The following is a 144,179-nucleotide window of genomic DNA, read 5'->3' as shown; positions in this document are numbered from 1 at the left end:
GGAAGGAGGAGAGAAGGTGTAACATGGTACCTATCACATCCCACTAAGCAGGACTTGTCCTGATCATATCTTATGTGGGAAAACTTCAAGGAAAATTCTGGTTCTGTAGAAAGTGGTGTCAGTGACTCCGTAGATACTGCATTCTCCAGGCAGTCCTAAACTAGTGCTCAAACCTGGTGTTAGATTTTGCTGTGCTGCTGAGGGTCCCCTATTTTGGTGTGAATGATTTGAGTACTCATCATGAAAAGTACCCTTGGCGCTTTTAGAAAGAGTAGGTTTGTTGAGCTGGTATTAGGACCATATTCACATAATCCTGTTCCGCAACCCTGAAATTCCCCACCCCACTCTTGAAGTTTCAGTAAAAAAAATTAATTTCTTGTGTCAAAAACTTTGTATGGTATTACTGGCACCTAGGGAGACACCTAATCAAGGGTTGGAGTAACTATTAATATAGTGTTACAAAGCAATTGAGTTCCTGTATCAATGTAAGGGGATATTGCTTTATTTGTGCAAACAGAAGAGGAGTGGGGTAATGACAAAGTTTCACAGATGTATTTACTGCTGTGATTAAGCAGTTCCAAGGGCCAGCTCCAAGCCACAGTTCAGCACATGTTGCCCCTCTTCTGAGGCCAGCATTTATTTGCATGAAAAAGCAACTACGATGATACTTGGCCAGACACGAATTTTCATGTTAAATATTTAATCAAAATGTTTCACATTTGCATAGTAAGGATCTTCTAGTGTTAAATGGGTATTAAAGGAGGAAATGAAAATGTTTATAAACTAAACTATCCAAGCTAAGAGATCAGAATTTGTGTACTCTTAAATTTACGTATGTTTACATTTGAAACCCAGATATATAAAAACCATTTCCTCCTTTACTTGCCTGCTCAGACCTTAGTTCAGGATTCTGTTTGCCCTACAGCAGCCAGAGATGTTGCAGCCAGCTGAAACGGGGCTCCCTGTACTGCTGTACGGGGCTGTGATGCCATCAGCTATTGCAGGGGAGACTCTGAAGCCTGAACTTGGGTCTTGGAAGGTAAGTAAAGGGGGAATGGATTTCAAATATAGGTGATCTCTTATTATCTGAACCTAGATTGTTTGTAATTTCTGGTATGTTCCCCCCAGCCATTTGGATAATGGGGGTTTACCTGTATTCTGTTGTAAAATATCTGTGTTTATATAACAGTTCAATGCCATTACTACTTTGAGGGTCAGGAGATCTGAGTTCTTTTCCCAACATTGTTGCTCTGCGGCCGTAGGCATGTCACCTCAGTTATCTGTGCCTCAGTTTCCCATATGTAAAACGGGGTTGTGGTTATGGGTGGCAAAACAAAAAAAATAGGAAAACTCTCGTTTAAAAAAAAACCCACAAAAAAGTGTCCGTTTTTAATTTCAAAATTTTCAACCATGTCCAATTATGATATTCACCTTCCTTTTATGAAGTTTGTTGAGATCAGTATAACTGTTTTTTAAAAAAAACCTACAGCCACTATTCTCAAATGTGAGTGATAGAGATTAGCTACTTTGTAGCTTGTCCTTTTCATTGACTTCTGTAGATTGGACCATTTATGGATTTAGATTCCTGAGTCTCAGCACTCACTTTTGAAAATGTTGACATTAGCTTTTCGGTGCATCTTTAAATCAGGGAAGCAAGTGGTTTCCAGTCTTCTGTGCCGCTCCTAGAGTGTTGCTGTCTTGCAGCAACTAACAAAAAACAGTGTGCTCAGAAATGCCTGCTCAAATTAAAGTCTTAGTTTTAAGATTCACTTCCTAATTGGCATCTTCCCCCTCCTGTCTCCCCATGTGTGTATCCAGAGCCCTGAGCAAAGCTGGTGCAGTTTTTCTTTGAAGCACAAGCTAAGGCCGTGATTGCAACCTGATTTACACTGGCTACTATTACTGTACGTAGCCTCTGAACCTCAGTGGAATTTTGCATGGGCGTTTTTTTGTGGACGGTTTTGTTGGAGACTCTATCTAAAGGTCGGTCTTACGACTAACAAAACACCGTAGGGCCAATTCTGCAGCCACTCTGCACACAGCTCCCAGTTTCAGGACTTGGGATTTCCACACACCCAGCACTTGCAGGATTGGACCCATACATAACATATTCATGTGTTTCATTCATATCAAATGTTAATTTCTAGGTGGCTTGATAGAGCGGTTTGAGTGGTGACTTTATGGGAAACTCTTTGGTAGAAAGCTAACTTGAAAATCCAGATGAACTATACGTCCAACCCCATTGCCATAACATCTACTCGCATTACTCAGACACCTCAGTACTGTCCCCAGTGGAGAGGAACATTACCCAACCTCCCTGAATAACTCCCTTTCTTGACATGCCTTAATACTTTACTGTCTTGTAGCACCTTCTATTTCAGGAGCTCAAGCCATTTGCAAACACTGATGTGGGTGAATACCTCTGGTTCAAAGTTCGAGGAAACTGAGATAGCATGAGATTACCTAACTTCTAGCAAAGCCTATGACAGAACCAAGAATGGAACCCAGGTCTCGTAGTAAACCAGTCATGTTCACCAGAACGGCCAGACTGCTCTAGCTTTACTGTAGTAAATGTTGAAAGAGAAGTGTAGCACCATGCTTTGTAGGCCAACAAATTGGGGAGCATGTTTGTTCTGTGGCCTGGGACCTTTGGTCAAAATCTCCCTGCCTTTAGTCCTCGAGAGTTGGCTACTGATGGTCATTAAAAGTCTGGTGCTGCCTTATGTGGCCAGGCTCCATGGGCAGTGAAAGTGCATATGTGATACGAATTGCTCTTGGTGAATATCCGTATCCTGGGCTGTGCAGCTTTGCCTAAGTTACTTTTGTCTCCTCCTAGGTACGGCTTTGTTGAGTTTGACGATCTGCGTGATGCAGATGATGCTGTTTATGAGCTAAATGGTAAAGACCTTTGTGGGGAGCGAGTTATCGTTGAACATGCCAGGGGCCCACGACGTGACAGCAGTTATGGTTCTGGACGCAGTAAGCACTAAAATGCATTTGTATCTCGGTGACTTTTTTTTAATTACGATATTTCACTTAAAAAAAAAACTTAATTTTTTAAAAAAAGACATCATGATATGAAGTTTGAATAATTTGTTTTTGTAACTGTTAATGTATTTAAATATTTGAATATCAATTTGCTAATTGTATGATATTTTAATTTACTTAATTAACTGATTAATAAATGTATGAACACAATTTCTTGTACCATTATTATTAATTTGTTTGTTTATTTTCTAAGTATTTGTTTGTTTGTAATGTGATTGTTTAACATAGACTTAACAAAGACCTCAATGTTTTAATTAAAAGAGTCCTTTGAGGCTAAGATGACTGCCTGTTCCATTTGCTGACCTTGGGTTACCTTTCCATGAGTGGCTTTGACCTTTGTGGCCCTTGGCTGACCAAAAAAGGAAGCCATGTGACGACCGCAACCTTTTCCCATTAGACCTGGGTGGTGAGGATCCCAAGGGTTAGAGACAGATGAGATTAAACTGAAATAGGTGCCTGAAAATCTATATTCATATCAGATATTCAGAAAACCTTTAATCAATGTAAGTAACATTAGTAAACTGGCTTTAGTGATTTGGTTTCTTGTTTCAAAAAATTTTTTGTAATAACTTAAATTTAATTGCATGTTAAATGTAACTGTAATTATAATTATACATCCTTGTAATTATGGGCTAGTATTGTAGTTATATTTTTTAATGTTTTTTATCTCTAATTTTATTTTTTAATCAAGGAGACTCTAGCTTAGTCTAGAGGGTGGGGCAAAGATTAAATGTATTTGCTGACATATTGGGCAGAATAGTTTATTTATGTGGGGTGTAGACTAAGCCACTCCACCTCCCTAGCTGAAGTATTGCTATCTGCTTGTCACCTCCTAAAGGTGGATATGGTTATAGAAGAAGCGGAAGAGATAAGTACGGTCCTCCCACCCGTACAGAGTACAGATTGATCGTGGAAAATCTGTCAAGCCGTTGCAGTTGGCAAGATTTGAAGGTAGGGGGCCCTTTTCTTTACTCTGCCTGAGGTTGAAGATCAGAAAGGGCATAAATGACATGGTGATCGTTAAGCCAAGAAAATTTTGTGTGATCCTGTGGCCATTGCAACAACTAAGCATTGCTTGTTGTGAGGGAACACTCTATTTAGAACAGCTCCAATCATATCCTGTGCACTGGAAATATTTGACTACTGCAGAAGCTCTATTCTCTCATTTTAGTAAGTGTAAATTCATTCTCACACCCACCCACACTTGAGAATACATGTTTGAAGTAGTACACATATACAAATACACATATTCAAAAGCTATATGTCCTTATATGGAATCATGAGACTTCCACTTCATTTACATATATGCATGTTGTAAATGGACTTTTGGGAGAACAGTAGTATTCTCATTTAACATAAGCTTGTGCACATACGTAAAGATTAAAACAAACAAACAAACTTGCCTTTAAAACTCTGCCAAGTCAAATCAGACTTTCATCAGACCTAGGAATTGAGTCCTATCAAATTTGAAGTTTCCTTCATCAACTTCTGAGGTGCTGGTGTTGTGTGAAAAAAGTTTCCAACTTTAGCCAAAAGACTACATGTTTTCACATGAAAACAACTCACCCGTGTTTGAGGAAACTTTCAGAAAAATTCTCTTCCAGTCTGAGAGCAATCATACAAAATTTCAGTCAAAAAGGTAAAATTTCTCAAAAATTGTAAGGAGCTGAAAATGACTTTGTAATAGAAAAACTTGGGTAATTCTAACTATAGGCCACAGCATATGGGGTGGGGGAGTGTGTAAAATATTGTCCTGTAGCTGCTTGATTACCCTGTGCCCTCTGTTGTGTAAGAGGTTAAATTTTTTATAAAGAGCATTCTTATGATACCGATCAGCCGTCATCCCAGCTATGGGTGGTTTAAAAGCATTTGCTTGTTCTTTGGGTGACTCTTTATTTTGTGCTTTTCTCCTGGAGTTACCAAGAATACATGTTCTCACTTGCTGAAAATTTGCAAGTGGATCAAAGGTCTGATATTTGGATCTGAGTGGGAGCCAGGAATGCCAGAGAGCTAATCCTGGCTCTGCCTTGGACACCCTCTGCACCCTTGAGCAAATCACTGAACTTCTTTGCCTTAGTTTTTCTGTTGGTAAAATTCAGATAATACTGATCTACATCACAGGGGTGTTTTCAAGCTGAATTAGTTCATAGTTCAGATATAAAGCATATCATCAACTGCTTATTCTGTGAAAACTGTAACTTACTACAAACCTGTCATGTAGGTCTGGTTTAAATAGCATTTTATGTTGTTGAGAACACTGTAAACCACCAGTAGCTTATCTTCAAAATATATTTTTTTAATACCGGAAGCAATTGGAGCATGTCATGGAGTAATTCTGTGCTGGATTCAGGTTTGTGTGGGGGCAGTTAGCACTAAAGCATCTCAAGACAGGAGTCTGGCAACTCAAGAACTGAAAATGATACTGACCTCCTACATGCGGTTGGTACTGCAGCCTGAATCAGTGCTGACTGAAAGTCAGCACCATCTGACAGGCTGTTTGGGGTAGGACAGAATCTGTGTGGTCCTGGTAAACAAATGTGCACATCACAAAACCCATCACCACATTGAGCAGTCTAAGAAGGGAGGCCAGGGAGTGAATGAGCTGGAAAATGGGGCCTCCAGGACAAGTCTGAAGTACACTAGCTAGGCAGTAGGGTGAAGGAAGCATGCACTGTCTGCTTGTGCTGCCCCTGTTTTGTTATAGGGCTTCAGTCACCATTTACCGGTTCCCTTTTTTAAAAACACGGCTTCTTAAACTTGAAGGTAAAAGGTAAAAAATCAGAGTGCAAATCTTACGTTTTTAAATCACCTCAGTGAGAAGAAACTTGCTTCAATCCAGAGCATATTTTACTGCATCGAGCTTACCCCTTTCAAATAATAACTTGCCTCAAAATCACTGCTGCAGTGTCTTTACTTGTCATGTTCAGAAATCTGGACCTGTTCCTGCAAAAATCCTTTTTGGATAAAATTCTCACTAACATCAGTGGGTCCTTGCTGATTGGTTGTGTTTATCTTGTGTGGGCTGTTGAGCACAATTACAGGAACCTGTGATAATCATTAGGACTAAGAGGGTGCAAAAGTGAGCTGTTCTCCCTCCCTCCCCCCCCCCTTGCCTCAGGCAAGTCAACCAGTGCTGCTTTCTGCATTTTTAAAGAAAAGATTAAATGAGTAGTGAGGGGGAATAAACAGAACCAGCGTGAAACACTAAATCTCTGGATTCAAAGGCAATGTTTTTGTCCTTTCCTCCCAGGATTATATGCGTCAGGCAGGCGAAGTGACATATGCAGACGCACACAAAGGGAGAAAAAATGAAGGTGTGATTGAGTTCAAATCCTATTCGGATATGAAAAGAGCCCTTGAAAAGCTGGATGGGACAGAAGTGAATGGCAGAAAGATTAGGTTAGTGGAAGACAGGCCTGGATCCAGACGGCGCCGCTCCTATTCCAGAAGCCGAAGCCATTCGAGGTATGTTTGTCCATAATACAGCTGTGGCTCTTACAGTCTAATCGAATAGCCAGTGCCAACCCATGGATGCTTAGAGGTACGCTGGGTCCCCAGGAAACGGAGTTTTTGGTGACAGCCCAAAGCAGTTGGAAATAAATGACTGCGGAAAATTGGTTCACCGCTCTTCGGATGGTGTGCTCTGTGATGGACACTTTAGTACCTGATATTTGTTTTACCATAATACCTAGGAGTGCCAATCACTGACTGTAGCTCCACTGAGCTACACGCTGCGCAAGTACTGCAGTGTTGTCGGGTTCTTGCCTAAACTGTGTGCCCTTTACCACAGCATGAAAGGGCGTGATAAGCGGCAGAAGTAAACATACAGAAGTGTCCGTAAAACTCCTTCTCCTCTTTGAAAGTTCATAAATTTCCCACTGTACCATTTCTCTTTTGGGAGACACCTCCTGCTCTTCTGTAGAGGTTGGCTTTTTATGTGGTGTGTGCAATATGGCACAAGAAAAGGGCTTCAGCAGAAAGGAAAATCCTCATGTTCAACTCTCTGTAGGTTAGTAGTGTTGGATTTTGTAAGATACCCAGACCCTTAAATTTACAGGCAAAACTTTAAGTTTTACTCCCGGAAAAAATATGTTCTGCTTTTTGGGAAAAATCTCTGCTTAGGTGGAAGAGGAAACACTGTTAGATCCAGGCACCTGAGCTCATTTGGAAAGACCTAGCTCCCCCACCTGCAACCCATTGTGCTTCTGCTTCTGGAGTTGAACAGGGCTGCCAGTCTGAAGTGGCAGCATTTCCAGGATATAGGAATGAGAAATAAGATGTTGTGCTGTGGTGATTTATAGGCATTTCTAGAGTCCCTATCTATAGTCTGTAAAATGCTTTGGGATTATTCTGTCTCGAAGTGGAGAGAATGTTACTGATGTGCTCTCACTCTTCTTTAGTCACATGGGTTTTTATTGAATCAGGATCAGAGGTGTTTCTCTTTCCTTGGCCTTGGAATGACTTAATGCCAATTCCTTTTGTTTCAGGTCTCGCTCTCGAAGCAGACACTCTCGTAAGAGCAGGAGCCGTAGTGGCAGTAGCAAAAGCAGCCATTCCAAGAGTAGATCAAGATCCAGGTATACTTTTATGGGGGAGATCCTGGGGACGTGTAAGAGGCATCGACCTAACGCTGCAGCATAGGCGTTGCTTTATTGTTTACCAAAATTTAATAGCAAATGAGAGCCACGCCATGCTCAAGTCTGATATGTCACCATCCACTTGTGCATTTTCAGGTCTGGGTCCCGTTCCAGAAGCAAGAGCCGTAGTCGAAGCAAGAGCCGTAGTAGAGGCCAAAAGGAAAAAAGCCGGAGTCCAAGCAAAAACGATAAAAGTAGGAGCCGCAGCAGGAGTGCAGAGAAAACCCAGAGCAAAAGTAAAGACAAAGCGGAGGATGCTGTCCAGAACAACGACGACGCAAAAGCAAAGAGCAGGAGCCCCAGCAAGGAAAAGAGTAAGAGTAAAAGTAGGAGCAGGAGTGGAAGCAAGGAGAGAGTGGAGGAAGAGAAGGAGAGCGTGAGGAGGAGGAGTAGGAGTAAGGAGAAAAGTAGGAGTAAAGAGAGGGAAAAGAGCAAGGCTAGGAGCAGGAGCAAGAGCAGAGAGGAGAGTAGGAGCAGGAGTCGTAGTAAGAGTAAGGACAAAAGGAAAGGAAGGAAGAGGAGTAGGGATGACAGCAGAAGTAGGAGCAGGAGCCACAGCAAGAGTGAGAAAAGCAAAAGGCGCAGCAAGCGAGACAGCAAATCTAGCAACAAGAAGAAAAAGAGGGAAGACCAAGAGCGGTCCCGGTCCAGGTCTAGGTCTAGATCCAGATCCAGATCAGAGTCCAAGGAAAAGGAGCATCTAAAACCAGAATCTGACAGAAAGGAGGTAAAAAATGAGGGTGAGGAAATGGACAAAAGTCATGAATCTCGGTCCAGATCTCGGTCAAATTCTAAATCCAAACCAAATGTCAAATCAGAATCTCGCTCCCGATCAAAGTCAATTTCAAAAACTAGGTCCCGGTCCAAGTCTAGATCTAGGTCTGCCTCTAAATCACCATCCCGATCTAGATCAAGATCTCGTTCGAGGTCCTAAACTTGCTGCAACCACACTTGAAACTATATGAAAAGTCTTTTGTACATGTTTGGTAGTTGTAGCACAAGTGATTGAAGTAGAACACATGTCAATGCTGTACATTTTTAACTACCCTAATGGTGTGTCTGTAATCGTTCAGTACAGGGCTCCCTTTCTGCAATGCCTTCTAGATCAAGGCTATGCAGCTCATTTACTGACTTGTAGAAAGGTCCCCTTTATAACACAATCCTCACGAGAACACCAAAATCGCCTTGTTTTCCATGAACAGCCTTACAGAGAGGGAGCAGTGTACTTTGATGGGTTTATAAGGTTGGAATGATGACTTATAGGTAGGTATGGTGACTTCAGCTATTTTTGCCCTTGAACTGATGCCCTTTGATGTATGCCATTTAGTGAAAGTGCTAAGTCTTAAGTTTCATACTACTTTTGGTTTCATATTTTTGGATTTACAGAGTTGTGAATAGCGCAGTCAAGAAAATAGATACCTGCAGTAACCCATAGGGGAATAAAAAGTAGAGTTCCATATTCTGGTATTGTGACAATATCCTTGTTTTATATTAAATTTTTTTATTTTATTTTTCCCCGTCTTGCAAAGTACAGTGATCCCTGTTTCCATGAAATTTGAATAAAGACTATTTTTGCTTGATGACATTTAGTGGTGGTTTAAATGAAATTATGCCGTGATTAGCCTCTTTACAATAAAAAAAAAAATCAATATAAAGGAACATGCAACAATTTAGCCCCAAAATATAAGTTCTGGGGTCAGAAAACCCCAAGACTATTAGAAGAAATGTCTTCCTGAACACTTATTTTAAAATCCAGTGGAAATAACTTGTTCAGATTGAAACACTTTCTTGCATTGCTTGGAATGGCGGCATTGTATAGAGAAGAGAATTATAGTGAAACTGACAAACCTGTTTTCATTGGTCAAGTTGAGTGAAATACGAGCCTCGGTTTTCATAACCTAAGGAAGAAAATGTTTCACTTGAGTCCCTATAAAGGGACATTGTCAGCTTAAAACATTTTCAGACAGAGGTGATTTATCTAATATTGATGCCGCTAACACCTAAAATTAGCTTAGCTGAGAGACTGGGGCAAAACACGGTTTTCTGTTTTTTAATTTTACTTTGTGCATCTGGCAACACTTTGTACAGTCAGTTCCATTGTTTCCTCTGTATAGTCAGTCTCATTTGTGCAGGTCTTCTGCATAGCAACAGGGCAGAGAAAAACATTTGGTAAAATAGAACCATAACTAAATCTATTAAAATTGTCAGGAAGTTTCAAAAGCAGTTTAAGTTACTGCACCTGCTCCTCACACTGACTAGATTTAAGGTGATGGGGTTTCAGTAGTTTTACTTGTATTAAGTCATGGTTAATGTGGAAAATCCACTTTTTTTTTATTAAAGCATTCCTCAGAATTGTGCTACAAGAAAGCTGTAAAAGGAGAGACCCGGCCTCTTAGGAAGCAATACCTGTGTCCTGATGGCTGCTTTGGCATAGCATTCTTTCCAGCTTCACAGCCTCATGGTTCATATTGACCATTCTCAGTAGTATGGTGAGATGGGAAGAAAGCCTCCAAGAAGCATAACAGCTTGTATAGTTAGTTTGTAGCATGGCAGGCTCCTTTTACACTATTTAGAGAGCAGGAATTGCTCTAATGACTCAAGCCAATAATGAAGATTCATATGCTGTTCATCATCCCTTTTGGGACTTCTGCCTTAGACATGTGTTACAAGTAAAAGAGACACAGAAGGTCATAAAGGGAAACTACTGCATGAATACCTGAATATACTATAGTATTTACTGGTCAGGGGTACTCCCAATTTGCAACATCTTCTGTAAGGGGCACCTGGAACAGATCAGGACTGGGCAGAGTGCTACCTGCAGAAGTTGAGTCCTTACTTGCCACTTTGAGTTGATACCAAAACAGTGCCCCAGCATCTTACAGCAGGTGAATTGTGAGAGAGGCCTCTTCATGTAGGCCAATCAAGGGGGGTGTGTGCTGGGGCAGGAGATGCTAACTTTGGAGAGGGAAGGAAGCTGCAATGGAATGGGGGAGCAGGCCATGTCTGGAGTGCCAGAAGGTTCTCCCAAGCTCCCTTGCACGTTTCCTCAGAACACCTCATGGAAGGAAGCATGTGACGCTAAGGTGTAAAAAAGAGGTCCATATAGACTTAAGCAGTCATTTTTAGGGCCGTCGTCACTGGCAGAGAATAAACAAATATCCCTACATATTAGACAGTTTATTAGTATAAAATCATATTAGGGTCACTTTTTAACAACATAAAGCTCTTTTCAGAATACAAAATACAACTTTGTCAGAACTTAATAGTGGTACAGGGGACAAAACCCTACAGCATTAATTCCTGTTTACTCAGTGCAGTCACTCTGGGTGTACGCCACGCAGCCATGATGGACGTGTGTATACGTTCAACTGCCAGACGTGGAAGTGGCTAGTGATACCAAAACAACGCAGGAAGGTTGTCACAGGCTGGAGATGCCCCAAACTTCTGAATGTTACCAGTTAGAACAGAAGGTTGCCGTAAGCTGTTTGACTCACATCAAACTCGTTTGTCTTAAGTAAACATGACTCCTGTGACCAAGGAATTAGCACCGGCCAAAACACACACCCCTTTTGACTGAAATCCTATAAGGCAGTCATCTTTCCAGACTTGCAGAATCTATCTTGTCTCACATGCAAAGCATCTATCTCTATTCTAGCTTATTTTACAAATATTAAAAATCATGCAGAAATCAGACCTGTCATACTATCCTACTAGTACCCCTCCCCTAACCATCTGCCAGCCTGTCCACCCCCTTCATGCTCCCATCATATCCTTCCTTAAAATGCTTAGGACATGCACCAAAGTTCATGAACATGGGAATGTATCAAATACAAAAGGGGAGAGAGGAGGAATATCTGAGGGGAGTAATGCTGAAAAAATTTGGACACGTCCTGAAGCAAATGAAAATGCCTTTTTCAATACACGCTCTCACCAATTCTCTGACTGGCATATTTTAGGAATACTAAACTAGACTTGCAGAAGAGATCTGTGTCTGAGCAACAGCATGCTTAGTGTTTTCTGTCCAATAGGGATGGTATCCATCTTCAAGTGTTTTGAGATCAAGCACCAATCTTTATTGTACTGGGGGAGAGCTGAGACCCAGAGAAGTGACCATATTTCCCCAGTGAATTAATTATTGATCCCAATTTCTTGACTCCTAGGCCCTTATCCTATCCATGAGGTCATGCTGTCTAGCCAGGGAGACTGAACACAACATGTTTACATATATCTAGTTTTACTCTCTGACATATTGACTAACACTTGTTTAACACTATTCTAGCTCGTGTGTGAGTTTCAAAGAATTGAGCCAAAATTTTGATGGAAACACATGGCCGCAACCTGTTATGAGGAGCAAGACCATGTTGTCATTTGGGCCTTGAGTGATTTCAGTTTTTAAATTAAAGCTGCCTTTTTATGGGAGGTTTTTCACCCCATAAAAGCAATGTTGAAGGAGAGGGACAAAGAAGTCCTGACTACTTGTCTTTACAGATTACATGGATCACAACTCAGAGGAACTCCAGGTGTCAGCCTTGCTGACCATATCACAGCTTAGCTAAATTACAAATAGCTATCACAAATTGCACATGCTGCATCAGTTGGACACTGTATCCTTCACTTCTCTCCTGAACTATTCTCTAGCATCACTGTAACCAGTGTGCTCGAATATGATGTGCAGGATTTGCTCTCAGATAGCCCATGCCCTAAAATTCAGTGGCATTATGGACATAGATTCTGAAGTGGAGGTCTTCCAGTGAGAACACCCTGCCACCGGCACCTCGGCTCTCCAATTTGGGGGCTACTAGCAAGAACACCCCAGCTACTGTCTAACAGTGATGCTATTCTATAAGTATTGTCCCAGTTTTATACATGGGTAAACTGTATGGTGATGTTAAGTGACTCCCCCAAGATCTTACACTGAATCAGTGGTAGGGGTGGGAGTAAAACCTAGGAGTTCTGATTTCCCCAATACCCTGTTTTAACCACTAGAATCCAAACTGCTGCCTTTACCAGTAAAGCCCCACCTGCCATATGTTCATTTTTCTTCTAACATCTAAAGATGGCTTTTTTTAAAAAGCTTCTGTGGTCACTAGTGCACATAGCATTACTGGGTGAAAACAGCAGCCTTTATAAGTGGAAACCAACTGTAGCAGCAAGGAGCTTCCTGTACAATTCAGTATTTTAAAATATCCACCGCTCTGTGAAAGATGAAATAATGATAAATGGACAAAAATAATTTTCAACATATAAGAAAATCTGTAGAGTTTAAGACGTGTCACAGCTAGCAGACTCACTCTGACTTAATCAAATGTCATATTGTTGAAGTGTCATGAAAAACCTCTGTGGAAGCAATATTTAATTTCCTTAGAAGTCTGAAGGAAAAGTCTTTTCAGCTATGTGTTCAGTGCTTGAATCTCTCCGGCTTTTATAAAAATGTTCAGTCAAATCCCTCCTGCTTCATAACCTCTCCGCAGAAACAAATCAGACTGAGGCATATGTTTGCTAACAAGGTGGGGGGGAACATTTAAGAGGATGCTGCAAATGGAAGATTTTAGGCCAAGATTTTCAAAAGTGACGGATGATCTTGGGTGCCCAACTTGAGACCTTAAAAGCACATACCTTGGCCGTGGGTGGGTGCTCCCCGCTTTCTGAAAATAAGGCTTCTTTGAAATGTCTCAAATTGAGCACCAAAAAATTGAGATACCCCAAACCACTAGCCTCTTGAAAATCTTGGCTATAACTTTAATTTTCACTGCATCTGTTATTGAACATTCTGTATGGTATTAAACACAGAAGCCTGCATTAAGTTTACTTAGCAAACCCTTCCAAGGCAGTGCTTCATGTATAGAGTCTGTGATCACTTTGGCATGAAAGTTACCATATCCATGTAATAAGATGCTCATGTCAGACTGGACACACTTTGGGGTCTTCATTGATTCTCTGCTGGGGGTCCACTCCTGCCATTTTCAAAGCAGCTGATCAATCAGTCACAGACAAGTTACTGACTGTCAGGTAAGAGGGATGGTTAGGGCCTGGCTCTGGGAATTGGGAGACTTGAGTTCAGTACCTGACTGCTCCAGCGGTCCTGTGTGACTTTGGTTTGTCACTTTAGAGCTACATTTTTAAAGGTATTTAGGTATCTAAATCCATTGATTTCAATGGAAAATAGGAGCCCAAGTACCTTTGAAGATCTGGGTCCTAGAGCCTAACTCCTATTGATTTAGTGGGAGTTCAGTTTCAGGCGCTTTTCAATATCCTACTGTGACAGGTTGGATCACAGAAACCCCCTGGGAGCTGCCACCTGATGTGCCCAGACTACTTCCGCCCCTGCTTTCCTGCCCAGTCAGCTTAGGACTTCAGTGTCCTGCCTGGTTTGAGCCAGATCCGCTAGCCTGCTGCAAACCCAGACCCAGGTCTGAACCATGTCCCCAAACAGCTGTAGGCTTAACTGAAAGCAGCTTACAGAAGTGTTCCTGTCCTTGACACTCAGATGCCCAACTCCCAGTGGGGCCCAAACCCTGGTTAAATCCGTTTTACCCTGTGTAAAGCTTCTACAGGGTAAACTCATCAATTGTTCGCCCTCTATAACTCTGATAGAGAGACATGCGCAGCTGTTTACCCATCCCTCACCCCCAGTATTAATACATACTCTGGGTTAATTAATAAGTAAAAAGTGATTTTATTACATACAGAAAGTAGGATTTAAGTGGTTCCAAGTATAACAGAACTAAGTGAATTACCAAGCAAAATAAAATAAAACCCGGAAGTCTATGTCTAATAAAACTGAATACAGACAAAACCTCACCAGTTCCAGTAAGCTTCCTTTTACAGACTAATCTCCTTCTAGTCCGGGTCCAGCAATCACTCACACCCCCTGTAGTTATTGTCCTTTGTTCCAGTTTCTTTCTTGGGGGTGCAGAAAGCCAGCTGAAGACCAAATGGAGGGGTCTCCCACAGGCTTAAATAGACTTTCTCTTGTGGGTGGAAACCCCCTCCTCTCTCCTATGCAAAGTCCAGCTCCAAGGTGGAGTTCTGGAGTCACCTGGACCAGTCACATGTCCATGCAGGACTCTCAGTTTTTACAGGCAGAAGCCATTGCCCACATGGTATCTTGAGTGAATACCCACTTCTTCAGATGCATGCAGTAGAAATTTCCAGAGGCAGGTATCAATACACAAGCATATGCAAGCCATCCTGCAGCAAAAAAACTTCAGGACCAGACTTCAAAGAGAAACTGCTGCGCTTCAGTTCATTTGCAAATTTGACACCATCCGCTCAGGATTAAACAAAGACTGTGAATGGCTCGCCAACTCCAAAAGCAGTTTCTCCTCTCTTGGTGTTCACACCTCAACTGCTAGAAGAGGGCCGCATCCTCCCTGACTGAACTAACTTCGTTATCCCCAGCCTGATTCTTGCTTGCATATTTATACCTGCCTCTGGAAATTTCCACTCCATGCATCTGACGAAGTGGGTATTCACCCACGAAAGCTTATGCTCCAATATGTCTGTTAGTTTATAAGGTGCCACAGGACTCTTTGCCGCTTTTACAGATATAGACTAACACGGCTACCCCTCTGATACTTGACATCATGGTATCTTGAATGTCTCCAGGAAGACTTCTTATGTGGACTGGAGCCTTCCAAGATGCACTGTTCCTTAAGTGCTTCTTGACTGTGCACTTACCTTCGCAAATTCCTTTCTCCAGGAATTGACCAAATGCTCTACTATGGATTATTTAGAAATCAAGCCAGCTCATGACCAATATTCATAACTTCAAATACAAAAATGATACATGCATACAAATAGGATTAATAGATTCAGTAAATCATAACCTTTACATAGATCTGTTACATGGCATATGTCTAGAACATATTCCAGTTATGTCATCTATACATTCATAAGCATATTTCCATCAAGCCTTATGGGGGACACCGTCACACCTACTAGGCACCTATTAGCCTCTTTAGATTCCTAAATACCTTTGAAAAGTGGTGCTCCAACCCTGCTCCAGTCAGCATGTAAGTCCATGATTCAGCCATTGAAGTTAGTGGATCTACTTGTGTGCTTGAAGCAAAGCACGTGCTTAAGTGCTTCTTGGATCAGGGCCCATATCTTCGCCGCCTCAGTTTCCCCCTAAATGTACGTAAGATCTGTGGGCAGAAGGCACTATATAAATGCCAAGAATTAAGGGGCCTGATCCAAGACCCCATTGAATGAGCCGCTCATTGACTTTGCTGTGCTTTGGCTTGAACCTGTGATGAGACGCCATTGAGAGAAAGGGAGTGTGGAAAAGATCCCAGCGTTTGGCTGGGCTGTTCAGTGTGTTTAGGATGAAATTCTGAGGATTTGATGCCAGCATTTACCCCATTGCTCTTGTTAAAGAGACATGCAGCTCAGTGAGTCTGTAACCCCACTTCAGAAGATCAGCTCCATCCATTTTAGAACAGACGCAGTTCCTATGGGGATTGGGTGGCCAGACAGCAAATGTGAAAAATCGGGACGGGGGTGGGGGGGGTAATAGGAGCCTATCTAAGAAAAAGACGCAAAAATTGGGACTGTCCCTATAAAATCAGGACATCTGGTCACCCAATATAGGGATGCAGCAGGAGCATCACAAAAACGCTTGTTCCACGCTTAGCCGCTAATCCCCCTGATGTATTTGGCCACAGGTAGTGAATGTCTCCGAGGGGGCAGGTGGTGAGGAAAGGTAACGTTTCTAACAACGAAGCTAAGCTGCCTAACGAAGTGTGTTTAAAGAGTCTCTGACCCCATTACCTTTATGTCCTTCAAGCCACTGCTTTCTTCCTTCTCCGCAAAGTGATGAAATAAAAGAGGGCATTAGCAGCCCAAGCTCCAGGAGGGATTTAGCACATGAAAGTGTTTATTTCCCCTGTTTAAAGATTCCCCAGAAGTTGATATTAAAACAGTATTTCTTCTGTCCCCAGCCTCTTTGGAAGAGGGAGAGAAGCCATTAAAAGCTGCCTTTATTCTCTCTCCCGCCAGTCTGACACCTGAGTTCCTCGGCTATGGTTAGATTTAATCCGTCAAACTTGTTCTGTTCAAGCCCTGCACTGAAATGGCCTTTTTCTGAGGAAATAATCCCTTTGTTCCCCACTGCTCCAGCCTGGCACCCTTGCCCCTGAGTCTCGTGTCTGGGATTATCCCTGTCTCTCCGTTTGGGGCTGGCCTGTGGTTCCAAGCCACGGGCCCTCACCCCACGTAGTGCTTGACGAGCTGGTGCTAATGGGTGATCCTCAGGCTTTTTTGCCTTCAGTTGGAGCGGCTTTTCTCTCGCCTGCATCCATCTATGCCCCCGCCTCCCTAATGCGCCCGAAGTTGCTTTGATTGTGGTGTGACAGTGTGTACCAACCCCGCAGTGGGCCGAGGGGGCCTGACCAATCACTGTGGCCAGGAGACCACGCCCCTGCTGCGCACGTGCCAGTTGGAAGGGCCAGATAAAAGGAGGCAGGCCGGCTCATCGAGGCTGTCTGAGAGGGAGGACGGGCGTGTGCTGCAGGCGTCTGCGACGCTCCAAGCAGTGGGAACCGTGGACCCAGATCACGCTGCGGGCAACCAGTCGACTGTGAAGACTGACTGCGATGCTGAGCCACTGCCAGCCGCGGAGATGCCTGAGAGGACCGTAGTGATAGGAAGTGACTCAGGGAATGTATCAGAAGCTGATGCTTAAACCCTTAAGTGGGAATTTCCCAGCTTCACAGGGCCCTGGGTTGGAACCCGGTGCAGTAGAATGGGCCCAGGTCCTCCCCCTCACCACCACCACTAGGTGTGGCTACTGTTTGTTTACTCTACCCTGCCCGGAGGGTCAGAACCCCCATCTGCTATTCCCTGCCTCAGCCAGGAGGCTGAGGGGCCACAGACTGTGTGTTTTGCCCTGCCCTGCTTGGGGGCTACGAACTGAGTGTTTGTTCAGCCCCACCAGGGGTCCTGAGCCCTCCTTATTGCAATTGCCTGATCCCACAGGGAGTCCCAATGGTTGTGTGATGGGGTGTACCAGCCCCACACTGGGCCAACGGGGGCGGCTCTGCATGACATGCAGAGCCCCCAGTGACATGTGACATTTAGCTTGCATCTGGGAAGCTGCCAGACTGTCATGTGCCTCTCTGAACTGCGCAGCAGCTCTGCCCCCAAGCTTTGGCTCAGGATGATCTTTGTGCTCCGCTGTTTAGTGCCGAAGTCTGGTTGGGCCCAGGAAGTGCCAGCTGTGGTGATGTTTTGTGCTGAGGACTCTTGTCACCGAGGCAGTAGCCTGAGTCCCAGAAAGGGACTCCATGGTGTTTAATATCCCCCCTGTGTGAATTCCGAATCTATAAATGGAGGCGATTGCTGGTGTTACTGAGTCCACTCCAGTGGTCAAACTCAACCGTCAAACTGGAGAAATGGCCTGAAATAAATAGGATGAAATTCAGTAAGGATAAATGCAAAATATTCCATTTAGGAAGGAACAACACACTGCACAAATAAGAAATGGGAAATGACTGCCTAGGAAGGAGTACTGTGGAAAGGGATCGGGGGGGGTCATAGTGGCGCTCACAAAATACACACCAGTCAACAGTGTAACACTGGTTCTAAAAAAAGCAAACATCATTCTGGGACGTATTAGCAGGACTGCTGTAAGCAAGACACGAGAAGTAAGTCTTCTGCTCTACTCCGTGCTGATAAGACGGCAGCTGGAGTATTGTGTCCAGTTCTGGGCACCACACTTAGAGAAAGACATGGACAAATTGGAGTAAGTCCAGAGAAGAGCAACAAAAATAACTAAAGGTCTAGAAAACATGCCTCTGAGGAAAGATTGGAAAAAATTGGGTTTCTTTTGTCTGGAGAAGAGAAGACTGAGAAGGGGCAGGGTGATAGTCTTCAAGTACGTAAAAGACTGTTATAAAGAGAAGGAGGATAAATCGTTCTTATCCACTGAGGGCAGGACAAGAAGTTGTTATACCAATAAAATAAAAACCAGCAGGATCTTATTAAAGGGGGAAAAGGCAAAATGCCACATTTATTGTGATTACAGAAAGATTCATAGTAAGCAGTTAGTTATAGGTATAACATTCCATTCAATTTCATATTTATTCACACATTCATTCATACACACACACACAGGTTCTGCAAGGTTGTTATCGTAATTACCAGCCTTAGAGTTGCTCGTGCCAAGCCACTGGCCAGGTGGCCTGGACATGAGGAGGGAGCAGGGCTTTGTCAGATGCATATCTGATACTCCTGGAAGTTGGTTTGCAGAATCAGACCCCAAACTTCTCACTTTCTAGAGTCCATTTTTATAGGAATTTCTTCCTATGCCAGTCTGTGGGAATTGCTTCATCACACTGTTGCTGAATCAATCAGCAGATGGCACATTCCTGACAGCTCCGTGCTGCTAGATGTTATCTTGTTCTTTGGTTCTCCCATCCTTGAGGCTGTTGGGTAGATTCCAGTCTGCCCTCCGGGGGTCCTCTGGTTATTTCCACTTGACGCCTTCTTCAGCCGATGGACACTGGATTCTTAGGCTGGCACCTCCCTGATCATTCAGTTATTAGCCACACCAAGCATCCATCCATATACATCCTCTATCTCTATTTTAATCACAATTGTTAACAAAGCGAGATGAATACAACAGAAGGGTGGGGAGTCTCTGGGTGCTGTTTCTGTTGTTACAGAGTATTGCTTTGAGTCTCTCTCTGTGTGAGTAGTTGTTGTTACAAAGAATTGCTTTGAGAACAGACTCTGTCTTAGAATGTACTAACACAATTAGCAGCTTGCAAGTTTCACACAGAGAGGCAGAGAAACAGTACCAAAAACCAAGAGACCTCTTAATTAGTAATACCCTGGAATTTAAACTATGGGGAATCAAACTCATTTGTGATTTTAACACAGAACTTTAATATGATCCAACAAAGTAATGGGCTTAAATTGCAGTAAGGGAAATTTAGGTTAGATATTAGGAAAAACTTCCTGTCAGGGTGGTTAAGCACTGGAGCAAATTACCTAGGGAGGCTGTGGAATCTCCATCATTGGAGGTTTTTAAGAACAGGTTAGACAAGCACCTGTCATTGATGATCTCGATAATACTTAGTCCTGCCTCAGTGCAGGGGAGTGGACTAGATGACCTATTGCAGTCCCTTCCAGCCCTATATTTGTATGATTCTCTGATCATAGCTTTCTTCAGGTAGGATGGAGTGGATGGTCTGAGTTCTTCTGCAGGGGTTGTGGAGGAGTCTCCTCTGCCCCAGAACAGAACACCCCAACCCAACTTTGGCGGCAGTTTGGGTCTGGGTCCATCATGACTGAATTGTGACATGCCCCAGGGTCATACACTTAGCTTGTGCAGGGGGAAGGGGGCTGGAATTAGAAACCTCTTAGCCACAACTGAAAAGTATTTTACTGGAAAATTCTATGCTTTTTAACACGATGTAACAAGTGCAGCTGTGATCAGTCTTCACTTTCAGGTGGATTTGCCCTCTCAGCTGGCCAGACGCCCAGCTAGTCCCATTGCAATCAATGGATCTACACTGATTTACATCAGCTGGGGAACTGGGCCAATAAAGAATTCCCAAGCACCGTGACATCATATTAGTTCATGTATTGTTGTTTAGCGTGTGTAGCATTTACATGTGTCTTACAAATGTTGCAAAGACTTAGATGCTACAGCTAGGGAGTCCAAATCTAGCTAGCTAGCTTCGTCTCCTTGGTACCCAGGCCCCATTTCCTCTCCAAAGGGAATAGCTACTCAAAGAGAGAGTGCTCAAGGCGAGGACACAGATGATGCTGTAGCTTTAGAGCAAAAGACAGGAATGAGAAAGCCGTGCTGAGGAAGAAGTTTCTCTGATTCGCTGCTGTCAGGGTTGGGATGTGACCGGCAGTGCTGATGCCAGAAGACTCTATCCCCAGCCTTCTTCAGGTGCTAAGCCCACGGAGCCAAGGTACTGTGCACTGACACATGGCAGGCAGAATCCATCTGTTCCCCTGAGCGGGTCTGATCACATGTGGCGAGCAGCTGGAATGTACACAGAATCCAGAATGACACCGGGGGCACTTGGTGGTTGGCAGCAGCAGCAGAATGGTGGCACCGTCCAGGAGCTGTGGTGCTTGTGTTCAGCAGGTGTGGTTAAAGGTCTTGGGGGTGTAGCTCTGAGTTCTGGAAAAACAGAGCACAATTGGTAAGTGGCTCATGATGATAACCAGTGCCCTTGGTACAAGTTGCTCAGCATCCTGACAATGTAACACACCCCCCCACCAGCTACTTTAAAGGGTCTTTGTCCCCCTGGGCAAAAACTTCCAGGACAGCAAGCAAGTCTGCACCTGACAGCCTGCCTGGGCTGCTGCTGAAGGCAATGGCATCATTGTCCAAAGGAATGAGCATGGGACTGGAAGCCAGGTTTCATGGGTTCTGTTCCTGGCTTTGCCACTGATTGGCTTTGGCCATGTCCTTTCCCTGCTCTGGGCCTCAGGTTCCCCATGGGGATAATGATGCTCATCCCACTCCCTGGGGAGGAAGGTTTGTGACGATTAATTAGCTAATATTTATAAAATGCTTTGCGTCATGTGCTGGGTAATAATATGAGAAGACTCCGTGCTTCTCAAACAAAACTGGCTCTTAAGAGAACGTTTTACAGAGCTGCTGCACCTGCAGCCAGCATGCTAGCCACGTGCACACAGACTGACTTCCTGGTGCCTCCTCCTGTGATCTTCCCCCCAGATTCCATGCAGATGGCTACATGCTTTGAAGTATGAAGTGAATTGTAGTGACTTGATCTGTGTGAGTGCTCATGCATGAGTGTGTGTGTGTCTGTGCACAGGAGCATTTGCACATACTTACCATAGTCATCTGCTGGATAGAATCAGAGCGGCAATCAGTGGGCAAGGATGAGGCAAGGATGGATGGGCTAGGAAGGGGATTCCCCTTGTGAAGCAGCCTTAGAGATGACTGACATTAGCAAGATGGGAGACTAAAGGGGGATATGATAGAGGTCTATAAAATCATGAGTGGTGTGGAGAAAGTGAATAAGGAAAAGTTATTTACTTGTTCCCATAATATAAGAACTAGGGGCCACCAAATGAAATTAATGGGCAACAGGTTTAAAACAAATAAAAGGAAGTTCTTCTTCACACAGTGCACAGTCAACCTGTGGAACTCCTTGCCTGAGGCGGTTGTGAAGGCTAAGACTATAACAGGGTTTAAAAGAGAATTAGATACATTCATGGAGGTTAAGTCCATTAATGGCTATTAGCCAGGATGGGTAAGGAATGGTGTCCCTAGCCTCTGTTTGTCAGAGGGTGGAGATGGATGGCAGGCGAGAGATCACTTGATCATTACCTGTTGGTTCTCTCCCTCTGGGGCACCTGGCATTGGCCACTGTTGGTAGACAGGATACTGGGCTGGATGGACCTTTGGTCTGACCCAGTATGGCCATTCTTATGTTCTTATGTAAGATGGGCAGGATCCTAGAGGCAACTCTCTCCCCCACCACCATGGCCATGACTCAAGTGTACGGCTGTATTCTGTTATCAGGCTTTCCCAGGCTCTGGATGCTGAAGGAAACACCCAGTGGTGCCCATCTAGCTCCATCCACAGGGCTAGCTACAGATAAAGCCCTAGCTACTAAGAGGCTGAACATTCAGTAGCGGCTCATGTGCTGGGTGGATTTTAGCTCATGTGTGGACTAGAAAGATGTGGCCCATCATGTGAAGCCAATGGTTTAAAACAGAGGTGAGACAAGGAACGCTGTTGGGAGCTGGATCAGGGTTCGGCTGGGGTATGGGTTTGAAGCGGAGGTCTGGTCTACACTAGGAAATTAGGTTGCTATAACGACATCACACAGGTGCTTGAAAAATCCACGCCCCTGAGAGATGAAATTAAACCGACCTATCCCCAGTGTAGACAGCACTAGGTCAATGGGAGAATTCTCCCATCGCCTTAGCTACCACCTGTTGGGGTGGTGGAGTACCTACACGGATGGGAGAACCCCTCCTGCCGGTGTAGCTAGTGTCTTCACTGATGCGCCATCTCTCTGTCACTGCAGCATTTTAAAGCGTAGAAAAGGTTTGTGTTCAAATGGTGCAGAGGCAGCATGGGCTGTTCTCACATGGCGTCAGCCCAGTCGGGAGCAGTTTCATGAGATCAGGTGTTCTCATGAGATGGCCACAATCCTGAGCCAAACAGGAATAGGGAAATTGGCCTTGTCTGGTTCTGATTCCAAGTTGAAACCAAGCTGTCAGGTGGGCTCTGATCTGGGGCTTGGAACTGAAATCACCAGAAGGGGCTTTGGGGCTTAGGGTCCAGTTTTTGTCCATGCTGAACTCCATCCCCCCAGTTAGGTACATGCCAAGGGCCATGTTAGTTTGAGCAAGTACAATTCTATTGAAGCCAGTGGAGCTGTACCCACCCATCTGCATTTGCCTCCAACCATTCAAGCATCTATTTTTCCTTCCCACAGATAGTTGTAGAACCCACACATTGCTCCGCAGCCGTTTCGCAAATCTAGGGAGGTTGGCCTTCTCATTGGTATACAACTCACCCTCCAACTTCGGCGAGCTGGGGGGAGAGGGGGCATTTGCATCCGCCTTTTCAGAATCCCCAGGTCGTACACAATGTCTGATAAGCATTTAATGACTAACGAGGAGAGCTTCCGAGAAGACACCTTATCTCTCAGGTTCAAAATCACTATTTGAAAACATTGCCTGGGAGCATTTTTGCCTGATTGGCCAAAAAGGCTCAGACGGGGCTCTGCTGGAGTGCAAAAGTAAATATTTCCTCAAGAGATCAGAGTCATTCTGAAACAGTGGGGGGAAAATAGAACCATGTAAGAAATCAACGATTTAACTCCCATTCCATTCTGCCAGGTAATTGACTATGTATTTAAAGATCGATATAAATAAGTATTGCACCCAGACATAAAACAGCTCTGAGAAATCCCACTCAGTTAATTTCATACCCATAATAATGATAGACTGAAGAAGCCGTTTGGGCTGGCTGCTACGCGTGTGCTATTTAAACCACTGCCCAAATACGGAGGAGAGGTCTCCTAGTCTATATAGGTTCTTATATTGCACTCATCACCATATATCTGAGGCCCAGATTTTTAAAGGTATTTAAGTATCTAATTGCCAAATCAATGGGAAATAGGCACCAAAACACCTTTTAAAAAGCTGGCCCTGAGCACCTTCCAGGAGTGCATTAAGCCATGTGACTAACATGGGTCATGCAGAAGCAGGTATCAGGACTCATAGGTTCTGTTCCCAGTTCTGTCACCAATTTATCATGTTATCTTGAGCAAATGACTTGGATTCTAATTGTGAATGCCCAATTGTAGAGACTGGGGGCCTGTTTTTCAAAAGCGCCAAACACATTGCCATTGACTTCATATGGAATTAGGGGTGTTCAGCACCTCTGGAAATCAGGCCCTAAAGGTCTAAAGTCAAACACCGAACAATTGAGGCACCTTTGGCAAATTTTGCCATATTCTCTTTGTGCCTCCTCTGTGTAGGAAGTGATGCGGACGATTCAGTGGGTGATGTTATTCCATCTGAATCTGTATTGAACCAATGACGAAGGGGTTAAACTAAGTTACTGGCAGCTTGTGGCCATTAGAGATCACCCAGAACTTTTTGAAAGGGAAGGGGTCCTGGTTGCATTTCAACTTGGCTAATTACATTCTCACTATTATTGACCTGAGGGTTCGCAAACCATGAGTCACATTCATGAGAGGGGCTTAAAACTATGGGATTTTAAAAAAAACAATCAAAAGTGGGTTATTTTAATTCACCTTTTGGTTTTGAGCCTTTCGGGTACCCTCAGTTCACATTGTCAGGCTTTTCTCCACAGCCATTACAGTGGAGAGTCTCATATAATCACATGACTCCAGAAGCTGGGGCATTAAGGAAAAGACCATATATTGTGAGAATCATGGTAAAATCATGAGAGCTGGCAATGTGACATCCTGATTCTCTGCATTCTCCTTGCACTTGCAACTGGATACAGGATTCTTCACTTTCTGTCCTAAACTGTTGTGTGATGTTGCTGTACATTGCAAAAAGCCTGGCTGAATTTCAGTGGTGGTCAAAATGAGCCCTGTGTGGCATCTAGAGAGCAGGTTGGTGGATTTGTGTAATACATTGGGGGCTTTGAGGATGAAATGTCATTTGTTTCCTCTTCTGTACAATGGGGAGACTGAGGATGGGTGATCTTGCGGTTAAGGCACTGAGCTGGGACTCTGGAGACCTGGCGTCAGTTCTTGACTCTGTCACTGACTCACTAAGTGACCCTAGGCAACTCCCTTCATCTCTGTGCCTCAGTCTCCCATCTGCAAAATGGGGATAATAATCTTTCCTTTGTTTATAATGCAATCCAGTTGGGGCAGAAATACTGTCTCTTACTATGTGTGCGTACAGCGCCTAGTGCAATGGGGCCCTGATCTAAATTGTGGCCTCTGATAAAATAGCAATCCTATTGATATCAGTAATAAAATGTCTATACTACATTACCAGCAAACACCCTTGACTGACAATAGCTGATCACTTTCTTCCCCGGGTTCAGGGAGGGTGATGTAACCACCTGAAATACATGCTGGAAGAGAATCAACACGTTTACAGGTGGGAACTGCCGACAGGGCACTGGAAAGTTTGGCATCTGCCCACAGGCTGTGCCAGTGACTCAGGTAGAGCGTGTCCCCTGAAGCCCTCCAGGGGAGAGTGTGCTGTGGAACCCTGCAGGGGCTAAGGCATGGGCGGCAGCAGCAAAGACCTGCTTCCAAAGAGTTCTGTGGCTGTTATGGGCTGGATTCTGCTCTCATGTACCCTGGTATCAAACTAGAGTGGCTCCACTGATGGTGAGGGGGTTTCTCCAGGTTTACACTGGTGTCACTGAGAGTGGAATCTGATTTTATGTCTTCAGGAGCAGACCTGGTCGAAATTGTTCAGAGGAATGATTTATTCCACACAAATGCAGTTTCACTCGACCTGCAGTTAGTTGCGAATTTGATACTCACAAAATAGCCAGAGGAGGCTGCACTGCTGTATATCCCCCGCCCCCAGGACATTTAGCCCAATGGTTCGGGCTCTCCCTCAGGCTGTGGAAGACCCAGGGTTTAACCCTCGCTCAGGAACACATGCAAAGCAGCCGTTTTCGATTCACAGGAATCCCAGAAGATTTCCGTTTGGTTCAATCTGAATCACTGAATTTTTTTTTTTTAATTTTTCAGAACTACCCCTGAACTGAAAAATCAATTACTCTTTAACAGAGAAAACCGAGGGAGACATCCTGGCTCCCTGGAAGTCAATGGCAAAGCTCCCATTGACTTCAGTGGGGCCAAGATTTCACTCCAACCCCAAGTGCTCACAAGGGCACTGTTCCAAAGCCTTACCTGTGACACTCATACATGGCAGGAGCAAGTCACTGCAGGGAGAGGAGTTAGCATACGAAGAATTGCCTCTAAGAAATGTACTGTGGTATCCATGGCACTTAAAGCCCACTGACCCCATGCTATTAGCCCTGCCGGGGACACTGCATCAGGAACAGCAAAGGCTCTGTAGGCGAGATAAACCTAACCTAGGGCTTGATCCAAAGCTCACTGAAGTTAATGGGAGACTTTCCTCTGAGTTCAGTGGGCTTTGGATCAGGCCCCATGCTCACTCTTTCGACACTAAAACATTGGACAGTAAACCTAGTTCTCCATCGCTTGGCTTTCCTGTCTCTTCAACCTTGTTAAGAGGACTCAGGGTGAGGGTCTAGTCTGCCCAGTAGAAATCTGAACCAGTTAGGACTGAATTGGCAGATAAACAATAGGGGTCTCAAAAATAAAAAGGCCCAAGGTTGTTTTATTCTCTAATTCATGGCAATGCCGTGGTTCACATGGAGTAGATTTCTGGCGAAGACGAGAAACCACTGTAATTGAGGTGAGAGGAACCCCCTTGCCAATCATTTGGGTGCATTATGCTAAACTCTTATCTAAATTTGCCAGCTTCAAGAGGTGAAATCTAAGCAGGACGGTGTTTGAATTTCCACGTATGTTTGAGTCTCTTTTTTCCCCCTAATTCTACTTTTGCTTTATGTTTTGTCCAAGAAAAAAGGAAAGTATTAAAAGCTCATCTGGAAGGGAAGAAAAAAATGATCCTGGTTATTTTCATGTCAGCAGCTTTTTTGCAGCATAATCCATGGCAGATTAGAGGGACCTGAACTCCGTGAATTCTCTGCAGTTCTTTGAGAGGGTGGCAAGAAAGGTAAAGACGTATAGAAACATGAACAACCGGTTTGGGAGGGGGCGGGAAAGTTAAACTTTGAAACTTTAGATAGTGTTGTGTAATGGTGAGAGTAGTGGCTTGGGAGCCAGGATTCCTGGGTTCTTTTCCCAGGTTGGCCATGTTTAACCATATGTCCTTGAGCCAATCACCTAACAGTTCTGTGCCTCAGTTTCCCCAGCTGTAAAATGGAGGTAATGATGCTGACCTGTCGTCTGTGAAGCTTAATTGATTCATATCTGCAAAGTGCCTTGAGAGCCTGAGAATAAGGCACCTATACAAGTCAGTTATTAATATTCAATACAAAGCTTTTATTGTAAGTAGTTGGTTGTGTAAACACTGAAGCAAATGCACAATGGTACATAAGAATGGCCATACTGGGTCAGACCAATGGTCCATCTAGCCCAGTATCCTGTCTTCCAACAGTGGCCAGTGCCAGATGCTTCAGAGGGAATTAACCGAACAGGGCAATTTATTGAGTGATCCATCCCCTGTTGTCCACTCCCAGCTTCTAGCAAACAGAGGCTAGGGACACTCAGAGGAGGGGATTACATGCCTGCCCATCCTGGCCAATATCTATTGATGGACCCATCCTCCAGGAACTTGTCTAGTTATTTTTTGAACCCAGTTATAGTCTTGGCCTTCACAACATTTCCTGGCAACAAGTTCCACAGGTTGGCTGTGTGTTGTGTGAAGAAATACTTCCTTTTGTTTGTTGTAAACCTGCGGCTTATTAATGTCATTGGGTGACCCTTGGTTCTTGTGTTATGTGAAGGAATAAATAACACTTCCTTCTGCACAGTTGCTGCTTCCTGCAGAATAAAGGGTAACATAGACGGCCCAGTTCTGCTCTGACTTGCTTCTTGAGAAATCCCATGGAAATCAATGGTGATTCCAAGGTGAAATCGAGGGGATTGTCACAAGTTGCCTGGCCCCTTTAAGAGGTAGTGGGTCCAGCCTCACTCAATTCTCCTCCCCAGGTAGGGTTGTGAACTTTCTAATCACAAAAAACTGAACACCCTTGACCTGCTCCCTGCCCCCACCCCTTCTCCAAGGCCCCACCCCCACTCCATCCCCCCTCCCTCCATCACTCACTCTCCTCCACCTTCACAGGGGCAGGGGGTTGGGGTGCGGGAGTGAGCTTAGGGCTGGGGTAGGGGGTTGGGGACAGGATGGGGCTCAGGGCTGTGGCAGGTGGCTGGGGTTCAGGAGGGGGTGCAAGCTCCAGAAAGGGGTTCTGACCTGGGGCAGGGGGTTGGGGTGTGGGAGGAGGTTCGGGGTGTAGGTTCCAGCCAGGAGGCGCTTACCTCAGGTGCCTCCCGGTTGGGCAGCGCAGCTGAGCTAAGGCAGGTTCCCTGCCTGCCCTGGCTCTGCACGGCTCCTGGAAGCAGCCAGCATGTCCGGCTCCCAGTTGCAGGGGCGGCCAGATGGCTCTGCGCAGTGCACGCTGCCCGCACCCGCAGGTACTGTCCACACAGCTCCCATTGGCCTCAGTTCCCGGCCAATGGGAGCTGCGGAGCCAGCACTCAGGTGAAAAGCAGCACGCAGAGATTCTCTGATTGCCCCAGTGCCTAGGGGCCTCAGGGACATGCCAGCCACTTCTGGGATCCGCATGGAGCCAGGGCAGGCAGGGAGCCTGCCTTAGCCCTGCTGCACCACTGACCAGACTTTTAGCAGCCTGTCAGCACCACTGACTGGAGCCATCAGGGTCCTTTTCAGCCAGGTGTTCTGGTCAAAAACCGAATGCCTGGCAACCCTGTGTGGATGGAGAAAGATCTGGCACACACATGGCAGGCAGATCATGTGGCTAGATCAGTGATAGCCTAGTGGTAAGAGGAGCCTCTAGAGAACCAAATGGGGAGCGGGTGAGCAGGCAGCTTGAAGGAGGGTTGCTTCTCAGGGAAGGGACCAGCTTGGAGAAGCTGAATGAGGAAGGCAGCTGGCCTGAATAGGCAGCCCAGCCCCTGGAAGGTGGGCTGTGGGTACGGAACTCCTGACCTAAGGAGGGAAAATCTATGTGAAGGATTGCATGGGCTCAGCAGGAGGATAGTAGGATCTGGGAATCAAGGGGAACACACACACACACACACGTGAGTGTCTTAGGGCTTCCCTGCACAGCTCTGAGTGTGGACTACAGGGGCGTGAGCTGCAGTGCACACTGGAGTGTTGCTCTGTAACTGCCTTGTGTGGATGCTGCTAGTGTGAACTCACAGGTAGCTAGTCCTGTTTCAGGACTATGTTAACGAGAACTAGCTCCCGCTGAGTTTAGAATCACACCACAGGCCTGGAGCAGGCAGGCTAAAGTTTCAAAAAGTCAGGGACTTCAACACCTATTTAGGCAACTAAAGAAACACGTCCTGATTTCCAGAGGGGCTAAACAGCTGCAGCTCCCTTCGGTTGACCAGGTTATAAGCATCCCCTTAATCACTGGTAATGTAATAACCCCAGGATCACTAATACTTCTCCCTCATTTATATTTTATCTGATAACCACAAAAGACTTTACTATAAGTAATGAAGTTAGACCCACAACCCTCCTGATTGCTCAGGAATATTATCCCCATATTTAAGGTGGGGTTACTAAGGCAGAAAGAAGCAGAACTTCTTGCCTGACACAGAAAAGGGATGAAATTAATACATGGAAACATTAGGCTCAGATCAAGAAAAATGCCCTGGCAGCAAAGAATCGATCAGGCTACAAAACAGCCTTCTAGGGGAAATGGTGGAATCTGGAGAAGATTCTAGTAAAAGGGCTGTAGGGCACAGTACTGCGCTGGTTGGGAGATAGGCTGAAGTATGTAATAGGTCTTTCCCATTTGTAATGTCTACGGTTCTGTCACACTTGGTAAAGATCCTGGTAATTTTAGGCTCATCAGTAACAGTGCCCCAGAACCACTAAAGGATTGAGGCTCCTCACTTCTAACTAGAAAAGGAGTACTTGTGGCACCTTAGAGACTAACCAATTTATTTGAGCATAAGCTTTCGTGAGCTACAGCTCACTTCATCGGATGCATACTGTGGAAACTGCAGAAGACATTATATACACACAGAGATCATGAAACAATACCTCCTCCCACCCCACTGTCCTGCTGGTAACAATACCACACAACAGAACCACTAACCCAGGAACCTATCCTTGCAACAAAGCCCGTTGCCAACATATCTATTCAGGGGACACCATCACAGGGCCTAATAACATCAGCCACACCATCAGAGGCTCGTTCACCTGCACATCCACCAATGTGATATATGCCATTGTGTGCCAGCAATGCCCCTCTGCCATGTACATTGGTCAAACTGGACAGTCTCTACGTAAAAGAATAAATGGACACAAATCAGATGTCAAGAATTATAACATTCATAAACCAGTCGGAGAACACTTCAATCTCTCTGGTCACGCAATCACAGACATGAAGGTCACTATCTTAAAACAAAAAAACTTCAAATCTAGACTCCAGCGAGAAACTGCTGAATTGGAATTCATTTGCAAATTGGATACTATTAATTTAGGCTTGAATAGAGACTGGGAGTGGCTAAATCATTATGCAAGGTAGCCTATTTCCCCTTGTTTTTTCTTACCCCCCCCCCCAGACGTTCTGGTTAAACTTGGATTTGTGCTGGAAATGGCCCACCTTGATTATCATGCACATTGTAGGGAGAGTGGTCACTTTGGATGAACTATTACCAGCAGGAGAGAGTGTGTGTGTGTGTGTGTGTGTGTGTGTGTGTGGGGTTTTTGGAAAAAAAGGGGGGGGGGTGAGAAAACCTGGATTTCTGCTTGAAATGGCCCACCTTGATTATCATCCACATTGTAAGGAGAGTGATCACTTTAGATAAGCTATTACCAGCAGGAGAGTGGGGTGGGAGGAGGTATTGTTTCATGGTCTCTGTGTATATAACGTCTTTTGCAGTTTCCACAGTATGCATCCGACAAAGTGAGCTGTAGCTCACGAAAGCTTATGCTCATATAAATTGGTTAGTCTCTAAGGTGCCACAAGTACTCCTTTTCTTTTTGCGAATACAGACTAACACGGCTGTTACTCTGAAACCTCACTTCTAACTGATTTCAATAGAAGTTAGGAATCTGGATACCTGGGAGGATCTGGGCCAAAAACAATACATGTCACCCCTTCACTTCTGCCTGGATATTGGGAGTTTGAAGAGAACCAATACTCTTTTCTCTTGGTACTTTGTAGTTCAGCACTCTGGTACTATGTTGACAGGGGTGCTATGCTGCTGGATGTATTTAGACTGAAACCAAAACCCAAAGTCCTGACCACTTTTGGCCATCTCGCTTTTTGTAGAAGTGTAGGTTTCAGCCCCAAGGCCCTGGCATAATTCCAGCTCAGGATAACATTTTGCCAAACTAAACACCCTCTTGTGCTTTCAAATATAATATCACGTACCTAATCTCCTGCAGGGTTAACCAGCTGCTGTATCCCATCCCGGAAGGGACCTCATGTCAGTGGTGAGTAAAGTCATCCTGATATACCCCTCACGCACACCACAGGAGTTGTGAAAGGCTTAATTAGCTAATGCATGCAAGGTGCTTTCAAATACTCAGGTGGCAAGTGCTACAGAAGTGCAAACTCTTGCATTAGTTGTAGTAACCCTTCTCTGCAAAAGTAAGGGAGTGATTTTGAATTCAGCCTTCACAGCAGCAGATGCATGACACTTGCTTGGCATTACAGTAAGAATTTCAAATAAGGGTCTTTACAGGACACACCTTCCCATGTAATTCTAATGAAGCACCATCTCTCGCAGCATGTCTGTGTGGCTTCATTGTCACTCAAGCAGTTCACATGCGTGGGTGGGGACAGAACTCAGCTTTTGCACCACAGCCTTTGTCACTTGACAGAGAATCTCTATTGGCCACCTTATGACAGGTTGTTGGGCAGTTCAGGTTCCATGCAGGGATGCACTAGCCAATTAATTACAATATAATATGAGTTTGCAATTGTTAGCAGATGATTGGTTGAGCGTAAAATCTTCCAGACTCTTTGGAGTTGGGGTTTGGCCATGTAGCTTCAGAAAGGTGTTTTTCCCCTAACGTTGCATTAAGACGGCATACCTGAGCTGTGGCCTCTGTGCCACAACGATGTTGGCATTCAAAGTACATCACAGTGGTGCTGGATTCCCCATCATGGTGATTTTTAAATCAAGAGTGGATGTTTTTCTAAGATCTGCTCTAGTTCAGACAGGACTTATTTCAGGGAAGTTCTGAGTTACGCAGGCAGTCAGACAAGATGATTACAGTGGTCCCTTCTGTCCTTCGAATATGTGACTCTATTAATCTATTCCTCAAACTGGAACCTCCACTGGTACAAGTATAGCTCAGCGCCATGAGGTTTATGCAAATTAGAGGGTTAATCTCTTCTCCAAGTAACAATGACAAATAGAGAAAAAAAAATTTCCATCACAAGATCTAAAGAATCAACTAAAAAGTCACTTTCTTCATGAATATTTACTCTTATAACCAAGCAGGAACTGTTTAAATACTAGTAACAGCCAGCTTTAAAATGGACACTTCCACCCAGTTGCATTTTTTAAAATAGCTTTAGTTTAGGACTAGGGCAGCTTTATTCACAGGAAGTGAAAGTTAAAAGCCAGTTGCAGCCAGAGAGAGCATGACATAGAGTCACTGCAGGGGGCAGTTCCTGTTATAAAATGACTCAGGACAGATTGGTGGCACACAGGCAAAAAGGAACCTGAAACTTGTTAATAAGTGTGTGTGAAGCTAGTGCTGGTAAAAGAGGCTAGCGTGACAGCCCTGGAGACTGATGTCCTCCATCTATCCATGGAACAAGGCAGCTGGAGCCATGGCTCTACAGAGTTCTTCCCACCTTACCTTGCCAATGCACCCCTGGAGGGACGTCCGTTAGGGGCGATAGGTAATTCCAACTCCATGACCCATTCAGTCCTTGGCCCCTTTGTTGAGTCTGCCAGTTAATGATAAATATGTTTGTATGATGATGAAGACATCAGCCCTCTGGGAACTAGACTTGAGCCCCCAAAAGCTAATTTCACATACTGTATTTCACAGAGCCGCTATCAGATGTTAATAATTTTCAGTCACAAATTACTTGGGCTGGATTTGAACCAACTAGAGACAAAAGATGCTTATATTCCATTGCAGATCCCACGGGCCGTTCAGTCCCCCATAAACTCTTTAAAAGTTTTATTCTAAATAATAAATTACATTAGTGATGATACAGCAAGTAAGCATTGAAAGTGTTATAACAAAATACACATTGGTGGTGATGAAGGAGAGAGAGCCCTGCTGGGCTTGCAGCCCCCAAGCATGGGTTTGCAAGTAGAAACATCAGGCCTGATTCTCATTTTACTTTGGCAGCATAAAGGGGCCTTAAAGGAGTGCAAATGTAATTTCTGAAATGGCATTGCTAGAGCAGTGTAAAGAGTCCTAGTGTAAATAAGAAGCAGGCCCAACATCTTGCTAGCTCTGCAAGTTTGAGCCAGAATCAGGTAGGGTTTGACCCAGCCAAGTGTCTCCTTTGAGATGCTGAGCATACTCAGCTCCCAGTTCAGGTGATGGAAATTGGGGGCACTCAGCACTTCCCAAGATTAGGCCCCAAGAGGAGATAAATATGGAATCTCACAATGTGACTTTTACAGTTGCTTTTTGCTATCAGAATTCCATCCAGAGCTGCAATCTCAACAAAATTCCACAGAATAAGTGGCTACAGTGTGTCCTGTTTGTCCCTGTGTGGCTTCTTTCTTTTCATTATGCCATTTACAAAGAGAAGAAAGGGGCAAACTTGGAAAAAGATTGTTATATGACAAAGAAATGCTTTTGCAGTTTCCTTTCTATTAATGACTGTAAGTCCACCTGTATTGTTGGACACTCCCTTGGTGTGATTTTCACAAAGTGAAATGCCCATTCACTGACAATAAGCCCCTTTAATGTGCCTCCAGGTGGGCACCCAAAATTGGAAGTCATTTATGAAAATCTTGCCCCTTCATTTTTAACCTGAACATTTAGTTCTAAATAAAAACAAGTCCCTTTTTACTGAAATTAAAAGAAAAACTTTTGTATTTGAATGAATACAAATACATGATCTATTTGAATAGTTTTTGATCATTTTTTCCTTAACAAAAACCTACTTTGGGGCACTAAATTACCTGATGATTATTATTAATTTGCATTACAGTACTGCCCAGAATCCCCAATAAAGTTTGGGTCCCATCACTGGTTTACAGTAGCACAGGATCAGGGCCCCATTGGCACTGTACAAAAGTACAATAAAGGAGAGTCCAAGGCCCCATAGAGCTTATAGTCTTAAAATGGGTCTACTTCTGATTGCCTTTAACTAGCATTATTCCCGGAAATCCATGGCAGTGGACCATTGTGAAACCAGTATGGGTAAAGTTTCAAGCCTAGCTCTTTAATTTAAAGTAATCTAAAGTTTAGAGAGCCCTAATTTCATGAATCAGAAGGTCATGTGTTTGGTTTATATTGTACCTGCCACTTCCCACTCAGAAAACTATGTTTACACACTTCCCCAGCCTAGGAGCTGATCCTGCAATCTGAACCACACGTTTGAACCCCTGCACTTGTCGAGAGCCCCACTAGCTTCCATGGATCTACCCGTGTGGATCAGATTGCAGGACTGGGACCAGAATTAGGTCCTGATGCTGCAAACATCTAGGCCTAGATTTTGAAAGGGATTGCTTGACGGAGTGAAGCAGCGCCTGACCCGTGGGCAACCCGCCTCCTAGTGGAATTCTCAGTCCTGAGTTAGGTGGCTCTGTGGCACCTAGGTGGCTCCCTAGAGTGTGCATGCAATAGTTAAGTGCTTAAGAAAGGGATTTTCAGAAACTGGTCAGCTAAGCGGGGAGCTGCCTAAGAGATCCAGGTGTGAAATGCCAAGGAGTTGTGAGAGAGGGGGCTTAGGTGCCTAAGCAGCTGACCTGGTGCACCTGGCTGACAGACCAGAGGCACAAGGTGCGTGAGGTAATATATTTTATCGGACGAATATCTGCCAGTGAGAGAGACGAGCTTTCAAGCTTCCACAGAGCTCTGTGTGGCTTGAGAGCTTGTCTCTCACCAACAGACATTGGTCCGATAAAAGTTATTACCTCACCCACCTTGTCTCTCTAATCTCCTGGGACCGACATGGCTACAACACTGCATACCCAAACCAATTGTAGGCAACTCGCGCTGCTCAGGATCCGTAGCTGCAAACCCCTTCCTGCAGTGAGGCACCTAAGACAGGTCAGCTGCTCAGGTAGCCCAGGCCCCAGCAGCCAAAACTGTCTCTCACTCTTTCTAGACAGCTTGCTCATGCTTGCCCTGCATTTCCCTGCACCCCCATGTGTCTTTTGTGCTGGTGCTTCGTTGCCCCTCACCTGTTGGTGGCCTGCCTCTGACCCTCCTGAGGTGGGAGCTGGCAGGGAAGAGGTGTTAGGCGTGCTCTGAGATGCTAAGGGGATCAAGTCGCACTGGTGAGAGAAGCATTTCCCACCTAGCTTGAGAAAATGGCTTTGAGGCCTCTGGGGCTTCAGTCTGGGCTAGGGCTCAAGCTGTGGGGTGGCGTCAGCACTTAGCTGGCTTTGCAAGTTCTGACCGGCACTTAGACAGCTATAGTGTTGGTCAGCTGCTGACCAGTGGCTTTGAAGATGTCAGTGGCGCCTAAATGATGGACTTAGGCAGGCCCCTAAAGAGGCAGATAGGAGCCTTTAAAGATCTGGATCTTGCATGTGCTTAAAGAATCAGGCTCTTGGAATGAAATCACGGCAGGAGATGAGGTGAGAGATGTTGTTGTTGTTGTTGTTGTTTTAAGTTTCTCATGTTAGTGATGAAGAATGTGTTTCAAATGAGCCATTTCAAATCTCACTTATTTTACTGAAATCCCATTCCATTCAAATTGTCACAGCTTGAGGCCTTCTTGTGCTTCTTTCTGTGTCTTACCAATGCAGAAAATAGAAAATAGTGTTATTAAAATAATCATTCTTTTTATTGTTTCAAAATTAAACTACAAATGAAAGTTAAAACATTTTCAGGTAAGAAGACAATTCTAACAAATGCACAAAGGTAAAATATTTTACATTAAAAATTGTCAGGGTTTAACAATCTCTGTCAAAAAATCCATTGGGGCTGGAAGTATCTATAAAAAACAGCATTCCCCAAACCTACACTTGGCAAATTAACATGTCCTAACATTCTAAGCAATTCTGTCCTCCCAGATGAAATTTGCAGGATCAGGGCATAAATGATCCTGTCAAAACCATGTATGAAGTATACAGACTAGCGGATTGGAGGGTGAATCCTCGGCTTTGCCCCTTCCTAATAAATCACTGCCTTGAAAATTGGTTTGATGTTTCCCTTTGTCAGTTCAGGTGGCCAGGAGAAGCTACCCTCTTTACAGAAAATGTCCTTGTGCATCTTTGTCCACTCTCCCAAGTGTTCCCTACTTTCCCCTCCCCTTCAGATTCCCAGACCCTCTCTGTTTCTCTGTTTGGCTGTTCTTTTATCTATCTATGAAAGATACTACTGTAATGGGTTCCTGATAAGTATCTGAGCATCTCACAATCTTTAATACTGTATATTTATCCTCACAACACCCCTATGAGTTAGGAAAGCATCATTATTCCCATTGTACAAATGAGGAACTGAGGCACAAGAGGTGCTGAATGACTTGCCCAAAGTCACACAGGAAGACTATGGCACAGCAGAGACTTGAACCTGCATCTCCCAAATTCTAGGCTAGTGCCCAGACCATGGACCAGCCTCAGCACTCAGCTCCCATACACTGCCCTCTTTTATCACCCCCAATGTCTGTCTCCTCCCTCTTCCTGTCCCCCTAGACCTCTTATACTGCTCCCTAGTGGCCCGCTTCTGTCCTGCCCCCAGTTTTTCCCATTCTTCAGCTCTCATTTCCTGCCACCCTCTTGCTCTCCCTCAGACCCTTAGGTGCACCCCTTCCCTCTGCCCTGTGTCCCCCTTGCCCAATGTCTCGCTCCCAGTCTATCCCCCTCCATCAATTGCATCCTTCCCTTTTCTCTCTCCATCCTGTCCACATAACCTGTCCCTGCACCTGCCCCCTCTGAAACACCCCCCATCCTGCTCCTGGGTCCCCCCCCACCCTGCCCCCTCACTCTGACCCCCCCACTTCTTGCCCCCTCTGAAACGCCCCCAGCCCCGATCCTGTCCTCTAGGTCCCCTCTCCCGCCCTCTGGCCCCCCCATCCTGTCCCCCTGAAACACCCTCCATCCTGCTCCTGAGTCCCCCCCACCATCTTGCCCCCTCTGAAGCACCCCCCCAGATCCTGCCCTCTAGGTCCCCTCTCCCGCCCTCTAACCCACCCTCACTCTGACCCCCCCATCCTGCCCCCTCACTGTGCCCCCTTTTCCCCTCCCCCCGCAGCTCTCCCCGCCCCAGCCGGAGCAGCGGCCGCGCATGCGCGTTGGCTGCCCCCGGGCCACTCCAGTAACAAACTGTCCTGGGAAGAGTTCAGGAGACGGAGAGGAGGGGGGCGGTGAGTGGGGCGCTCTGTGTGGGGGCGGGGCGGTGAATGGGGCGCCCTGTGCGGGTGGGGGCGTCCCAGCTCCTTTCTCCTCGGGCCTGAAGGGGTTCATGCCCCCTTCCTCCCAGTGAGTGGGGGTGCCCCTTGTCCCCGGGGGGGGCTGCCCTGTGCCCCTGTCCCTGGGGCAGGGGTGTGAGGGGCTGCGCCATGTTCCCCCAAGTTGGGGGGCGGAGGGGATACGGGGCTGTCCTATATCCCCCCCCCCCCCGTGGCTCAAATTTCCTGGTCCCCCCGGGGGCAGGGCTGCCTTATTCCCTTGTCTGGCTGGGGTATGGGGGGACCCTCCCCATAGAGGACTCCCCATTTATCTCTCCCCAGTGATTCCCAGTTCAGATAGTTCTCCACCCCGCAAAACCCCCCTGGCTGGGGGGTCTTAGGTTCGATAGGAAGTGACTGGAAAGTTTGCCATCAGCTGTTTGGAGAGGGGTACAGGGCCATAACAGCCTGGTATGTGTGGGGGGGGGGGGCATAGAAAATATCCTCTTGCTGGGGGGGCAGGAGGGCCCTCCTTCCTCTCATATGTAACTTGTGTGTTTCCTGATCCTGCCACATTACAGGGTGGATGCCGAGGCAGGAGCAGGAAGCGTGCTCCCTTAGCGTCCACACAGCAAAGCCCCCTTGAGTCAATACCTGCCTATGCCTCCCCAATATGCTCCCCCAGAAACACCCCCCATCCTGCTTTACCTCAGTTCCCCTCCCTCTCCATTCACTCTGTCCCTACTCTCACTTGATGTCTGACTGACAGAGGACCCTATTCACCCCAATACCGGGGTATCTAGTGAGAAGATGCCATTTCTGTCTGAGAGGGGCTGACCCACACAATTTTTCCTGGTGAATATCTCATTGCTGATTGATGGAGAAAGAGGGACTGATATACCATAGTGTCAGGGATCTTCTGGTGGGAGTCCCCCCTATACTCTGGGGGAAAGTCTTCTAATGTCTCTGAACTGGAAGTCATGTGTGTGACATTAAAAATTCACTTCGCTGTTATTTTAACACTGCCAGTTGGATGGTTGAAAGCATATTTTAAAATATAGTGAAGCATTTACTATACAATCTGCCTTTTTTTATAACCCTGAAATCCCTGGACAGGAATACTTGTAGAGAAAAGTGGAACTTAGTTATTCTGTTGGCTGCATTGTTGCTAGCACAGCTCATTATTAATATTATTTATTATGAGGCTATAGTTATTATTGCTACTGTTGCCACAAATGTTATGTATTTTTTAAGATAACTTAGTTTGTTTTATATACTGGCTTCTGTACAATCTCAAAAAACTTGACAAAGTTAAGTTTCAGAGTAGCAGCCAGGTTAGTCTGTATTCGCAAAAAGAAAAGGAGTACTTGTGGCACCTTAGAGACGAACAAATTTATTTGAGCATAAGCTTTCGTGAGCTACAGCTCACCTCATCAGATGCATTCAGTGGAAAATACAGTGGGGAGATTTATATACATAGAGAACATGAAACAATGGGTGTTACCATACACCTTGTAACCAGAGTGATCACTTAAGGTGAGCTATTACTAGCAGGAGAGTGGGAGGGGGGGAAGGGGGGTTCCTTTTGTAGTGATGATCAAGGTGGGCCATTTCCAGCAGTTGACAAGAACGTCTGAGGAACAGTGTGTGTGTGGGGGGGACAAACATGGGGAAATAGCTTTACTTTGTGTAATGACCCATCCACTCCCAGTCTCTATTCAAGTCTAAGTTAATAGTATCCAGTTTGCAAATTAATTCCAATTCAGCAGTCTCTTGTTGGAGTCTGTTTTTGAAGTTTTTTTGTTGAAGTATTGCCACTTTTAGGTCTGTAATCGAGTGACCAGAGAGATTGAAGTGTTCTCCAACTGGTTTTTGAATGTTATAATTCTTGACGTCTGATTTGTGTCCATTTATTCTTTTACGTAGAGACTGTCCAGTTTGGCCAATGTACATGGTAGAGGGGCATTGCTGGCACATGATGGCATATATCACATTGGTAGATGTGCAGGTGAACGAGCCTCTGATGGTGTGGCTGATGTGATTAGGCCCTATGATGGTGTCCCCTGAATAGATATGTGGATACAGTTGGCAACGGGCTTTGTTGCAAGGATAGGGTCCCGGGTTAGTGGTTCTGGTGTGTGGTTGCTGGTGAGTATTTGCTTCAGGTTGGGGGGCTTTCTGTAAGTAAGGACTGGCTTGTCTCCCAAGATCTGTGAGAGTGATGGGTCGTCCTTCAGGATAGGTTGTAGATCCTTGATGATGCGTTGGAGAGGTTTTAGTTGGGGGCTGAAGGTGATGGCTAGTTGTATTCTGTTATTTTCTTTGTTGGGCCTGTCCTGTAGTAGGTGACTTCTGGGTACTCTTCTGGCTCTGTCAATCCTGTTTCTTCACTTCCGCAGGTGGGTATTGTAGTTGTAAGAAAGCTTGATAGAGATCTTGTAGGTGTTTGTCTCTGTCTGAGGGGTTGGAGCAAATGCAGTTGTATCGTAAAGCTTGGCTGTAGACAGTGAATTGTGTGGTGTGGTCTGGATGAAAGCTGGAGGCATGTAGGTAGGAATAGCGGTCAGTAGGTTTCCGGTATAGGGTGGTGTTTATGTGACCACGGCTTATTAGCACCGTAGTGTCCAGGAAGTGGATCTCTTGTGTGGACTGGTCCAGGCTGAGGTTGATGGTGGGATAGAAATTGTTGAAATCATGGTGGAATTCCTCAAGGACTTCTTTTCCATGGGTCCAGATGATGAAGATGTCATCAGTAAAGTGCAAGTAGAGTAGGGACATTAGGGGACGAGAGCTGAGGAAGGGTTGTTCTAAGTCAGCCATAAAAATGTTGGCATACTGTGGGGCCATGCGGGTACGCATAGCAGTGCCGCTGATTTGAAGGTATACATTGTCCCCAAATGTGAAATAGTTATGGGTGAGGACAAAGTCACAAAGTTCAGCCACCAGGTTTGCCGTGACATTATGAGGGATACTGTTCCTGACGGCTTGTAGTCCATCTTTGTGTGGAATGTTGGTGTAGAGGGCTTACAAAAGGAACCCTCCTTCCCCCCCCCCCCCCACTCTCCTGCTGGTAATAGCTCACCTTAAGTGATCACTCTGGTTACAGTGTGTATGGTAACACCCATTGTTTCATGTTCTCTATGTATATAAATCTCCTCTCTGTATTTTCCACTGAATGCATCTGATGAGGTGAGCTGTGGCTCACGAAAGCTTATGCTCAAATACATTTGTTCGTCTCTAAGGTGCCACAAGTACTCCTTTTCTTTTTGACAAAGTTAAGAGACTTAGGAAAGACAGAAAATTTTTTCACTTGAAGTGGAGATTTGATGTGTGGGAGAAATGTTATAAAGCTTTTCTAGAAGTAGAATCTTCAGAGGAAAAGGTTTTTTGAAAGGAAAGGGTGCTAGTGGCAGATGAGTGGAGGGATATATTTAATACTTCAGAAATATTGATTATAGCTCTTGATGGGGATCATCCCAGTATAGGGATAAGTATTAATATAGTGCAATTGCAATGGTGTTTGGTACTGGGAGGAATGGGATTACATTTTTAATCTGAAAATGTTTAGTGTAATTTATTCAACCACTGACTGGACCAGCAAAAAAAATTTAAATGTTGATATGTAGTTAGATTAAGGAATAAAGAGCTCTGAGCTTTTGTGCTGAATTACACAAGATTTCTCCTCTACAACCAGCTTCTTGAGTGTCTTAATATGTAGTAAGACAGAAGTATAAAGGGGGACAAAATTTGTGTCTGATAGTGCAAACACTTACTTCTGTGCCTGGTATTTGCTACTGTGAATAGTCTCGTTAATGGCACTTGTGCCCACTATAACAGCAATCCAGTCACTGTGGGTCCAATTTTGACATAACATTGACCATACCTTTCTCTGCAGGTATACCCATTAAAATTAAATTATTGTGGAATAAGATATAATTCAACATGAGTATGGGTGTCAGAACGGAGTTCTATGTTTAGAGTTGCTTAATAGAAGTCCAGCATACGTATTTGACAGACTGTGCAAATTGATTCCCGTTTGTTTTGGTCAGAATGAATTTGCTTTCTTATATTATTTTTAATGCCATCACAAGTAAATAACAATGATGAATTTTAATGTGATGAATGTAACAGAGGTGTGCTTTGCAGTCTTTTACTTTCTCGACCAAACTTCTCATGACCTCAGGCTATGCCTTACGTGCCTCAAGCATGCTATTTAATGGTTTATACTAATATGTAAACTATAACACATTTTTTGGTTTACTTGCTTCTTGAGGAGATGGTAGGGACTCCTAGTCTGTAGGCATATTATTGCAATAGACATTTTGTATCAAGAGTCTAGATTTTCAGTTTAAATTTTTAATGCTTGCTAAATTCTGTTGTTTGTTGTTGTGGTCTAGGTTCCCCTGTTGTCTCCCTTCTGTCACACAACAAAGCTTTTCATCTGAACATCCTGAGGCTTGATGAAGTATTGATCTTTGGGGAATGACTAATAAATTTAGGGCCAAATCCTGAGCAGTAAAGCAGAGCCCATGTAAACAGATTGTATGGCTGAGATATGGAATCTGTTTGTTTGTCCTTGGTGTGCGTGCATGCATGCATCCAGACACAGTTTTGGGAGGAGGAGGACACCTGCAACCTGCTGCACATCCCTTGTGGGGTATGGGTTTAGACTAGTAGATCTGCAATAAATACAGATTCCCTCAACGCACCTTTATCTCCTCCACCACCACCAAGTTCCAGTGCATCTTGCCTTTGACTGCCCTAACCACAATCTCCACCAGCTCATTGTGGATATGCAGGGTTCTCTCTGTTTTTGGGGACTTGCAAGTCTAAGAATGGGGTGCAAGATGTGATTCTAGGTGCCCAAATAACATGGAAGATTTTGAAGTCCGGTCAAAGCAAAAAACATAATTATTTGAAATCTTCATAATTCTGCTGTTGAATAATGAGAGATGAGCTGGGGCTGAAAGATCTGATTATGTTGGGAAGAAAAGTTTTTGGTGATAATGGACTCTGGAATGCACATGGTGTTAATTTCAGCATTCAGATACAGTTATTTAAATATTTTGAAGGTAGAGTGATAGAATTTCATGTTGTTTTACTAACTGTGCTCTGTATCTGAAGTATCTGTGCAAACCAGCTTTTCTTTTCTCTTGTGCTGTTGACAGACGTTAGGATGATTTTTGATGGAGAGATTGGAATGTTCCAAGACCAATATATTGGGTCATTTTTGAACCCCCTATTTAAAATATTTTGATATTTTCTATTTTAAACTCAAGGGAAGGGAAATTGCAATTGTAATATATACATGCATGAAGTATTTACATATTGGAGTAAGGTGTGTTATTATGGAGGGAACAGTAGTGCTTCCCTAGTTCAGGTTGAGGATTTTCACTTTAAGTTAAAATCTCTGTGTTTCACAGTATAATGTAGTTAATTTCTAAATTTAACACACTTACTTCTCTGAAGACAGCTGAACTCTTCAGCTCATTTACAGATAAAATATTTATTCTAGGAAAGAAAGTATTTTCAAATGATTTTTTAAAAAGTTTTCAGAGTAACAGCCGTGTTAGTCTGTATTCGCAAAAAGAAAAGGAGGACTTGTAGCACCTTAGAGACTAACCAGTTTATTTGAGCATGAGCTTTCGTGAGCTACAGCGAAGTGAGCTGTAGCTCATGAAAGCTCATGCTCAAATAAATTGGTTAGTCTCTAAGGTGCCACAAGTCCTTCTTTTCTTTTTTTTAAAAAGTTTTGTAAGCTTTTTTTTTTTTTGCTTTTGTAGTCTGAATAATGAAGTACAACAGACCTTTCAAAGTATAATATATGCTTATGACATGTAGGGTAAATTTCCCTCCAAAACTATTTAAAATATAGTTTTTAAACATCTGTAATCATAATTTATTTTACAGCAAGAAGTGAAGACTTTAGCAATAGCTGAGGTCATTCTTAAGAGGTAATTTAACCAACCACCTGTCTTCTCCCCTTAATTTGTATGTTGCTGTTCTCTTGTTTGAAGTGAGGGAGTGGAGTGGAACAGGGGATGGACTGTACTCAGGTGTTAGGATTTCTCATTAGTAGATTACTTGCTCAACCTTACACAAGCAGTTGACCCTAACTGTCGCTGCTTTTAAAAGGTGTGTGCCACATGCCTAAGCTTGATTCCTGTAGTAAGGTTTGTTCAGAACAGTTGAACAGTAGTTGTGCAAGGTGGGTACCCCTCTTTTCAATGGGAAGAAGAGGGATTTATTGTGTCTTTCTAAACTTATACAGTATCTAGGATGACCAGATGTCCCGTTTTTAAAGGGACAGTCCCGTTTTTGGGGACTTTTTCTTATATAGGCCTATTACCCCCCACCCCATCCCATTTTTTCACAGTTGCTATCTGGTAACCCTAACAGTATCTCACTTTAAAAGATTGTATGACAGCCACCCCTGTATCCCTGTTCTCTGACCTTGCCTCCTCACATTTCCATTCACACCTCCATGTCCTCCTTACACAGTTGCTTTTTCTCCTTTTCCCGATCCTTGCTTCCCATGGTGCTGCTTTCTGGTGTTGCTGGGAGCTGGGGAGTGAGTGGGGCTGTGGAAGGAAAGATGTGGGGGCTTCTGATGTTTACTTCTCGTCTTAACTCCAGCATAATATAACTTTTTAAAATCTGGGAATAATAAAGGAGGACTGGTACACTTCACAGATTAAAAACTAATCCTGTCAAACTAGAAACACAGACCAAATCCCATCAAACTGCATTTCCTTATCTTTCAAACAGCACGAGGCCCTCTCTGAATTTGCCAACACATTCATTTCATTGAATCACACCGTTATATTTAAAAGAGGTGCAGACTTCCATCTTTTCAGTGTGTTGCCTTTGGCTATGAAAGAGACTGTCAATAAGAACAGCTTCTACAATGCCTGGAGAGGGCCTGATGCCACTGACCTTACTCGGTCAAAACTCCCATTGAGGAAAGATGGCAGGTTCGGGGACGGAATGTTATCCAAATCTTTAATGCAAAAGTCCTTGGGCTGTTTGGGATGTCACAGATCAATACTATTTGAAGAGTGGTTTATAGCTCTTAAAATACTAAAACTATTGATACACCCTTGTGGCTGTGTCCAAGTCCCCAGGTACAGTGTGTGTTTAATTTTTGTTTTGTAAATTGTGCTTGGTATGAGGTCCAGAAAACATTAGTACTTGGTGTATTAAGTTGGGCTCTATCTCTTTAGGCAGAAAAGTAAGTTGTATAATATAATCATTCAGATCTGAATAGTGATAACTCTTACAAGCTTAAGATAAAGACTTAATATTGGTTTTGCAGGGTTGGAGACTGGGTATAGGGGATGCATTTACACATTTAATCAATAATATTCTACTGTTATGCAAGGTCCTGATTTAGCAAAACTTTTAAGCATGTGAGATGTCTGTGAGAAGTCAATAGGACTATTCATATTCTTAAAGTTGTTTATATGCTTAAATGCTTTGCTGGATCAAGGCCTTGTATAATAATATATTATCGACTAAATGTGCAGTTCCCAAATTGCAAAACTAATATTGTGTCTTTTTTTAAAGCTTCTAATGGATGAAGGGGGATAGCAAGAACTGTGCTGTGTAATGTATAAGAATGTTCATATTCTCTGAAAAAGTGCTTTCCTAGCTTTTTACTTACTGTTAATCAGTAAAGTGAAGTGATTAGCCAGGAGCAGAATCATTCTGTAGGAAGATGTCATTTTTGTTGTAACTTTTTCCTGATATAGAAACACTTGAGCTTTTGCAGCTTTCTAGTAGAGTGTTTCCCAAAGTTGGGATGCCGCTTGTGCAGGGAAAGCCCTTGGCGGGCTGGGCCAGTTTGCCTGGGCCAAGTCCGCAGGTTCGGCCAATCGCAGCTCCCCCTGGCCGTGGTTCGCTGCTCCAGGCTAATGGGGGCTATGGGAAGCGGTGGCCTGTAGTCCCTAGGCCCGTGCTGCTTCCAGCAGCCCCCCTTGGCCTGGAGCAGCGAACTGCGGCCAGTGGGAGCTGTGATCAGCCGAACCTGCGGATGCAGCAGGTAAACAAACCGGCTCGGCCCGCCAGGGGCTTTCCCTGCACAAGTGGTGTCCCAGGTTTGGGAACCACTGCTCTAGTATATTTAATCTGGAGAAGACATTTTGATGTTGTATTGTTTTTTCTATGTAGGGCTAGTTTCCTGGAGCTTGGAAGTTTGTTATACCACTGCCAGATTTTACTTCAGATTTTAGTCTTGTTGAGCAAAATCCTAGAAAGTTTTACTATATTCTATCAACCAGTTTAGAAAATAGCTTTTTATTAATTGCATTTTGCAGTATTTTTTTTGAGCTACTGGTAGTTAGAATATGGGTGCTCAGACTAGTTTTTGCTATTGACTTCAAGGTCAGGTGAATTTTAATTGCCAGCCTGCGTATGTGTATATATTAAAATGTTTGTATTGGTTTATGCTTATTTTGGAGAATTCTTTAAACACTTGTATATTTTTAAGGTTCTTGTACGACCTGAAGGTGAATTATTCTAGCCTTGAAAAGAACAATTATTAATGTCCACTTGGTATACATTAAAAACAGTTCTTCCAAAACTGAACAGTGAGTAGCTGTATTATTCTTCTTAACCTCACCTTGTAGGTGATCAATCAAATAGGTGCATTCTGACCTCTTTTTGCTCACATTACCAAAAGGATATTTGAGGTGAAATGTTCAGAGAAAATACAATTTAACAAAGTGGCTTAAAATGTGGGGCGGGGGTGCGGGGGGGAACCAGTGCAAAGCTTTACAGTTCCCTTAATCTTTCTATTTGGGAACCCATATCCAGCGATTGTCTTAAACTTCAACAGAAATTTTTAAGGACAACAAAATATTATGGAGAATGGCATTTTCCTTTGGAAGGAAGGGTCCACTAATTATTGTCCGTTATGCACTTTAATTTTCTGAACATGTAATGAAAGTATTTCATTGCAACATTCCTGGTTTATGTCTCAGTTAAACTTCAACACATTACTTTACATTTTAGTTTCCCCTTGGAAGAACCATTATGATGTTTTTTCAGAATTGTGACTCTTTCAGTGATGTCACCAGACTGACGTAATTCGGAACCCAAAATTGTATTGTTTATCTTCAGGTCATTAGGTCTTGAATAAAAATCATTCAAATCAAAACTGGTAGAGAAATGGCTATACCTTCCGATGGTAAATTTATACATTTGGGAATGATACAGATTAAAGCATCGAGATGATGGATGTTTCAGGTAAAGTGTTTTTACAGGAAATTCTGAAAAACCTGTTTCCAAGTGTGTCTCTTGTCAGTTCCACGCTGCATTGGCTGAAATTCATAAATTGTGTGTACGTTTTTTGTGTACAAGTGGCCCCTTTGATCGCTGTTGCAGTAGAGGGGCTGGGACTGGATGAGCCAAGTAACCTGAATTCCTCACTTTGCCCTGTATGTGACCTCTTCATGCACATTGGTGGGGCAAGGTTGTATGGCCACTGTTTATACTGTCCTTGTTCCTTGGCTATCTAGAGGAGGACTGTCAGCGAGCATTAAAAATCACCAAAAGCTTCAAAATAGGGGATTAGAGGGGAGGAAAAAGCCCTAGCAGGATAACAGTTTAATGCAAGTCACAAAAACAAGTTAATGTATTATGTGGTGCTATTTGTCACTTAGAGTAATTGAACACAAACTGTTAACTTTGTGGACACACAAGTATGTTTTGTACCTCCTTCTGCTTCCATTCTCCTCTTCTGGGAATAGACTGAAATATTTTTTCCAGCATAGCACTGAATGCCTCATTGAGTTTCTGTAATGAAAAAAGACAGGAAAAAAGACTGCTTTCTAGTTAACTTCAAGATGATATACAATGTGAAGAGAAGGGTAGCAAAGCAAGTATGATTGCACGATGAAGGAAACTTAACTGGAGAAGACTTGAAAAACTGAATGGAAAATGTGTGATTTGAAGCACTGACCCTTGGAATTGCATTTGTTGCACCTGACTTGACATATGATTTCTTTTCACTACGTTTTCTACTGAAACTTTGCTGTAACATACAGTGGCTGGTGGTTGGAGGATGGGGGGGTGTAAGTATGAGAGAGGGACAGAAATTCTTAAACTACATAAATGCTGGTCTAGTAATTGTGTTATATTGGAGCTTTGCTTCTGTCAGTTGGCATATGTGCATATTTGACCAGTGGCTTTTAAGAGAGAGACGTTCTGTGGACTATGGTGCTAGTCTGGATTTACTGCAAGAGTAAGGATTGGGTTTAGAAGGGTACCCATATAGTATTGCTGTCTGACCTTATACATTGATAAGGGTTGGATAGCCTCTGGTACTATTTTTATCTATCTCTGAACATCATGCTAGAGTACCACACAACTGTAATGAATTTAGCCTCACAACATCCTTGGGAGATAAGCATTTTACAGATGAACAACGGAAACATCGAGAAGTAAAGTGGCTTGCCCATCAGGAGTCTGTGGCAAAGCTGGGAAGAGACCTTGGATCTCCTGAGTCTCAGCTCAGTGTCTGAACCAAAAGGACATCCTCCCTTTCCTACACCATCCTTCTCTAGTCTTTGAGTCTAATAGCATTTTGGTTGCTTTTGTAGTCGTAACTGTACTCTTTTCTCTCGCCACTGCGAACACAGGTACTAAGAATGGGAGAAGCAAATAGAAAGCATAATGAATTAAAGCTGTTAGCATTTTATTTAGTATGGTCCATTGTGTGTTTTCTAGTTTGAGACAGAGGACAGCATGAGCAATTGTATCTCACTGATGCACCAAGTGCCTGCTGTGGCTGCTAGTCATTTATATTGAAATAGTGGCGCAACTCTAGTTCCACTGCAGGTTTTGATCGTCCTTTGTTTCTGGCTAGGCTGACAGGAGGCCAGTGGTAAGCTGGCTTTCTTGGTAAGAAGACTAGTTGAGCCTTGCAAAATATTACTTGCCCAGCGCAAGTCATAGTTTTTGATGGGCAAGTAAAGTATTGTCAGTCATCATCATCATAGTAAAGGGCAGGCAAACAATTGTGTGTCTGTCTGATACGTTTTCAGGGCAGTATTTTGAGGTTAGATTAGTTGTAACCTAGGAAAAGGCCTGAGTCTCTTCACTTTTGGTTATAATCAGCAGAGAAATAGTCAATTACAGGCATTGTGCACTAGATATTTGTTAAATACATTAAATAAGTCATATAAAAAAGTGAGGTAATATGGAGCTTTAAAACAATCACTCATACAAGGCAAAGACACTTACAGATTAAAGCATCTAGATGATGGATGTTTCAAGTAAAGTGTTTTCACAGGAAATTCTGAAAAACCTGTTTCCAGGTGTATCTCTTGTCAGTTCCACGCTGCATTGGCTGAAATGAGATGTCCAGCTCTAATAGGTTCCCAGTTCTCTTTCTGGGCAAAAAGGAAACTTATAATTACAGTCATTCTCAGAAGAGCAGAAAATGAGGTGGTTTTCTTGACTCCAAGTATTTTTCAGCTGGGATTCTGCCTTGTGTAAAGACATAGTCAGAAGGGTTGAAAACTTGAAATTGTTGTTACTTGATTTTAAAAAGTCTTTGGTCTTAATTCACTACTGTGTTGCTCCAGTTTTACATTGCTCTAGCTACATTGAACTCCCCGTGTAGTAAGGTTTCAGGCTGATTGCATGTGAAGTAGAACTCTTTTTGAAAGTCGGTTCTTTCCCTGAAAGTCTAATAATATTTAGATCTTTTGTAATGTTTTATATTTTGAAAGCTGTTTACAAATATAATTAACCCTAACACTTTTGCCGGAGATGTCTGAATTATTTATCTGTATTTTACAAATAGGGTGAGACAGATGTTAATGGCCACATTTTCAAATATGGGTGCATAAAGTTTGTCACCTAACCCCAAATTCAGACACCTAAATAAAAGGTAACTGATTTTCATGGGTGATAAGCACCCACAACTGCCATTACTGAAGACGCAAAAAGAAAAGGAGTACTTGTGGCACCTTAGAGACTAACCAATTTATTTGAGCATGAGCTTTCGTGAGCTACAGCTCACTTCATTGAGCTGTAGCTCACGAAAGCTCATGCTCAAATAAATTGGTTAGTCTCTAAGGTGCCACAAGTACTCCTTTTCTTTTTGCGAATACAGACTAACACGGCTGTTACTCTGAAACCTGTGATTACTGAAGACGATGGAAGCTGTGGGTGCTCAGCACCTCTGAAGATCCAAGCTGTCTGTCCTAAGTGTGATTTGCCACAAGGTGATTTGGTAGCAGAGACAAGATTAAAACTGTGGCATTGCTGGCTCCCACTTTCTATGCACCTACCCATTGCCTTTGAAAAGCAAAGTGTGGTATGGACTATGTCCAAACCTGAACTATGATGTATTCATTGTAAATTATTATCTCTCCCAGGATGCTTGCATCATTTATAACCAGAATTTGCTGTTTAGAGCTGAAATTTCCATTCTAGTTTTGCCACATTTTAAATTACAGTTACAGGACATCCAGTCTTCTGGCATGGTAATGTTTTCTGGGTCTTTTTGAAAGTTAAAAGAAAAACAATCACATACTGGGGCAAAAGCTTTTTCCAATGTTTCAAGCTGGTTTCTGCCATCTCTTTTAATTGAACATTTTGTTTCTCTTTATTGGGCTGTATTGGTTTTATTGTAATGTAGATTTTACTGATAGTGGATTATAAAAGGAGCATTATAAGAAAAGTAATTTTTTATTATGATATTTTTCTAATTTTTTTAATTAGATTTATGGAACATGGAGGTGAAAAAGGCCTATTTTAGCTAGTCCTGCTCTGGCCAGTACGAGCTTATTCCATACATTGTGTTTTCTAATGCTTTGCTTGGTCTGGTTTTAGATAACTCATATAGTTTAACTCAGAGGTTCTCAACTGGGGTATGCATATCCCTGGGGGTACACTGAGGTCTTCCAGGGGGTATGTCGACTCATCCTATTGGCCTAGTATGACAGACTCTAGAGCTCTGCAGCGGGTCTGTGATCTTGTGGGTCCCACAGGATCCACTGCCATAACAGCTGGAGAAGGATAAAATTCAACAAACAATGTGGGAGCAGGTATTGCGGGAGTGGGATTTTAAAAATAGGACTCCCAAGCCGCAAAGAGTGGTTGCCACCTTTACGTCTGTGCTACTGCTGGTGGCGGCACTGCCTTCAGAGCTGGACGGCCGCCGAGTTTTTAAGTGAGGTGAAACTTTGGGTACGCAAGACAAATCAGACTCCTGAAAGGGGTACAGTCATCTGGAAGTGTTGAGAACCACTGGTTTAAACTAACATCTTCCAAGCTGTACTATCTGAGTGGCCTCAAAGCCTCCGGCTCCAGTGAGACCTCTGCAAACGTTCTTACTGACCCAGGACCCAATCCTGCTCAGTGCCCCAGAGCACTCTGCACCTTGCAGCATTGGACCTCTTGGGAGTGTGGTGGGGAACAGTGCTGAGCATTTGCCTAGTGCTGCTTCTGCGCAAAGCTCTGTACAAATGTTCATTAATCCTCCGTTGAGGTAGGTCTGTATTATTAATCCTCATTTTACAAGGGGACAAGCTGAGGCACAAAAAGAGGAAGGTGACAGAGAGTAGAACCCAGAATCCAGGGATTCAGTCCTCCATCTCTTGCTCCACCTATTTATTAGGAACTACTCTTTCCAGTACTCCAATAATAACATTCTGGTGCCATCAGTAACAATGCATCAAATGTGAACTCTGACTTGGTGTGGGATTGAGGGTATTTTTCTGCAGTAAAGGTCCTTTAAAATAAAGGGCGAATTGGAGGAATGACAAATCGTGTGATACATCGTATCTTTGCAGGACATGGCATCAAACTGTAGACTACAAATAGGCTTTTACAGCTTAACAAGTCTGTATTAAAATATTCATGTATAGGGTTGGAACTGGATGAAAAAGACTTAGATGAAGGATGATCCTGAGTAACTGTACCAATGTGTCTTGGTAAAAGAGTGTAATGCTGTCATGTGATCTCTGTATTAACTTAGTGGAATTTTTGTTTGCTCATCCATTAGATAGGGGCACTAAGAGCCTGATGGTAAGATTCTGTATCTCCTGTTGAAGTCAGTGGGAGTTGAAGTTCTTGAGCACCTTCAAGAATTGGGCCATAAATGTAGCTAACAGATTCCCAATTTCATCAGCGTGACTCATCATGATCACAGTATATGGTGCTTGTATCTCTGCCAGTCTCTCGGGGTGCAAAAGCAATTGTCCTTGTTTGATTTTTAAATTTAAAAACGTAGACAAAATAAACCAGCCCCAAGGGAAATAATCAGATTGCGATGCCTACTAGTTGACATCAACAGCGGACTTAGTTTTGTTCAGAGGTGCTTAGAAGTACTGTTTGCAAATGTCCATCCCACAAGTGAATTAATCAGGTTAAACATACAGCACTCCCTAAGCTGCTTGAATTGGAGATACATGATTGCATGGAGTGAGACTTGTCCTACCTCAAAGGTGAGCTTTTGACCTCCAGTGAAATGAAGTTCTGCCTTGGAACATGCTGATGATGTGATGTGTAAGAGACTTTGACATCAAATGGTGGTATGATTTCCCTATGGCAGTTGAAGCCTGTTTCTGTAGGACAAGGATTAAATTGAATTTGTCACTGGTATGGCCTGTTTTTACTAAGGTAACGTAGGTTATGTGGTCAGATAGGAAAAATAATAAAACTTCTAGTTCAAGAATGAGAAGTGAATTTCCTTTTTTTTAAGCAGCCATTTTTTTTCAGTATTCGTATTATTTAAGTTATATATACCAGGCAATGAAGTACAATTTATTGATGATTGATTATTGCATATAAAATGCTATATTAGTAGTATTGTTGCTGTCATCAGATACACTTAGTCCACATAGCAACATAGCTTTTAGTTGATTCTCCTGCTGGATATTTCTACTTAACTTCTATATGGCTGCAAAGCAGTCCTAGAGCGTAAACACTGTAGGAGGTGACGACCAATAACAGTGCAATCTGCCAGTGCTGCTAAGATAATACTGCTCTTTAAAATTGTTTCAGGCACCCCAGTGCCACAGCAAATGTGTGGGTATGTGCGCATGTGTATGTTGGCCCAAATCCTAGTCCCATTTAAAATCAATGGCTAAACTCCCATGGACTTGAAAGACCAGTGTTTTGCCCATAAACTGTAAAATGGACAATAATTATGCAAACCCAATTGAGCGTCACAGCTTTCTGTTTTATAATTTTGTCCAGAAATTGCATATTTGTTTCACCCCCCACCGCCTTTTTTTTTAAAGTGCTTTGAGCAAATTACAAGTTGACATTTTTTTCCATCTTTTGAAAGCCATTAACTATATGAAGCATAAGCAACGTCACTCTTAAAATCCTTCATGAAATGTAAGTGACAGGCCTGTTGATTCTGTGCCTCTCTTTTGTTTTGTTTTCAATCCCTAGTTTTCTTTCTTAAAAATTTAAAAACAAACAAACCCAAAGGCTAAGCTGAAAGATGGAACAGAGTGTCTCGGAGAGAAAACCCACTATCACCCCGACTGCAGACTTCGATGTAATGGGTGCCTTAGACTGGAAAGACGGCATTGCTACCTTGCCAGGTAGCAACATACAAGTAAGAAACCAAGGAATAGGGTAAAAAAATGATCAAGCATTTAGTAATGCATTGAAGTTAGTACATGTTCTTTTCTTTGGTTAGAAAAAAAGACTTGCTTTAAAATGATTATCCCGTCAGCTGCTGCAGAATTGGAGTCACCAAACAAGTAGTGAATTCCTAGTGAGATTTCTGGATTTGATTTTTTTTGTTTTTTTGTTTTCCTCTTGACTCTTGTTCAGTTAATTTAAAGTGTCATAATTATAGCTGCAAGGAGGTATTTAAGAGCCTTCATTCATTGCTACTCATACATTTAAGGCCTGAACTTGCCATTTCTCAGCTGTATGGGTACACCTTATTCAGGCAAGAAATCCTGTTAAATTCAGCCCATAATGAGCAAAGGCTATTCTCACGAGTGAATATTTGTAGAATATTGCTTTAGTATGGTTGCTTTAGGATGTCTGTGATTATTTTCTCAGCTATTGTCTAGCTACACCTTTCTTATTGATAGTGGCTGTAATGTAAATAAATCACAGCTGAGATTTTTGGAGGAGGTTGTTCACAAATATGGTAGACAGAAAATGACCCCATCAGTTTATTGTGGTTTCCAAGTTTCCTGACAGACTTAGTTCAGTTGTACTTTTAAAATGATTCAGGCCACATTTTCACGGATTTTTTTGGATGTCTAACGTGATACCCTGAGCCTGATATAAATATATTTTTTAAAGGTTCTGAACATTTACAGCTCCAGCTGAAGTGACTTGGAGCTGTGGGGACTCCGAGCCTCTGAAAATCAGGCTCCACACGTCTCAAATTAGGCATCCATTCCAAAATCAGGGGCCTCCCTGGAAAACACTGGTCCTTTTCTTTCACTTTCCCCCTCCCTTTTCTTTGAAAAATCTGCAACCCAGTCGTTCAAAGCTTACTTCAGTCTATGAAGCAAATTCTTCCATGGCGTATCTCCACAGAAGTCAAAAGAATAAGTGCATGCATGACGCTGTGTATCTGAAGTGTTTTGATCAACATATGAGACCTGAAATCAATGGGAGTTATACTGACCTAAAACCTGAGTAATACAGAATCAAGTTCATGGAGTTCCTAGGAGTCCTGGGGTTTTGTTCAAATTGCAGTTTGGATAATTACTTTCTAATGGCTAACTTGTCTCCTGTACTCCCCTGTACTTTCATTTGGAAACATTATTCTTCACTTCCTAAAAGAAAACCTCTTGAGAAACATTGCTGTGTTCTCTTAAATAGCAGTTATATCCCTCCCCAGAGATGGTTGTATTTAACTGATTCTGGAATAACAGTGTACTGTCTACAAAGCATGATGGGATTTATTCAGAACCATTTAAATACAGGATTACCAAATACAAAGATGAGTTCTCAGGTACCACAGTGACTGAGTGTGGTACAAATGTCCAGGTTGTTCATTATTAACTAGCCTCGCAGGTGTGCGTCTCACTATTATGATCCAAAATAACAGGGTTCTGTTTTGATTTCACTGTCCAGTTCTCTTTTATTTTTTGCCTCTTTTTTTTCCCCCCTCTCTCATGTATGTCAGAATTCTTGCATGTGGAGAGGAAAACAGCACAGTTACGTTTTTTGTAATTTCCGTTTCTTCTGTCTCTTATTAAGGAGAATGTTTTAAAAAATTTTCATGTGACTTTAGAATTAGTGAATATGCTGTACTGGCAGCTCTGCAGATTGAAATCCTCTGTTTAACTAGAGAGCAGGTACAGTGCAGGCAGTAGCAAATCAGCCACCCCCATATACTCATGTGCTTTGTCCTTGATCAGAAGGAACCTCTAGGAGTAAGAGTAGAGTTCAACTCCATGGCTCATTCAGTCTTCAGAGACTTCTAGCAAAGACGCCGGTGGTGGTGGTGGTTTTTCTGATGAGAGTACTTGTCCGCTGGAAAGTGGACTGAGCCCCGCCAACACAGGTGCTCTCAGGTGAGCCATCAGATGGTAACATAACAGCGTTCTGTCACTACTAGTTTGAGTTGATGATTTTATATCTAAAAGGCTCTATATATCTCATTATCTTCAAGAATCTAGTCCCTTAATACAAGACTGCTTTAATATCCTTGCTTCCTTCAGTAGTTAGCTCTGATGCTTAACGGGACACCAGAGCTCTGGTGAGGCTCCGCATTGTGACCTTTTGTTCACAGTATCAGTCTGTTACTATTATATGCATTTCTGAGGAACCCTCAGCCTGTGATATCTTCCATCCATTCCACTACTGTTCTTCCACCATTTCAAGGAGTTAGTTCCCTCGTTAAACTGATGTAAAGATGCCTATAGAAAAGCCCACCAGAATCCCATATATATAATTACCATTTGTTTGGGGTGGGTTACCTTTGCTCTTAATTAAATAAAAATAATACTCTTGGTTACTTTGGGATTCAGGGGCAGAAATATGTTTCTTCTGATGCAGCATCTTGGAAGCTGTGAGGAATACAGGCTGCAGCTCAAACGAGTGGGGAGAGGGTTTTGGGGAGAGCTTTTATAAGCTATGGGTGGAACTGAGTTAGCGATATTGTGAACAGTAAGGGTGAAGGAGAGAAGGAAGATGATGCTTCTGTCAGTGGGCCTAAGTAGTCAGGGCTAGTGCTTTTGTGAACTGGGTTTGGTGAGGAGATTTGTTATGATTTTTAAGGAGTTATATACAATCTATATGCTAGTGTCAATGAAAACTCTACCACAGAGTCTGCTAGCGTGAGTGACCTCTGGTAGTTTATTTCTCTTGTTGTTGGGTAGCCATCTCCATATTGCAGAGGATATTGAGATCCGAGGGAATGGCAGTTAGTTTTTGTTGTATAATTAATTCCAAGATCATAAGAAAGTCCTCCTTCCTTGTGGCGATCTTTGCATACACCCACTTATAGACTGCGCTTACTGGCGCTGTGCAGGAACTTGCTAGAAAAGCAGTGTCTGCTTGGACCAAGCAAGCACCCCACTAGGGCCCCAGACATTTGAAGCCAAGGTTGTAAGAATCCAGACTGTTGTTCTGCATGCCCAATCTTTACACCTTGAGGTTGAAAGGATAGTCATGTTCCTCTCCAGTCTGTCCTGAGGAGACTCTCTGATATAGCCCTGTGAGCTAGACTCTCTGATCCACCTTTGGGTCAGTACCCCATTCCAGTGAAGGGATCTCTCCTATTTGTTAGACTTCTACAAATAGGATTTTGCAGAGGCCACCCTGAAGAAAGAGAAGTTACCATCCAGTAATGTTGCCACCCATCTTCCTGTAAAGTTCATTTGCCAGAAGACTCTTGAGTTTAGTAGAAGGAACTGATGGGATTGAGAACTGCATGGCCCCTTATAACTCTAACTCAAAATACTTAGTGCTGTGAAGGACCACGTGTGCAATCCCTGCTGATGCTGCATTTATGGAAGGTTCCCAAAGCTCAAAGATATGGTAGGGTGCGTGTGTGTGGGAGTGGAGCGGGGCAGGAGGTAGGTTGGTTGGTTGGGTGCGGGGGGCAGAGGCGGCTCATCCTACAGGTGTGTGTAATACTCTCCAAAGAACTGCAGTTACTGGTAAGGAACCTCTTTCTTAACAGTTCCTACTTGCTAGAAGATTTTTAGGTGGGTTGCTACTGTTTGGTAACTACATTATTGTCCATTTATTCATCATAGGATAATCCTGAAAACTCACAACAGGGATTTTGGCCAAGTTGCTGCTCTCTTTCAGAGGACATATAAGTCGCTCCAGTTTGTTTGCTAGAAATGCTGTAGGTTTGAATTACATAAAGGGAAAAACTATGAAGCACATAAGAATAAATGTAGCTTTTCTGTATTAACACTGAAGCAGATCACCACTGAACAGGCATTTCTTGGTAAAATAGGATTTTTTGTGACACTGTGTTGTATGGAAAGCAATTTCTCTTGCCAGTAGCACTTTTTGTCCTAGCTCCGCTTGCATACTGAATCTCATGCACTATCTTTCCCACTTTGAAGCCTATCAGCTGCTGTTTAGTTTGATTGTCTTCTTTAACTGCTTTCTTTCTTTTAAAAAAGAAAAGGAGGACTTGTGGCACCTTAGAGACTAACCAATTTATTTGAGCATAAGCTTTCATGAGCTACAGCTCACTTCATTTCGTGTAGCTCACGAAAGCTTATGCTCAAATAAATTTGTTAGTCTCTAAGGTGCCACAAGTACTCCTTTTCTTTTTGCGAATACAGACTAACACGGCTGCTACTCTGAAACTTTTCTTTCTTTTGTTACCTGCAGTTCCGTTTAAGTGAGTTTGGAACTTTAGAAATCATTACTGAAGCAGAAGCCATAAAAACTCTCTTGGCTCCAGCAATAAATGCCAGAATAGCCAGCCTTAACCCTGGTGCTTCCACTCCTGGTGCAACCAACACGACTGCTGCCTCTGGCACTGACTCTGAAGGTGAGTTTTGTGCACTGCTGAGGGACCAAATACACAGCTTGATAGGACGCTGGAACCACATGTTTTAAGAAGCGCTTCCTGTAGCAATACAGTGCTTGCTGGCATGAGCTGTGTGGTGATGGTGATTGCACCCAGCCCACATGTATGCCCAAGCGCATAATTTCTGCACAAAATTACTTAGTTATAGATGAACAAAATGTGCATTACTTTGGTGCTAAGTTTTGGAAATATGGACTTTGTGTTTTCTAATGTGGTATTAGATCAGGATTTAACTTACATTAGGAAAATCCTAAATCAGGGCAGGCTGTAAAATTGTTATATTGGGATCATCATGCTCATTATGTACGTCAGTTTTGTTGTATTCAACTCATGCGTTTTCCTGGCTAGCGTACAGCCATTTATATAGACATATTTTCAGATACTTTTAATGGGATACCTATAACAAGGCTTTTCCAGGGCCTCTTAATAGAGGTTTTCAAGAAGTATGAAAAATATATGTAAAGACTGACTTTTAAAACACATTTGCATGTTACAAGCACCCCCCAAAAATGTAGTCACTTTTGACAAAATTTCAAACAAAATTTGCACTTGTCTCAAAGCTATAGGGGTACTTAAAAAAAAAGTCTTCTAATTGGACCCTAGTTAGAGCCTTGAGATTTAATTCTTTGACACCTTTACAGAGGAGCATGAATTTCCCTAATATTAAAATATCACTTCTTTAGATATGAGTGATTTGGGCTTTAATGGCAGAAAACACTCTCTTTAAATACCAGATCAGAGATAATAATTACCTCTCTTAAAGGGGGTGTGCCGCTTAGTTAATGAAAGTTTATAAAGGGCGTTGGGAGAGCTCCTTGGATTAGACTGAGAGGTGATACATTTAAAAACTTTACAACTTTTTCTGTAATCATTGTCCTCGTTCCTCTTCTGCAGAGCCCAAAGGCAACGTGCCTAGTTCTGACATCCCAGCCTGTGAAACCTGTGGGCAAATGGACTGCTTGGAGAATGGGAAGTTTTGTATTCGAACCTGTGCTCAGCAGCAAGACAAGTAAGAAACCTCACATCATTTTCCCGTTTCATGAGAATTTAGTATCTGTGGAAGGTGTTGCAGTGACAGCAATAGATCGACAGAGCAGGTATCAGCACAGCACTGGCAGTAGCAGTGCAAAGCCTACTGCTCACCCTGGTCCTGTCCTGAAGTACCATCTATAAAGAGGAGAAGAGAGTTCGCTCTCTAGGACCTCAGTCTTTGGCCTCTCTGCCAAGATTGCCAGCAAAAAGGTCAATTAGTTTCAACTGCTCAAGTCTGGCTGCATTGCCACTGTGTGTGCTGTATCTGCTCAGGAGATAAATGCAGGATTTAAGCCTCCTGGCCTGTCAATCTGACATTTCCCATGAAGAAGGATGGTCCATTGGTTAGGGCATTAGGCTGGGACTTGGGAGACCCAGGTCATCTCCCTGCTATGCCACAGATTTCCTGTGTGACCTAGAGCAAGTCACTTAGTTCTTCTATGCCTCAGTGCTCCAGCTGTAAGACAGAGATAATAGCACTTTCCTACCTTACAGAGATGTTGTGAGGGTAAATACATTAAAGATTGTGAGGTGATCAGATACTGGGGTGACAGGGCCATATAAGTAGAATTGGCAGAATTTTATTTCTATAATTTCAACAGGTAATATCAATTTTTATTTTTAAGCATTTTATTAGATTTTTATCTATTTAAATTTTCCCAGTTCTACAAAATTATAGAGGGGTTTCAGATAATAATTTTATGACAGCAGACACTGAGATTCAAAAAGTTAAAGCTTTGTAACAGTTAAAACACAGTCAACATCACGTACCAAAATAAATATAGTAAATATCCTTAAAGCAAACTCTAATAAGGTTTCAGGCAGCATTTTTCTTTCTTTTCTGTCTGTACATTAGATTATTATCGATGAAAAATCTTTTAGTTGATTTGTATGTGTACAAGGAAATCAATATTTTCACACATGTACTGATAAAAATCTAATCTTTCCTCACCTATATATAAGTATCTAAGATAGATAGAAAATCCGGCTCTTCCCACAAATATTAAATTCACTTCTTATTTGCCAGCCCAAGCCCTCCACACAATCCATACACTGGTTATAGAACAGGTTTTTTTTATTTTAAATTGTGGCTGTTTGCAGTGACTCTAAAGACATCCCAGCTGATTGCAGAAACAGAATAAGCTGTAGAAACCTTAATGTCAGCATTGGCTGCCAGGTTAATGAGACTGACAGACCCCTCAAGCGACTCCGAAGGAAGAGGAAACTTCTTCTGGATTCTGAGGATGAGGACGAAAATGTAGATGATGATGAGGTAAACGAGATTGGCATGCACTTTGATTGAATGGAATTGTAACAAACAAGATTACTTGTCAATATACAAAGAAAATCAAATCAAAGGGTGTATTCTATGTACACTGGTGGGCTCCATGAATCTTTCGGACTTGAGTCTGACCTCATTACACTGGTGTAAATCGGAAATATCTCCACTGAAATCAATGGAGTTATGTTGGTGAAAAACTGACATGAAGTCGCAATTGAGTTTTTAGACTATAATTTGTTCACACCTATAATTTGCATATCTAGTGCCAGAGAGGTACAGAGTCCTTTACAGTCGTAAAAATACATACACGGCAAGGTCCCTGTACCTAAGAGTACAATCTAAAGCCACATTACAGAAAACTCTACTATCAACATTTGAAACAGACAGTGGAATTTCAGTTCAGTGTTACACATGCATTGGATGTGCTATCTGCAGACCTTTCTGTGCATTAAAATATCTAGAGACTAATAGTAGGAAAACAAAAATATCCCAGCAGTGTTGAAAAAACTGTAGTGTACCTGTAGTCACAGGTGAAATAAATCACTGATATTTTTTGCTTGAGAAAATTGTATCCCTTCTTTGCCATCAAATCCCTCAGTCTTTTCAAACTTAGGAGTTGTACCACATGGTTTTCTTCTTGTCCTTCAAAACACTGCTAAACCATTTCTGAGGCATGACTTGTCCGTTACAAAGGCACTTTCACAAGAGCATGGGAAGGTCGATACACGCATCCTCTGAGTGCTTGTGACCTCTGCTTGCTGTTTAAATACATAGTCTTGTACCTTGCTGATCAAGGGAAAGAAGCCGTTCACAAGATCAGTGTTCATAAAATCAGAACTCTACTGTCCTCTGTTTGAAAGGTCCCCACTCTGCTACTTGATATGCAGGCTGCCATGTCAGAGTATTTTTATTTATATTCATGTGTTTTGCTTGTTTTGTGACACTGAGCTCAGCTGGAGCAGTTACTGGTGACACAGGCTGAAGTTTCTTATGTTGCATACAGTTTAATTCATCCCATTGTTCAGCTTTTATCTGAGGGGTTGTATGCAAGATGTCAAAACTATTTTCCTTCTTCCATCTTTCCCTTTCTTTTCGCCTGTCCTCATTAAAAAAAAAAAAAAAAACTTTTAAAGGGGATGGGACATATTTTGGCTCTGATTTTCAAATTTTGCCCTTCTTGCTTTGCTTCAAAGGTGAACTAACACGATGTTAACATTCCTTCCTTGTAGTTTACAAGTTATTGGACATAATCTGTGATATTTAAAGACAAAATATAGTTTCTAGGGGTGTCTTTTTGTGACAGCAGTTACTCAGAACTTCTGTTTCCTTCAATGGCTGGTGAAATATCCTTTCTATGTATCCACGCACTAGCACAGATGGACACAAATTTGTGTCAAGTATCAGGGGGTAGCCATGTTAGTCTGTATCCACAAAAACAACAAGGAGTCCAGTGGCACCTTAAAGACTAACAGATTTATTTGGGCACAAGCTTTCGTGGGTAAAAAACCACTTCTTCAGATGCCACTGAAGAAGTGGTTTTTTACCCACAAAACAAATTTGTGTGAATCTAATGTGTAGCATAGTAATAAGGTTGCTTACTGCTGCAAATCCTGCAGTGCAGACAATGAATCCAATCCACTACACTAGAGAGTTCAGTTTTTACTACACCATGGTGACTTATTTAAATGATCTTTGATGATTCTGGTCTCCCATGTTTAAGAAGGATGAATTCAAACTGGAACAGGTACAGAGAAGGGCTACTAGGATGATCCAAGGAATGGAAAACTTGTCTTATGAAAGGAGACTCAAGGAGCTTAGCTTGTTTAGCCTAATCAAAAGAAGGCTGAGGGGAGATATGATTGCTCTCTATAAATATATCAGAGGGATAAATACCAGAGTGGGAGAGGAACTATTTAAGCTCAGTACCAATATGGACACAAGAACAAATGGATATAAACTGGCCATGAGGAAGTTTAGACTTGAAATTAGACGAAGGTTTCTAACCATCAGAGGAATGAAGTTCTGGAACAGCCTTCCAAGGGAAGCAGTGGGGGCAAAAGACTTATCTGGCTTCAAGATTAAACTCGATACGTTTATGGAGGAGATGGTATGATGGCATAACATAATTTTGGCAATTAATTGATCTTTAACTATTCATGGTAAATAGGCCCAATGGCCTGTGATGAATGTTAGATGTGATGGGATCTGAATTACTACAGAGAATTCTTTCCTGGGTGTCTGGCTTGTGAATCTTGCCCACATGCTCAGGGTTCAGCTGATCACCATATATGGGGTCGGGAAGGAATTTTTCCCCAGGGCAGATTGGCAGAAGCCCTGGGGGCTTTTCGCCTTCCTCTGTAGCATGGGGCATGGGCCACTTACTGGAGGATTCTCTGCACCTTGAAGTCTTTAAAGCATGATTTGAGGGCTTCAATAGCTCAGACATAGGTGAAAGGTTTATTGCAGGAGTGGGTGGGTGAGATTTGGTGGCCTGCATTGTGCAGGAGGTCAGACTAGATGATCATAATGGTCCCTTCTGACCTGAATATCTATGAGTCTATCTATGGTGGAAACAATTTGTAGAGCACTTTGCAATCCTTTAGGGTAAAAGTAGCTGAATATGTAAGATCCTACTATTACTGTAATGCACTCACAGGTTTGATTTAAGAAGAGTATTTCTGTTAGTAACATGTTACATCTTTATCATACCTGCATTGTGAAATGACCACTCGGGGAGAAACAACAATATGGCTAAACTTTTTTTTTAATCATATCTGTGTTTAGGAGAAGAATAAATCAAATAATATGAAAAGCCGCAGAAATACTAAACCTCTAAAACAAGGTGAGCTGAGCTCATAGTCTCTTTCCTTATTCTTTGCAAACTTTACCAGCTGTTACAAGATGAATCATAGTAAACAGAAAAAACAAGCTCAGTGGAGCCCATTACACATTCAGAGTAATAATTACCTTTGTTACAATCATAGAATATCAGGGTTGGAAGGGACCTCAGGAGATCATCTAGTCCAACCCCATGCTCAAAGCAGGACCAATCCCCAACTAAATCATCCCAGCCAGGGCTTTGTCAAGCCTGACCTTAAAAACTTCTAAGGAAGGAGATTCCACCACCTCCCTAGGTAATGCATTCCAGTGTTTCACCACCCTCCTAGTGAAAAAGTTTTTCCTAATATCCAACCTAAATCTCCCCCACTGCAACTTCAGACCATTACTCCTTGTTCTGACATCTGCTACCACTGAGAACAGTCTAGAGCCATCCTCTTTGGAACCCTCTTTCAGGTAGTTGAAAGCAGCTATCAAATCCCCCCTCATTCTTCTCTTCCGCAGACTAAACATCCCCAGTTCCCTCAGCCTCGCCTCATAAGTCATGTGTTCCAGACCCCTAATCATTTTTGTTGCCCTCCGCTGGACTCTTTCCAATTTTTCCACATCCTTCTTGTAGTGTGGGGCCCAAAACTGGACACAGTACTTCAGATGAGGCCTCACCAATGTCGAATAGAGGGGAACGATCACATCCCTCGATCTGCTGGCAATGCCCCTACTTATACATCCCAAAATGCCATTGCCCTTCTTGGCAACAAGGGCACACAGTTGACTCATATCCAGCAGCTTGTCCACTGTAACCCCTAGGTCCTTTTCTGCAGAACTGCTGCCGAGCCATTCGGTCCCTAGTCTGTAGCAGTGCATGGGATTCTTCCGTCCTAAGTGCAGGACTCTGCACTTGTCCTTGTTGAACCTCATCAGATTTCTTTTGGCCCAATCCTCCAATTTGTCTAGGTCCCTCTGTATCCTATCCCTACCCTCCAGCATATCTACCTCTCCTCCCAGTTTAGTGTCTTCTGCAAACTTGCTGAGGGTGCAATCCACACCATCCTCCAGATCATTTATGAAGATCTTGAACAAAACCAGCCCCAAGACCGACCCTTGGGGCACTCCACTTGATACCGGCTGCCAACTAGACATGGAGCCATTGATCACTACCCGTTGAGCCCGACAATCTAGCCAGCTTTCTATCCACCTTATAGTCCATTCATCCAGCCCATCCTTCTTTAACTTGCTGGCAAGAATACTGTGGGAGACCGTGTCAAAAGCTTTGCTAAAGTCAAGGAACAACACGTCCACTGCTTTCCCTTCATCCACAGAGCCAGTTATCTCGTCATAGAAGGCAATTAGATTAGTCAGGCATGACTTGCCCTTGGTGAATCCATGCTGACTGTTCCTGATCACTTTCCTCTCCTCTAAGTGCTTCAGAATTGATTCCTTGAGGACCTGCTCCATGATTTTTCCAGAGACTGAGGTGAGGCTGACTGGCCTGTAGTACCCAGGATCCTCCTTCTTCCCTTTTTTAAAGATGGGCACTACATTAGCTTTTCTCCAGTCGTCCGGGACTTCCCCCGATCGCCATGAGTTTTCAAAGACAATGGCCAATGGCTCTGCAATCACATCCGCCAACTCCTTTAGCACTCTCCGATGCAGTGCATCCAGCCCCATGGACTTGTGCATGTCCAGCTTTTCTAAATAGTCCCGAACCACTTCTTTCTCCACAGAGGGCTAGTCACCTCCTCCCCATGCTGTGCTGCCCAGTGCAGCAGTCTGGGAGCTGACCTTGTTCGTGAAGACAGAGGCAAAAAAAGCATTGAATACATTAGCTTTTTCCACATCCTCTGTCACTAGGTTGCCTCCCTCATTCAGTAAGGGGCCCACACTTTCCTTAACTTTCTTCTTGTTGCTAACATACCTGAAGAAACCCTCTTGTTACTCTTAACATCTCTTGCTAGCTGCAACTCCAGGTGTGATTTGGCCATCCTGATTTCACTCCTGCATGCCCGAGCAATATTTTTATACTCATCCCTGGTCATTTGTCCAATCTTCCACTTCTTGTAAGCTTCTTTTTTGTATTTAAGATCAGCAAGGATTTCACTGTTAAGCCAAGCTGGTTGCCTGCCATATTTACTATTCTTTCTACACATCGGGATGGTTTGTCCTTGTAACCTCAATAAGGATTCTTTAAAATACAGCCAGCTCTCCTGGACTCCTTTTCCCCTCATGTTATTCTCCCAGGGGATCTTGCCTGTCAGTTCCCTGAGGGAGCCAAAGTCTGCTTTTCTGAAGTCCAGGGTCCGTATTCTGCTGCTTTCCTTTCTTCCTTGTGTCAGGATCCTGAACTCGACCATCTCATGGTCACTGCCTCCCAGGTTCCCATCCACTTTTGCTTCCCCTACTAATTCTTCCCGGTTTGTGAGCAGCAGGTCAAGAAGAGCTCTGCCCCTAGTTGGTTCCTCCAGCACTTGCACCAGGAAATTGTCCCCTACATTTTCCAAAAACTTCCTGGATTGTCTGTGCACCACTGTATTGCTCTCCCAGCAGATATCAGGGTGATTGAAGTCTCCCATGAGAACCAGAGCGTGCGATCTAGTAACTTCTGTGAGTTGCCGGTAGAAAGCTTCGTCCACCTCATCCCCCTGGTCCGGTGGTCTATAGTAGACTCCCACCACGACATCACCCTTGTTGCTCACACTTCTAAACTTAATCCAGAGACTCTCAGGTTTTTCTGCAGTTTCATCCTTGAGCTCTGAGCAGTCATACTGCTCTCTTACATACAGTGCAACTCCCCCACCTTTTCTGCCCTGCCTATCCTTCCTGAACAGCTTATATCCATCCATGACAGTACTCCAGTCATGTGAGTTATCCCACCAAGTCTGTTATTCCAATCACATCATAATTCCTTGACTTTGCCAGGACTTCCAGTTCTCCCTGCTTGTTTCCCAGGCTTCTTGCATTTGTGTATAGGCACTTGAGATAACCCACTGATCGTCCCTCTTTCTCAGTATGAGGCAGGAGCCCTCCCCTCTCACGCGCTCCTGCTCGTGCTTCCTCCTCGTATCCCACTTCCCCACTTACCTCAAGGCTTTGGTCTCCTTCCCCCGGTGAAGGCAACTATTCACTTTTTGTACATTCACCTTCTGCAGTTTTCAGATGGGATCTTACAGGCTCTCGCCTCCGTTCTGGGCACAATATAAGAACCTAGAAAGCGTGGGCCTGATCCAAAGCCCATTGAAGTCAATAGGAGTCTTTCCCCATTGATTTCAATGAGCTTTGGATCACATCTGTATGCAGCAAATTCTGAATAGAAGATGTAATGTAAATAAATAGGGAATTGTTTACAGACTTTGAAGGTGATGGGTTTAGAGATTTATTATATACTCGAAGGGAGATATTTATAGATAATTTGGGGTAATTTTTAATACATTTTAAATGGGTAACTTTTTCTTCTTTGTTAGTGTGGTTCTGCTAGCCTGAATCCAGACACCTGCTTTGTGATCCTATTCACTATCCATGTACTAATATATTTGCTAAACAAAAGTTTGTTTGGTTTTTCATTTGATTCATTTTGGGTTTATTTTCAGCTGCTGTTGTATGCCTTTCCTGTGCTGTTTTTAGTTTGAGCCCCACCCCTTATTCATGCTCTGAGATATTGGGTGGAGAAATTTTTTTCCTCCTTCTGAAGTTCCCGTTCTAGGACTGTCCAAGTTTTGCAGCACCAGCACTCCAGTGGCAACTTGCCAGCAGCCTGTGTGCCATAACTAATTGGCATATAATTTAACATATTTTTTTCTAATGAAAAATAGATACAGTCAAAATATTGCCTGAGGGTTGTATTTTCGTCAAGGTGGGTAGCTTCTGAGTGTAGTTCACCAGCAATTAAAAGTGATGGGGATAGCAGTCACCAGCTGTGTTTGGCTCCCTGACTGAGCTTTGAGCTCCTCCGAGGCTCTTTTTACCTAATCTTTAAGCATTCAAGGAGGGCTGGGCTGGCATCTGGATCTGCTCCAGATGGTAATCATGGCCATTCAGTGAGTGGGAAGGAATGGGAGGAGATGGCTGCTCTCCATTCAGCATTCTCTCCTCCATGAGATAAATGTTATCTCTTTTTGTTTTTGATTATTCAGTTGTTCCTGGAAAGAAGACGGTATGGAACTGGGTTTCTTACTTGGAAGAGGAACGGATGCCAGCTGCTCCCCTCAAATTGTTCAAAGAGGTTGGTAGCCCCTTGGATGCTTTCTCTGCTTCAATAATTCTAATTCAGCGTCACCTCATAATTAACCCTTTGGTGCCAGAGTTGGAGACTTCCCTGACACCACTAGTTGCAAGTAGTGCTTGGGTTGCTTTCAGCAGGTAGCATAAAAAATGTTGACTTCTAGCACCGTAAGTGGTATAAAAAAACCCCGCTATGCATCTTCTATGGAGGCTGTGTGTTCTGGTGGTTAGAGGGAGGGGACTTGTTAGGACTCCTGTGTTCTGTTTCCAGCTGTCCTGCTGATTTTTGCTGCATTGCAATAATAATATTTTGCACTTAAAGCACTCTTCATTTGTAGATCTCTCAGTCCTTTGCAAAAGGGAGCAAGCATTGTTATCCCCACTTTCACTTTACAGATGGGAAAGATACAGAGATACAGAGAGGTGTTACGTAGCTTTCCCAAGGACACGCAGTGAGTCAAGAATAGAGCCCCACAGCTGCAGATTGAACAAGTCATGCAACCTCCCTGCCTCATTTTCCCTACCTGTAAAATGAATAAAGCTGGTCAGCAGTTTTTTGACTCAACATTTTTTTATTGAAAAATGCCATTTAATCATAACAAACTTTTTGTGGGAAAGAGTTGGTTTCAACAAATTTACAGTTCAAAAACATTTGTAGGGATAAAAGGTTTTGAAGTTGTAGAAGTGTTCCATTTTGACACTTAATAAATACAAAATTGCAGATTTTTAGTTCAGACAGACATATTTTAAAAGTTAGTTAATTCAATTTGAATAAATAAATAAAAAGCAATCAAAATCAGAATGAAATGTTTTGCTTGACCCAAACAAAAAATACTTTTGGATTTTTGGTTTGTGAAAATTTTCGAGAATTTTGACTTTTTGTCCCAATTCAGGACAGGGAAAATTTTTGAAACCTCAAAAAATTTTGTGGGACAGGAAAACTGTTTCCCACACTAAAAACAAATATAATAATGTACCTTACCTCATGGAAGGGCTGTGAGGCTCAATTAGTTAATCCTTGTAAAACAATCTGAGATTCTCTGAAAAGTAGTATAAAGAGGCAAAATATTATTACTGAAGTTAATTCAGGGGAGGAAGAGTTAATTCTCTAGATTTCAGATATGATTGGCTAATATTTGATTTATTTTAAATCTCTTATTTTTCTTTTAAGGCAACAGTGCGTCTAGGTGACATTTACACACCCTTTGTAGTCCTTGCACTTAATCTTGGCCACAAATAACGTTGTAGTCTGCTTCAATTAGTTATGAGTAAATCAGCTATTAGCAGATCACTCAGTCGCAGTGGAGAGGCGCAGTTTAGTATCTTTTTATATGTCCTACTCATGACTGGTGGTTGTGTGATGCTGATTCTAGCCTTACTAATTAAAACACTGTTAAAATTAATTGGATGCTTGAATCTTGGACTGTTATAGATTATTTTATTAAGAGGCAGTCATTACAAGTGAGGGTAGAAGTAGCATCCAGTTGCTGTGTCTAAATCAGAGTACAGAGAAGTTGGATATGGTGAAACTTTATCTATAGGCCCCAACCCCGTAGGGTGCTGATCTCCCACAAATGCCACCAACTTTGTTGGCAGTAGAGGGTACTCAGCAACTTGTAGGATCGAGACCACCATAAAGTGAAAGGAAAATCTTTTAAGGTTTCACTGTATTGCAGTAAGCTGTTTGCAGTTCCAGTTATAGAGAACCTATTCTTTAGGCTTATCTATAATTGAAAGTTAATTCGGATTGAGGTTGAATGTGAATTTGGAGTGTAAAAACTATTCCTGAATAACTGCATGTGTGGACACTTTTCTTCAAAGTGGATTAACCCAAACCAGAACAAAACACTCTTATTCCAGAATAGGAACACTCACACATGGGGTATGTCTTCACTACCCGCCGCATCGGCGGGCAGTGATCGATCCAACGGGGATCGATTTATCACATCTAGTCTAGACGCGATAAATCGACCCCCGAGTGCTCTCCCGTTGACTCCTGTATTCCACCGCTGAGAGAGGCACAGGCGGAGTCGACGGGGGAGCGGCAGCAGCACTGCAGTGAAGACACCACGGTAAGTCGATCTAAGTACATCAACTTCAGCTACATTATTCACGTAGCTGAAGTTGCATAACTTAGATGGATCCCCCCTCTGGTATAGACCAGGCGATGGAGTTATTCCAGAGCAGCTAGTCCTGAATAACTCCACATGTAGACAAGCCCTAAAGAATGAATGTGCTCTGTTGGGATAATGACTGTAGTACGGACCCAATCCTGACACAGGCAAAAGTCCCCAATGGTTTTGCCTATGGCAGGCCTTCTGGATTGGGGCTCTATAAAAGGGGTCCTTTATGTAAAAATTAAACTTGCCTTGGGACATTTTAAAAGATTTGCTTGTACCTGTAGTTAATTAAAACAGACTTCCAAGTTAGTTCTTAAAAAAATCAGATACTTTGACAGTGAGTGTTTAGAATGTCGTCTGCAGATATATTAGTGACATGTGATGATGCTATTTTTGATCCATGTAACTGTGCTTGACCATTGGACATCACCTCTCATTTTAAAAGGGATACAGAACAGGAAACAACTGAGGGCACCTGCATCCAGTCATGGGAAACCATTCAAAATTATGCAAGGGTAACACTGAAGTGATTTCTAGTGATGATAGTTTTTGTAAACTGAAAACCAGAAGTCTTTAGTGTTTCTGGTGACTATTCTGAAATAGGTTGTGTCTCTAAAAGTGAAATACAATTTTTTTCCCTCCAACATTAATTTCCCCACAGTATCAATCCTTCCCACAAACTAGGAATGGATTTAAAGTTGGAATGAAGTTGGAGGGACTGGATCCTGGACACCCATCTTTATTTTGTGTCCTCACCATTGTTGAGGTAATTGTTCTTCCTGGATTTGATTTCCTTTTCATTAGAAAACAACATCAGAAGTCTAAGGAGGAGTAATCTTTTAGATTGTTTTAAAAAAATAAAATAAGCCAAGTAATGTAAGGGGTGGGAGAAGTTTGAGCTGAAAGCTAAAGGAACGTACTTGAGGATCTAAATTTGGGACCAGATCCTTCAGTTGTTATGTTTCAGAGTAACAGCCGTGTTAGTCTGTATTCGCAAAAAGAAAAGGAGTACCTGTGGCACCTTAGAGACTAACCAATTTATTTGAGCATGAGCTTTCGTGAGCTACAGCTCACTTCATCGGATGCATACTGTGGAAACTGCAGAAGACATTATATACACACAGAGACCATGAAACAATACCTCCTCCCACCCCACTGTCCTGCTGGTAATAGCTTATCTAAAGTGATCATCAAGTTGGGCCATTTCCAGCACAAATCCAGGTTTTCTCACCCTCCGCCCCCCCGCCCCCCCCACACACACACAAACTCACTCTCCTGCTGGTAATAGCCCATCCAAAGTGACCACTCTCTTCACAATGTGTATGATAATCAAGGTGGGCCATTTTCTGCATAAAACCTGGATTTATGCAGGAAATGGCCCACCTTGATTATCATACACATTGTGAAGAGAGTGGTCACTTTGGATGGGCTATTATCAGCAGGAGAGTGAGTTTGTGTGTGGGGGGGCGGAGAGTGAGAAAACCTGGATTTGTGCTGGAAATGGCCCAACTTGATGATCACTTTAGATAAGCTATTACCAGCAGGACAGTGGGGTGGGAGGAGGTATTGTTTCATGGTCTCTGTGTGTATATAATATCTTCTGCAGTTTCCACAGTATGCATCCGATGAAGTGAGCTGTAGCTCACGAAAGCTCATGCTCAAATAAATTGGTTAGTCTCTAAGGTGCCACAGGTACTCCTTTTCTTTTTTCAGTTGTTATGTAATTCTAACTCACATGTGTACCTGTAAGGGGGCACACCCTCACCTTAATTGAGGGGAACCTAATGAGCTTCTCTGGACTCAGCCAGCACTAACCGGACTATAGGCCTGGTTTGACAAGGGTAATTGGACATGGGTGAGGCTTCATTTCGTGAGAAACAGGATTAGGGAGGTAAGTGGATCAGCAGGCTGGAAACAGAATGTCTGTGCTAGGTAAAATAAGGGGGAACAACCAGGGAACCATTTACAATGGACACAATAACAATGGATAAAATAAGCCAACACAGACACACCTACAAGGCTTGCTCTGCCTGGCAGGGGAGGAAGCTGAAAAGGGGAAAGCCTGTCACAGCAAGGGGTGGCAGTTATGGGGAAGACTGCTATGCCTCAGAGACAACTGACTGCAGGAATAGATCAGTGAAGAGGATGATGTGGAGCCTGCTGCTCCTGAAGCTGAGTCGGGTTACCGAAAGGGGAGGGCCTAAAGATGGCCCCTAGCCCTAATCAAGGATACTAAAGCCAGCAGATAAGCAGACTGACAAAAGGGTGATGGAAAAACTGCCTAAGAGATTGAATACCCTTTTATTTATTTATTTTTTACTTTAATTCTCCTCGTCCCCAGGGAGGGAGAGGGAAAGATCCCCTTTTCCTTTGTTTGAAGAAACTCTTGTATACCACAAGCAGGGAGAGAACTCTGTGAGAGCCAGAGAAGAGCTGTAGCCCCAGATTGTGGTGCAAGGGGGCTTCCCCCAGCACAGTGCCCCAGTCAATCCAGGTGGATTGAAATGGGCAAGGATTTCAAAACCGGGCCTTAAGGCTTTGTAAAACATATACGAATAGAAATGTTTTCATAGTGTCTTTTTAAATCATTGAAAAACTGGGTTGGGTTGGACCCTCTGCAGTTCCCCTGTAGTATGTGCAACCCAGAACATTGCAATGTAGGGCTACAGTATGAGAACAAGAAAATGAAACTGACAAGTCTTATTTTACATTGTCCAAACTGAGGGCAAGTCTACGGTACAGCACTACATCGGCACAACAGCACTGATGTAGCTGTGCCAATGGGAGAGCTCTCTGCCGTTGGCATAGTTACTCCACCTTGATGAGAAGTGGAAGGTGTGTCGGCGGGCGAATGTCTCACACCGACATAGCGCCGGTTTGGACAGTGCGAAACTTGCATCGCTTCAGGGGGGGCAGTGTTTTTTCACACCTCTGAGTGACATAAGTTAGATCGACTTAAATGGTAGCGTAGACCAGCCCTGAGTGTAATGGAAAAAGTAAGCAAACAGCATAAATGGAAAAAGTAAAACTGAATTTTGAAAAGTAAATTAGTTTTTTAAAGATCCTTTCAGTTTTACAAACCCAAAGGGAAGAGAGTTAATGACTTTAAAAAATAGTATTTTTATGTCACTTGTCAATGTCCCTTTAAGATAATGCAATCTCTTGTGCTTGTAGGTGCAAGGATACAGGATGCGGTTACATTTTGATGGTTATTCTGAGTACTATGACTTCTGGGTTAATGCTGACTCCCCAGATATCCACCCTGTTGGCTGGTGTGAAAAGACAGGTCACAAGCTGCTTTCTCCGAAAGGTACGTGGAGAAATAAACCTGTACAAGAAGCAACACGTTTTGCTGTGAACTGGCTGCCCTTAGTGTCCATGTTTTGTTTCATGTCAAACCCACTTTGAATGATTTGAAGTGGGAAGACAATTGCCAGAAGAGCAAACCAATTTCTTACTGATATTCCCAGTGCTTGGCATCGTTAGTGAAAGTAATTCGCAATTCTTTATTAAGTGAGCATGCAAATCAGTGAATGTCTTTGTTCACAACTTATGCTTTCTTTCTTGTGTTCCATTTCCTAGAAACATTTGAAGTTTCAGATTAATGATTAGACAGTGCAGTAAAAGAGGGAATAATAATGTGTTAACTGAAATGCATAACCCTTGAAGATTGTACATGGGCAGGTATCATGCAAAGTTCAAATCCTTCTCTAGATTATTTCCATTTTTGAAAAACCAATCTGAATATGGCAGGAACAATGTAAAACAATCTCTGATCTCTTTTTCTAGGTTACAAGGAAGGGGAATTTAATTGGGTTTTGTATTTGAAGAATTGCAAAGCTCAAGCAGCCCCGAAAAACCTTTTCAAGACCCTCAACACAGTAAGTGGTGGCATCGGGTATAATGCTGATACGACTGATATTAAGTAACCACTGCCTAAAACTTTGGCCAGAATATAAACATGTCCTTTTTATATGCTCAGGACAGAAGCTGTAACACTGAAGAACTTAGTGGAGTCATATGGGAGCAGTTTCCCACAGCAATTTACTTGTAGGATGGGAAACCAGAGTAATTTTCTTACTTCTCCATCCCCAAGGCCCCCCACAACATTCACTAACTTCCCAGGCAGAGATGTACATTTGCTCTCCTCCTTGATCTCTCTTCTGCTGATTTACATTAGCATTAGTTAAATAAATTGTAATACTCTGTTTTTGCTTAGGTCTCAGCTTCTAGATGTTTGTGATACTTCCCTGTACTCTAAGAATCTCACAAGTCCTGTTTATCCAGCACCATACACAAAGGTGTTCATCCCTGTACATATCTCTGTTTGTAATGTTGTTATAGCCGTGCTGGTCCCAGGATATTAGAGGTGGGTGAGGAAATATCTTTTATTGGACCAACTTCTGTTGGTGAGAGAAACAAGCTTTCAAGCTTACCTATATCTCTGTCGTTTTTCTGTCTTCACTGCCACTGTTTTTTCCCCATCCTGAGTTAGTCAAGTGGTCTCCTGGTTTCTTTGAACAGCACCATTTCCCATTCAGCCTATTCAAAGTATTCTTACCCTGATATTGCAAAAGGATGGAGGATTTGCTTTATAGGGATTGGGGCCTTAGCATGTAATTCTGGCTCTGCTTTTTGGACTGACCCACCTGTATACCCTGGAGACTCTCACAAGCCACATCTGACTTCTCCTCCATTAATATGTTAGGGCTTGCAATGCTAGTATCCATCCTCAATCAGTACTCATCACCAGAAGGGCCCTCTGTACCTCTGTCTCTGAACTGCCTGGCTCTGGTGTAATTGAACATAAGCAGTATTCAGATTGCACCAAGCCATTGTTAGAAATCATGGGCATTGTTGTCAGAACACATGGAAATCTGGGCTTTAACCCTCCTGACAGATGTTCTGACAAGCAAGTAGTTACAGTGTGATATTGTTTTCTACTACTACAGTGTTTTGTTTAAATAACCTGAACCAAATAGGTTTGGAACAGTAATTTAAATGACCTGGCATAGAGCTTGACATACCTTTTCCCTCTATGCTGTTTCTTAGCCTGTCACACCATCTGGTTTTCGGGTGGGAATGAAACTAGAGGCAGTGGACAAAAAGAATCCATCTTTGATGTGCGTGGCAAGCATCGCTGATATGTTGGATAACCGGCTGCTAATTCATTTCGACAACTGGGATGAGCGTTATGACTACTGGTAAAGAAAACTATTTCCAAACTGTATCCGCAAATACTGTGATATTTTTCCCCTTGTAACATCTTGCCGTAAAGTGCATGATCTCTAATATTTAGCTGCTAAGATTTTTAAGTGTGAGTGCTTTGGGGCTCCTGAATCCATTTTCAGGCTTCTAAATAAGTGGCCTCCTCACAGTTTTGAGGTAACTGCACCTGTATTTCTCTCTTCATGGTCCTTCAAGAGCATCCTCTTAAAGGTTTCTGGCTTCCAGCTATCACCTCCCTGGGGTGGAGACCCGTGTCTGACTGCCTTCTGTGAATATATTGAAATCAATGGAAGTCTTTCCCTTCAATTCAATGGATTTAGGTCAGGGTCTTACTCTTTTTTGAAAATTATGGCCTATTCTTTTATTGCACTTTTCATCTGAGAATCTCAGGGTGCTTTTTTTTAGATGGTGAATATTTAATTTTAATAATTTAAGACTGAAAATATCATGTTGCCTCTATATAAATCCATGGTACACCCACATCTGGAATACTGCATGCAGATGTGGTCACCCTATCTCAAAAAAAGATATTGGAATTGGAAAAGGTTCAGAAAAGGGCAACAAAAATTATTAGGGGTATGGAACAGCTTCTGTATGAGGAGAGATTAATCAGACTGAGACTTTTCAGCTTGGAAAAGAGACGACTAAGGGGGGATATGATTGAGGTCTATAAAATCTTGACAGGTGTGGAGAGAGTAAATAAGGAAGTGTCATTTACTCCTTCATTTAGTGTCATTTAACCATGAGATCATATTGAATATTTGTAAAGGAAACACTTTTCTTCTCCATTCCGTATATCCCAATGTACACTATAGGTGTGTGCAGTCTTTAGTTTAATTTATAAAAAAAACTTAGCTGTTGATCTATGAAAGCAATACAAAGCATTTAGATTCTCACCCATCAGCTCTGTGTGTGGTGGTTGTTTCTTTATTATTACACTCTTTTCCCAGTTGTTTCTTACTCCAGGAAGGCAAATAGGCACCTGCTTGTTTGTACTGTGCTAATGGGTGACAGGGGATGGATGGATCACTTGATGATTCCCTGTTCTGTTCATTCCCTCTGGGGCACCTGGCATTGGCCACTGTCGGAAGACAGATACTGGGCTAGATGGACCTTTGGTTTGACCCAGTATGGCCGTTCTTATGTTCTGATGTTTTCCTTCCCACAGATAAGTCTCATCCAGAGCTGTGTCCAACGCTGCAGTTTTAGTTTGCAGGGCTTTAGAATTGGTTCCATTACTGTCTTAGTCTGCAAGGTTTTACGTTTGCTCCACGTTTCATTTTGAGTTTCAGATTTGAAAAAACTTAGAATAAAAATTAAAAAACCTTCAAAACAAAATTTGGCTGAAGCTGCATTGTTTTGCCTGGTTTGGCATGAAACCATCAGTCCCTTCCCCAGAACTCATGGGAAGGAAGGGGCTTTCTCAGAACTTGGGTCGTGTTCTCTCAAAATTTCAAGTACTTGGACCAAGTTTGGGATTTGTAACAAAATCAGAAGCCAGGCAAGTTCCACTTGGCTTCAGGTTCAATTAATGAAATATGTACACAGTTGTAAGCTCAAGTCTTCAAATCATACCCCCCGCCCCCCACCCACCGCCATAGCTTTTATTTCTTGCATAGGCTTTTTGTGGTATGTGTTTTTACAGTTTTTGTTTGCTTGTTTTGTGTTTTAGTTTTGAAAATCTGTGCCCAGACTAATTCAGTGGGCTCAGGTTTCAAAGAACAGCGCTTAGAAAATATGTGTTAGCTACACAAACACATACTTTGGCTCTTTAGTATTCACCTGTCTTGCTGGGGCAACTTAAATGTCAGTTCTTGAAAATGTACCTTTTGTGAATTCCAGCAAGGAAGCACTTGTGCTGTACATCATGATCACACACGCTAAAAGCATCTGCTGCCCCAGCAAAGAAACATCAGATGGGATTTGATCTGCTGTGTTTCTTCTCACATTAAAGTTGACTGGAGCCAATTCTTTCCTTTTGATCCAGGTGTGATGCTAGCAGCCCATATATTCGTCCTGTTGGTTACTGCCAAGAAACTGGAACCCCACTGACAACACCACCTGGTATGTTAAAAGCAGGATTGTGTTTCTTGCTTCAGTGAGAAGACCTGCAAGCTCTATCTCCTGCATAATTATAAATTTGCAAGTTATGAGTTCTATTCAATACCCTTTCTTTTATTGGCTGAACAGGGTTATTATTAATGCGCACTTGAAGTGCAACTCTATTTGATTTCTATAGCTCTTTCAAGCCACTGACATAGGGCTTGGTTATTTGGAATTGAATTTAATTTTTTGGGGGGAGGCCTTTTGAGGTAGATGCAGTATTTCCTTGAAGGCGAGCTGGAAAAAAGAGGATCAGTCTCATGCCCTCGAAGATGGGGGTATGGAATTCCTGGAAAAAGGTGGAAAGATTGGACCCCTGTCTGTTTTTTCTGCATTGAAATTGAGATATTAGCAAATGGAAAGGATAAAATCTGCAGGGAAATTGTGTTGTTTTCAGGCTTTATCAGGTTTGTTTTTGTTTTTTTGCTTAAAAGAAATCATGTCCACTTGATGCCAGATTGACAGCCCTGTAGCACGAAGTTCTTTCTTTATTTGCTTAATAGGTTTAGCAGCATTGGTGGGAATGTGAGCTTCTACCACAATGGAAAGCTAGTGTCTGTTCAATTCTTGACTTCTCTGGGAGTCCTCAATTTGCCAGTTGTGTGGTTTTGTGATGTGCACGGCTGTCCAATGGGAACACCACTGAGACTCACAAATTCAGGCTGCTAAGATGGTGATAAAGAGCAGGGATAGAAAAAAGACATAGAACAATTTTTTAAAATGTAGTTTGCAGTGTGCTGCGAAGGAGAGCATATCCCACTCTTGTTGAAATACAAGAAATTAGTTTACCATAATCTCAGGAAGTTAATGGGAGAGATGGAGCCTTTCACCTCCAGGCTACTAATTTGCATCCAGCCTATGGATAGGTAGGAAGTGATGGAACGTCTCCACCATCTGACAGCTGTTCAGAAGCCTGCAATATAGGAAATTAATTTGATGATCTCAGTTCACATCACAAAAACACATGACTGGATCTATTTGGCAACTTACTCGAGAGACCAAGAATTGATGGAGCAATAAAGAAATGAACTACCCTAGTTTCTTCAAATCTGGGTTGAGGCTCATTGTCTGTGTTCTGGAAGCTTGCACTGCTACTGCCTGTACTGTACATTTTCTGTGTGAATAAACAGGTGGCTTAATTCTGCAAGGATGTCAATCTGCCATCTGTGAACTGATCACTCTCAAAAGAATAGCCATGTATTACATAGTTGTTCTCCCGTGGTGGTGGTTTTGTACTTGATTGGGGTTTTTTATAATTTAACTCTTAAGATAGTCCTTCATCTTTTCCAGAATACAAGGATTCCAAAAGCTTCTCATGGGAGAAATATTTGGAAGAAACCAGTTCCCAGGCAGCCCCAGCAAGAGCATTTAAACTGGTTGGTGAAGTTCTTTTGTCTCACTGGATCAGAATATTACTGTAGATTGTACCATCCATGTCAGGCAGGCTTCACAGTGGGACGTTCCCCATCTCCACACCACTGAGGCACACCGGATCTTTGCTCTGAGGCTGGGTTTAGCAGGAGGGACTCTCCAGAATCCTGTTTCCAAGCCCCAGACATGGCAGACTCCAGGGCTCCCTTTGGAGAGGAGCTTTTGTGTGATTTCTGAAAGATTTTTAACTGAATGTCTGTTTCTTCATTGGCGTTGAGGTTTTTCTCCTCAAAACTGCTAAGCTAAAAAAAAAAAAATCTTTTGGCTTTGTGAGGAGGGTATGAAGACCAGCACCTCCCCTAACCCATAGAAATAGCAGATACAGACAGCAATCTCCTGGCACACTCATCAGGCGGCTCCTGGGACCAAGGGGAAGCTCTCAGCCAGTGGGAGAGAGAGGTCCATGCTGAGACTGTCAAGCAGGCCACATGAAAGCTATTCCCACGGCTTGCAAAGGAGGAAACATTCGGTGGTGTCTCCTGAATATCAGGGGAAGGTGAAGTCCCACAGCAAAAACCCAGAGGAGCAAAGCCCTGTTCCCAGCCAGCCTGTAAGCAAGGTCCATGCTCAGATGGTTGACAAGGCCACAAAGATTCCACCCTCCCCACAAGTTGTTCTGCCTACAGGAGCTCAGCTGTCATGAAAGGTGTCAGTGGCTGCATCCTTTCTGATACCAGTGAGCCAGTCTCCACTGATTCCAGCTCACTCCTCATGCTCTCTGGTCAGTGCTCACTCAGCCTGGAGCCAGCAGCAGATGACATGGTCCCCTTCCATGGGAGATGGACCTACCTCCTCTCCCCTTCCAGTCTCCAGGGGTCCCACAGGAGGGAGTGACTACTAGTAATTTTCCTTCAGGAGACATGCCTACAGACTGTCCTTTCAATCTCCTTGGTAATGCACTCTCCTCCTGCCTCTGCCCCTCCCTCACCTTGTCAAAGGGATTTGGCCCAGGAACTGAAGGACATTGTTCACAATCAGCTCTTAATGGGACAGTGCAAAGTCTAAGCACCTCCAACAAGAGACTCTCCCCTCTAGAGCCTCCTAAGAGGAGAAATCTGTAAAGCTAGGGCTATAAGCAAGATACCCCAGACTTTCAGCTAGCTTTTCAGAATTAAGCTTGAATAGAGGACTAACTTCACGGGTGCTTGTGCTAGAAAATGAAATAGCCAAAAAAAAAAAAAACCCAAAAAAAACCTGGCAGAGTTGACAAGAAGCTGTGTAATTCTTCCTCACCTGGTTTATGAGGGTCTGATGAAGGTGGAGTGGGAATTCACTTTCAAGACTTATTTGTACCTAACGATTAAAAGGTCTTCATTACTCTGTCTAAATTTAAGCCTGCTGCAGCCTCCTTAGTAATGGGCATAATCATACCAGCCGAGGGAGTATTCCTGCCAAACGCACGGACAAGAGAATAAGATCATCACTCAGACTAAACTTGGATACAGCAGCCTCAGTCCTGAGGTTATTGGCTGAAGTTTTTTATCGTGGAGGTCTGTGCTCAACTGGGTAGTCATTGTGAGTGGGCAAAAAAGTCCTGGAAAAACCACTAAATAAAATCTACTTAAAGCTAGATTTCCCTAGTGGCTTTTTCAGCATTGATGCTTCAGCTCGCTAAATTTGCAGTACATTCAAAACTTCCATAGTTGATTCCCAGAGGTAACTGTGGCTTCACTTGAAATAGTTTATTGGTAAACTTTTTGGGGAGTGTGGAGACAAAGCAGCCACTGCGGCTTTAGACGACAATAAATCTCTCCCTCTTTCCAGTGAGAGAAACTTCAAACTATCTTATCCCAACAAGTGTTCCCTTTGAAGTCAAAAGAAAAGGAGTACTTGTGGCACCTTAGAGACTAACCAATTTATTTGAGCTGTAGCTCACGAAAGCTTACGCTCTAATAAATTGGTTAGTCTCTAAGGTACCACAAGTACTCTTTTCTTTTTACGGATACAGACTAACACAGCTGCTACTCTGAAACCTTTGAAGTCACTGCTCCTTCAGGTCCTAGCATAGAGATTACACATGAGGAAGAGGCCATTGCTGTTGGAAGACCCTTGGTGGGATTCCAAACCATCCAGTCCCAAAAGCTTCTCTTGTTTTGGGGTTTCTCAAGTCTGAACCACTCCCCCCTTTTATGAGGCTTGCTTCAAGATGGGCCCTCAGAAAATGGATACTTGAGGCAATCAGGGAAGGATGCTTAATAGAAGTCACTCGTCCCAGGGACAAGTTCATGTTTTCCACAAAGTTAATTAAAATAAAACGCTATCTAAAGACCCTTCACAGCATCAGAAGACTAAGGGTGCAATAATCCATCTCCTACACGTTGGAACAATAGAACCAGTTCCAGGGAGAAAGAGAGATTTTGGAAAGGGGGCAAGATTCTTTGTGATTCAAAGAGAAACAATGGCCTGCAACCTCTTTTATATCTCAGTTCTCTCAACAAGTCCATAAGGAGATCAATATTCCAGGTGGAAATACTGAAATCCATCATTATGTCATTGTCTTCCCAAAGTTTTAGAATATGAAAATAATCCTCCTGGAGATACAATTGAGGCGAGTCACCCAGCGATACTTTAGTTTCCTGCTGCAATAGAAGCAGAGTTGTAACTTCTACACAGGAATTCACGAATGCCAATGTCATCCCCCCCTTCAAGTGAAAGGAATATGTGTCTACCCTTGTCCGATGACCTTCTCATCATATTATGCAGGGTCCAGCAGCCATTGCCAAAAGCCTTCAGAAGCATGGCTTTGAGCAAACAAGTGGAAGGGCCAATTACAGTCCTCATAAAACTCTAGCATATAAGTTATTGTCACAGGCATTCTTTATTTCAGAAGAGAGATGGGAAAAGATAGCGTCTGATTTGTCCAACATTAGCACACATCTGCTGAGATTAAAATGTGACTCATCTCCAGGGCTAGTAGGGCTCGCGTGTGGAGACCTAGCACAATTCTTGCTTTGCTTCCAGCCAGCAGTTGCAGCAAATGAGTATATAAAGACCTTGGTCCAGATCCAGGACTGGCATCTCTTGATGAATTCATTTTTTGTGTGTGATTAATTCTGTATTGATTTCCGTAAAGAACCAGACAATGCAAAGTACAAAAAGATAAATGACCTGCAGCTTGTATATGTTTCAAATACCACATGCTTTATGGGATCTCCAGTAGAATTATGCAGAGTTAGGAGCTTGTCAAGGATGCAAGACCAGACAATACAAAACCAGGCAATACTACATAGACATAACATGTTAGGAGAAGAGTAACAGTAATAAAACAGGAGAAAACATACGTGAATAGGAAGAAGGGGTGGGGAAGGAAAGAAGAGGAGGTAGGAAGAATGGAGGACTGGCTTTCTTCGAGCCATCTGAACATTTTTTATCCAAATATATCTAGAGACATGGTCCAAATTTCTTCAAATTCATGTAATTGCTTTCTAGGTAAATTCATTCTTATATTTAACAGCTACCTCCTGTTGGGTCCGGAGAAGCTGATTCTCAGTATCGGGGTGGCCAACCTGGGGCTCCGGAGCCACATGCGGCTCTTCAGAAGTTAATATGCGGCTCCTTGTATAGGCACCGACTCCGGGGCTGGAGCGACAGGCACCAACTTTCCAATGTGCCGGAGGGTGCTCACTGTTCAACCCCTGGCTTTGCCACAGGCCCTGCCCCCACTCCACCCCTTTGCTCCCCCTCCCCTAAGCCTGCAGTGCCCTTGCTCCTCTTCCTCCCCATCCCGCCCCGGCCTCCTGCATGCCACGAAACAGCTGATTGGGAGGGAAGGGGAGGTGTTGACTGGCGGGGCTGCCGGTGGATGGGAAGCGCTGGGAGCAGCGGGGAGCTGATGGGGGGGTTGCTGACGTATTACCGTGGCTCTTTGGCAATGTACATTGGTAAATTCCCTTCTCAGGCTCAGTTTGGCCACCCCTGCTCAGTTTAGATATCAGATCCCATGTAGTGGGAACACATCTGGACTTCTATATGACTTGAGGGAGAGTGTGGTCCAAGGCGGAGTCATGGAGTATAACCTGTCTCATGCTTTGGGCCATCAGACACTCCTCCATTTACAGCAGATGATTCTTCAGAAATCCAGTGTGTATATAACTGCTAAGAATGCAGAAAACCTTCAGCTCTCCTTAAAGAAGTAACCTTGTTCCTGTCCTGGGCAGAAGCTCTCTTTTCCTCAGGTTCAATGCCAAGAAGGAAAATCAGGGTCAGTCAGCTCAGCAAGATACTCTCAGAACTGAGGGAATGCTGTCTCGATCAGCTCACCTTGTAGTGCATCCCAGGCCAGGTGGGCAGCCTGTTGAGGAACCTGTTTGCATCCAAGTTCAGTGGGAAAACCAAAAGAGGTGCCACAAGAGGAAGAGAGACTCAAAAGTAGAGGCCGTGGTCCTCTTATCTCAGATGTGTGCTGAAAGACCCTCCCTTATGCCTTCCCCCTTCAGCCACTGAAATATAGATGGTAAAGAAGATTGTGATTATAACTACCTTCAGGTCTTGGTTCTCAAACCTGAGTTAGATGTAACTGGAACCTCCTCTCAAAACACACACACACACACTCTCTCTCTCTCTCTTTCTTCAACAGGGACTTATCCTGAATCAAAATCCAATGCTACCTAACTCATCAACTAGGAAGGTGAGAAGACATACCTTCAGTCACTTGTTCTAAGAAACTGATAAACACCCTCCTGTTTTGAAGGAAATTCAGTAATTTTGTCGGTGTCCTTTGAGGTTTAGATGTTGGTTACAATGGACTCATCAGAGCAAAGTCAGCTAAAACAAAGAACACTCTTCATTTTACAAGATGACTTTACCAGGGGCTCAAGACCAGCAATTTTTAGAAAGACAAGTCAAAGACTGCAGGCATATTGCACACTGTAAGAAACCCATGATAATCTCAGTGCAGTCACATAACACACATCGGAGGACCACTGCTCTTATCAGTCCTCTTGCAATGTGCAGATCCCTGCCATGATCTTGATCTGTGGGCTACAAGTCCTAATAAAGCCACCTCTCAGCTTCGTAGCTGGTAGGTCTCTTCCTTTTCTTGCTGAAAGTATCTTACCTCTTCGCCCAAGGGGATTTTGGAGCTTGCTGTCAATGAAAGTGCGGTTACACACTCTATCAAACATGGTACATCAGTGAACTAACCAGCTCCGCATCTCCAAAGTTACTGAAGTCTGCCTCGCATAATAGGAAGTGCTATGTTGCCCTTCTGGCTGAATCCAAACATCCTAAGGAAGTAGAAATGCATATTAGATGTGAATAAAATAAATACAGCAAAGGTATTCAAAGCCTCAGGTACAACTCCTCTTGTGACTATGCAGTCTGTGAAAAGAGCAGCGGTTTTTGTTGGTGGAGAGATCACACACATCATCTTCTGAGGAGGTCTGTCATTCTCAAACAGTTTATCAGATAATGTAGAGTCAACATTCTCACCCCCGCTGGTGCAGTGTTTGGTAGAAGGATGTTACAGGACAGGATGCCCCTGGAGCCCTTAAGTTCCTTTTCAATTCTACATGTGTAAGCTGAATCCTTCCTCCCACCATAGGGCTGATTTACTGTTTTCTACATTCTACTGTGAAGGCTTTCTGACATGGAGGGGACAGAGAAAGGGAAAATTCTCTCACCTATGACCCTCCATGTCAGTCAGTCTGATCGTCCTTCAGAGGATTGTATTTTGCCCAGGGTTTTTATGCTCAAATAAATTGGTTAGTCTCTAAGGTGCCACAAGTACTCCTTTTCCTTTTTGCGAATACAGTCTAACACGGCTGTTACTCTGAAACCTGTCATTATGCAAGGCACTGAATTTAGCCGTATGGAGTGGAAATCTATCAACTGCATGAAAAAACTTGTACAGATACAGACAGACATCATCTTCCTTTCACGCTTTGTGTGTATAAAAAGATCTACTACACTTTCCACAGTATGCATCCGATGAAGTGAGCTGTAGCTTACGAAAGCTTATGCGCAAATATATTGGTTAGTCTCTAAGGTGCCACAAGTACTCCTTTTCCTTTTGTGAATACAGACTAACACGGCTGTTACTCTGAAACATTTCTGACTGTTGTTTGCTTGTTAAATAGTTTGAAAAGGAATAGGGTGTTCTTCCAGGATGTCATGTCCCGGCTCTGCTGCAAATGGTTTGAATTGAATAGCACTTGTAAATGTTTCTTACAGGTAGTATTTTTCAGCTTTGGCAGTTGTTCTAAGCCCAGGGTCAGAGCAAAGATCTGGCCTGCCTCCAGTTGCTATGGAGAGAGGATGTGACTTTGTGTAGTATCCAAAGGGTTAACTAGAGATTGCTGCATCCTGAAGCCAAGGAGGCTACATTATCAAGAAATCTTAAAAACGTGAAGTGATTTTCTTGCTGGTAAAAGGTGCCAGATTGACAGCCTGGGATACTTGCTCTCGCTGTTTATCTGCAGAAAAGGAACAGCACTGGTAACAGCAGGGCCATCTTCCCCCATGCTGCATGCAGTGTATGTCAACCCTGAGGTGGAGGGACTATCTTGGATGAAATGGTAGTAGGGTTTCCATGCACATTAAATTAATGGCCTATGCTGAGACTACCAGCAGTAGGACCGTTTGTTGCCAATTTTGACAGGGGTTTATGTGATGTGACCACATGTCCATAAGTGACTGAAATGAGATCTGCCAAATCCCATCATCTAAATTATGGAAGAGAGCTGTCAGATGATGGTGTCTTTCAGTCACTACCATCCTAGGCTGCATTTAACTCAGTTACATAGTAATTAGCTGTCCAGTGTCCTTCCAAAATACCTGAGGAGGTGGATGGATCATACTCTGGATCCCAGTAGGAGTTCTGATTGCAGACATAGGGTGGTTAATAGCCCTGCATCTTTAAACCTATGGTGTCAAGGTTACCCTGAGAATTCTAATTTTTTTTTAACCTTTAAGAGGGAAATAAAATCTGCCACCAGTATGGAGTGCAAAAAGCTCCTCTGTGTTGCTCAGATTGTCCCATTTGTGGCCTTTGGCTGCTAGCAAATTGCCAACATAACCCATCAGGAAATCCTGATTTTGGTTTCAAAAGTAGTCAGTGGCATCAAGGAGTGGGGCCCAAAGTTACAAAGGATTGTTTGTGGTAAGTGGAGGAACTTACCTATTTATCCAGAAAAGATAACGAGTACTATATGACTTGAAATTATGGACTTTTCACAATTCCACTTACAATCTTCTCTTACAGCGTCCAGCCCATGGGTTCCAGGTTAACACAAAGCTGGAGGCTGTGGACAGGAGAAATCCCATGTTAATAAGAGTGGCAACAATAGCTGAGAAGGAGGACCATCGTATGAAGGTATGCCTTTCAAGGAAAGCACAGTGCCTTTCTGCCCAGGAATACAGATTTGAGGTACAGAATGTGTGTAGATTGGCTCCTCCTTGTTATGGAAATGACAAAAGGCAGGAACACCCTACAGATAACAGATCTGGAAAGCAAAGCTGTCCAGTCTAGAAATGATGTTTCGCTTGTTTGTCCCATGTGAGTCATCGTGTTACTGCTTACTATTGTCAGGTACTAGTTTAATTTAACTTATTTTGGAATGACATTTGCAGAAATGGTTTTGCTTTCCCCTGAGCAATTTCTGCATGATCTATGTGAATGAATGGAACATTGATATACTACTAATGAGAAGTTCATTGGCAACTTCTGAGCTCTCCTTAACAGGGAACTGGGAGGGGAAACCCATAGTCAACGCGAGCCCAGGTTTATGTGGTGGTGGGAGGACTTCTCCTGTTGACATCACTACTGCCTCTCGGGGAGGTAGAGTACCTATTCCTCCTGTCGGCATAGATAGTGTCTTCACTAAGGGCTTGGCTACACTTACATTTTATAGTGCTCTAACTTGCTGGCTCAGGGATGTGAAAAATCACCCCCCTGAGCGCAGCAAGTCAGAGCGCTTTAAAGCGCTAGTGTAAACAGGCTCCAAGCGCTGGGAGCTAATCGCCTCGTGGACCTCTCTCACACTTCAAAGCGCTGCCGCGGGAGTGCTCCCACGACAGCGCTTTGAAGTTTCCAGTGTAGCCATGCCCTTCGCCTTACTGCAGCGCAGCTCCACTGGTACAGTTGTGCCGCTGCAACGCTGTCAGTATAGACAAGCTCTGAGTACCTTTCCTAGACCTGGAGAAGAGCTCTGTGTAGCTTAAAAGCTCATCTCTTTCACCAACAGAAGTTGGCCCCGTAATAGATATTACCTAACCCATCTTGTCTCTCTAATATCCTGAGGCCAACATGGCTACGCCAACACTGCGAACAAAAAGTTCTAGTTATTCAGTGCAAAAACTGTATTAACTCATTTTCTATAACCAGTTGTGCCACCTATAGGCCAACATTTTTGGATTCCTAGAATGCAAACCAATTAAATAAGCAATTGAGCTTGCAAATATTAAGCCCAAAGATAAGATGTGACTAAATAGCCACATATCCCGTGCTTTGTTGAGGGCCCTAAGATTTGACCGTCACCAGAATCTTTGTTCTTTGTAACTACAGATGTGGAGCTCAGGAAAACAGTAGTTACATTGACCAGGTCAGAGGGAGGATTGTGTGACATACAGCATGGAAAGTTGCCACTCCAAAGGAAATTTTTATGAAAAGTTGAACAAGTTAAAACAGCCAGGGAAGAGGCTAAAATGAAAGCTGAGTCCTAACCTTAACTCTCTCCCGCACTGCTGGTGTGGTCTGTACTTGTTTGGCTTCCCTTTTAGATACATTTTGATGGTTGGGACCACAGCTATGATTTCTGGGTCGATGCAGATAGCTTTGACATTCACCCTGTGGGCTGGTGTGCAAAAACCGGACACACCCTGCAGCACCCGTTAGGTGAGACGGATGATGTCATGCCATTACGTTACATTTTTCTTCTCTTGCCTAATCTTCAAGTGCAAAAAATATATTGTTTAACTATTTTCATTACTAGGTGCTGCTGATATGATGGAAGTAGCAGGGCAGGGGTGTCCTACCCCCGGCTGCCAGGGTATTGGTCATGTCAGGGGACCCCGATATGGAACACATTATACGTACGTGCACCTGGGCTGTAAGGGATAATTTTGAAAGCTTGACACAAGCATTTTAGCTGCCTGACTCTTATTGTCCATGGGAACAGTACAACTATATCCCCTTGCACTGCATGGGTCTTGTTATTCTGTAGATAATGTCATATCTTTGGTTACAGCTCCCTCTTGTGTCTAAATGGACTGCTTGACTATCAGTTCAGCTTGCACTATTGGTATCAGAAACTAGATTGTATTTCAGTGGGATGAGGATTTCTACCACCTACTGCCATTAATGTTGTTCCTTTTTATAAAATAACATCCCTGAAAGCAACACACAAGATTAAAGAGAGAGGGAGCATGGTGTAGTTGTTAGTGTTTTGCTCTGCTACTGACTTCCAGGGGAGCTTGGAGGAATCAAACTCTCTGTTGTCTTAATTTTCTCCCTCTGTAAAATGGAATCATACTTGCCTACCTCACGTAAGGGTTACTTATTGTCTATAATAATAATACCTAGCTTTTATGTGGTGTAAAGTGATCTAAAATTCTCAGATAGAATAGAGGTGCAAAAATTTCTGCACAGGCCAGGAGGTTAATGGAGAATAGCTATTGGTAAGGAGTCAGTGTTGTCTAGCAGATAGAGCCCAGCACTGGGAATCATGTGATCATGGTTTCTGATCTTGGCTCTGTCACTGGCACTCTATAGCTTAGTTTCTCTATCTCTAAAATTGGTCTAAGAATACCTAGATCCCAGAGAAGTTTTGAGCCTTAATTTATTAATATTTGTAAAACTGTTCCCAACAGAGCAGTGGAGTGGGCATACCATAGTGAAGAGGGACTGCCATTGGAGGGCTTACCCTGTACTTTCACTCATCATTTTTCTTGTTAGGAAATTCACTCTTTTGTACTTTAGACATTGCAGTTTCACTTTGCTTGTCACATCAGCTCACCTTGATGCTCCCTTTGTCTCCTCCTCCCACAAGATATCCGGTGCCTGGGTTTGTGCTGCTCTGTGCCTGAAACACCCTCTCTTGACCCTGTGCACCATGCAGCTTTACTCTCCTCTTTCAAATCCTTCCTCAAAACTCTCCTTTAGTCTAATTGTTCATCACTGACCTCTGCTTTGGGCCAGATTCTGCTCTCATTTACATTGGTGTCAGCCCATTGAAGTCACCTGTGCAACTCAGAGCAGAACCTCCTTGACAGGTCCTCCTCTGGTCTGCCTTTCCTCTTCTATGCCCCCTAGCACACCCATACTGCCAGTTGTACATGTCTGGCATGCAGCTGCTAAACAGACTGTCTGCTCCTCAGGGGTCTTCTGCCCACATGCTTTCCCTTGCTCTATCCCCCAAATTGCTGCACTCTTCTGGGCTTGTTGGTGCATGCATCCCTGATTTGGGCAGGGTGGGCATGGAAGGGCTAGATGAGGTTGTCTTTGTTTTCAACACAGGTTAGTTGGCTGCCCATATTCCGAAGTAAACCTGAACAGAGAAAGCTCATTACAGGATCGCCTCAGTGGGGAGAGGCCTTCACCCAGCAACAGTGTCCAGAAACCCAAGAGACCAGAGACTCCTGCTCCATTCATAGACCCACAGGAGGACTCTCCACAGTCCAGGTGAGGCTGGCTTTATTGTTGTTGACCAGAGCTCTGCTGATACCCAGTGTCTGCATTATCTCACAAAACTGAAAGATGGGAGTTAACAGGATAGCAGTTAAAGCACTGGATTCATCTCTCCTCTTTATACCTGGGACAAAGAGCAGGAGCCACCAGACAGTGGTAGTTTTTCACCCCAGATGGGACTTGAACCCACAATCTCTGACTTAGAAATTCATTGCCTTATACGTTCTGCCATTGGTGGAAGGCAGATGTATCAGCCCTAGAACATTAAAGGCCCTTTTCTCCATGAGCTGAAATGAAGTTACCTCAGGTCAATTAGGGACACCTGAGTCCGATTAAGGGCTGCCTATGACCTTTAAAAAAACCCTTTTCTGGTAAGAGAGTAAGGAGAGATGGGAGACAAGCTGCAACAATGAGAAAAGGCTTCTCCTGGATGGAAGGCTGTTCTCCTCCCTACAGAGGAAGCAACCCCCCTAATGACTGTTTGGGGAAGGGCTGGCAACCAGAGGCCAACATAACAAAGCAACACTCCCAAGAGGAGGCAGGGAGAGAGATTCTCTTTTTGTGTTATGAATTTGTTTCTTTTTGTTTGGCTGAAAAGCACTCCTGGGACCTATCCTGAGGCTCACCTTGTAAATACTGAAGAGTAAATACCGGAATGAGAAGTAAAAGCTGTCTGGGGTGAGACCATAGGCGCCGACTTCCCCTTTTTCACGTGGGTGCTCAATCCCTGCTCTGCCCCTGACCCTGGCCCTGCTCCACCTTTCCCCACCCCGTTCCTGCCCCCATTCTAACCCCTTCCCCAAAGTCCCTGCCCCAATTTCCCCCCTTCCCTGCCAATATTCCAACTCCTTCCCCAAATCCTCACCCTGGCCCTGCCACTTCCCCACCTCCTTCCCTGAGCATGCCATGTTCCCGCTCCTCCCCCCACTCCCAGAGTATGCTAACGTTGCCAAACATTGTTTGGCGGGGCCAGGTGGGAAGCGCTGGGAGGTAGGTGGAGGAGCAGGGATGCGGCGTGCTCGGAGGAGGAGGAGGTGGGGTGGGGAGGGGAGCTTGGCTGCTGGTGGGTGCAGAGCACCCACTAATTTTTCCCCTTGGGTGCTCCAGCCCCGGAGCACCCATGGAGTTGGTGCCTATGAGCGGGACTGATTTATTCCAGGCCTCCACCACCAGAGCGGGGAATGCTGAGTTCTGCGAGGTGAAGCAGGTGTCTTGTCACAGTACCACTAACGCTTGTCTTGCACAATCCCAATATGGGACACTGTACTTATACACTGTTTACATGTTCTAAATAGGTTTTTTTCCTCCTTTATCCTCTTGCCCTGGTCAAATTCCAGTAAGGAAATTACAGTCTATTCTGTTGCCATAAATATTTTCCTTGCCCTTTCAACTGGATATAGGCTTTTTCTTTACTTCTTGTCCTGAAACTCTCAAGCAGGGTTGCTGTGTGCTGTTAAACCACTGCAGCGTTCCACCCTGGAGGTGACTGCATTTCAGGTGCAGGAGAAATGACTTCATAGGATCATGAAGTGCTTTGGGAGCCTTTATGATGGTGCTCTATGAATGCAGTTGCTGTGGGAGTTGAGTATCATTCAGGAAAATCTGTGTATCAACCCTGTGGCTGCAAGAGTCAACCGAAACATATTACTGGTTAGACTGGGAACTAAGGGGTTAATTGCCTAGGCCATGTCTACACTACACAGTAAAGTCAACCTATGTTAGGTCGACTTACAGCTACTGCACTTACAGCCACGTACAGCTGACTTAGGGTATGTCTACACTATGAAATTAGGTTGAATTTATAGAAGTCATTTTTTTAGAAATCGGTTTTATATATTCGAGTGTGTGTGTCCCCACAGAAAATGCTCTAAGTGCATTAAGTGCATTAACTCCGCGGAGCGCTTCCACAGTACCGAGGCTAGAGTCGACTTCCGGAGCGTTGCACTGTGGGTAGCTATCCCACAGTTCCTGCAGTCTCCGCTGCCCATTGGAATTCTGGGTTGAGATCCCAATGCCTGATGGGGCTAAAACATTGTCACGGGTGGTTCTGGGTACATATTGTCAGGCCCCCGTTCCCTCTCTCCCTCTGTGAAAGCAAGGGCAGACAATCGTTTCGTGCCTTTTCTCCTGAGTTACCTGTGCAGACACCATACCACAGCAAGCATGGAGCCCGCTCAGGTAACCGTCACCGTATGTCTCCTGGGTGCTGGCAGACATGGTACTGCATTGCTACACAGCAGCATCAACCCATTGCCTTGTGGCAGCAGACGGTACAGTACGACTGGTAGCCATCATCGTCATGTCCGAGGTGCTCCTGGCCACGTTGGCCAGGAGTGCCTGGGCAGACATGGGCTCAGGGACTAAATTTGGAGTGACTTGACCAGGTCATTCTCTTTAGTCCTGCAGTCAGTCCTATTGAACCATCTTATGGTGAGCAGGCAGGCGATACAGATTGCTAGCAGTCCTACTGTACCATCTTCTGCCAGGCAGGCAAGAGATGAGGATGGCTAGCAGTCCTACTGCACCGTCTTCTGCCGAGCAGCCATGAGATGTGGATGGCATGCAGTCCTTCTGCACCGTCTGCTGCCAGCCAAAGATGTAAAAGATAGATGGAGTGGATCAAAACAAGAAATAGACCAGATTTGTTTTGTACTCATTTGCTTCCCCCCTCCCCCGTCTAGGGGACTCATTCCTCTAGGTCACACTGCAGTCACTCACAGAGAAGGTGCAGCGAGGTAAATCTAGCCATGTATCAATCAGAGGCCAGACCAACCTGCTTGTTCCAATAAGAACAATTACTTAGGTGCACCATTTCTTATTGGAACCGTCCGTGAAGTCCTGCCTGAAATACTCATTGATGTAAAGCCACCCCCCTTGTTGATTTTAATTCCCTGTAAGCCAACCCTGTAAGCCATGTCATCAGTCGCCCCTCCCTCCGTCAGAGCAATGGCAGACAATTATTCTGCGCCTTTTTTCTGTGCGGACGCCATCCCAAGGCAAGCATGGAGGCCGCTCAGCTCACTTTGGCAATTAGGAGCACATTAAACTCCACATGCATTATCCAGCAGTATATGCAGCACCAGAACCTGGCAGAGCGATACCGGGTGAGGAGGCGACGTCGGCACGGTCACGTGAGTGATCAGGAAATGGACACAGATTTCTCTGAAAGCATGGCCCTGCCAATGCATACATCATGGTGCTAATGGGGCAGGTTCATGCTGTGGAACACTGATTCTGAGCTCAGGAAACAAGCACAGACTGGTGGGACCGCATAGTGTTGCAGGTCTGGGACAATTCCCAGTGGCTGCGAAACTTTCACATGCGTAAGGGCACTTTCATGGAACTTTGTGACTTGCTTTCCCCTGCCCTGAAGCTCATGAATACCAAGATGAGAGCAGCCCTCACAGTTGAGAAGCGAGTGGCGATAGCCCTGTGGAAACTTGCAACGCCAGACAGCTACCGGTCAGTTGGGAATCAATTTGCAGTGGGCAAATCTACTGTTGGGGCTGCTGTGATGCAAGTAGCCCACGCAATTAAAGATCTGCTGATATCAAGGGTAGTGACCTTGGGAAATGTGCAGGTTATAGTGGATGGCTTTGCTGCAATGGGATTCCCTAACTGTGGTGGGGCCATAGACGGAACCCATATCCCTATCTTGGCACTGGAGCACCAAGCCGGCGAGTACATAAACCGCAAGGGGTACTTTTCAATAGTGCTGCAAGCTCTGGTGGATCACAAGGGACGTTTCACCAACATCAACATGGGATGGCCGGGAAAGGTACATGACGCTCGCATCTTCAGGAACTCTGGTCTGTTTCAAAAGCTGCAGGAAGGGACTTTATTCCCAGACCAGAAAATAACTGTTGGGGATGTTGAAATGGCTATATGTATCCTTGGGGACCCAGCCTACCCCTTAATGCCATGGCTCATGAAGCCATACACAGGCAGCCTGGACAGTAGTCAGGAGCTGTTCAACTACAGGTTGAGCAAGTGCAGAATGGTGGTAGAATGTGCATTTGGAGGTTTAAAGGCGCGCTGGCGCAGTTTACTGACTCGCTTAGACCTCAGTGAAACCAATATTCCCATTGTTATTACTGCTTGCTGTGTGCTCCACAATATCTGTGAGAGTAAGGGGGAGACGTTTATGGCGGGGTGGGAGGTTGAGGCAAATCGCCTGGCTGCTGGTTATGTGCAGGAACCCCAAATTCGACCCAGCAAGGCCGATTTAAGCGCTAATCCACTTGTCAGGGGTGGAATAAGGAAATCGATTTTAAGAGCCCTTTAAGTCAAAATAAAGGGCTTCATTGTGTGGACGGGTGCATGTTTACATTGATTTAACGCGGCTAAATTCAACCTAAAGTCCTCGTGTAGACCAGGGCTTACTGTTGTTTTCCTGTCCACACAGCCCTCCTTCTGTCAGTGGTGTGCATCCTCACCAGGAGCACTTACACTTGAAATAGACAGTGTGGGGGGCTGAGAGCCTACTCCACCCCACTCAGTTTCAGTGATGCAAGTACCACAGTGACTATACAGACACTATGTCACCCGAACTGTGTCAACCTAAGCCTCATGCCTCTCATCAAGGTGGATTTACTGGATCGGCTTAACGGGCGAGTTACAGCGGCAGGAGGAACATTGTAGTGTGTACACTTACATAGTTAGGTCAACTTAAGCTGTCATACATCAATTTCACTTTGTAGTGTAGACATGCCCCTAGATTCTTGTAGAGCCAGAAGTGCAGATCTCAGCAGTTTGCTTCATTTGTGCTATTTATTGTGTGTGTGTGTGTGGTGGGAGGGGGTCTTTTTGATTAAATGTTAACATTCTGTCTGCTTTGCGTGGATGTCAAAAATCCCTGGACATGTTTAGTAGGAAGAGGGTTTGCCTCCATTGCAATGTATTTGGCCAAATGTCTCTTTCTCTCCCAGCACTGTTCTGTGTCCCCAGCTGCCAGCCTCATTCCCAAGCTGGCTGTGTTTCAGTGGTGCTGTACGTAGAAAGATTGTACAGAGCTGTGGGACCCTTGTGGGAAAACAGGCAGTACAGAAATGTAATATACTGTTGTTTTAAACAATTCATTTCCTGCTCGTGGGAGGTTTGAGTTTCCTAGTGCAAATCTTACAGTGCCCCACTGCTTCTCCCTTGTCTTGCACATCTGTTGCAACTCAGTTTATGCACCAAACTTAGCCGTGAAAACTCATTTAAATATTATCCAAAGGTATCAAGGTTTAAAGCTCTTGATGCACCAGAACTAATGCTTCCATGGTCCCTTACTGCTGCTGAGATCAGAGCCTGGGCTAGCGAGGGATGATTTGTCTCACATCATCTCTCTGCGTCAGTGCTAAGAAAAGTGCTGTGTATCACTAACCAGTGGGTGGGAGTGGAAAGTTTGAACCATGAGGTGGTGCTTAGAAGTTATTGTCACATACAAGTCAAACAATATCCAGCATTCCTGGAGGAGTGGAATGTATGAGTTAATTAGCTTAAATTATTGTCTCTCTAGAAAATCTTCCATGCAAGATAGTGAAAGATCGGGTCAAAGCAGCGTCCACAGTCTGTCAGAGCAGTCTGAAAACAGTCAAGAGAAGGATTTGATGGAAGAGGAATCATCTGCAGATACCATCGCCAAACCAAAAAAGTAAGTGAGACTTTGCAGCATGTTTCAGTGCGCTAGTGGGTAAGTTTCCCACAACAGCAGCTATACCTGAAATGGGAAAGGGAAGCAGTGGCTCTGTGGAGCAGCCAGTTTGTCCAGAGGTTTGTAGTTGTATAATGAGATAATGAGGTCCAATTTAAATTTCCCCACATTTGGGAGAGGATTTCTTTCCTTTGTCTGCCATGGACCCAAATCTGCATCTCCTCCTGTGAATGTAGCATCATGGCACTTACCCATGAGAGATGTCTGGTGATGGGTGGAGGGAGAAATAGGGGATGTGAGTGCCAGTTCTAAGGAGGAAAGCTCTTGGTTCTTGTAAAAAATCCCATTAACACTCATTGCAGAAAAACAATTTGTCTCTATTGTTTGTTTTGTTACCTTTACATAACTGATTTATGCTTTCAGGGTTGGGTGCTCGCATGCCTATAGAAAGCTCCAGCTAGTGAAACAGGAATACGAAGGGAAAGGTTGGTTGATTTTGTGTGTGTTTTAGGTAAAGAAACCATCAAACCATTTGGTACTTCACAGCTTTTGAATCTGTAGTACTTCACTCTGGTGAATGCTGCATTTTAGCTGCAGGCAATTATCTCAAGTGTGTGCTACAGTCCTAGTCATCCCCTCCCCACACAAATGTATTAAAGCAAATGTTAAGGGCTCTTGGAGGTATCAGATTTAATGCGCTAGAGTTACGCCCTTCTTCACAGCTACTGCCCAGGAAGCAGGAAGGCAAGTTAGCCTGACCTCTGACACTGTCCCACTGATGGACCCTCATTCCTTTTATGGAGAAACTCGTTTCTAAGGGGGAGCGGGGGTTCATTCCCCATTCACTCCTTGACCAGTCTGCTGAGATGGCTTTTTGGTAAACATGTGTCCACTGGAAGCTGGACTAAGAGTCACTGTCTGCTTTCCCATGGATCCCATCAGACAATCATCACATGGTAGCAGTTTTGAATCACTCCTGATGATATTTTTTTTAAGGCTTTTAAAATTGTTCTAGTTTTCAGAAAACAAGAAAGGCCACAGCAGAGCAAGGGAGAGAATATGGAATTTTTCCTCGGGCAAGTGATGGGTCACTTTTTAAAGAAAAAGTTCTTACTGGTTGTACTTCCGCAAACTGCATGTTTAACTTACAGATCTACTATAAAAAATGAGTTCAGATAACCACGCAGACCTGGCTTTTAGCTGGATTTAACATTGTAATAAGGTCCCAGTAAACAATAGCTAAACAGGCACAAGCTGGGGCAGATGCCTTACTTTTTCTTCTCTTTACTTGGTGGTCAGTAGTATGTACCCCTGCCAGCCAGAAGCAGCTCTGGCCTTCTAGAGAACATCCATCTGCTCCAGCTAGGCTCAGCTTAGACAGAATCATAGACAACAGAGATGGAAAGCGCTATTAAGTTATTTACTGTCATGCATTAACCTACCAGTGCCTGATAGTATCTTATTCAGGGCTTTGTCCTGTCTGACTTTAAAACAGTGCGGCTGCCACAATCACTAGGCAAACTGAACCTGCAGCCCCTCCTGGTCTTGTGTAGTGCATCTTTTCTTGGGCCTCCAACCATCACTTGGCTGCAGGTGGAATCATACAATTCTCTCACTCTCAGAGCAGGCCCTGGATTGCAATGCCCTGTGTATTAATGATTATCTCATTATGTCTTAAGCTCAGACCCTGCCATTCTGTTCCCTCAGGGAGCAATAACACTGGTTAATACAGTGATCACACAGCCTCTTTAAAGCAAAGCACTGTTTATTTAGAACAAAAGCTTTTCAGACTGTATGCATGTCTGACTGACACCTTATCTAACCATTTTCCTCATGGCATGGGAGGACCAACTCCCCTTGGGGCTCTTCCACAGAACCTCTCTCTCTCTCCCCCTCTCTCTTTGTCAGCTTGTCTCCCTGTCTGAGCTCCCTCCCTCTTCTCCTACTGAAAAGGTTTTTTTTTAAAACTGTTTAGTGTTCTTTTGATCTCCACCCTCCTAGCTTTGGCCAAAATGAGGCTTGCTGTGTGTTAGAGACAGGTTATGAGGTCCTTGAAGCTGATAGCTTGCCCATTGTCTTCCAAGTCTGTGCTTGAGGCTGCTTATCAAGATCTGTGTTGTGGCTTTCTTTTTGCTCTTTCTGCAGCCCGCTATTAAGGGTTGTGTCCAGCGGCAGGAGAGAGCTCTCCTGCTGGCATATTTAAACCACCCCCAATATGTCAGCAGGAGAGCCTCTCCCACCGACATAGTGCTGTCCTCACCAGCACTTTTGCCAGTGAAACTTATGTCAGTTGGGTGTGTGTGTTGTTTCACACACCTGACCAACAAAAGTTTACCAACAGAAGTGGTAGTTTTCAGAGTAACAGCCGTGTTAGTCTGTCTTTGCAAAAAGAAAAGGAGTACTTGTGGCACCTTAGAGACTAACCAATTTATTTGAGCATGAGCTTTCGTGAGCTACAGCTCACTTCATCGGATGCATACCGTGGAAACTGCAGTAGAAGTAGAAGTGGTAGTGTAGACAAAGCTTTAGTCAGATCAGTACATTCACACAGGACAGTCTGATCACGTCAGTTATATCTCATTGACCAAGTCACTTACAATGTTCATTCCATTATTATGTATCAGTATTCATAGATTAACAGCTTCTCATCCGGCAGACGGGCTTCTGCCACTTCCTTTTTAAATGTGAAATAACCTCCCTACACCACAGTTAGGAATTTTTCCCACAGTGTTCACTTAAAACACAGAAATCTTAATTCTGATTATTCCTAGTTATTACCCCCATCCCTCAGTGGTATTTATAACACCTCACATATACATGCAGACTTTTTAGCAGACACACACACACACATTTACCTTAACCTCCCCTGCTCCAAAGATAAAGGAAAGGTATTGTATGAAGGATTAACACTGGGGCAAAACCACCCCAGTGTTAAGGAGAGAATAGACAAGGGAACCAAACATGCCACATGAAATAACAATGATGGAACAACACTGTAAGAAATAGTGACCAAACAGGAAAATGATGTCAGTAAAATAAAGTATTGTGAATAAATCCGAGGAATTTCCATACCCTCCCTTGTAAATCTTTTACAAGCACTTGAGTGCTTGAGGGTTTTAAACTCTGAATAAGTAATTTTCTGCTTTTTAAAATATATATATAGCTTGACATATGACATGTATCTTACAGTCATGGAAGTTAGAGATGGCGGGGGCAGAAGGGCTAAACCTACTGGTGCTCCCCCTGGTGGATTTCTCCCTAAATCTAGCCTCTGCTTTGCCCTGTCTAGTTTTAAAATAATCCAAAATATAGTGCTTTCACTATGTCTCTTTTTGGAAGTTATCCCACAGTCCCTTGAGGGAAGGGTAGTTGTGACTATTTATAGTTCTCCCCTCCACACCCCAAAAAGGACATAACCAGCTCCTGTTTTATATTTTGGGATGGTTGCTTCCTGTAGAATATTCTATCTTGTGGGGTATTTTTTTTTTCTTTCAGTATTTTCTCATATATGCAGAGAGATTCTCATCACTGCCTGACCTGACTTTGTTTTTGTCTCTTTCCCCTTTTGATTTCTGTATCTAATAATGAAGAGTGCATTGACTCTCTGCTGGACTAAAGTCTACTTCTTGTGCTGCTTTCCCATGGTCTGATGAGGATACTGCAGGTCTTTGAAACTTGCCTTTTCTTCTTTGCAACTTTGTTTTTTTTCCATTGGAGCTTTTCTTCTGGTGCTCCATCTTTTAGTGATTTTATTTTCTTTCTCCCGACCCCCCCAGTGGATTTCATAGAATCGCGGAAATGTAGGACTGAAAGGGTCTTCAAGAGGTCATCTAGTCCAGTGGTTCAGGGTCTGGGGCCCCCTGTGGAGCCCCGAGTAGGTTTCAGGGGGTCCTCCAAGCAGGGCTGTCATTAGACTTGCTGGAGCCCAGGACAGAAAGTCGAAGCTGCACTGTGCGGTGCTGAAGCCTGGGCCCTGAGCCCCGCCACCCAGGGCTGAAGCTGAAGCCTGAGCAACACAGCTTTGTGGGGCTCCCTGTGGCCCTGCTTGCTAGGGCCACAGGGAGCCCCACGAAGAGTCCAGCGAAGGGCAACAAAAATGATTAGGGGGCTGGAGCACATGACTTAGGAGGAGAGGCTGAGGGAACTGGGGTTATTTAGTCTGAAGGTTGAGAACCGCTGATCTACTCCATCCCCCCACAGTGAGGCCAGATTAAATATATTAGACCAGTGTTTCCCAAACTTGGGATGCCCTTGTTCAGGGAAAGCCCCTGGTGGGCTGGGCCGGTTTGTTTACCTGCCGCGTCCACAGGTTCGGCTGATCGAGACTCCCACTGGCCGCGGTTTGCCGCTGCAGGCCAATGGGGGCTGCGGGAAGCGGCACAGGCCAAGGGACGTACCGGCCGCCACTTCCCGCAGCCCCCTTTGGCTGGGCATAGCAAACCGCAGCCAGTGGCAGCTGCGATCGACTGAACCTGTGGATGCAGCAGGTAAACAAACCGCCCCGGGCCTGCCAGGGGCTTTCCCTGCACAAGCGGCATCCCAACTTTGGGGAACACTGTCCTACAGTAACCCTAGATGGTGTTTGTCTAACCTGTTCTTATAATCCTCCAAGGAGGGGGGATTCCTCAAACTCCCTGGGTAACCTGCAGCTACAGCCCTGCTCTGAGATGTACTTGAGCCGCTAGCCTGTGCTGCTGCTGGTTAGGGTGATCAGATGTCCCGATTTTGGGGGCTTTTTCTTCTATAGGCTTCTACCCCCCCTCACCCCTGTTCCGATTTTTCACACTTGCTGTCTGGTCACCCTACTGCTGGTGCTGCCCAACTTCATTACTATTGTTATTGGAGCTAGCTAGAGCAAAGCTCGCTTGGGTATGCCTCCCTCTGACTGCAGTGTAGACATACCCTCAGTCTTCTTGTTTTCTACAGGAACATCACCAACCACCACCACAATGAGCACCAATTGGTAATCTCAGTAGAAAGTCCAATACTGTAACTAAATGGCCCATGGACTCTGCAGTTCCTTCTCACCCCTATGGGTGGCCCTCCAGAATAAGGGTGAGGCACATTGCCAGGCAACGTGGGGCAAGCTGCACCTCTTCTGTGGATAAAGTCTGCAGGACTTTAATCAAAGAGCCGTCCCAGCACTTTTCAGCGGCCCTGGAGGGATGACAAGGGAGGAAGCTGTATCTTTGCTATAAGCTTTTATTTTTTTGCCAGTAAAGTAGCAAAGCATAATTCTTTGTTGCCACATGGTGGCACCATTAACCTTGACCATAATCTTACATGAAGTATTCCAAGGTTTAGAAATGCTTCCCTTTTGTATTGGTGGGGGGAGGAGAGGGGACAATAAACATTAACCATTATAACCCAGAGGAACATGTTCTGTGTTGTTCCATCCTTTGCGTCAGTTCCCATTGTATAACCAGACAAATCCCTTTAGGACCATGACTCTGCACTTATCAAGTGAGCTCATTTGGTTGGGGAGGAGGTGGGGGAGTGATTTTTTTTTTTTTTTTTTTTAAGCCTCACTCTCGTTTGACAAATGGAGAGAAATATTGGTGTCTGGAGCATTGCTGGCTTTAGAGTCTCTTGTGGGGGAGGGAGTTGGTCCAGGCCATCATCTGGCATGCATCTCACTGTTAGCAAGCCGGTTACGGGCTGTGAACTGGAATTGTGCCATTTATTTCCAGCCAAAGATGCTGTTACCAGAACTCCTCCACCTTGTCAATAAAACGCTGCAAACATCGTCTGTGTTAGCAGCAGGACGTCATTTTGCCTAGAAACAGCTAACGATCACGTCGCCAGCCTGGCAGCCTTGCTTTTGGTTTTTTCCTTCCCCTCTGTGGGGGCATGCTCAGAGTGCAGTGTGCCATAGAATAGCAGTCTGCGCTCCTGCCCCACCTTTCTCCCCTTTCAAAGTATTACCACCCACCCACACACACACTTTTTTTTTTTTTTTTTGGTATTGCTTCAAATTGAGGACTGACTACTGACTCTGACTCCTCTTGTTTCTGTTTCCAGACACAGAATTTGCTCTGCAGCAGGCCCTCCATCAGTCTGTCTTCATGCCCTCCCTGTCCTCCAGCCCGACCCACCGCCTCCATCTATGCTGGGAGCAGCACTGCAGGCTGCTGCCGGAGGTTTCGGGCCTCACTGCCAGGAGCGTGGCCAAATGGACCGTGGAAGAGGTGAGTGCTGTGCATCTGCCTTTTCTACTTGTTCTGCTTGATGGAATCTCAGGTCACTCCTTTTTTCTCTAGTGCTGATAGGAAGACATCTTTTTTCCTCCCCTATATAGGCAGTGGTTTTTCTGTTTACTTTGCAGTGATGGCTCATGCAGGGAAATAACTGGCTCAGCCAAAAGTTTTTACTTTGAGTCCCTGAAAAAATTTTGTATTAACCCCCTACTGTCAAACCATGTGGTGTTTCCCTGATTATGGATCTTTTTCCAGCCGCTTATTCCTGACCCTTTTCATTCTCAGGCCTGAAACAAAATGCTGACAGTAGACGCTGGCTTCCTCCGGTCTTTTCCTCCCCTGACTCTGCTGCTGACTCACTTTACATTGCAGATAATCGTAAAATTGTGCTGTGCATGCTTAGATTCCTTCTTTCCTCTCCCTGCCTGTCTCACATGCAGAACCAAACCAGCCACAGTATGACATGATTTCTGAGAGGCAATAGTTGTGCGGTCAGAGATACATTTTTGCAGTCCTAGCTTATGAGATGCAGTACTTGTAAATAGGATGTGTCCCCTGCAGTTGGGTGGTCTCTGATAGAGCATGTCGCTGCTGTGTGCTGAGTAGCTCTCTTTGCTTGGATGCCTGGGGCATTGGTTAGAATTGCACCACCAGCTCTGAAGTGTCAGAGACTTGACTCCTGGAGCGTGATGGCTGGCCCGCTCATGCAGGAGGAAATCCGTGGTAATGTGGGTTGTGAGGTGAAAAAATCTTGCAAAGAAAAAATAAAGTTTGTGACCTTTTTTGCTTCTTTATGATCCATAGAGAGGCTTCATAGAATTTCAAACAAGTGTTTTTTCCGTCCTGCCTTTTACACTATGAAAATCAGATCTCAACTTGTCTCTTTATGCTGGAGGATTCGTCAGAAGACTGGAGACTAGAGAAATTATGACATCACAAGAGACTGTAACCTAAGCAGTTATGACAGGGTGGGTTACTTAGTCTGATTGTTTAAAACTCAGGGGCTCTCTTTTGGTTTTGTGAAAACTTGTTTGAATTCAATTCACAACCAACTTTCAAGAGAAAAATCTCTCTGTAGAAGATTCACCATCCCTGTGTCCTGCTTTTCAGAGCTGAGAAAGCTTCTACTTCAGCTTTCCAGTAGATCATCCAGCAAAACCAGGGAGGGCAAGAATTGTTACACCTGATACTGCTAATTTAAATAGAACAAGTGGAATGTTATTTTTCTTTTGGACAAAATGTTGAGGCTTCTTTCATAAAAGAGCAGAGTGGGGTACAAGCCAAAAAATGTGTCCTTGGTGAGGCAGGGGCAGTACAGATGCTGAGCACTGAACATCAGAATACACTAAACTATGCTTGTCTGTGCTACAGTCTTTGCTACATGTTATGACAGTGACCAGCAGGGATTTTGAGGAGGAGGTCAATTATAGCAACACCAGAGAATTTCTAAGGGCTATTGTATTTGTTTTAATAGAATATATGGGCCCAAAGAGTTAAAGGTGTTGACATAACCCAATCACTGTCCAATGTTAAATGGTGTTCAGCCTGCTTCTTACTCTGGCAAACACTATAAAATTCATGCCAAAGGTTAGACATTTATTGATTGAACCACACAAAAGGAAAAGAATCAAAACGAGATAAAGAGCACTGAATCAGAAATTGATTATTTATGCAAAAGAAACTTAATCAAAACCCCTATCAAAGTCCTTTTTGGAGATAGTGAATATTGGTTAGTCTCTTATTCAGTTAAACAGTCCTTCTTGGTGAGGAAATAAAGTTAGTTCTGCTGTTTAATTCTGAATTGGGAATGATAGTTGCTTTCCTTCTTTAGACAAAACAGACGGACACAGAAGGGAGAGAAGAGAGAGGATAGTGAAGATGGGGGAAATGCAGCTTTTGTTGACTTCAGGATACAGGGCGCCTGGTCAGTCACAGACAGATACTTTGGGCTAGAAGGTTGGTCATAACAGCTGTTGTTCTGGACCCTGGCTCAGCATGCCAGTCAGGACCAAAGTCTGGTTGGTCTGGTCTGGTCAGGTCCCTCTCCTTCACTGGCCCTTCTCAGGCTGAGCAGAGCTGGATGAGCTGGCTCATCTCACCATGTGGGTTCGGTGCAGTACAGTTCATTTCAGGATCAGCTGAAAAGCTTAGAGGGAGAGTGAGGCGGGCAGAAAGGGAGCACATGAGGGAGGGGAAAATATGTCAGGATATCACATGTATCAGGTTGGGATCCTCGCTGGTGCAGTAATGATGAACAGGCTTCCCCACTGAAGTATCGAGGTCTAGAGTCCCGATAACAATCCTTCTGCTGCAACGGCACCGATAGTAAAAAATGTTTTGCTTTTGGTTCCCCCCACCCCCACCCCAAAAAGTCTTTAACAGCTCCAAAAAAATAGTGGGTGGAATAATCCATCCTCTCATTATTTTGTCCACCAATTAGCCTAATTTCTGACACTCAAATTTTGGTTAATTGATTTCCGCTCCTCTTAACACAGTCCTTGGAGTGGTGTCAGTGGATCCTTTCTGTTTAAATGAAGGCCGTCTGTCTGCCGCCTTCTTGCAGCTTTGCCTAAACAGTTTTATATAACAGATCATTGTGGCACTTCCTGAACATTTACCAACTTTCCACCAGTTAGGCTAACAATTAAAATAGGCCTTCTAGGCCTCAATTGTTACAACAGGGCATATCAGATTTTGTCCTAAATATCAGTAAAAGGATCCAATCTTGCAGAATTCCCATGGAGTCATGGAGTTCTCCCATGAAGAACCAGGATGTACAAAGGCCTGTGAAGAAGGTAAAGACAGCAGGACTTGCTAGGTTTTACTGGACACTAACTAGAGCTTGTCCTTGAAAGCTGGACTCATAACATCTTCCTGCCAGGCAGTTGTTGGTCAGTGATTGGTGCCAGGTGCCTCTGAACTCTGAAAATTCTCCTTTAGTCTGAAACTAAAGATCTATTTAATTTACAAAACCCACATTAAAGAAAAATAATTTATTTTAATCTCTAAGGTTTGAGAGCAGCTGAAATGAATGACCAGCAGTAATCTGAGACACCCAAGTAAAGGCTTGCCGTCAATAATACTGACCAGTCAAAAAGAGTTGTCATTTGAATGAGGGCTTATTATTTATTGAAAGCTTCCTGTCATGTTTTCAAAGTGGAGTTAGATGGTAGGGTTGGGAGGGTCGAGTCCCAGGGATCTATTAATATGTGACAGAGCTTGAATTGCTCATTAGTTAATCCCGCATGAGATGTTAATACAGAAGGCTGTGGGAGATTGTCCTTGTGCAAGCTGCGTGTGGATTATAAAGCTCTTGTTAATACTAGCTCCTATTTGCATATTTTCACATGGCCTTGTCAATCCTACTTTGATATGTTATTACAGGGAGGCCCCATACTGGCTTAGATCTCCAGCGTCCCACTACCTTCAAAATTGTTACCAGGTATAATAATAGAGATCTATGCTAGAAGGCATATCCATCAGAGGAAAGGGGTAATTAAAGATGCCGGAATTATGGAGACTTCAGTATCCTAGCTCAAATCTAAGACCTCATTGCAACCCTTATGGAAGAAGCCCTATAGAATTTCATGACATTGAGGATGTGTGATGTTCCCCTGGTGTTATCTGGACCGCTGATCTGCTAGGCCACACCAATTCTCGACTCTGGGAGCCAGACTTACCCTGCTCTGCTGTGAGAACCCCCACTCCTGGGCTGTTCACGCACAGCCTCAGGCATGTAAGCTGCTCCCAGCTACGTGAGTGGGCGCTTTTGGCCAGCTGCTGCTTGGATTGTGCAACCGAATGATGCTAGCTAATATCTCCCGTCCCAGACACAACCCTAGGAACCTCCATCTTGCAGTGTCCAGTTATGCCTGCTGGACGCTGCAAGCCTGTATGGGTTTGTCAGTTTAACAAAGAAACTGATATGCACCAGGCTTGTTATCCCAAGGGGAGTCTCTGACACGCTTCAAACCAAACACACTGCTTCAGTTAGAATAAACAAATTTATTAACTACAAATATCGATTTTAAGTGATTATAAGTCAAAGCACAAGTCAGATTTGGTCAAATGAAATAAAAGCAAAATGCATTCTAAGCTGATCTTAACACTTTCAGTGCCCTTACAAGCTTAGATGCTTCTCATCACAGGCTGACTGGTAGCTCTTCAGCCAGGCTCTCCCCTTTGATCAGCACTTCAGTCGGTTGGTGGTGAAGTCTGTAGATGGAAATGGAAGAGAGAGGAAGAGCATGGCAAACGTCTCTCCCTTTTATCATGTTCTTTATTCCCTCTTGGCTTTGCCCCGCGGCCCCCCCCCCTTCAGAGTCAGGTGAACATTACCTTGTTGTAGTCCCAAACCGGCCAAGGGCTTGTCTACACTGGCAAGTTTTGTCACCAAAAACTGCCTTTTCACGACAAAACAGCAAGAACGTACACACTACAATGGGACTTTTGTCGCAACAAAATACTTCCACCTCTACAAGAGACTTTTGTCTTTTCCCCTCCCTTTATTGTTGACAAAGAGCCAGGGTAGACACTGCGGATTGTTTTGTCGACAGAACTGGCTTCCGCCAGTATCCCACAATGCCTGCTCTGATTGGTCTGCTCAGTGTTTTGATCTCTGCTGCCCTGCAGGCATGCATCCTCCCCTTTCAAAGCCCCGGGAGGTATCTGTGTGCTGCTCCGTTTGGGGAACAAACAAAGAGCGAATCATTGGACTGCTCCTGTTCTGCCCTGCACTAGGAACACAGCAGCAGGCAGACTGCTGCTGCAGGGGGAGGGGGACAGACTGCTGTGCTTCTTTGCCATTCCTCAGCACCGAGAGCTCACAGAGCTACTCACAATGCTGCTCTCGGCAGCTGACGGGGCTGTGGGAGAACTCAGAGAGAATCCCAAGATGCGCAGTGATCAGCTCTGCCTTCCCACAACACGCACTGTGGGATACATACCCGTGGTGCATTGCTCACCCTGTCAATGATGGTGTCCCCAATGTGGACATAATCTGTCAACAGAAGGAGCAAGTGTGAACACCCTTTGGCGATTTTTGTTTTGTCGACTTATGGGTGTCGACATAAGTTTTGTCAACAAAACTTGATAGTGTAGACAAGCCCCAAGGGAAGGGGGGGTGACTCACTCAAGAGTCCAACAGATCCTTTGTTGCTGCCTAGGCCAGTGTCCTTTGTTCCTTTTAGGCTGGGCTGGGTTTGTCCCATATATGCCCTGATGAGGTACGAACTGCCCCTCTCTTCCTGGAGAGTTTTGCCTGGGCTTGTTTTATGCCATGGGGACACATTTTCAGCCTCATAACTATATACATAAAATTACAACCTATAACATTACTATAACAACAATGCTCAGTGCATCATGAGCTTTCCAAAGACACCCGACATGACAAACTTTGCATTGGATACCACGCAATCATTTTATAAGGGTGGACATGAGCGTGCAGGGTGTTCCCCCAAGAGCGTCTGTGACGAAGTGGGACTGTTCTTAATGTTTCCTCTGAATAGTGTGGGGGTGCCTCAGTTTCCCCTATGAAGTTCTTAAGTATCTAGGTGGTGCGATAAGGGTGTATGATCATTGCAGAGCCCTAGAGGGCATGTGTGTGCAGGAGTCTGGACACAGAGAATGGCCGACACCCTGTTTCCTGGCAACTGATGGCCTGGGCCCTTCCCCCCTGCAAGGTGAGAGCTAAAGGGTTGGAGAACAAAGGAATCCGGTGACCTCCTAGCCCGGGAAAGGAACAAAGCCCAGAGGAGGAGGGGCTGGAGGGAGTTTCAGTTTGGGGCTGGCTGGGACATGGAGTGAAGGGCAGACGTGGTTGTCTGGCTCACTGCCCCACCCACCCCCCAAAATGGACCCAGCTGAGGGGTCCTGTTCTCTGCACCTGCAAGCTCTGTTTTAGACCATGTTCCTGTCACCTAATAAACCTCTGTTTTACTGGCTGGCTGAGAGTCACGTCTGACTGCAAAGTTGGGGGGCAGGACCCTCTGGCTTCCCCAGGAGCCCTGCCTGAGCGGACTCGCTGGGGGAAGCGCACAGAAGGGCAGAGGATGCTGAATGCTCCGAGGTCAGACCCAGGAAGGTGGAAGCTGTGTGAGCTGTGTGTCCTGAAGACAGGCTGCTCACAGAAAGGCGACTGCCCCAGAGTCCTGACTGGCTTCATGGGGAACAGTTCCAGAGCATCGCCCGGGGACTCCGTGACAGCGTCACAGGATGTTTTCTAGAAATTGCTCTAAAACCTATGGATCAGATCTCCTGTTTCTTTCCCCAGCATGCAGAGCCACAGGTGGGGACTTTTCCCATGGGCATCTCTCATATCCTCGCAGAGATCACCACACAGCATGTGGGGGGCTTTGTGGCTTTCCCTGTGGGAAGGGCAGGTTGGGGTTTACCATCCCACAGAAAAAGCCCTAGAGCCCACCCACAAATCTGATGATCCCTGGAGATCTGCAGGAGGCCAGAGGTATCCATGCACAAGTCCTGTATCTCCGAACCAACTCTGGTGGCTAACAGCCCCCACTGGGTCCCTGGCACTGTAGCTTCCCCCAATCTCATTCTTGGCCATGCATCATTGCTTCCCTTGGCCTTCCCTGATTCTATTCCCAGGCAGCCCCCAACAGTGCAAAATACTCTCTGCTGGGCCAGAGGAGTGGGGAGGCTATTGGCATGAAGCACCTGAGCCCTTCTTCCTCATGGAGGTGGAGAGCTATGTGAGGAGGACCCCCCTCCATACGTGGATGGAGTGGGAATGCATAATCAGGCATAAGATCTTAGACAATGAGAGCCTTTGAACCTCCTATTACTGTATTCTAATCTAGCAGGTCTCACAGCATGCCCTCTCATGGCATGGTGTCGCTCTGCAGACACCCTGCCCTCAGTTCCCTCCTGGTTCTCCCAAATAACCCTTCACAGCCCAGAGTATAAAGTAACATTCCCTCTCTTAGGGTCTAAATTGTTGTTTTATAGTATACTGTACATTCCTCTTTGGCCCAGTCTTTCTCCTGGTGCCTTCCCATTCAACTTGTTCCAGCTCCATCCCCTCGCAATTCCATCCGACTGCAGCCTGCAGCCTCTCTGCAGAGTCTTTCCACATGTCTCCTCCTGCTCTGGTGCCTGGATTCACAAGTCCTTCCCCTTCATTCAGGATTTTACAGCCCTCCCTCTTGGCCTGTGCAGTGATTCAGGCAGGCTTCTCTATCCCACCAGTATCCAGGATCTGGTTCCCGTTCCAGGGAGCTGCTCCCTTGCAGTTCTTCTCTGCCCCCTGAAAGTCACCTTATAGCTGACTTTTATTGTGTTCAGGGGTAGCCACTTGATTAACCCTCACTCCCTTTCCCAGTTTGTCTGCTATCCCCTTAAACATCTGTTTTCTTAAAGGGCCCATATCATGGAATAGGGTTGGCTAGCTCTGGGCCCCATTGCCCTTTAAAGGAGACAGACCACCCTGTTGCGTGTACATGTAGTATAGATTTTTCTATTAAATTCTGTAGCACAATTCAGAAACCTATAGAAAGGTCTTAATTTTTGTTTAAATTCTATAGGAATTTTCCATAGGGGAAACCAAGGAGAAATTAACTCTGCAAACAACCTAGGCTGCTGGATTCATATCTCACCATTCAGAAACCCCAAATTTCCTTGTGGTATAAAGTTACCATTTTTTTGTGTGGATCTTCTGAAACAGAACTCTTCTTGCTGGCCCGGCAATAGTAGTTAAACACTGGGCCTGATCCTAAATGGTGCTGGGCACCTACAGTTCCAATGAAATCAATGGGAGTTTTCTGTAAACAGAAGGAACCCTGTTTGCTTCATTTCTGTATAGTCTCATGGGAGCGAGAAGGAAGAATTAATATTTGCTAAATTCAGAAACAGTAGAATCAGTAGGAGGTGGCATTTTGTATCCGTGCTTTTTAGGAGAGGATGGGGTTGGGCAATCAGGAGTTAAAAAGAAGAGAGAGGAAATAGTATTAGACAGTGTCCCTTTTAACTGCTTGTCCATTTGCATTGGTGGGAGAAATGTCACATCTATACCAACTCAAGTGAACATGCCTTATGAAATAGAGCCATTCCCTATAGGAAGCATCCAATTAGTAAGAGATGTTTGAACAAATTATGCCTTGATATACAAATCTTCCATGAACCATGGAAGTTAGAGACTGAAACAACACACATAAAGTCAACTAGTCTATTTCTTCTGCTCTCTCTCTTCCCCCATATAGTGCACTGTATAGTCCAGTTTTAAATAAACTAACTCATGGGGCTTTCACCCCATCCCTGGGGAGACTATTCAACAGTCGAATACATCTCACCATTAGAAAGTTTTTCCTGCTACTCAACGCAAAATTAACTTTTCCTCATTTTATCCCATTGGTCATAGTTCTACTCCCTTGCTTCACCATAACTGAATGGTAGTTCCTTTCTCTCCCTAGTGCTTCCTCTTTTCACATGTGTGTAAACTGTTGTATCCCTTCCTTGAGCAAGTGATACATATTTACTTGTCTAAATCTTGCCTCTTGACAGGGACACTGTCAACTCATTTACATTATCTTAATTTCCAAAAGTTCTGTTTTCTGACAGAGCGCCCTCTTAATCATACCTCCTGGTTGGTTGATTGATTGATTTGTAAATCCTTAAAAATAATGTCAATGTTTTGTAAGGGCTTTTTCAGCAAGGGAGAAACTGGTGGACTCTCCATGGGAGAACGTGGAATTGACTATGCACAGAGGAGACAAATGGAAAAAGAGACTTTTGCTGTCATCACTTTCAGCTATAGACATTTCAGATGTCATTTGTAACTGTAATAGGTAGAACATACTAAGATACTAAGATGGAAATACGGTTTTTAAGTTGAGGGTGTCCCATTAATCTCTCTGTGTTAACTGCATTATTTCCACTATATATTTTAGGTGGCTAGCTTTGTCCAGCGTTTACCTGGCTGTAAGGAACAAGCTTCGGTATTCAGGGAAGAGGTAAGTAAAGCTTGATTAAGTGTTGTCCTGTAGCACTGGAGGTTCTAATGCCAGCTACGTGCTCTTGCCTTTCTATTGATTTGGAGTCATGGTGCATGGTGCCTAGCTAAGCTATGATTTCTGCTTATGAAAAAGAATGTGGCACTTCTGGGGAGCTGCAGCATCCTAGCCAAATTCCAGCATGAGTAAAACTTTAAAACTGGAGGGTGAATTTAAACTTGCATAGGTTATTCTTCAGGTCCTGTCTTGGACTATCATGTAGTGTAGTGCACTGCACTGCACTGCAATGAAGATCTCATCTGCTCCTTCAAGTAATGGGATATGCCTAAGGCTACATTTTAGTCACGGATATTTTTAGTAAAAGTTATGGACAGGTCACGGGCAATAAACAAAAATTCATAGCCCGTGACCTGTCCATGACTCGTACTATATACCCCTAACTAAGACTTGGGCCGGGGTGCTCCAGGGCCACAGCGGATGCTGGGGGGAAGGGGGGGGTGTCCGCGACCCCCCTGCTGATACTGAGGGGGAGGGGGAAGGGACATGGCCTGGAACACCTGCTGGTGCTGCGGGAGGGGCAGTGGCCTGGGACCTGTGCTGGTGGGGGATGGTTCGCAGGGCTGGCAGGCTCCCTACGTGGCTCTGCGCAGCTCCTCGGAAGCAGCCAGCATGTCCCTGCAGCTCCTAGGGGAGGGAAGGCCGGGGGACTCCGTGTGCCGTCCCCACCACATGTGCTATCTCCGCAGCTCCCATTGGCCAGGAAGCACAGCCAATGGGAGCTGTAGGGATGGTGCCTGCAGGCAGGGGCAGCGCACAGAGCCCCCTGGCTCCTCCACCTAGGAGCTGCAGGGACATGCCGGCTGCTTCTGGGAGCCCCCCTCCTCCCCGAGATAAGTGCTGCCCCACCCCCCTGCCACAGCCCTGAGCCCTCTCCCACACGCAAACTGCTGCTGCTAACCCAGGGGCTGCCCGGCTCAGGCAGACCCTGAGCCAGCTGCACCAGCCACTGCAGAAGTCACGGAGGTCACGGACAGTCACAGAATCTGTGACATCCGTGACCTCCATGACAGACACGCAGCCTTAGGTATGTCTGCTTTTGTTAGTGAGGTTGGCAACCTGGGGATTCTCTTAGGGATTGCTGTCTGTTCCTGGATTCCTAGGCGGCAACAACGGGTGAGACCTTTTTTTGAATCTGCAGCTGTTTTGGAAGTTGTAGCCTTTCCTCTTGGATGCAAATCTTGCCACAGTTTTCCCTGCCTTTGTCACATCCCAAGTTGGATTACTCTGAACTGCACTCTGCCTGGTCTTTTAACACCACTCAAAAACTTCAGCTACTGCAGAACCTGGCTGTCTTCTTACTTAGCAAACTTTCTCTAATGAATCATACCTTTGCTCTCTGGACTCTACTGGCTTCTGATTACATTTCCAGGTGCAACTCAAGGTGTACTTAACACTCCTTTGATCAGCTTGCTTATTCGTGCCTCCTTTTTGCACCATCAGTGTGTTGTCTATTTCAATTGTAAGTTCTTGAGGATAGGGACTTTATCTTCTCTATGTTCTGCGAGGCACTTAGCATGTTCTTGGGTTCCGAATAAATAATAGTACATAGTGCTCATTGTAATGGGCATACTTTTAATAAATCCAGATATACATAAATGATTGCACCCCTGAGATGGCTGCATTTCAGTGGCAGGCAAATGGAAGTCATGCTCATAGTTATGTATATCGGTACATATTTTCATTCTGTAAAACAGTTTGAGGCTTTCAAAAAGTACCGTACAGAAGGTAATATTACAGTGGAACACTGTTTAACTAAATAGGGGGGGAACATGGAATTTATCCACATAAATAGGGGACCTTTTAGTGTAACCAAGCACAGGGAAATAACCCGATTCCTGACAAAGTATTCAGAAAATAGAGATTTGGATAAACGAGATTCTAGTGGTAAATCTACTAATAAATCCACCATTTAAACTTTTTATATCTGTAATTAGAGTTAATTTCATTTCCAGCATAGCTCCTTCCTATTTCACCTCTTGCCTCCAGCAGTCCAGAGCCCTGCTCAGCACCAGTCCCTACCCTTGGCATGAAGGGGTTCATGTATTTTCAGACTTGTATAACAACTAAATTGTCAGGTCGAAATTAAAACACTTTTAATAATGGGCTGAGCTTTAGCCAGCATCTGGCAAGAATTAAGGTGTGAGTGGCAGAACCTCTGAACTCCACTAGAATAGTCCATTAGATGTAATCAGGCCTGTAACTGCATTCTGTTTAGGTAAATGAATCCAGTGCAGGCTTTGGGGAGGAGAGAAAGTTGATGCTTTATTTTCTTATTGAGTTACCTTAGCACTAAAGAGAACTAATTGTGCAAAGAATTTTAGAAAGAGGCCAAGCAGGCTGGAACAAAGTGACACATAATATCAGTGCCTATGGTATACTACGTTTGCATCTGGGACTAATTCAGGACTGGGTCTCTTTAAAATAAAATGACTTAGAAAGTAACAGGATCAATGTGAAGTGGTAATAATTGTATCAGCCTCAAAATATCATGCTGAAATATACGACTGCTTTGCAGCATGCTTTTTTTTTTTAGATCCATTTGGTTTTATTTAAGCAGTTCTCTGTTTATTTCTAGGCATTTCTAATGTGCTCATCACAGCAGTCCTGAGCACCTTACAAACATTCATGAATTAAGTTGTGTGACCCGCTATGAGTTAGGGAGCATTGCTGGCATTCCCATGTTACAGTTGCAGATACTGAGGCACAGAGAGGTTAAGTGACTTGCACAAGATTGCGCAGTGTTTTTAGGAATAGGGGAACAGAAATAAGATCTGGCTCCCATTTCTTTGCCTTGCCCACCTGACTGTCCAGTGTAATTAGACAGACCCACGCTACTCAGCCAATTGTTAAAATCCAATAGATTTCCAGTTAGAAAAAATCCTAGGAATGTAAGAATTGTCATCGTGGATCAGAAACGTGCCATGCCTAGTCCAGGACCCTATTTGTGACATTGGTCCGTGCCAGATGCTGCAGATCCCTGTAATGGACATTGATGGAGTAGTTTGCTATCACGGGGTGGTCCCCCAGAGAGTCCTTACAGGCCTTAATCACAGACCACAACCACTCCAGGTTTCCTTCACCGCTGTGCTTTATTATGTTCTTTCAACAGGCTACAGCCTGTAGTGTTTTATTTACATGTATTTACATTCCATAGCCAGCTTCCCTGCAGCCAGTCCTGCCTTCCTTCAGACTCCCTCCTCTCTCACACTTCCTTCCTGTCATGTATATAGTCCCACCTGCTAGGGCTACTACCCTTTCAATTAGCCCTTCAGCGGTAGCTCTACTCAGTTAATTGACACCCTCAGTCAACTACTTGTCCAATTAGGTCCCAATTAATACCAAATAATATAATACCAGTGGGTATCAGAGTGACAGGATGTTGTTAACTCCTGACTCAGGACACCTTGTCACACTTGCCTATAACTTTATCCTCTCTAGGGTAACTGTGGATGTTCTTGTTAATCCATGTAAATGTCTACTCCCTTTTAAAAAAAAAATTGCTAAGGTCTGGGACTCAGTGATACCTGGCGGCAGTGAGTTCCGCAGCTTAAATACCTATTTTGTAAAAACATAAGAAGAGGGTTACCTTAATCAGTTTTAAATGTGCTTCCTTTCAATTTAATTGAACGTTCCCTTGCACTTGTATTATGAAAGCGGGTAAATAGGAGCAGATGCTTTATCTTCACCGTACCACGCATTGTTTTATATACCTCTCTCATTTCTCCTTCCTAAACTAAGCAATCTCATTTTACGCCTTTGAAACTGATTTCTCATGAATCTGTTTTGTTTTCTGCTTACGTGGAGACTCCATATTTATGAGCAGAATTGTAGTTCTGAAAATAATCAAACTTTTAAATCACAGGAAACTGTTTCTCAGCTATGAGATTTCAGCATGTGTGACCAAAGCATTTGTGCAGATCTGCAGGTCAAAGATCCTTCACCTTTAAGTTTTGCCCTGAATAGTTTTAATGGGACTTCAAGAAGCTCTGTATAAAGTAGCAGAGTGTTGTATTACTCCAGCCCATGATTGGTGTGGTTTCTGAATAACATCCTACTGGAGATTTGCTTTCCATGATTTTTCATGATTTTTTGGAGAGTCAGGTGTATGATTTTACTTTCTGAATAGTTTGTAGGATCCTTGATTGCATCTGAATTTTAAAATAGAAGTAATCCTTAGGCCACAATATAGTTCCTAATAGACATAACCAGCCATCATAACAGCCACTAACTGCACCCTTATCAGTAGTCTCAGCATAGGTGCTTTCACTTCCAGAGATGGTCCGTCTACATTAGGATTGAGTCATGTTGAAAAGGGTAGCATGTGCGGGAAGCTTAGCTTGTGCATGCCTATCTGTGGATAAATACAGGAGCTCAAGGCTTGTCACACTGCTTTCTTTCATCAGCACCTAATACATTATGTTTATTTAATTGAAAGCCGGGAGCTGGGGAGGGAATCATGGAAGTTTCCTGGCAGTAATCTTCATTTCATACTGTTTCTCTGTCTTACAGCAGATAGACGGCGAAGCCTTCCTCCTCCTGAACCAGGCGGACATAGTTAAAATACTGAGCATTAAGCTGGGTCCTGCACTGAAAATCTACAATGCCATCCTCATGTTCAAATCTGCAGAAGAAGACTGAGAAGATCCCTCTGATGCAGGCCGAGAGGGAACAAAGAGGAACAGGGGGACCGCATCAGCAACCGAGCGCCTAGTGCCTGCTTTACACAGTGCTGAATAGACTGACTGGAACACTTGTAAGCAGGGGCCTGATCACGTTTCAGACTGACTTAATGTGAAACCCGTTGAAAGGATATTGAGGATGTAAAAATCCTGCCCCAGCCTGGGATAGGGGTGGTGTCACTTCCAGGAAGAGGAGATGATTATATTTTCTAATTGAAATTGGTTTTGGTATATTGATCTCTTTTTAAGATCTAGAAGAAACCTCCCGTTATAAGGGGAATCCAGGGTGATATTATTAGAGGAGCTGCTATCTCAAGCAAAACCCTATGAGCAAAATGACTGTTCTGTCTAATGATAGTGCCTGAAAGAGTCTGAATTATCACCAGCGTGTACAATATAGTCTGTATGTTTAAAACTGGAGGGGGGCAGTAGGAGAAAAAAGGAGGACGGGTTGCACTTCAAAGCAATGCACTTGAATTCCTCACCACTAGGAATCAACTGCTGACCTTTTCCAGACTGGTTTTAAAATCCCACAGTTCATCATCTTGCTCTTGGCTGTCAAATACTCTCAGCTAATGAGATGCCTGCAGACCAACAGAACCGCAACATTGGGGGTCAAAACGGCTCCATCACAGGGATGGTTTACGTTATTTTTGGAAAGAAAGTAGCAATTCCAATTCAGACCACAAGGTTCGTATGACATGCTCCAGTTTTTCTGAATGCAGAGTTTAAAAGTCTTCATTCCACCAGGTTTGATAAAGGCAACTGGAGAGAGCTCTAAGATAGGCCAGTGATTGGAAGTTTTGTTTTAAGACAGGCAGTGGTTGGGCAGAGATATCTACTGAAGGAGTGGTCTACACTAAAGGTATTTAGAAAAATGATTCTAGCTCGTGCATGCCCACAAGGAATAGTTTGGAATATTGTCATCTCTATACCATGGAGATCTTACTGAGGTAAAGGGCATTCATGAATTTGGTGGTCTCACTAAGACCCTCACCACCTTAAGAGCAGCACCATGTTTAAACAGTCCTGTTTAAACCCAGTTGTAGCTAGCATGTTTCTCCTCCCATTGTGAACAGGACCTCCTAAAAACATTTGCTTTAGTTTTTAACAGCAGGCACTGTGTTGAATGACTAAAGCTTGTCATGGCACTGTCATATCAGAGTTCCTTGGAGCATTCCAGCATCGCTGCAGGCAGAATTAGCAGAGAAGGCTCCTTGGATGAGGCTGAGGATTTGAATGGAAAGGGAAAAGTGCCTTTTGCATGCAGGACTGAGATGAGGCTTCTGCCAAGAGAGAATAAGAACAGAGCGAGGCAGCCACCTCTGCTTAAAATTCCCTACCCCCAACTTGCCAATGGCACCAGACAGTCCCAGGTTTTCTGAGCCTATTTGGGGAAGGCAGAGGTTCAAGTAAGGGAACTAGCTTGTCCAGAATGAGACAGGTAGTAATTGTATCGGGGGGGACAAAGTGTGTCGTTATGTCCCTGTGCAATACATAACAATCCGTACACTTTGGTACCAATAAAGTACTGGCAATATTTCCTGCTCTTCCAAAAGACACAGTGTCATTTTTAGAGGCAGAAGGCCCCTTGTGTGATGCCTAATATGTGACAATTACACACAATTGTTAATACACTGAAAACTCCTTTCAATATAGCAAAACCTGGGGGGAAGTGATCACTTTTTCCATCCCCAAGAGTTCTGTTCTGCGACCTCCCATGCCTTGGACCATCATGGCTTCATCCCTGGCCAACCTGTTCACTGGGTGGTTGCATATCAGAAATCCGCTTGGGGATTTTGTGTGCATGTGGGAGAAGGGGGTGTTCAGAGGGATCCTCAGGAGCTTGGACATATTCTGTCCTCATAGAATCCCACCACTCAAGGCTTGGTGTATGTAAGAAAGTTTGCACTTCTGAATGCTGTAGCAGGGCTAATGTTACATGACTTGGCTCATGCTTGCCCTCAGTCAAGACCACTGCTGGATGAGTTTCCCAGGGGTTTGCATGGTGGGAAGATATGAACCGCCCTCAGACACCGCCAACCCCCCCAGCTATTGTACTTGGAGTCTACATCACCAGCGTAGCTGCCTTTGTCGTAGTCCCACACCTACCGCAACAGTTATTAACTACCAACCTCTATTTAAACGCTTTGAACGCAACTGTGTGACACAAACATAAGGGCAACTGTTGGTCTTCCAGCCACTACATCCATGTTCGAACTTTACTTTTCAGCTTCTGAGAGCAAGGTCTCTGTAACCTTCGTCAAGTAAAAAGTCCTTTAAAATTGTAAATAGAGCAGAATCCAGGCTGCTGAATCTGTTTAGTGTAGGATTAATTTGTGGAGCAATATGTCTCCCAGCTTTCTATTTTTGTACAAGGAGTTAAGGAGTTTAAGCCTTCCACACCGAAGAGCTACTGTAAGTGAGTGGTGGGAGGGAGTCTCTATGATTAATCTGAAATATTAAATAACAGATGGTGCACTGCATACACCACTGCAGTAGAGTTTAGTAATTTAAGGCAGCTTTGTGGTGCTGGGTCAGATATGCACTTTATAAAATAAGTACATTTCCAGTGTGATAACAGGGGATAATCACCAAAGAGTGCAATTTCATTATCACAGTCTGAGTGTACTAGTACTATATAAAGAAATGCTGTGGGGTGACTTAGAATACAGTGGGCTCCTTTTTATGGTGAAGCTTTTCATTTTATGGTAAACTTCACCCTAAGCAAAGGGTCCCTATAATTGGAATCACAAGTAGTACATCTCATGCATTGACACACTTCACATTCTAATTGAAGCACCATTACTTAGTGGTTAGAGCAGGGGTGTGGGAGGCCTGGCTCCTGGGTTCAGGTCCTGGTTATTCCACTGACTTGCTTGTGTGATCTTCAGTGAGTCACTTCATCACTGTGCCTCCCCAGGATCTGTAAAACCAGGATACAACTTACCCATCCATGTAAAGTGCTTTGACATTGTTTGATGAATTGTACTGTGTGAGTGCAGTGTTTCACTATGTCTCTGTTCCCAATAAGCAGGTCCTACTGAGTTTCCTGTTTTCCTTCCTTCCCTAAATTGGGACCCTCAGTGGGAACAGCAGATTGGCTCCTGGCAAAAAAGGGAAAAAAAGAAAATGAACATCAGTGAAACGAGCCATGAGGGTTGCAATCACTGGGATTATTCAGAGAGAAGTGAGATCTTTAATTTAGGGGCTTTCTAGCCAGCTACATCAAAGAAGAGAATTTGTACTTGCCTGGAGTTTATTCAAGAAGAACAATAGTGGTAGCTTCCAGCCAGGAAGAAGGAAGGGAACCGTTTGGGGATAGGAGGAGGGGGAATATGCTTCTTGTGCTTATTTTTCTAATCTGGTCACTTTCTTCACAGAATAAGCAAGAACGTGTATCTATTATTAGCTCTATTCCTTCCACATATATATCTATTTTTAATAAAAACAAACAACTTTACAATAACTGTTCAAGATCCCATTTCCAATAATTTCATTGGAAAGCTAAAAAAGTAAAACACCTGAAGTTTTACTTCAGCGTGCTTCCCAGCTCAGGTAGATGGACATGCACTAGCTCTGCTCAACCTATCATGCTTCAAATAGCAGCGTAGCTGGGGTAGTACAAGCAGCAGCTTGGGGTAGGCCCCCTAAATACAAACCCACCCAGACCCCAGGGTACAAACTTGGGTGGTTAGACCCCAGCTACACGGCTGTTTTTAGCACCTAGCTCAAGTGGAGTTAGTGCATGTCTGTCTACCCAAGCTGGGAAGCACACTTCCAGCTGCAGTGCAGACATATCTTAGAAATAAAGGCTGCCACTTTTGTAAATACTAGTCAATTTGTCTTTAAGCAAGAGGTCTGAAAGCACATGTTTGAATTATATTTGTTTGTTAGTTTGAAACCTGCTCTTTAATTTCCTTTAAAGTAGAAAGAAAATTTTTTTGGCTCTTGTCACTTGGTTTGGGGGTTTTCATGATCGGACCACTAAACATAAGCAAAAAAAGAGCTGTCAGCCGGACTGAATTTCAGTTTTAAGACAACAGCCATTTAAAAGAACAATCAAAGATAAATCTATGACTTCATCGACACAGCAATACAAAGCATGACAATTATTACACATGGATCAGCAAGGCAATTGGAAAGCAGAAGTTCTAAATGATTTTTGTTATATTTGTACAGTATGTTGCATTCCCATCCCCTTTTTAGAAATCCAAAATGTTCAGATCTTTTCTTTTTAATCCCTCTTAGCAGGGAGTCTTGTTTTCAAATTTCTGTCTCATCACAAATGAACATCCTTGTAAACTGATGGTAGCAAATTTCTGCTCTGTGTCATTAATCGCATTAGAGTTGGACAGAAGCCGTCAGCACCACTGATAGCAAAATCATACAACCAAAGAAAAAGAATCAGCCCAGGGGATAAACCAGTTCAGCTGTAGAAGATTCCCTGTCTGCTACTTTTATGCCCTGTTAAGGGAATGGTACCACAGAAAGCTTTAATTTTTTTGACATTCTCTCCATCATGTGATGAGCTAGTATATTTTCAAACTTCTATGACTTGAACTGGAAATATGAGCAAAACGGGGAAATTCACAGTGAGGTTTTCATTTCAGCATTTGAAACTTGTTTGCTGTTTAATACTTGAACCTTTTATGCTAGCTGCCCCATGTTTGACATTGAACTACCACTGATGCTTTCTTCTGGAATTGTGAATAAAATTAATATAATATTTGTTTCAGTGTGACTGATTCTTCCTGAGTTTACTGTAATAAGGATCTGACAGACATGGGTGTTGGTAAGGAAGTGGGCTTTATTTCATGCCTACAGTCATATGAACTGGGTGAGGGTGACAAAGGTCAGAATCTGCTGACTTGAGGAATTTTTTGTGTTCACAATCATACCCATGAAACTGCTTACAGCCAAAGACAAGTTCCAGTATTTTTGCTTCCAAAATGAGTGTAGTTCTGTTGTGTGTTAGTGCTCCAGGCGATCGTCAAACAGGACAGCTCGCATACAAATGGGAACTTGTATCAACTGAGATTTTAGGCTCATAATCTCAGAACATTTCGGGATTTCTGTTCTTGTGACAACTTCTTTAACCCCTAAAGTTTCTTTTCTTTCCACTCATCCCAATGCCATTTTGTACTATCCTCAAGAAGTGCTGTGATTGAAGTACCTAATTTGTAACAAATTAGAGATGACATGTTAACATCCGCATAAATCTGTGTAAGGCCTCTTCATTTGAGGGTCTTTCTATTTGTACAGTTGTTTCTGCTTCCTTGGGGTCTTGCTGGACTCTTGTCACTTATTATGTCTCACATAACTGATTTCAGTCAGCCCAGCCTGGCATTCGTTCATGTTGACTTTAAAGTTCTCTTCTTTTGATATGTTGCAAACATTATGCAGCGTGGTGGTGTTCACTTTCATCCCAAATTAGCAGATTAACAATTAGTTCCACCCATCCACATAGTCAATTCTTGTAGATGATGCTTTGATGTAGCTCAGGGGCTGAGACAATCCCAAGGGGAAGTCATTTAAACTTATACCTACCAAAACGGGGGAGTTGAAGGTGCAAACTTTTGACTATCTCAGCTGAAGCTGGACCTGCCAAAACCCTTGTTGTGCACCCAAAACTAAAAACACTGGCATTTTGAAGTCTAGACATAACTTCCAGAACTGTTCCTGTTGGGGTAAGGAGTTATAGTATTCACATTCAATGATTTTTTTCAGATATTTTGATCTGCACTAACCCTTGACTTGTTTTTTTTATTACAGCATCTAGATAAGTTAGTCAGTGTCTGCTCAGTAACATCTCATTTTGCCCCCGGTCAAATTGAGTTTTGCTTTATTTCTCAGTGCTCTTGTATCTTTATGCACTTGGAATTTTACATACTGCATGTATTTTTGTCAGCACAGTGAGCTCAATATCAATATGTTGAGCTATAGCCTTAATGTATCTCATTCCATCAAACACCTTCATCCAAATCTTTGAGAATCCTTTGCCTCCAGTGCTGTAGACAAGCTTTACACCCATTCACCCAAATGCAGACTGTTCTGTTCAAGCGCACATGAAATCATAGAATCATTTTGTCCCATTCGAATTCTGAGTATCTCTTCTTATACAGATGTGTGCACATAGCTTATTTTGTGCCTGCTAAATGAAACAAGCTTTGCGTTGGATTTTAACAAGCTTGTGTTGGATTCGTTCATTGCTAATCAATCTAGGCCTGATTCTTTCTTACAGTAAGGATTCTGTATGCCTCTCTGGCAGTGTTTGAATCACAGCCTCAGTGCTTGAGGAGTCCCCTTGTTTTAAGCTGAAGATAAAACAGCAGTGTGGGTGATATGGCCCTATGCAATGTCATCTAGCTATCCTTTTGTTGATAATATTATTGCTCTTTTGACTTCATGTCCAGCACCACACTTCCTCACTGCTTTACAGATCACAGCTAGTTACGTGATAGTCAGACCTTCTGTCTCTGACTAAAAAAATGTAGACACTCTGCCTGTCCCCAGACTTCTGCCAAGCAGTGCAGCATTTATGCTTAGCTTTGGCTGCCCTGAGCTGACCCTGCTGTGAAATAGCAGATTGCATGAAAGGAGGGATACGGCTGGTTCTGCAAGAAAATAGTACGCAGATTACTACCCACTAGCCTGTATCTCCAGGTGTCTGGAGATAACGTCATAGAAGCATAGAATATCAGGGTTGGAAGGGACCTCAGGAGGTCATCTAGTCCAACCCCCTGCTCAAAGCAGGAACAATCCCCAACTAAATCATCCCAGCCAGAGCTTTGTCAAGCCTGACCTTAAAAACATCTAAGGAAGGAGATTCCACCACCTCCCTAGGTAATGCATTCCAGTGTTTCACCACCCTCATAGTGAAAAAGTTTTTCCTAATATCTAACCTAAACCTCTCCCATTGCAACTTGAGACCATTACTCCTCGTTCTGTCATCCGCTACAACTGAGAACAGCCGAGCTCCAACCTCTTTGGAACCCCCTTTCAGGTAGTTGAAAGCAGCTATCAAATCCCCCCTCATTCTTCTTTTCCGCAGACTAAATAATCCCAGTTCCCTCAACCTCTCTTCATAAGTCATGTGTTCCAATCCCCTAATCATTTTTGTTGCCCTCCACTGGACTTTTTCCAATTTTTCCACATCCTTCTTCTAGTGTGGGGTCCAAAACTGGACACAGTACTCCAGATGAGGCCTCACCAATGTCAAATAGAGGGGAATGATCACGTTCCTCAGTCTGCTGGCAATTCCCCTACCTATACATCCCAAAATGCCATTGGCCTTCTTGGCAACAAGGGCATACTGTTGACTCATAGCCAGCTTCTCGTCCACTGTAACCCCTAGGTCCTTTTCTGCAGAACTGCTGCCGAGCCATTCGGTCCCTAGTCTGTAGCGGTGCATGGGATTCTTCTGTCCTAAGTGCAGGACTCTGCACTTGTCCTTGTTGAACCTCATCAGATTTCTTTTGGCCCAATCCTCTAATTTGACTAGGGCCCTCTGTATCCTATCCCTACCCTCCAGCGTATCTACCTCTCCTCCCAGTTTAGTGTCATCTGCAAACTTGCTGAGGGTGCAATCCACATCCTCCATATCATTTATGAAGTTATTGAACAAAACTGGCCCCAGGACCAACCCTTGGGGCACTCCACTTGATACCGGCTGCCAACTAGACACGGAGCCATTGATCACTACCCGTTGAGCCCGACAATCTAGCCAGCTTCTATCCACCTTATAGTCCATTCATCCAGCCCATACTTATTTAACTTGCTAGCAAGAATACTGTGGGAGACCGTGGCAAAAGCTTTGCTAAAGTCAAGGAACAACACGTCCACTGCTTTCACCTCATCCACAGAGCCAGTTATCTCATCATAGAAGGCAATTAGATTAGTCAGGCATGACTTCCCCTTGGTGAATCCATGCTGACTGTTCCTGATCACTTTCCTCTCCTCTAAGTGCTTCAGAATTGATTCCTTGAGGACCTGCTCCATGATTTTTCCAGGGACGGAGGTGAGGCTGACTGGCCTGTAGTTCCCAGGATCCTCCTTCTTCCCTTTTTTAAAGATGGGCACTACATTAGCCTTTTTCCAGTTGTCCGGGACCTCCCCCGATCGCCATGAGTTTTCAAAGATAATGGCCAATGGCTCTGCAATCACATTCGCCAACTCCTTTAGCACTCTCAGCTGCAACGCATCCGGCCCCATGGATTTGTGCTCGTCCAGCTTTTCTAAATAGCCCCGAACCACTTTCTTCACAGAGGGCTGGTCACCTCCTCCCATGCTGTGCTGCCCAGTGCAGTAGTCTGGGAGCTGACCTTGTTCGTGAAGACAGAGGCAAAAAAAGCATTGAGTACATTGGCTTTTTCCACATCCTCTGTCACTAGGTTGCCTCCCTCATTCATTAAGGGGCCCACACTTTCCTTGACTTTCTTCTTGTTGCTAAGATACCTGAAGAAACCCTTCTTGTTACTCTTAACATCTCTTGCTAGCTGCAATTCCAGGTGCGATTTGGCCTTCCTGATTTCACTCCTGCATGTCCGAGCAATATTTTTATACTCTTCCCTGGTCATTTGTCCAAGCTTCCACTTCTTGTAAGCTTCTTTTTTGTGTTTAAGATCAGCAAGGATTTCACTGTTAAGCCAAGCTGGTCGCCTACCATATTTACTATTCTTTCTACACATCGGGATGGTTTGTCCCTGTAACCTCAATAAGGATTCTTTAAAATACAGCCAGCTCTCCTGGACTCCTTTTCCCCTCATGTCATTCTCCCAGGGGATCCTGCCTGTCAGTTCCCTGAGGGAGCCAAAGTCTGCTTTTCTGAAGTCCAGGATCCATATTCTGCTGCTTTCCTTTCTTCCCTGTGTCAGGATCCTGAACTCAACCATCTCATGGTTCCCATTCCCATCTCATGCCTCCCAGGTTCCCATTCACTTTTGCTTCCCCTATTAATTCTTCCCTGTTTGTGAGCAGCAGATCAAGAAGAGCTCTGCCCCTAGTTGGTTCCTCCAGCACTTGCACCAGGAAATTGTCCCCTACACGTTCCAAAAACTTACTGGATTGTCTGTGCACTGCTGTATTGCTCTCCCAGCAGATAACAGGGTGATTGAAGTCTCCCATGAGAACCAGGGCCTGCGATCTAGAAACTTCCGTGAGTTGCCGGAAGAAAGCCTCGTCCACCTCATCCCCCTGGTCCAGTGGTCTATAGCAGACTCCCACCACGACATCACCCTTGTTGCTCACACTTCTAAACTTAATCCAGAGACTCTCAGTTTTTTCTGCAGTTTCATACTTGAGCTCTGAGCAGTCATACTGCTCTCTTACATACAGTGCAACTCCCCCACTTTTTCTGCCCTGCCTGTCCTTCCTGAACAGTTTATATCCATCCATGGCAGTACTCCAGTCATATGAGTTATCCCACCAAGTCTCTGTCATTCCAATCACATCATAATCCCTTGACTGTACCAGGACTTCCAGTTCTCCCTGCTTGTTTCCCAGGCTTCTTGCATTTGTGTATAGGCACTTGAGATAACCCGCTGATCGTCCCTCTTTCGCAGTATGAGGCAGGAGCCCTCCCCTCTCACGCGCTCCTGCTTGTGCTTCCTCCTGGTATCCCACTTCCCCACTTACCTCAGGGCTTTTGTCTCCTTCCCACCGTGAACCTAGTTTAAAGCCCTCCTCACTAGGTTAGCCAGCCTGCTTGCGAAGATGCTCTTCCCTCTCTTCGTTAGGTGGAGCCCTTCTCTGCCTAGCACTCCTCCTTCTTGGAACACCATCCCATGGTCAAAGAATCCAAAGCCTTCTCTCCGACACCTCCTGCATAGCCATTCGTTGACTTCCACGATTCGACAGTCTCTACCCAGGCCTTTTCCTTCCACAGGGAGGATGGACGAGAACACCACTTGCACCTCAAACTCCTTTATCCTTCTTCCCAGAGCCACGTAGTCTGCAGTGATCCACTCAAGGTCATTCTTGGCAGTATCATTGGTGCCCACGTGGAGAAGCTGGAAGGGGTAGCGATCCGAGGGCTTGATGAGTCTCGGCAGTCTCTCCAAAACATGAATCCTAGCTCCTGGCAAGAAGCAGACTTCTCGGTTTTCCCGGTCGGGGTGACAGATAGATGACTCAGTCCCCCTGAGGAGAGAGTCCCCGACCACCACCACCCGCATCCTTCTCTTGGGAGCGGTGGTCGTGGAACCCCCAACCCTAGGACAGTGCATCTCATGCCTTCCAATTGGCAGAGTCTCCTTCTGCTCCCTTCCCTCAGACGTATCATCTGGTCCACTCTCCGCATTAGTACCTGTGGAGAGAACATGAAAACGGTTACTTACCTGTATCTGCATTGCTGGTACATGGACGCTCCCCTTTCTTCTTCTGGAGGTCACATGCTGCCAAATTTCTTCACCATTCTCCTGTCCCTGCAGTGCAGCCTGCTCTGAATCTTCAGGACGTTAATCTTCAGTTTCTCTTACATGAATCCTATCCAGAGACAGAATGAAATACACTCTATTCGCTGAAACAGGGAGTGGGGACACGAGTTGATGACTCATTTACTCAGAATTCCATCTGGGAGATATGTACAGAAAGAGTTGGCTTGGTGCTGCTCTGAACTGAAAACATGCACTCTTGGAGTATAACATTTTTGTGGAGCCTCACCTGACTTTGATGGACCCTGCTGAATTGGTGGGTAATATGCTAGTGTCCCAGATGCATGATGCTGGCTGAGCCTCACATCTTGGTAGCAGTAGTGCATAGCTGTTACTGCATGTCTCCTCTGCTCCAGCCTTTGAATTGGTTCAGGATGGATCCTTGCCCGGTTTGCTGGTTGAATCCTCCTTTTTCTACCTGCACTTAGGAGAGTGCTCTCCCGCCAACAGAAGAAATTCCACCCCCAACGCGTGGTGATTGCTTTGTCGGCAGGAGAGCTCTCCTGCCGACAAAGCACTGTTCACACCAGTGCTTTTTGTCTGTAAAACTTTTGTCATTGGGGGTTGGGGGTGGGGTTTCCACACCCCTGAACAACAAAAGTTTTACCGACAAAAGTCCAGTGTAGACAAAGCCTTAGGTGTTAGACATCTGGATGTTCTTGGACAGTTTCAGGCCACGCTTGGTGGAAACAGACAATCTTCTGTTTTCCCTTCTCTGTTTTGTTTCTGCATGGTTCCTGTTTATGTACTCAGCTGGGTGTTTCAAACAGTGATTTGTAAACCTATTAAAGCTTCTTAAATAAAGTAATAAAAAGAAATCTACATATTTGGTACTTATGTATTGCAACTGCTAGGAGGGCAGTGTTGTCTAGTGGTTAGAACAGGGAAACACTTCCTTGGTTCTGCTCCGAGCCTTGCCATTAACTCCCTTTGTAAGCTTGAGCAAGTCACTTCACCTCTCTGTATGTCACTTTCCCCATCAGTACGAGGGAGGATACCTACTTACCTCACAAGGGCATTTGGAGACTAGTTTGTAAAGTGCTTTGAGATCCTCTATGAAAGTCACCAGAGACTGTGCAAAGTATTGTACTAAGGCACCAGCAGCCTATGCTCACTGCCTGGGAATGGTTTTACTGAGCCTTTGAGAGCTGAAACAGCAGAGAGATGGAGTCTGTCACAATTCTACCCTAAAGGCCTGATGTGGTTACAGTTGCTGAAGACCGGTCCAAGAGTGAAAGGGCTGTGCCTAGCTAACATTGGTTTTAGTTTTTTGAAACAGGTCACCTGCCCCAGCCTTAAAGGGCTTAAAACAGCCCAGGAGAGGGCTGTGGCTGGGAGCAAGCAGTTCCCAGGCTGACTGGGGGAAGCAGGCTCAGCTGTGGCCACGCCCCAGTCAGGGCTCAGCTGGCCCTTATAAGAGGGCAGTGGGCCAGGGGCAGACACTCTCTCTGCCTTTAGAGGGAGAAGGGCCTGGCTGCTGGGGAGCGTAGCTAAGGTAGAGCAGGGCTGGGGGAAGGCCAGAGGAGCTGGGGAGCTCCAGCCTGGAAACCTCCCAGGCTGCAGGCTTAGTGGAAGGCCAAAAAGGGTACTGGGGTTGCAGGGGGCAGCCCACAGGTAGGCAGAGGCAGCAGGTCCAAACCCCCCTTGCCTGTGATGATTGGCTTATACACTGCAATCCGCCCCAGTGTGTGGGGTCTCAGTGGTGACTGTCAGTAGCCAAAGACTGAGGCGAGGGGGGGATAGTGGGTGGGGCTTCCCCGCGGATGGGAGACCCAGAGACTGTGGGGGTACTGCTGGGGGGCAGCACCCTGGATAAAAGGGGCACCGGGGTCTGGGAAGGACACGGGAGCAAGCAGGACACCAGCCTACAGAGGGCGCTCTGGAGGCTGGAAGAACTAATTCTCTGAGAGACCAGCAGGAGGCGCCGCAGGGGTGAGTCTCACACCGTGACAGTTGGGACTGTGTACACGCATTTCTCCAGCTAGCGAATTCGGGGCATGACATGAAATCCAATTCTCTCACCATGTTCCTCTTCTTTAAAGCTTCCAAAATGAGCGCTTGGGGCTGGTGGAACTCCTGTCCTGGTCTCTCTAACCTTGATTATTCTAGTCATTGCTGAGAGAGGGGGTCCTGCAAGAATCCATCTGTTGCAGCAAGATCAAAAAGAAAGCAGGCACATAATTTTAAAAATATAATGAAAACAAATGAATTGTTCATCTCAAAACTGCCCTTGGACAACCCAGTTGTTTGCACTCAGTGTAAACAAAAGTCCTTAGTTCAGGGAGGGGGTTTAGGTTTTAAGACTCTGGGCCAGCATCACTCTATTAAAGTCAGTTTACAACAGCCAAGAATCTGTCCCTCTCTTTTTCTCTTAACACGGAATTCACTGCTGGAGGCAAGCGCTGCATGCTCAGCCCTACAGTGTGAATTCTTCTGCCTCTCCACCAACAGGTAACTATGGTGCAAGCTTCCCCACACTGCTTTGCCAAGGTAAGTTAAGCCTGATGTGGAGGGGCTCATTCTTGAAAGGAGTTTGGACTTTCTGGTTCAGTGAGTCCTTGGTGTCCGTCCCTGCCCTGGAGTGTGACAGGGAGAGGGTTAATGAGGGCCTGTGGACCCTGTTAGCCCCGCCCCACTACACCTGCAGCAGATATCGGGTGTGGAGAAGGCTCAGCTGAGTTGGGGACTAGCTAGAAGGGAGGGCAGAGCTCTGCTTCTCCTGGGAGAGAGGCCTGATTGCAGCAGAGAGACTGAGACAGCTTGCTGGTTGGATGAGCCTCTCAATGGATGGGATGACTGGACCCTTGGAGACCAACCAAGGGATAGGTTGTTTGAAGAGTAGGATGGCTACCACACATAATGGATGACTCTGTTTTGAGTTGTTGGTTACCTTTTATCTTTGGAATTTTTAATGCCTCAAAGGGGTGAGAGTGAAGAGTGTAATAGTGTGACTTCATTGTGTTACTTGGGGAAACAGCATATGCAATTTTTCTACAACCTTGTATACTCATGGGTAGCATCCTCTAATAGTTTGATTCTTACACTGTCCCCAGTACTAAGTATATAAGGGTCCAGTCTAAGTCTGACTTAAACTCTTTATATGATTCTGTTCTTGGCTTTATTCATTTGATCTCCACCAAGGTACTGTTAATGTAAATGAGATTTTTTTCCCCCTTTGGAGATAGGTACATTTATTATTGGAATATCTCCATCTGTTTCCTAGCGAAATACACTTAGTCAATGAGTCAGTTCTCCAGCACTTAGAAATCACAGTGATTGGTGCCTTAGAAATGCCTGAGTTTGTTTATGATTTATTATTTGACTATCTCCTATGTAAAAGTGTCTCATTTGTATCTTTCACGAGACCTGTCCTCAGACTAAGTTCAGGCATTGCTTTCTGAGTACTAGTTGTGTGCTCTCCATTATTTAACTGTTTATTTTCCCAGAAGTACTTGGGGACAGAATTTACACTTGTGCTCTGATATGAAAGTTATCAATATCTTCCTAACCTTCAGTATATTCCCACACTTCCATAAGCCAATGTAAAAATGGGTGCTCTTTTCTGTGTTTGATCTCTCCCCCGTTAGAGAGAAAGGATTGCCCAGAGCTAAGGGGATTAGCCTAGGATTTGGGCTTAACTCCCTGCTTTGGTTGGGAGTTTGGATTTCAAACACCTGTGAAGTTTGGATCTGGGTTTTGTTTTCTTTAAACAAGTGTCGGGGCTGGATATCACTAGGCACTCAGGGACTGGGGTGCGCCTCTTGTTAACCTGCAAGGCAAAGCAAGAGTTGGCATAGTCCGGAAGGGGGTGCTTGAGTGGCTGGTGGTGTTAGGGAGATGACATCCAGTTCATAGAATAACAGAGTTGGAAGGGACCTCTGGAGGCCATCTCCCCTGCCCAGAGCAGGACCAATCCCAACTAAATCATCCCAGCCAGGGCTTTGTCAAGCCTGACCTTAAAAACTTCTAAGGAAGGGGATTCCACCACCTCCCTAGGTAACGCATTCCAGTGTTTCACCACCCTCCTAGTGAAAAAGTTTTTCCTAATATCCAACCTAAACCTCCCCCACTGCAACTTGAGACCATTACTCCTCGTTCTGTCATCAGCTATCACTGAGAATAGTCTAGATCCATCCTCTTTGGATCCACCTTTCAGGTAGTTAAAAGCAGCTATCAAAACCCCCCTCATTCTTCTCTTCCGTAGACTAAACAATCCCGGTTCCCTCAGCCTCTCCTCATAAGTCATGTGTTCCAGTCCCTTAATCATTTTTGTTGCCCTTCGCTGCACTCTCTCCAATTTCTCCACATCCTTCTTGTAGTGTGGGCCCCAAAACTGGACACAGTACTCCAGATGAGGCCTCACCAGTGTCGAATAGAAGGGAACGATCATGTCCCTCAATCTGCTGGCAATGCCCCTACTTATACATCCCAAAATGCCATTGGCCTTCTTGGCAACAAGGGCACACTGTTGACTCACATCCAGCTTCTCGTCCACTGTCATCCCTAGGTCCTTCTCTGCAGAACTGCTGCCTAGCCATTCGGTCCCTAGTCTGTAGCGGTGCATGGGATTCTTCTGTCCTAAGTGCAGGACTCTGCACTTGTCCTTGCTAAACCTCATCAGATTTCTTTTGGCCCAATCCTCTAATTTGTCTAGGTCCCTCTGTATCCTCTCCCTACCCTCCAGCTTATCTACCACTCCTCCCAGTTTAGTGTCCTCTGCAAACTTGCTGAGGGTGCAATCCACACCATCCTCTAGATCATTTATGAAGATATTGAACAAAACCGGCCCCAGGACCGACCCTTGGGGCACTCCGCTAGATACCAGCTGCCAGCTAGACATGGAGCCATTGATCACTACCCATTGAGCCCGACAATCTAGCCAACTTTCTACCCTCAAGCAAGATTCCCTCTATCTAGAGGCAGGGGGTAACCAGGTAACTCCCTGTCCTGGATACCCAAGAACCACCACACTGCAGCCTAGGGAGTCTTGTACTACTGTAATATAGACCTGCCCGTTGCATTAAAGATTTCAGGCTGGATCACAAGGACAAACGCTGCCAGGAATGAGGTTAGGGTGAGGGAGAGATGACTTTAAGAGTTTCTAAATAGTACACATTCTTTGTCTGAAATTGTAACAACATTCAAAAGAGAATTCACCAGAGAAAACAACTCTGAAAAGTGCCCTCCAGCAATGCAGAGGAGTTGGCGTGGGTGAACCGAGGTGGGGGTGTGGGGATTAGAAACCTTGCATCTATAAATTGACAGAAGAGGATTTCAAGTTCCTCCCAAATGCTTTCTCTACTCGCCCCCCACCTCCCCACTACTTTGTAAAACTTTCTGATTAGAGACCCATTAAAAGCAAATGGCCTTGAACTCCCTGTGAACTGGGCGTTAGATAAAGGAATAATTTACACTTCAAATAAATGAAGCAGTTTGGCTGTGGATCAAAACATAGTTAAGTTCAATGTGATCAGTTTTCCAGTGAGTCATTTTTTATGCATAGGCAATTTTGTATTTTCTCTTATAAAATTTACATGAGAACATTATGTAACCAGGACAGGGAGTGGAAAGCAGACGTGATCTATCAATATTGCAGAAAGTGATCATCTCCAACCAAGGTCCAACTGAAGCTATTCTAGAGCCCTGAAGCCTGTTCTTGTTCATGTTTATTTAAATTCAAGTTACATTAAACTAAAACACTAAACAAGACGGCATGACTAAGGGTGGATTAAAGCATAGACATCGTAATCCCAGGCCTAGGGCATCAGCTCCTGAAGTCATTTTGATATCAGACTGTAGGATTTCATTTTTTCTTAACGAAAGTCAGTTTCTAGCCCTGATAGTTGCAAAGAAAAGCTTGAAACTGTGGCCCAAGTGTAACCAAAGCAGCGATAGCTGCCTGAGTCTTCAGAGAGCCTATAACAAGAGCTTTGAGGAGTGTGATTGACCCATGCATCTCATTACGGTGATAACTTCAACACCCAGTGCTCAGGGGCCCTGCCAACACCACTCCAGCAGAGGGCTCTGTGTGTAGCATGAGGAGGCTGCAGTGGACACAGATCACTCATCCCAGGTCCACCCCAGCAGCTGGGGTGACCCTGCAGTCAGCCCTGCCCCTAAGGTGGGAAGATGGGGCCCATGCTGACCCCACACTGCTGCTCCTGCTTTTCAGGAAGGGCACGGAGCCCCCTGCCACCACAAAGTTGGGGGCATAGATGCCCTGTGTCATGGTGTGCCTAGTGGCCTGGATTGCTTTAATCCTGCCCTGGCTGTGATCCCCTTTTACAGTCCTAGGGTGATAAAATTTAAGGCGGAAGAGCCCACCAGATCATCCAGTCTGACCTGTGTATCACAGCCCACCCGCACACTAAACCCAACAACTGAAATTAGACCAAGTATTACAGCCCCCAGGGGATGAGACTCGTTCGTGCCTGTAGCGAGGCGGAGTGGCCTCCCTCCGCACTGGAGTGTGAAGAGTCCACTACACTCCCCTGGGTGGGCAGAGCCAAATACTCACTCTTTCTCCTCCCCCCCAGTACCAGGGTGAGACAGGAAGTAGAAAAGGAGAGCCCTGGAGCTCAGTTGCAGCTGATTCATGGGAGAGAGCGGATGTCTCTTCTAGGGAGCAGATGGCTCTGCAAGAGCCTGGCCCAGCCCCTGAGTGGACCAATGCCTTGCTGTCGGGGGAGGCAGACGAGGACCCTGAGGAGCTACCAGCAGCCGAGCGTCCTAAGGAGACAGAGACTCTTTGGACCACGGGACTGTACACCCAGAGTCAGGAGTGTGAGTCAGTGGGCTGCAGCCAGATTCCCTGGGCTGGAACCTGTTGGTGTAGGGTGGGCCTGGGTCCTCCTGCCACCAACCCCACCCCTGGGATGGCAGCCTATTCACCCCTAGGCCAGAAAGGTTGCATGCTGCTTGTAGTCTGCCCCAGCTAGGCAGCCGCAGCTACAGACTGTGGCTGTGTTCTGCCCAGGGGGCCAGAGCCCCTCTAGAGACTGTTTGTTGTTGTCTGCCCCAGCCAGGTGGCTGTGGGCTAAAGGATGTTGTGCTTTTCCCCACTCAGGTGGGGTGGAGCTTTTCACCTGTAAGTAGTGAGGCGGAGTGGCCTCCCTCTGTACTTGAGTGAGGGACCACTACAGTGCCTCAGGCAGAGAACAGGGGCACCAAGGTGCACAGTGCCCGAGGTCCCCACAGTGGCAGGGAAAAGATTATGTGAGCTATACCCAGATAATCCTGGCAAGTGACCCACACCCCCATGCTGCAGAGAATGGCAGGAACCTTGCGGGAGTTTCACCTATCTGAGCTGGGGGCGGGGGGAATTCCTGTCCAACCCCACATAGAGCGATCAGTCAGACCCTGAGCACATGAACAAGAACCAGCCGCCAAGCACCTGAGAGAGAGAGAATGTTAAGTGCCACCTGAGAGTCCTGGCCCTCCCTGCCCAATGTCCCATCTCCAGCCGTGGCAGAGGAAGGAAACAAAAGACACCCCCAGAATACATTGGAGAGGAGGACCCCTTTTTGTCTGGATTTCTTTCTTGTCAGGGCTTCTATTGTTCTCGCGTTTGAGCGCAAGGAACTACTGTTTAGGTATTAGGGTCACTCCTACCCCTTGGGGTCTGTAATAATAACTCATCTCATCACCGTCTCTGGCTAGAATCAGATCCTGATCTCATTTGCACTAAGAAAAGGAGGACTTGTGGCACCTTAGAGACTAACCAATTTATTTGAGCATAAGCTTTCGTGAGCTACAGCTCACTTCATCAGATGCATCTAAGGTAACTCCACAACACCCAGTGATGTAACTGGGGTAAGAATCTGGCCCTTGGATTGTAAAGTCTTTGGGGCAGAGATCACGGGTCAAATTCTGTCCTCATTTACACAGTTGGTAAATCCAGAGTGACTCCACTGACGTCAATGGAGTCACTCTGGATCTACACCACTTTAACTGGGATTACAGTCTGGCCCTATGTTTCACTGAGAAGCCCCATACATGTCTGTGGCACTTGTGACAGGATCAGGCCAGATGGCTACAGGAAAGTGATAGAAGCCCCAGGTTAAGTAGGTCCCTTTTTCCTGGGTAAGGTAACAGGGAAGGTTCCAGAACAATCAGGAACTTTCTGGAAACAATTCAGACAGGCAGGCTAATCAGGGCACCTGGGTTTTAAAAAGGAGCTCACTTCAGTTTTTGGTGTGCATGCGAGGAGCTGGGAGCAAGAGGCGCAAGAAGCTGAGAGTGAGAAGGTGTACGACTGGAAGACTAAGAAGTACAAGCATTATCGGGCATCAGGAGGAAGGTCCTATGGTGAGGATAAAGAAGGTGTTGGGAGGAGGCAATGGGGAAGTAGCACTGGGAGTTTTAGCTGTCACACAGCTGTTCCAGAAACTACTGTAGACAGCTGCAATCCATAGGGCGCTGGGCTGGAACCCAGAGTAGAGGGCGGGCCCAGGTTCCCCCCAAACCTCCATTCCCGCAACTCCCTACTTGATACCAGAGGAGTTGAACTGGACTGTGGGTTCCACCAGAGGGGAAGGTCTCTGGCCTGTTCCCTGATCCACTAGGTGGATCAGTAGAGACTGCGGGGGTTGTTCTTCTTCCTTTTCCCCAGGCTGGCCAGTGATGAGGCTAACTGAGTGAACGGCAGATTTGAGCTACGAAAGTGGCCAAACTGAGGGCTGCCGTGAACTTCTGAGGCGAGAAAATCCGCCAATAAGTGCAGGACCCCCCAAGGCAGTGGAGGAACTTTGTCACACACTATATAAATTAACAATAATAATCTCTTCCAGCCTCTCCATAGCAAACTAGAGGCTGAAGCCAGTTTTTTGCTCCATAGCTCCCCACAGGCTAAATTATGCTTCTGCCTGATAGACCATCCCATTCCGAGGGGAGATGGGAATGAATCCCATGCATCTCAGCTCATGTTGTCAGACCGCTTCAGAGCTGTGACGCTGGAAATCTGTTGAATCTCTGACAATGTGCCACATTCAAAAGAAGAGACTCCACTTTCGTTTTCTAATCGTGACCCCTGGAGATGCACATACTGCCAAGATTTAATCATTGGCAGTTTCCAGATAATAACTTTGTCGATAACACTTAAGTGTGCTTGAAAATCTTATCTGTGGTAATTGCGCAGATATAATAATGCCAGTGAAGAGAAAAGGTACCATTTAGCAGCTCCAGAAAGGTTTGCAAAGAATTTGCTTTCTGTTAAGCATGGGTCCTTAGGGAAGGGTAGCACATGCAATATTCAGAGGGACGTGGAAATCAACAAGGAACGAGGCATAAATAGCTTAAGGGAAATTATTAAAGGAGATTATGAATCTGAAAATGATGAGAGGCCTAAAGAAATTTCCGTGTGGGCAGAGATGGAAAAGTTGGAACTGTTTAGAGAGCAGATGGATAAGAGGCAACATGATAAAAGTATGTGAAATAGTGACTAGGATATGGCTTATTACCACAATCTATAACCCACTACACGGGCAAGTGAAAGACAAAAGTGGGTTTTGTTTGGTTGGTTGGTTGGTTTTTTTTAAGATCTCTGAAAGACACACACACACACCCGCAAAAGAAAACAGTTTTGTTGACAAGTGCCAGTGTGAACAGCGCTTTGTTGGCTGCCAACAACTCTAACTCCGCTTGTTGGGGGTGGAAGTTTTTGTTGGCAGGAGAACTCTCGCCTGACGACAAACAGTGGCTACACTGCGTATCTTTTAGTGGCATGGCTGAGGCGAGACAGCCGTGTCGCTAAAAGCTGCATAGTGTAGACATAGCCTAAAAATCTCTCCTCAGCTTTTTCTTTTCCTTTTCCCCCCCTATAACTGGAGAAATGTTAACAGACGACTTCACCCTTGAATGGTCCCTTGAAATATGTGTTAACTACTTATGCTAAACAATCTGTTCCACCTTGTTTAGCTGTGACACCCTGAGTACGTTTCCCAGACCTGAGGAAGAGCTCTGTGTGGCTCGAAAGCTTGTCGCTCTCACCAACAGTAGTTGGTCTAATAAAAAATATTCCCTCAGCCACCTTGTCTCGCTAATGGGATAGAAAGGTAGTTTGGGGGGGCTTCTTTTTATTCAGTGACATCGAAAGGCTGCAAACTTTAAAACAGAGAAAAGGAAATGCTGTTTTACACAGTGCAGAGCTAGCCTGTGGAACTCACTGCCACAGTAAAGCATGAGGCCAAGAGCTTAGCAGGATTTAAAAAAAAAAAGGCCTAGGCATTGGGAGGGATAATGAGAATGCCCACAGCTACATTCAAGAGGTTTAAAAGGCAAGCAAACAAAAAATTTTTGGAGGAGCTATTAATGTTCCTGCTTCCAGGGATAAGGGGTTAAGAAGAAAGTCCCCTGTAGGGTAGGAACTTCCCACTTTGGGAGGCTAACCTAGATGGACTGCTGGACTGATCTGGCAAGTCCGTGTGACTACAGTGCAGGGCAGACAGTGTCAGTCCCCCATCCTAAATCCCCAGGAAAGTCCTGGTAACACTGTTCTTCCAGGCCTCCACAACAGAAATTGTGGAGGAGCACCAATGGTATGGCCAAAGGACACAGGCCTCATGGTTATGTGCATGGCAGCCCTGCCCTCACCATGGTCCTTGCACGCCTCAGGCAGCTCCTGCAGTGGATGCAGAGTCCTGCCCTGGCCGCACCAAGTCTCCCTGTCCTGCTGGACGAGAACATCTCCTACTCTTTTTGAAAAACAAGAACTCCCCCGTTCCACGAAATTCACCCTGCGGGTAGGTCTCCCAGCCCAGGTGGACAGAGGTGTGCTAGCAGGGCTCGCGCCAGGCCACTAACAATAGCGCTGGCGTTGTTGTGGCTTGGCAGAGGCTTGGGCTAGCCACCTGACCTCAAGCCTAGGGGGTTGGGTGAGTGATAGCCCTGGGGGTTAGTCCCAGTCTCCACTGGAGAAGCCACATCCATACTGCTGTTTTTCAAGCTAGCACAAGTCTGTCTACCTGGGCTGGGTGGTTTGCTCCTAGATGCAGTGGAGATGAGCCCTTAAGGGCCTGGACTCTGGTGGTATGTCTACACAGCAACTAGACACCTGCCACTGGCCCAACTCAGACTCGTGGGGCTGTTTCATTGTTGTGTAGACATCTGGGTTCGGGCTGCAGTCCAAGCTCTCGGACCTCCCACCTTGCAGGGTCCTAGAGCCTGGACACCAGCCTGAGCCCAGACATCTACATAGCAATGAAACAGCCCCACAGCCCGAGCCCCACAAGCTGTGTGTTGGCTGGCATGGGCCAGCCACAGGTATCTAGTCGCTGTGTAGACATACCCTGGTGGCCAGGAGGACAGTAGCTGCTTCCATTGTTTGGTTGGGAGGGGGCGCTACAGGGCTTTCTCACCACTAGCTAGAGTCTGACACTTCATTTACCATTCTATAGTATGCTCCTTTCCTTGATCTCAGCGCACTTTCAATCCGTAGTTAACTTAGCTTCATTATCTACCCCCGGCGAGGTGGATAAGGATCATTGTCCCTATTTTACAGATGAGGAAACTGAGGGACAGGGCTAGGAATGGAACCCAGGCAGTGTTTTGACTTCCAGTGCTGTTCCATGGCCAGGGGTTTCTCCTTCCTCCCACCTCATAACGTTTACCCCGAAACGTGGAAAAAAATGAAAAACAAAAAGACAGAACAAAAAAAAAACAAAAAATTCTGGAACATCTGCCAACAGCCAGCCAGCCAGCCAGACGGGCTGGAGGGCCAGCTAGCCGTGGGGCTGTGTGCACTTTTGTTACTCTTTTCTATAAGAATGCCCTGCATACATAATCACATTACAGCTTTTTCCATAACATTACAATGCTGACATAATTATATCACAGTATTTTCCGTAAGCCATTATATAATTGAAAACTGCCCGTGGAAAGCAACATCAGTTTCCTTAAATGAAAGCATCCAAGCCAATGGGGTGTATTATTGCGGACTGCTGCTTTTTATTATTGTTATAATTGTTCATTACTAACAACCACATAGGCCCAGATCCTCCAAGGTGCCTAACTCCCATTGGTTTCTATGGGGGTTAGTCACCTTGCCTGCTTAGGCTTTTCTGAATAACCCACCCTCTACCTCTGCCCATCCTTCAGCAATTACCACCACCATAGAATCATAGAATATTAGGGTTGGAAGGGACCTCAGGAGATCATCTAGTCCAACCCCATGCTCAAAGCAGGACCAATCCCCAACTAAATCATCCCAGCCAGGGCTTTGTCAAGCCTGACCTTAAAAACTTCTGGGGAAGGAGATTCCACCACCTTCCTAGGTAATGCATTCCAGTGTTTCACCACCCTCCTAGTGAAAAAGTTTTTCCTAATATCCAACCTAAATCTCCCCCACTGCAACTTGAGACTCTTACTCCTTGTTCTGTCATCTGCTACCACTGAGAACAGTCTAGAGCCATCCTCTTTGGAACCCCCTTTCAGGTAGTTGAAAGCAGCTATCAAATCCCCCCTCATTCTTCTCTTCTGAAGACTAAACATCCCCAGTTCCCTCAGCCTCTCCTCATAACTCATGTGTTCCAGACCCCTAATCATTTTTGTTGCCCTCCACTGCACTCTTTCCAATTTTTCCACATCCTTCTTGTAGTGTGGGGCCCAAAACTGGACACAGTACTCCAGATGAGGCCTCACCAATGTCAAATAGAGGGGAACGATCACGTCCCTCAATCTGCTGTCAGTGTCCCTACTTATACATCCCAAAATGCCATTGGCCTTCTTGGCAACAAGGGCACACTGTTGACTCATAGCCAGCTTCTTGTCCACTGTAACCCCTAGGTCCTTTTCTGCAGAACTGCTGCCGAGCCATTCGGTCCCTAGTCTGTAGCCGTGCATGGGATTCTTCCGTCCTAAGTGCAGGACTCTGCACTTGTCCTTGTTGAACCTCATCAGATTTCTTTTGGCCCAATCCTCCAATTTGTCTAGGTCCCTCTGTATCCTATCCCTACCCTCCAGTGTATCTACCACTCCTCCCAGTTTAGTGTCATCTGCAAACTTGCTGAGGGTGCAATCCACACCGTCCTCCATCCTGAAGATATTGAACAAAACCGACCCCAGGACCAACCCCTGGGGCACTCCACTTGATACCGGCTGCCAACTAGACACGGAGCCATTGATCACTACCCGTTGAGCCCGACAATCTAGCCAGCTTTCTATCCACCTTATAGTCCATTCATCTAGCCCATACTTCTTTAACTTGCTGGCAAGAATACTGTGGGAGACCGTGTCAAAAACTTTGCTAAAGTCAAGGAACAACACGTCCACTGCTTTCCCTTCATCCACAGAGCCAGTTATCTCGTCATAGAAGGCAATTAGATTAGTCAGGCATGACTTGCCCTTGGTGAATCCATGCTGACTGTTCCTGATCACTTTCCTCTCCTCTAAGTGCTTCAGAATTGATTCCTTGAGGACCTGCTCCATGATTTTTCCAGGGACGGAGGTGAGGCTGACTGGCCTGTAGTTCCCAGGATCCTCCTCCTTCCCTTTTTTTAAAGATGGGCACTACATTAGCCTTTTTCCAGTCATCTGGGATCTCCCCCGATCGCCATGAGTTTTCAAAGATAATGGCCAATGGCTCTGCAATCACATCCGCCAACTCCTTTAGTACTCTGCTTTAGCACCATCACCATGGGGCCTTTCATAGCTATTCCCAGCTCCGCCTCTGATTCACTCTGTGGGCCTTGGCCAAGTCACTGCCTCGCTGTGCCTCAGTTTCCCCTCTCTGTTAAAGGAGGAAATGACAGGGCTACACTGTACAGGTGCGTGGTGAGGCCTAATTAACGCTTCTAAAGTTGGTTGAGACCCTCAGCTGGAAGGGGTGATAGAAGAGCCAGGTACTATCATTACCTATGGACCCAGCATGGACTAGCCTCTCTCCCTGCTATTGCCTTCCATGGGGTGTAACATCAGCTGCTCTTTGAACATAACCCATCACGGTCCTTCCAATCCCTCTCTTGGATTTCAACCAGGCCACTCTCATTGGCTAACAGTTTTCTCCTGTCCCTTAGGAGGTGGTGCTTCAGTCTGTGTCCCATTGATTGCTCACATCAGGTGTTAGTTACATTTCCTCTGCCAGCTTCTTCCCATAAGTCCATGCCCTTCCCAGCTCGGGCTAGATTCCATCTTTTGTTTCTGGTCGCTGACAGTCTGTTTAACTGGGAGCAGCATCCTGTTTTCCTTGTGGGCCTAGATTTTCCCCTCCCTCCACTACCACCCCCCCCCACCTAAATGCTTTGAGTTGGAAATATCCACCCCCCCGAGTGACAGTTATACCGACCTAACCCCTGGTGTAGACAGTGCTACGTTGACAGGAGAGCATCTCCCGCCTCTCCTGGAGGTGGGTTAACCACACTGATGGGAGACGCTCTGCTGTCCATGTTGTAGTGTCTTCATTAAAACCCTACGGTGGCACAGCTCTACTAAGTATAGACCAGCCCCCAGAGGGTTACTGCGGCTGTACCCTCCCTGTGGGGTGTGGGCGCCTGGGCGAGATTCACTTCCTCTCACTTTGGGGCTCCGGATCATAGTGGCCACCCTGGTGAATGAAGTTCTCCATCCGGTCACAGCCCAATGGTGGCAGGGCAAGCTTCCCCATACCCTGCCCCACCATGTGCGTGGGCCTCGTCTGTAGAGGTGAGAGGGTAGCGGCTTCCCATGTCCTTGGCTTCTCCGCTGAGACTGTCTCCTACGGGGCAGTCAGTGAAAAGTGTGGCTTTTGGCTTGTGAGATCCTGTTCACTAGGAACTGGACTATGACTCACCAACACGCTTCATACAGTAAAGTGGCCTCTGACCCCAGTTGAGCTGGGGTAGATTCAAATCAGTGGCCTAGAGAGGTTTGCCTTCCTATTCCATTATTAATCCCCTGCGCCACCCAGTCATCGATCTAGTGTAGTAAATCTGGCACCGCCTTGTGCATCATGGCCACTAGGAACTTCCCAGCAGTGGCCAAAGAGGACAGAACTCAGACCGTCCAGGCATGGGATTCACAAAGGTATTTAGGTACCTGACCCCTATTGATTTCAATGGGAGTTAGGTGCCCAAATACCTTTGTGGATCTCACCGCAAGTCGCTACCACTTGTTCTAAGGAGTATGTTCACTGGCTACTGTTAGGATATAGATATTTAGGCCTGTCTAAAAGGCCTATACTCTAAGAATTTAGGTGTATTCTTATCACTTAGCTAGTTATAGAGGTATAAAAGAGAGAATCAAAATCACTGTCTGCCGGTGTAAGAGCCTTCTCTTACTGTGACCGTTTGAGGCCCTGTTCTTAGGCCAAGGCCTTTGGCTAAGCAGCAGAGGCAGCTATAAGCTGGGAAGCGACCGGTCACATCCTCACATTCCAAACTAGTCCCATTGAAATAAGGTGCTATTGGGCTGTTAGGAATACAATCCTGTCCTGATAATGCCCATTGCCTCCAGAGAAAGGGAAGTGCCTAGAAAATGTAAAAGGAAACTTAGTTTGATAGCATCCTGCCTGGCAAGAACTCACTTATCAATAGCTGGGATGTGAAATCCTCATTTCTGTGTTGTTCTATCATTGTAGTCCCCATTTCCCTATTGTTTGTCTGTATAGTCTCTGTCTGCTTCTGTGATTGTTTCTGTCTGCTGTATAATTAATTTTGCTGGGTGTAAACTAATTAAGATGGTGGGATATAATTGGTTAAATAATCATGTTACAATATGTTAGGATTGGTTAGTTAAATTTCAGGAAAATGATTGGTTAAAGTATAGCTAAGCAGAACTCAAGTTTTACTATATAGTCTGCAGTCAATCAGGAAGTAAGGGGGGGGAATGGGAACAGGGAATGGGATGGGGAAATGGGAATCAGATTTAGCTAAGGGCAGGAATGGGAACAGGGACACAGGTAAGGCTCTGTGGTGTCAGAGCTGGGAAGGGGGACACTAAGGAAGGAAACTGGAATCGTGCTTGCTGGAAGTTCACCCAAATAAACATGGAATTGTTTGCACCTTTGGACTTCGGGTATTGTTGTTCTCTGTTCATGCGAGAAGGACCAGGGAAGTAAGCAGGTGAAGGAATAAGCCCCCTAACAGCTATTAGCATCTGTGACACACAGTTGAGCAGATCTGCTCCCTACTGGCTAGAATCAGGTCACCCTCCGCTTCCCTTCTTGTTGGAACTGCATTATACAGAGTGGGCCACACTGATCCCTGGTCTAGCTGTGTGGAGGCTACAACCACACCAGGGATAAATCTGGTTTATTAACTGTTTTATCAAGGCCTGACACCATCCTATAACCTCGTCCCACTGCCTCTTAAATGTAATCGCCTTTTGCATTTGAAATACCAGTTTCTAATTGACAGGTTCTTCCTTGCCATTTCCCCCTCCTGCTCAGTCTCCTGGGCTCCATAAAACTCCCTGGTTTCTGAACTGATCCCAGCTTAATCTTCTCCGTACTGATAACTACTAACGTTATTCATGGCTGTTGTTGCCTTTACAACCAGGATGCTCCCTGTGATCCCGTCCAGCATGGTTTGCAGTGGGTGAATGAGCCTGGGCTGCTGTGTATGATCCTTTGCCTTTATACAGCGCCTTCGACCAAACAATCTGGAGGGCTTTATAAAGCTGGGTATTCTGTTCCCTAGTCTCACAACGTGAGCAAGTGAGGAGTCCAGTGACTTGCCCAAGATTAAGCCCTTGCAGAGCTGGGAGATAGAACCCAGGAGTCCTGACTCTGAAACCCCTGCTCGAACAAGTAGACCTGCCGCCTCCCTTGGCATTCCTGGAGATCCATTCTGCTGTGGGAGCCAATCTAGTCAACTCCACGGAGAGGAATTTGGGGTTACCTGCAGTAGATGTCCCAGTCCGGCTGGGGTTTTCTTCTCCAGCTGAGCTGTTTGCTTCCTTCTTTTGAGGAAGGATGGCTAAAGCATTGGACTAGAACTTAAGAGACCTTGGTTCTGTTCCCATCTTTGCTGCAGGCTCCTTCTGTGACGTAGGCACAGTGAGATGAAGAGATTTGCTTACAGTTTCTCAACTGAAAATTTGGGATGATAATTCCCTACTTAACAGGGATGTGCTCAGGATCAATTCATTAATGTAGGGGGGACATGAGGTCCCCAGCTTGATGAAGTTCAAGCTCTTAGCATAATCTGATAACCAACCATAGGAACTCCCCATGTGCTGCCTACGTGCCAGCACTTGCTGTGACAAAGCTTGGTCCTCTGAACCATTTGCCACTTCAGGTGAATTACCCATTTTCCATGATATAGCCTGTTTTGATGTCTCACTAGTCATTCTCTTGGGCCAGTGTACTGAGGGAGGGCAGATCCGCCACTGGCACTGGGAGGAAGACTCCTCTTAGGAGACTCCTCTGAAGTCAGGAGGGCCTCTTTACACCAGCACAGAATTTGGCCTCCGAGTTTTCATAAGAAGCTTACTTGGGTCCGTCTGTGTAAATGCAAGAGACACTCGCAAACTACCTCAATGTTCTTTTAACGTTGCAAAGTCAGGCACTCAGAAGTAGGAAGTGCCAGAGTTAAGGGTTCCTGCGTAACTGTAATTCAGCCCCCTTGAGGCTGCGCCTCATGATACAGTCATTACTGACATGCTCACATAACTATTTTTTCCCCCACAGGCCCCTGCCTCCAACTCTTGGGCGTCACCCCAGGGTCCTGAAGTCAATTTCATCCCTTCATCCCCCACCCACTAGGTTCAGTTTTTGTCCCCTCTGCAGCTTCCTTCTTCTCTACCGGGGCACCAGCAGGGGTTGGCATTGAGTGCCTGGGGCAACAATCTCCCCACTTTCTGCTCCTGTGCCTCACACCGCAGTGGCCCCTGGCTGCCATGAAGAGGAATTGAAGGGGAAGTCCTGCTGAAGTGCCAGCCCCAGAACGGAGCATGCTCGTTTGCTCTGTGGGGATGGTGCACATTCAGTCTGGTCACATATAGGAGCTGTGAGGGGCTGGAGCGTGCTCAGTAAAGATGGAATCTCTGGAGAATTTAGATGCCAAATTCTGAGTCTGCACTGAGCATGTGTGAACTGAGATCTATTTTTTTCTTCCAGAAGCTCATAACTTAGCCAAATTTGGGCAGATTTTCATGGAGATGTCAAAAGCCCATCCATGATGCCAGAGTGAACCTCACCCTCTGCCAAATGTCAAGTCCTTGCGCCAAAGCATGGAGGAGCTAAAGCTTCTCAACAAAACAGCTTTATTCATTTTTTTAACATGGGCAAAACACATCTTCCCCTAATGTAATCTTATTCTTCTAAATGGCTGGACAACTTTTGCTGAAAGTTTAAAAATCAGCCTGAGGCAGACACCCGGCGTGAGACATTTCAGCTTTAAGACTTAAAGTATGAGAGAGTTTTTTATAAGCAATTGAAAACAGGGTCTTATAATGGAAAGTGCCAGCTCACCTTAATTTTAGATAGCGCTGCTGGATCTGCCTACAATTGCACTTCTTATGAAGATTCAAAAAGTCAAATTCTCTTGTGTCCGTGTGCATGACACACACACTGTACTTATATGGCCCCATTACCACAGCACCTCAAACCCTTCAAGGAATTCTGGATTTATAGCTAACGTTCTTTGGAACTAGTGGGGGAGGTTTGGATTTTAGTGTTTTTTGTTGTTGTTAAGGAACAAAATATCCAGCACATTCAGATCTGAAAATCTGAAATCTCCCAGGCAAGCGACTATGAATTAAATGGCTTGTTCAGTAATGGGAGCTTTGTGATGGCATACTGAAAATCCCCCTCCCTGTTCCTCTGGATGGCTCCACTTTAGAGGTGCAGGGTGCTGACTCCTGCATGGAGCAGACTTGGGGTCAGGTTTTTGCCCTTGGTTGAGGCTGCAAGGAGCTGTGCACAGGTAAGAATGGCAGAACCTGGCCTTGCATGCAGCTGGCATGTCTATCTCTGTCCTGATCCCTTCTGGCAGAAGCTATTTATAATCAGTAGCAGCCTGGAAAATTCCCCCACCTCTGGAATTCTTGTATCATCTGTTCCTGTGTTTTATGGTCCCTTCAAGGCAAACTCTGAGGTTGCGTTTGTGTCCTCACTGGTGTTCTCTGCAGGTTTGACTGGCACGCCTGTTTGTTGGCTTCTGCATATGTGGTTCATTAGGAACAAACTAGGGCAATTGGTACAGACTATTCCAGTCTTTGCAAACAGCAGAATAATTATTGCCACATGGGATGAGATGTCTGAGTCCATTAAAGCTTTGATTTGCACGGAATGGGTAAGGTACTTCTCCAGAGGCGAGCGAGATTGGGTTTACATACCCGACATGGACCTAGGGTTAACAAACTGCTGAGAGCTCAGTTAGCCCCACCCCCTACATCTGTAGTGGGTCAGGCCTGAAGAAAGGGTCTAGGGGAGAGCCTGGCACCTGCTCAGCTGGCTGGGAAGAACAGCAGTCCAGTGGATCTCGCTGCAGGAGAGCCAGGACCTGAGTGAGATTGCAGTCTGTCGGAGCCTCCCCACCCGGGGGGAAAGTAGGCCTGACATGGGACAAGCTGGAGATACTTGGGACCAGTTAATGCTGGTTAGGTGAGGCCATGGCAGTGGGTGCCTCACCTGGGGGGAAGGGGCAGTGGAGGACTGAGAGCTGAACCAAAAGGGTGGAGGCACAAATAACCAGCTGGGAAAAAGACTCCTTTATTCAATGCTGGATTTTCACCTGTGACTTTGGACTCGGCTACCTCAGAAAGGGGATGGGCTAGTGCAATGGCCTGGCTGGAGGGCTGAGCCATATAAGCCCCCAGAGCCAGCTGGAAACTGCTTCAGTCCCCTCCCCGCCCCCCCCCCCAAAGTGGCTGCGACACTGTTCTCTGCCAGGAGATGGAAAACAAAGGGCAGCGATGTAAGAACAGGGGGTTAAACAACAAAGTGTTGCATGTGTGTGAATACACAGACCC

The 144,179-nt window shown here is 44.6% G+C and overlaps 2 protein-coding genes across 2 annotated transcripts in view; both read left to right on the top strand.

Annotated features, from left to right (window-relative positions):
* The window catches only part of SRSF4 (serine and arginine rich splicing factor 4), a 22,114-nt gene extending 12,849 nt beyond the window's left edge, over positions 1–9,265 (top strand). Inside the window, exons 2-6 of the mRNA XM_077837644.1 lie at positions 2,837–2,979; positions 3,887–3,999; positions 6,299–6,513; positions 7,536–7,625; positions 7,782–9,265. Of these exons, the coding sequence (XP_077693770.1) occupies positions 2,837–2,979; positions 3,887–3,999; positions 6,299–6,513; positions 7,536–7,625; positions 7,782–8,619 (1,399 nt within the window). The 3' untranslated portion in view covers positions 8,620–9,265. The remainder of the gene's footprint in view (positions 1–2,836; positions 2,980–3,886; positions 4,000–6,298; positions 6,514–7,535; positions 7,626–7,781) is intronic.
* Positions 9,266–52,902: 43,637 nt separating this feature from the next.
* On the top strand, positions 52,903–118,549 carry LOC144277291 (lethal(3)malignant brain tumor-like protein 4). The gene is made up of 21 exons (XM_077838003.1): positions 52,903–53,029; positions 57,247–57,409; positions 58,343–58,457; positions 59,582–59,753; positions 62,547–62,604; positions 66,728–66,816; positions 69,597–69,701; positions 72,110–72,245; positions 72,725–72,816; positions 73,988–74,139; positions 76,152–76,228; positions 77,558–77,643; positions 84,900–85,010; positions 86,417–86,531; positions 86,629–86,728; positions 88,152–88,316; positions 93,826–93,960; positions 94,384–94,445; positions 99,982–100,148; positions 109,061–109,123; positions 113,693–118,549. Exons 1-21 carry the CDS (start codon positions 52,913–52,915, stop codon positions 113,819–113,821), a joined length of 2,409 nt encoding a protein of 802 aa, XP_077694129.1. The 5' UTR covers positions 52,903–52,912; the 3' UTR covers positions 113,822–118,549.
* Positions 118,550–144,179: the final 25,630 nt, after the last annotated feature.

The sequence above is a fragment of the Eretmochelys imbricata genome, chromosome 19 (assembly GCF_965152235.1).
Source record: "Eretmochelys imbricata isolate rEreImb1 chromosome 19, rEreImb1.hap1, whole genome shotgun sequence".
In the NCBI taxonomy this organism is placed as follows: domain Eukaryota; kingdom Metazoa; phylum Chordata; order Testudines; family Cheloniidae; genus Eretmochelys; species Eretmochelys imbricata.
This window is presented reverse-complemented; position numbering and strand designations above follow the sequence as displayed.

Bases quoted from the DNA above. Each gene is read 5' to 3' on its own strand.
- LOC144277291 (XM_077838003.1), top strand. From the start codon at position 52,913: ATGGAACAGAGTGTCTCGGAGAGAAAACCCACTATCACCCCGACTGCA. The intron at 53,030-57,246 runs GTAAGAAACCAA...TGTTACCTGCAG, and splicing joins TGCCAGGTAGCAACATACAA to TTCCGTTTAAGTGAGTTTGG. The intron at 69,702-72,109 runs GTAATTGTTCTT...TTGTGCTTGTAG, and splicing joins GTGTCCTCACCATTGTTGAG to GTGCAAGGATACAGGATGCG.